Source organism: Mytilus galloprovincialis, chromosome 14, assembly GCF_965363235.1.
Source record: "Mytilus galloprovincialis chromosome 14, xbMytGall1.hap1.1, whole genome shotgun sequence".
Lineage (NCBI taxonomy): Eukaryota > Metazoa > Mollusca > Bivalvia > Mytilida > Mytilidae > Mytilus > Mytilus galloprovincialis.
This window is the reverse complement of record NC_134851.1, coordinates 17887547-18019041: the sequence shown is the minus strand read 5'-3', so window position 1 is coordinate 18019041 and position 131495 is coordinate 17887547. Positions and strand designations below refer to the sequence as shown.

The window sequence follows — 131495 nt, the reverse complement described above, 5'->3', positions numbered from 1 at the left end:
GAAAAAAATGAAGAAACGAAACGAAACGAAATGGAAAATGAAGAAACGAAATACAACGAAATGAATCTGACCCTTATGTTATGCAATTGTGTGGTGTGGTGCTGTTGATGTAGTTAATGTAGTTATCATTGTTTAATACAACCACGTTAAAACAGTATCTATACTATTGAGGCCCCTCATGGGGGGGTCCTAGTAATCACATAATCACCATTTTTTGGCCAATATAATCACATAATCATTAAATATTTGCTTATCTTTAGTAATCAAATAATCATAAACTAAAAATACAGTCCTAGGTAATCAAATAATCATGAAATATTTGGCTTAATAATCAAATAATCATTAAAAAAACGGCCAAGTAATCACATAATCAAAAACCCCATGAGGGCCCTCACTATTAAACGAGAAGACCTCATTTTGGGTGTCGCTTCTCTTCTTTCCACAATAAATTAATCATCATGCCTCTGTGTCCTATGGGTTCAGTGCATAATCGCATTTGTCATCCATTCATATGATTATTCAGATTGAGTTATTTTGAGTGAAAAACGAGAAAAAAGACGTCCGGATTTCCGTCATTGGGCGAAATTTTAAGTCAGATTAGACTTCCGGTTTGCGTTTTTTCTAACATACATTAATACTACGAATACAGTGTATTTTCTGTCTTATATCCGTCATTGGACGAAATTTAAGTCAGATTAGACTTCCGGTTTGCGTTTTTCTTTTTACTTTGAAACAAATACATATACTACGAATAAAGTGTATTTTCTGTCTGATATCATTTTCAAGTTTACTATCCACGGCAGTCACAGGGTTTATTTAATAGGGAGGGTCTGAATAATATATCAATGACCGCTGTGGATCAATTATTAAACTGAGAATTGACTGTAAAAAGAAAATACACTTTCAGGACGTCTGGAGCGGGTGTTTTTATGATCGAAATTTCAGGATTGACCATTTCGGGATCCGGTATTTCTTTTTTCGAATTTCGGGATGTCGAGATATTTAATTTGTATAATAAATTCAGAACCTCGGGATTTCATGTTTTTAAGCCCGGGATATTGGGATCAGGGCCCCTCCGAAGTGGCGGATCCAGAAATGTTCAAATCCGTTGACTGCCTAAGAAGGGGTCCGCTCCGGTCATGCTTCAGTGATTCCCTATATAAGCAACCAATTATTTTTCAGAAAAGGGGGGGGGGGGGGCGGGCTCCCTAAATCCGCCTCTGCCCCGATCCCCCCTTTAATGAATGTTCATAATATACAGATAAGCGCTAAAATTATTCATGTGTCATTAAAATTAATAGAGAACAAAAAAAAAACATTTGTGGAAGAAGGAGGAGCCGGGCTAGAAAAACAATTATCCTGTCCCAAATTACCTATGACTTTTGATACCTTTTGTAAATTTAGGCACACTTGTCATGACAGGAATTCAGTCGGGCATAAATCAAAAGTAGCTAAACCTCGCAAAGGAGGAAGGACGCCACTAGATAAGGGAGAAATAAGTAATCAAGTTGAAAGAGAACCACTTATTAAGGATATCACTGTACAGGGAGCTTTAGATATGATAGAAAATATTGATGAATCCCATTCATTTGAAGCAATATATCTTTTCCAGACAAAAGCCACCTTGTGCTATGGTTGCCGCCAAAAGTTTAATAGAGAAACCGAGCAAAACAATCTCGTAATCAGACATTATTGTGAGCGTGAATATTCTGTTCAGGGGGCAAAAAAGGCTAAGTGGCAATTTGCATATTTTCACTTGAAGTCATCTTGTGTTCGAATGAAATTTGCTGACTTTAAAAAGGAGAACATTAAGATTTCAGCAGATTCAGAAGACATTGTTCCTCAAGAAGTAAAGGACAAACTTAAGATCTTAAAAAGAAGTGATAATATAACTGAGACTGTGGTAAATGATGTCATTGAACATATACATGTATATTGGTACGATGGATGCCCATGCAAACATATTATATTCTCATATTCCCGAGCATCAGTTCTGATTGCATGCTATGTTTAAGGTTTAATCAAAAACAAATGAATAAACGAGACGTGGATAAAAACGTCAATAAAACAGCACAATAATAACAAAAACCAATGAAAACAGATGTGGCCGTATTTTTTGTGTTCGTGTTCAATATTCTGTTTCTGTATTTTTGAGTCCTTAGAATGTAAAGTTTTCAATAAGACATCCACATAGATCAGTACTCAGATGGGTTAGGCTTTATCTTTTGTGGTAATTTTGTCATTTTTGACTATCCTCTTCAGAGTTTGGGATTATAATTTTATTTTTCAACATTGTAGACCTTGAGCACAACTGACGAGTCGCAAATCGACGCAATTTGCACATCTTGTACATCAAAATTTGTCATCACAAAATTTAATTGATAACAGGTTAAAATTTATCATAGTTTATCATAGTTTTTGTCTTGCATGCGATTTGTTTAATTTTTCAAAAGTAAAAAGACATAGATGCTTCATACTTTGTATATAGATGCCTCGTGTTACGAACTTTCCGTCTGTCGCCTGAAAAATGTCTTGGGCCTCATTTTCATGAAAAAAAGGTTCACATTTTTGTAGTATAAATAAGAAAATGTTGTATGAGTGCGAATGAGACAACTCCATACAAGCCACAGTGTAGTTTAACTTAGCAATTATAGGTTAGAGTACGGCCTTTCAATACGAACTCATGAACAATCACCGAACAAGATATATAGGGTAAAAAATGACCAATGTAAAACTATTTAAACGTTTAAGGAAACCAACGCTATAATTAAGATGTGGTTTGAGTGCCAATGAGACAACTCTCCATCCAAGTCGCAATGCATTTTAAGTTAACAGTTCAATGAGTATCGACTTGAACACAGAGTCTTTGCTAACACTAAACAGCAAGCTATATATAAAGTCCCCAAAATTACCATTGAATACAAACTTTAAACAAGTAAATCAAAATATAGAAAACGAGAAACACCTATGAACCACACCAACCACTGAACAACAGGTTCCTGACAGTAGTATTGAATATGCATCTGGTTTAAACAGTTTAACAGGCTCACCAACCTTCAACCTAACCTGAGACAGAAGTTAAACATTATAACATAAAAAGACGCTATAAAATATTAACTCTATGAAAAAGACGCGATTTAAACAATAACAACACTCCAGAATATGTATGATACGCGACACAATATAATATATACAAAACGAGAAACAGAAAACACATATGAACTACAACAACCACATGAACAACAGGCTCCTGAATAATCCAGGACAGATGCATACAAAATATACACAATTAAGTATCTTGTAAAATCTGCATGCACGTCGGACAGTGTTAAGTTTTCGTGGTCAAATCCATATCGCCTATATTTTAAGCAGTAGGTGCACTATATTTGGTGTATTCAACTTACAGGTATCATCTGACTTGGACCCCATTTCTATAGTTCATTATAAGGGGTGTACTTTATCAATAATTTGGTTTATATGATGCTAATAAGATGAAAATTGCCGTTTAAAAAATGTCATCTGACCTTGACCATATTTTCATGGTTCATTGGTCAAAGTCCAATTTTTGTCATGTCACTGAGTTTGTTTCAGAGATACTTTAAGCAATTGTTCTACTAGATTTTAGGGAAAGGAATGATTTTGTACATACAAAAAAGATGTGGTGAGATTGCCAATGAGAGACCAAATGACACAGTTATTAACAACTATAGGTCACCGTACGGCCTTCAAAAATGAGCAAAGACCATACCGCATAGTCAGCTATAAAAAGCCCGAAATGATAAATGTAAAACAATTCAAACGAATCCACCCGCCCTTTAGAGTAGTCTAGTCTGATGAACAGAACGTTGTCTATATGTCGGACTAAACTACTTTCAAAAGTAACTACACTCAAAAGTAATGATTTCATGGTTCAGTTTGAAAGCAACTTAACCAAAGATATTGGTTTAACCTACACACAAGTCCGAATTGCTGTCAGTAAGCTGTTTCAATATATCTATATTGAGATAATCAGCTTGCAACACGATGTAGATATTTGTTAATCACTTAAAACATGGTGGACTCTTTCTGACCATCTAGGTATGTTGATTTTCTTTCTCATCGACGTCAGCAGCGGATCCAGTCATTTTCAAAAGATTGAAGGGGTCTCCAACCCAGGAGAAAAACATTCCAAATTTATATCTTCATTCAAATTCATGTTTGGTAAAAAGGGAGGTTCAAACCTCAGATCTCTTTTTCAGTTCAATTTAGTTTTCGTTATGGCTACTCGTCAGCCGTTAGCATTTCACATTTTTAATTTCTTGTCAAATACAACTTGGCCAATTCAAACTTAGGGAGATACCATTTGATTTTTATGGGCTAGGATGAAATTTTTTGTCCTGCATTTTATTTAGTTGTAATCTCTGTCCTGCCTTTTTATTTTTCACTATATTTGGTCCTGCCTTTTTTATATAAATTTATCCCGTTTTTTTGCCCAGTTGCTCATCCTGCCTTCTTTTTTACTAAACAATCCTGTCTTGCCTTTTTTATACTCAAATCCCTGTCCTGCAGGATTTTTTTTAATTTCATCATAGCCCTCCCCCTCCCCCCTCCCCCCCCCAAAAAAAAAAATCAAATGGTAGCCCCCTTAACTTGGACTCGGAACTTGGAATAAAAAAAACAATTAATTACCTTTTTAAAAGCAAAATCCTAACCTCCTATAACAATGTAAAAGATATATTATATATAGACCTATTTCGTTTCGTTTCGTTTCTTCATTTTTTCATTTCGTTTCGTTTCGTTATATTTCGTTTCGTTTCGTTGTATTTCGTTGCGTTTCGTTGTATTTCGTTTCGTTTCGTTTCGATTCCGTTTCTCACTTTATAAGTACCCTTCTTATGATAGAGTAGAGAAAGTCAATAATAAAAGAATACCAGTGACGATACTAAATGATAATTATACATTTTAAAGATTTTTAAAGAGTTTTAAGAAATAAACATGCAAATTATACAAGATGTTTTATGTTCAGTATTTATCGAGATAATTGCTTTAAAAGCTTGAAAAACTGAAATTTAAAAACAGCAAATCTTTGCTAAATATTGAGAAAATATGGAAAAAATCATCTACATACAAAATCGAAAGTTCTTTCAGGTCACCATTTTTCTGAGTGTTCCAAAAAATCCCTTACTTTAGCACGTTACATTTTCCCAAACTATGCTTATCTTTTTACTATTTTAATACGAGTTTAAGAAAAGATCATCTAAAATTTTATATAAGTATTTGTGGTCTTCTCAAATCTATTCACATTCAATGTTTACCGGTACATCAAGATAAGCTGTGTTTGATTTTGCTAAGAAACTTAAAATTTTTCAAAAGTGCCAATCTTTGCTGCATTTCAAACAATTCCTTGCAAATTTATTTCTGACTTTCTCTTATCAAGATGTAAAATTAGCATGTTCCAGAGAGGTATACAGACAGTAAAAAATTAGTTGAAGTTGATAATTCAGGAATTTGTTGGCATACCAATATTGTAAACCAATTTTACACCAAGTTTCTATAGCCTGATGTACTCGTTGCTGGCTACTTCAGGAGAAAAATGATAACATTGAGTGGAAGTTGATTTTTTTTCAACTTTATTTCTATTCTAACTATTGACCAGTGTGTTTTTCAGTGATTCCATAGGCGGATCCAGTGGGAAAAATTTGGTTGATTATATAGGGAATCATTGAAGCATGACTGGAGCGGGCCCCCCCTTAGGTCAGTCAGCAGGCCCCCTCTTAGGAAAAGTTCTGGATCCGCCACTGGAATCCATAATTGAAAGCATCTTTGCTAAAATGGGACAAACATTGAGAAGATCTAGTTCCCAGTGTTTACAGGGTAGGTAATACTGTATAGCGTATTATTTTCACGGGGTGTAAATTTTCTCTTATTTTCGCCGATAGTACAAAATCGCCAAAATAAATTCCACCAATTTAAAAGTGTACATGCAAAGGTATTCATAAAAGTTTTGAATATGCCAAAAAAATTTGTATGCCTTATTCACTGAAAATCGTGAAATTTTAACCCACTCAGGCGTGGATCCAGCCATTTTAAGAAGGGGAGTTCCAACCACATGTCCCCTTTCAAATGCATTGATCATCCAAAACAAAGGGGTCTCTGGAACCACCACCAATCAAATATCTTCATATTTTTTTGTTTTGTCTCTGATTTAACTAAGGCTAATGGTCATATCAATACTATATTGTAAATTCTTATTATTGACTCAATTACTTCAATCATTGCATCTGATTTTATGGGATGTCATGGACCCTGTAATTTAGAAAAACAAATATTCTTTTCTGTTTTGTTCTATGCATTTTTAGTATAAGCTTAAATTATAGGGAATTGCACCTCCTGGATCCAAACCTGAGCAGTACACTTTTTCTTTGAGAATGGTTGACTGAGCCTGAAGCCAGTGAAGGTGCGAATTATTCAAGGTGCGTTCGACTCAGAATCTTAAATTGCCTAAGATTACCAGTTTTCTGACCGAAGTTCGATGGTTATATCCGGGTTTTCTGTCAACCTCATCAGTAAAAAATTGACAGCAATATGATATCCAAGTATGCTACGTGTATTAAGGAGAAACCAACAGCCAATCAATAAATCAGTCAATCATTTCACAATTATGAGTTGTCTCACTCATAGGTAAGAGTTGTCCTTCTTTGAATGTAAACGGAGACAGAATTATTGTCGTTTGAAAACAAAACTTTTGTACGACAATAGATGATTTCAGCTTCCCTAGGCTATTGTTGACTTTCTATTTGTAGCAACATTCCAGCAGCGCCTGCATACAGAGTATATCATTATCTCCTAATTGATACGATATTCCTGTGCTTGGAATTCCTATCATGATTTCATTGATAAAGGATTGCTGCTCACAAAGAAGCTATTAATCCAAGAGTTCCAAATGGTGAAGTTGATATAAATTGGGAGATATATACTCCGTATGCAGGTGCTGCTGAAATATTGCTACTTAGAAATGGAAAGTTCACAATAAGAAAGCTGAAATCAACTCTTTTGTCGTAAAGTTTTGTTTTCAACCGACCCTCATTGTCAATATCTAGATGTAAGTCAAGATATATCAGGCCGACTTAACTGTATCTGTTGTATCCTTTATCTCTAGTTCGATGGGATAGATGCGTTCAAATTTTGAATTATTTAGTGAGAGAACATCATCTATATAGCAGAAAGTAGAATTAAAGAAAAATGACAGTTGTTTTACATTCGTTTGATGTGTTTTATCATTTGATTTTGCCATTTGATTAGGGACTTACCGTTTTGAATTTTCCTCGGAGTTCAGTATTTTTGTGATTTTACTTTTTGCTTAGACTTTAGTTTTCTGTTGTTTCTTGTGTACTATTGTTTCTCTGTTTGTATCTTTTCTTAGTCATGGCGCTGTCAGTTTATTTATGATCTATGAGTTTGAATGTCCCTCTAGTATCTTTTGTCCCTCTTTTATTAACGAAAAATAATTTGCTAATCACAGCACGGTTGAATTCAATGAATCTCGCATAAATAAATATAATTCTATAACAAACCAACCGTAAAAAAACCTAGAGGCACTACAGAACATGCGTCGCTGGCCTAGGTCTGTGTTCATCTGCAACAGTGGACAAAATTGTAGACTAGAACATTATTTAAATGACGAAACTATATATTTTGTTGTTAATGTATTATGGTTAATTAAGTTTTTAGTTACTCTCGATTTTCTATATAATGAAATGCTTGTATCAAGTCAGGATTAATTTATGACAGTTGTTATCCATTCGTTTGATGTGTTTCAGCATTATATTTTGCAATTTGATTAGGGACTTTCCGTTTTTAAATATTTCCCTTGGAGTTCAGTATTTTTGTGATTTTACTTTTTCTGAGACTCTCAGTTTATGTTTTTTTTCTTCTATTTCGAGTATCTGTTGAGACCCCACGACTACAGGACAAAAGATTGTAAGTTTGGGGAGGGGGACATTCGTCATTTAAGGACAATAACTTATAATATGCCATATGAATGAATATCAAAGGATATGAGGTAATGAGGTATCCAAGACACAAAATCAGTACATGTACAACAACAACAACAACGACAACAAAACACAAAAAACAAAGACACAGGGTTGTTATTGCTGTGCTCCATATTATGGCGGCAGTGCGACCTTCAACACGGAGAAAGAAAAAAAAACCTCACCGCACTGCAAGTTTAAAACGGCCAATAGCATCGGCTTGAAGCGGAATTCTGTGAAAAAATAGTTTGGATATACTTTGTAAGATGTAACACCACTTTATCGAGCTCGGTCAAAAAAGAACATACCGGAAAGTGGTACATATTTAATACAAATTAGTTCCTACGCATAGGTGTAAACCCTAAACCAGGAAGCATACATTTTAGTAACTAATGCATCAGATGAAAGGTGAACGACTGGTGATACTTGTAGAACACTTAATTCACTTATAATTCTGATTAATACAAAAAGGTCTGAATGAATTTTAAAATTGAGGGCATATATAGCCTGTTTTTTTCAGATATGCAGTGCCTGGTTTGGTGTATAAAAAATTCCCATGATCAGTCCACTACGGTCCGACATTCATATGACAGTTTGAATTTGATATAAACTAACAGTAGGTAGTTATCAGCATTATGAACATTTTTAGCTATTCAGGTAAGTGTGAGTCTAAAGTGATTTTTTTGGTAGGCACTTAAAGTTAACCATCGAGGGACGTTAACTACCGAGGGTAGTAATGAATATTCATCTTTACCGGATGATTGACAGCGATGTAAATAAAAACATGAGAGTGATTACCGTGTGTCAACGTCATATCAAATTAATTCAATTTAATTGTTAGAAATACTGTTTTCTGCTGAAAATTAAAAAATAAATAAAATTGAATGGAATGGAATGGAATTGAGCTATGTACAATACAGTAAATATTAGCAATTAGAATTAGACGGTAGACAAGCATATTTTGCCTATTGATTCTTTTTTGCATGCCTATTTGGTTATATTATAATGCACTAATTGTTTTGATACTGTTTAATGTTTAAATAAGACCCATATGTGAACCATTTATGCACTTTTAATATAAAGATCAGATTCACACAGGATCATACATGATACAGTTCGAGCTAACTATTTTATGTACGAGAGCTATTACTAATGTAACGGTGATGCTGAGATAATCTCCCTTTGCTAGAATATGGGATGACGCAAAATGAACTATATCACTGTGCAAGAACGGAATAGCAAAGTGAATATATAAATCAAACTGTATTGGGATGATTTGGTAAACGTTTATCCAACTTACTGGATATTTTATGAAAGATTTTGCCATTTGTATAGAGGAATTATACCTTTTCAAATAAACTTGGGAGAATAATACACTAATTATAGAATTTTTGGCAACGTTAACGAACAAATCTTGTCAAAAATATATCAAACTCATAGTCCTCGAATGTAAATTTGTTGCGTGCAATTGTTAAATATTAAATGCGATGAGTGTCATTATAGCCTGAAATGAGATTTTGATTACAACGATTAAGAAAAAATCCTGACTAATTCAAACGCAATACTTCTAAATGCGAGTCTTAATTATTGTCGCAACAATAAAAACCTCGCATTAATTTCTGAATTTACAGACATTTGTACCGTCAGCGTACCGTGATCTGTTAAAGGTTTTTTTTTAATAGTTAATTCCGGTGTCACTTTGTCTCTTTTAGAGAGTTGTCTCATTGGCAATCATGCCATATCTTCTTTTTTTATATAATAAAACAAAAACCTGAACGACTTTACATTATAAATTAAAATGCATCCTAGTCGTGATGGAAACAGAGTCAAATGAACAAATGGACTAGATGAAACTGAACGAAAAAAAGAAAGAAAACACCAATTTGATCTGATAGGGGTGAATTCTATTCTTTATTCAAACTCGAGTTTGGTTTGGAACCGTATCTATTGCGATTATTACCCAAGGACAGATATTACATATCTAAACTTCGATGCTCGAATTTGAAGTTACCTATTGAGACGGGTAGATGGGCGGGAATCGCGAGGGAAAATAGAATATGTACATTATGTAATGAGGGATGAGGGAATAGGAGATGAGTTTCATATATTGTTTACCTGTAAAAATGCTGATGTTTCTGCTCTTAGATCAAAGTTTGTACCAAATTACTATGTAATGAATCCAAGCAAGAAGAAATTCACTGGCTTGTCTATATGTAACGTACAAGTTCAAAGGAAATTATCAATTTTCGTGAAGAAAATCATAAAATACTTAATCTAATTATACCAATTGTTTTTTAAAATATACTATGTATTTGTGTTTCGTTTGTCCTGTCTCGCTATGTATTATCTTAATATGGTTGTATATATTATTGTCCTCTTGTACACAAGTATGTGTCTGAGGTTATGAATAAAATCTTGAAATCTTGATACGAGAACAGATTATATTTGCTTCGGCTTTTTCCATTTGCGCCAATCTGCACTTAATTAGCGCCTATTTTTTTTTATTTCTTTGCGCCAAATTTATTTTCTTCATTTGCACAAATTAACAGGTAAACACAAGTCATGAGGCATATAAGATGTATAGAATTTATTTATATAATAACAAAAATATTCCTTCTGGCCTTTTGCCACCTGCCACTTGCTCACACGTGACGGGGAGGAGGAGGGGGATTGAAAGCAGGATAAGTTTATTGCAAGTGTACATCACACTTGAAGTAGCACATTATAAAATAAGATTGTAACAGTTTGACATAAAAAGCACATTTGCATATGCACAAATCTTTTTTAACTGAGTATTGTCATGCAACACTTCTGTTGAACTGCAACCTTGTGATATCTTCCCTACAATAAAGCATCCCCTTTTTTATCAAAATTTTTATAAGTTAAAGCCTGTTTTTTTCTTTATGGCATCGGTTCCATATATGAAAGTAAATGTTCGGGTACCAGAAATGTGATTAAATGATGATACCCATGAGCTCAACATGTGTCTATACACACATTTATCTATATTGTAGCTTGTGTTCATTGAATTGCTGCGTTTGGTTAAACAAGTTTAATTTTATCATCTAAATTTATCAGACCTAACCTTTCGAATCAATTTGGCGCAAATTAAAAAATGTCAATGTGCGCAAATGAAAAAAAATATGCTTTTTCAAAATTGGCGTAATTGTCATACGTACATTCACCGATCACATATTACTGGTTAGATTAAAAAATAATATATTATTTAGATTAAGAAGTACTTTAAGAAATTGATTGATTGTTGTTTGCCATCAGTACAGCCGCAAATATTTCAGACAAGTTCAGAGAGAAAACTAAATAATGAATACAATAGGGAATGTTACTGTTCAAATAAATGTCATCGGTCATTCAGAGTGAAGTATAGATACGAAACTTTGGACTGTCGATTGAAAATAGTTTGTTTTGATAACAACCGCCGGTAGGTATAGACAAATACGGTTGATAGACGGTATATAGGAGCACTAAATTCTATATTAACCACTGACGGTAGGTACAGACAAATACGGTTGATAGACGATATATAGGAGTCCTGTATGGCATGTTAACTACCAACGGTAGGTATAAACAAATACTGTTGATAGACAGTATATAGGAGGACTATGTTGCATGTTAACCACCGACGGTAGGTATAGACAAATACTGTTAAAAGACGGTATATAGGAGCTCTATATTGTATGTTAACTACCAACAGTAGGTATAGACTAAAACTCTTGATAGACGGTATATAGGAGCACTATATTGTATGTTAACTACCAACAGTAGGTATAGACTAAAACTCTTGATAGACGGTATATAGGAGCACTATATTGTATGTTAACTACCAACAGTAGGTATAGACTAAAACTCTTGATAGACGGTATATAGGAGCACTATATTGTATGTTAACTACCAACAGTAGGTATAGACTAAAACTCTTGATAGACGGTATATAGGAGCACTATATTGTATGTTAACTACCAACAGTAGGTATAGACTAAAACTCTTGATAGACGGTATATAGGAGCACTATATTGTATGTTAACCACCGACGGTAGGTATAGACAAATACTGCTGATAGACGGTATATAGGAGCACTATATTGTATGTTAACTACCAACAGTAGGTATAGACTAATACTGTTGATAGACTGTATATAGGAGCACTATATTGTATGTTAACTACCGACAGTAGGTATAGACAAATACTGTTGATAGACGGTTTATAGGAGCTCTATATTGTATGTTAACTACCAACAGTAGGTATAGACTAAAACTCTTGATAGATGGTATATAGGAGCACTATATTGTATGTTAACTACCAACAGTAGGTATAGACTAAAACTCTTGATAGACGGTATATAGGAGCACTATATTGTATGTTAACTACCAACAGTAGGTATAGACTAAAACTCTTGATAGACGGTATATAGGAGCACTATATTGTATGTTAACCACCGACGGTAGGTATAGACAAATACTGTTGATAGACGGTATATACACATGTAGGAGCACTATATTGTATGTTAACTACCGACAGTAGGTATAGACAAATACTGTTGATAGAAGGTATATAGGAGCACTAAATTGTGTGATAACTACCAACAGTAGGTAAAGACTAAAACTCTTGATAGACGGTATATGTAATAGCACTATATCGTATGATAATCACCGACGGTAGGTATAGACAAATACTGGTGATAGACGGTATATAGGAGCACTATATTGTATGTTAACTACCGACAGTAGGTATAGACAAATACTGGTGATAGACGGTATATAGGAGCACTATATTGTATGTTAACCACCGACGGTAGGTATAGACAAATACTGCTGATAGACGGTATATAGGAGCACTATATTGTATGTTAACTACCGACAGTAGGTATAGACAAATACTGTTGATAGACGGTTTATAGGAGCACTATATTGTATGTTAACCACCGACGGTAGGTATAGACAAATACTGTTGATAGACGGTATATAGGAGCACTATATCGCATGGTAACTACCGACGGTAGGTTTAGAAAAAAAAACATAATAATAGACGGTATATAGGAGCATTATATTGCATGTTAATCACCGACGGTAGGTATAGATAGATTATGTTGATAGACGGTATATAGGAGCACTACATTGCATGTTAATCACCGACGGTAGGTATAGACAACTGTCAATAGACTGTGTAATGGAGCACTGTATTGTATGTTAACCACCGACGGTAGGCACAGACAAATACTGTTGATATACGGTGTATAGTGGCACTATACTGTATGTTAACTACCGACAGTAGGTATAGACAAATACTGTTGATAGACGGTATATAGGAGCTCTATATTGTATGTTTACTACCGACGGTAGGTATAGACACATACTGTTGATAGACGGTATATAGGAGCACTATATTGTATGTTAACTACCAACAGTAGGTATTAGACTAATACTGTTGATAGACGGTAAATAGGAGCACTATATTGTATGTTAACTACCGACAGTAGGTATAGACAAATACTGTTGATAGACGGTATATAGGAGCACTATATTGTATGTTAACCACCGACGGTAGGTATAGCCAAATACTGTTGATAGACGGTATATAGCACTATATTGTATGTTAACTACCAACAGTAGGTAAAGACTAAAACTCTTGATAGACGGTATATGTAATAGCACTATATCGTAGGTTAATCACCGACGGTAGGTATAGACAAATACTGGTAATAGACGGTATATAGGAGCACTATATTGTATGTTAAATACCGACAGTAGGTATAGACAACTACTGGTGATAGACGGTATATAGGAGCACTATATTGTATGTTAATCACCGACGGTAGGTATAAACAAATACTGCTGATAGACGGTATATAGGAGCACTATATTGTATGTTAACCACCGACGGTAGGTATAGACTAAAACTCTTGATAGACGGTATATGTAATAGCACTATATCGTATGTTAATCATCGACGGTAGGTATAGACAAATACTGTTGATAGACGGTATATAGGAGCACTATATTGTATGTTACCTTCCGACAGTAGGTATAGACAAATACTGTTGATAGACGGTATATAGGAGCACTATATTGTATGTTAACTACCGACAGTAGGTATAGACATATACTGTTGATAGACTGTATATAGGAGCACTATATTGTATGTTAACTACCGACAGTAGGTATAGACAAATACTGTTGATAGACGGTTTATAGGAGCACTATATTGTATGTTAACCACCGACGGTAGGTATAGACAAATACTGTTGATAGACGGTATATAGGAGCACTACATTGTATGTTAACTACCAACAGTAGGTATAGACTAAAACTCTTGATAGACGGTATATAGGAGCACTATATTGTATGTTAACCACCGACGGTAGGTATAAACAAATACTGTTGATAGACGGTATATAGGAGCACTATATTGTACGTTAACTACCGACAGTAGGTATAGACACATACTGTTGATAGACGGTATATAGGAGCACTACATTGTATGTTAACTACCAACAGTAGGTATAGACTAAAACTCTTGATAGACGGTATATAGGAGCACTATATTGTATGTTAACCACCGACGGTAGGTATAAACAAATACTGTTGATAGACGGTATATAGGAGCACTATATTGTACGTTAACTACCGACAGTAGGTATAGACACATACTGTTGATAGACGGTATATAGGAGCACTATATTGTATGTTAACTACCAACAGTAGGTATAGACTAAAACTCTTGATAGACGGTATATGTAATAGCACTATATCGTATGTTAATCATCGACGGTAGGTATAGACAAATACTGTTAATAGACGGTATATAGGAGCACTATATCGCATGTTAACGGTTTAGAAAAAAAAAAAAAAATAATAAACGGTATATAGGAGCATTTTATTGCATGTTAATCACCGACGGTAGGTATAGATAAATTATGTTGATAGACGGTATATAGGAACACTATATTGCATGTTAATCACCGACGGTAGGTATAGACAACTGTCAATAGACTGTGTAATGGAGCACTGTATTGTATGTTAACCACCGACGGTAGGTACAGACAAATACTGTTGATATACGGTGTATAGGAGCACTATACTGTATGTTAACTACCGACAGTAAGTATAGACAAATACTGTTGATAGACGGTATATAGGAGCTCTATATTGTATGTTAACTACCGACGGTAGGTATAGACACATACTGTTGATAGACGGTATATAGGAGCACTAGATTGTATGTTAACTACTGACAGTAGGTATTAGACAAATACTGTTGATAGACGGTATATAGGAGCACTATATTGTATGTTAACTACCGACAGTAGGTATAGACAAACACTGTTGATAGACGGTATATAGGAGCACTATATTGTATGTTAACCACCGACGGTAGGTATAGCCAAATACTGTTGATATACGGTAAATAGGAGTACTGTATTGCATGTTAACCACCGACGGTAGGTATAGATAAATACTGTTGGTAGACGGTATATAGGAGCACTATATCGCATGTTAACTACCGACGGTAGGTTAGAAAGATACTGTTAATAGACGGTATATAGGAGCATTATATTGCATGTTAACCACCAACGGTAGGTATAGACAAATACTGTTGATAGACGGTGTAAAGGAGTACTAATTCGTATGTTAACCACCGACGGTAGGTATAGACAAATACTGTTGATATACGGTGAATAGGAGTACTGTATTGCATGTTAACCACCGACGGTAGGTATAGATAGAATGAAATTCAAAACAGTGTGGCTGTGGCCATTGATTGACACATTAAATTCATCCATTGACTGGGACAATATACATGAACGTTTGTCTGTAACGACCACTGTTCACGACGTACCTACGATAGACATTTAAACTGTGGGGTCACCAAAGGTTTCTTAACGCCTTTAATTATAAAATAATTCAAAAAATTAATCAGGAATAACCTTTATGTTTTGATTTATATAATTGATATAAATCAAAACATCGTGTTATTTCTGATTAGTTTTTCGAATTACTTTATTAAGTTGTTGAGAACCTTTGGTGACCCCATAGTTTAAGTGTCTTTAAAAAGTACATAGTGAGCAGTGGTAGTTACATACAAACGTTCACCTTAATTGTCCCAGTCAATGGATGAATTTAATGTGTCAATCAATGGCCACAGCCACACTGTTTTGAATTTCATTATAAATACTGTTGGTAGACGGTATATAGGAGCACTATATCGCATGTTAACTACCGACAGTAGGTTTAGAAAAATACTGATAATAGACGGTATATAGGAGCATTATATTGCATGTTAACTACCGACAGTAGGTATAGACAAATAATGTTGATAGACGGTATATAGGAGCACTATATTGTATGTTAACTACCAACAGTAGGTATATATTAAACTCTTGATAGACGGTATATATAATAGCACTATATCGTATGTTAATCACCGACGGTAGGTATAGACAAATACTGGTGATAGACGGTATATAGGAGCACTATATTGTATGTTAACCACCGACGGTAGGTACAGACAAATACTGTTGATATACGGTGTATAGGAGCACTATACTGTATGTTAACTACCGACAGTAGGTATAGGCAAATACTGTTGATAGACGGTATATAGGAGCACTATATTGTATGTTAAGGTGTCAGACCACCAATTAAAAGTCCCTATCTGTTCAACCAAATTTTGCAATTTTCATAGCTTTCTAAATTTTTTATCTTAAGTTTAACCTCTTACAAACCAGGTATGTCCTGAATCGTACAGGTATCACCTTTCTGCATGCCAATTTTCGACATACCTTTAAAGCCATATAAGAAAGAAGAGACCTTCCGAATGGATGTACCACTAAAAATAACCCCTGGTTTTCTTGAAATCTTAAATTAGTATACTATGGAGCGCATTAATCCTCAATTTTTAATTTCAACTCATAGACAAGTAAATTTGGGCTCAAAATGGTCTTAATATATTTCTCTTTCACCAAAAGTTTCATTTCTGCAAATTTGTTGAGTAGTTTAAGTAAACAATGACATCAAATGCACTATTTTTTGTCCCGAGTAGGCCTACTTTTACATACGTTCTAAATTTGAGGGAGTAATTGGTGGTCTGACACCTTAACCACCGACGGTAGGTATAGACAAATACTGTTGATATACGGTAAATAGGAGTACTGTATTGCATGTTAACCACCGACGGTAGGTATAGATAAATACTGTTGGTAGACGATATATAGGAGCACTGTATTGTTATTGGTTGCTGTCTTTGATATTGATTTTACGTTTATCGTTTCAGCATTAATCGGGCTGTTAGTTTTCGTTTTTCGTCACATCTAGTCAGGAATGGGTTTTAATAGCATTTTACATGAATACATATGTGTAACTCATGGCTGATTCACATTCGTTTGTCTTTGGTGGATAAGTTTCCCATTGGCAATATTACCACATATCTTCTGAATTTTCATTGCATCATCTAAACATGTAAAATTCGTATATAGAAAATATATACGTATAGATAATATATATATAATATAAAAAAGTAGATGTTGTATGATTGCCAATGAGACAACAGTAGTGTTTGTGGGACAGAATGACCCCCATTAAGGTGGACGTCGGACGCTGACGCCATATTCGAAAGTTGGCGCAGACGACGACGCCATATTTAGGCCTTAAAGCGGACGCCATAGTCGACCCTGAAATCAAGACGCAAACATCGGGTTGGACCATGTTACTCGGACATCGAGACGCCGACGCCATATTTGGGCTTAAATCCTGGACGCTATATCTTAATGTTTGACCATGCTACCCTCCAGGGTGGATACTTTTAGTGACCCTAGAAAGAGTTTTTCAAGACTTGAGACCTGCTATACATCCATGTAGGTGTTTTAAGATTTTTTTTTCTTTTCTTCTGTTTTTTTTCTTTCTTTTTTCATTATTTTTTTTTTTTTTTTGTATCATTATTTTTCATTTAACCAAATAAAACTACGAGTTTACTGTCATTCTGAATCGTGTCAGTGGATGAAAAGTTGTTGATAATGTCCTTCATCTCGAGTCCCGACATCTCAATTTGACGTAATAAATGCAATACAGGCCACATGTATCTGAATCATTGGGTTGGATTTGATTACAAACCACACAGTATTTCGGTCCATTGACGATGAGTACATTTCTGAAATAGCGTTGGTACTTTTCCGGTTATCGTCCTAAGGAGTCGAAAAATTCTGATGGACCCGATGCGGGGAAATGAAATGCAACCCAATGACTCCCCTTTTGATCACAGTTGTCCCTATTGACCACAAACCTTCTACGCCTGTCGCTCACATATCTAGGCAAGTCTTCTGCACAGCAAACGGTCACGGGCAATCCACTCAAAGCATCCTCTACATCTGTCCCGGTCATCGTTAAGGGCAATGCCGTTTTTATTCCCACAACCTTGCTGACGTTGGGCTTCTAATCCACGTAGGTGAGCAAACACTAAGTACTCCACAATCCTGACAGGCGATGAGATTTTCCGTGTTTCAGCATCCTCTGACGAACTATGTGTTGTCTCGTCGGCAATATCTTCGTCTGATGAGACCGAACTATCGTCTTCAAAAGTATTCGAGAGACGGTCGTCATCCCTCTGTCCGTCTGGTGTCTCTCCTTGACCGACCTGCAAGACCTCTGTGTGCAATCTGGAGGCTTCTGGGGTTCTAGCTTTTAGGTCAACAAGAAAGTACCCGAAATGTGTCCTCTTTGCCTCTTCAAATTTCCGGAGAAAGAAGTCCCCTCGAGAAGGATACATCTGTCGGCCAAGAGTCACGATGGGCTGTCGATCAATGGGGTTATTAAAGAGAATGAGATAATGACAGTTTCGTCTCTGGGTGGGGTCTTTGCCAAAGTATAAATTCTGATGAAAAACGACGACCGATAAATTCCTATGGTGACACCCTACCGTAAACAAATCATTTATTCTGGAGTCTTTGTCCGATGTCGACATGAGGTCATCTAATAGGATCATGTTTCGAATGTTGGGATCGAAAAAATCGTCCCTTTCGAGATCAAAAGGAATTCCACGAATGAATTTAACGCGTGGAAGCACTGCATGTTCGTTGTATTTCCTCGTAAAGAGGTTGCCACCTTTTATACAACCAAACGATCCTGTCTGGACTAGGACTTCACAGTTTTTTTATGTGTTGAAACAAATAAAATAAAATAAGTTTTATCGCAGGAGGTTGGACCGGACACAATCATGGTGAAAGGGTGTCTAAACACGAAAGCCTTCTGCTGCTGCTTTTGCTGCTGCTGCTTCTTTTTCTGCTGCTGCTGTTGCTGCTTTTGCTGCTGCTGGGTAACACCTGGGTGGTATAGTGGCTCATCGGAAGAATGCTTACTTCTTATATGTCTGTGAAGATCGTGCGGCCACACATACACTTAACAGCAAATATTGCAATTAAACATACTCGTAATTTCCTAAATAACAGTGAGTAGTTTCCTCTTATAGATTTACTTCACTTCCTTCGAAAATATAGCAAGAGAAATACATCGTCATCTTTTAGACGACATATTTGAAGATGATCGTATCTCAAAACAAATTCGATGTGATACAATTCATTCCTGGTTACCGTGAAATAGACTGGTTTCCCAAACGTCACGTCCGGGATATCTTCATTTAATCGTATCGACTGGAGAATATGGAGAGATTTTCCCTAACGTACGACTGGTGCACGAAATCGGAACAGAAGTACATACGTCTCGTTTAGGCTTCTAATTCCTGTATGAACGACACCTTCAATGAACATTCCCACGATCCATCCAACGTATAGCGTTTTGCAAGGCGCACTTTGAAATTGCCACGTACGTCATTTGCAAACGATGGATGAAAGCGAGTTTTCGCTATTAATAAATAAACAAAACTCGTCCATAGTGTTAATCCAGTGAAACCTTTAGTATCTCTCTTACAGCTTTGTTATACTCAAAGCCGTATTTAAGGAAATAAACGGAAATAGTAATTGATTGCTTAACGTCCAGTGGCAAATAATTCATGAATGTTTAGAACACGTTACCATAAATACAATAGGTATAGGTCTTGTAAAAGAGGCCACCCCGCGGGATAAAGGGTATATTGGATAGGAACATAAATTTTGCCTTGCAATAGGCTAAAATGTGTTGTGTATAACTATATAAGTACAGTAGACTAATTTATCTTCTATACGGTTGAAATAATTATTATAGTCAATACAATTTTTTGTGTTTCTGTTCTGGTATTGACCTTTTAACTCTTGAAAATTCCGATATACAGTTTCTTTTATCTACAAGTTTTTCAAATATAGAACAACAACTGTAAAATGTTTTGGTTTCTTCGTTCCATATGTCTTTGATATATTTTATGTTACTTTTTAGAAAGGAAGAAAAAAACAATGGTTTATTTTGAAAAGAAATTTTTGAATTACCAAATAGTCTCATATTAAGAACCTAGTTCTTAGTTTTGGGATTATCTCCCATTTTTTGAAAATTAGATCATGTATAAATCATTTTCTGATAAAATACAGGAATATTTTTAAGATTTAGTCCTTTAATATTTGAACATTTACATAAAAAATACTGATCATTATACTTGTTGTCAAATTGTCGAAGCCAATACTTGCCAATCGTATTCCAGCTTTCTAATGGTTCGTGAAGACCACGAGCAATTTAGTTTTAACGATTTCTATTTTAACAATTAGCAAAATTGATTGGACACTTCATTTGGATGTTTGTTGGTTTTGTTTTGTTTTTGTAAATTAGCGCTGAATGGGCACAAGTTCAGAACGGTCAAAGTGGCGTCACCCAATTTCAAACTTGATCATCAGACTCAGTGTTTTGTGTTAATAAACATTGTGTATTAATTCAATAACATTTGGTTGAGGCAAACTAAATGTAGAGAGCGGAAATTACAGAATAAGCACTACGTCTTTGACCATTTGTAAAGGGGCATAACTCACGAACTATAAAAGAGACGCCCTTCAATTTCAAATTTTATCTGTGTGTTTTAGTAATTGGCATAGTGTATAAGTTGAATTTATAACATTTGGTTGAGGCAAACGGAAACCATTTCTTGGAACGTACCCGACAAACGGACTGGACTGACGGACAAGGGCTAGACTAAACTTCTCCCACGCCTAGCGGCGGGGGCATAAAAAATGTGTTTGATACCCATAATTCGTGACAGTAACATTTATATTCCTTTTTCTTAATTTAAAGTCTTCTTAGACAGCCGATTTCCTTCGTGTGTATCGCCAATTAATATATTTTACACAGAAGCAAAAGAATTAGTTTCGGCAACATGGTTAATCGAAGTGTAAAACCTAAGATTTTCATCCCTAGGTTTACATTTCGATAAACCAGGTTGGCGAAACTATTTCCGTTGCATCTGTGTAAAATGTATCCAGGTACACACACTAATGATATTCACCGCTTAAAAAAACTTTGGTAGAAACTAAAAAATAAAAATATTTCGGTCAAGAAATATGAAAATTAGACATATTTCCCCCCGGAGAGTTTCGGTGTGTAAACTGGGTCGCTGGCTAATAAACCCACCCGTTTACACGACAAAAATTTCTAGGTATAGTGTAAAATGCGTCAAAACTAAATTGATTGCGGTCAAGTTTGTTTCACTTTGTCAAAAAGGTTTTAATGAAGAAGATTTTTGTAAAAGTAATAAACAGCGATGGGTGCAGAGTGAGGAAGAAAGCTCTCTTAATTCTGTGTGCCATGTGAGCTGAAAATCTGTGATAATGCATTTTAATCTGAAATTACCAATTACAATAAAAACTGTGATAACGATTTCCACAAATTCGTTATCACAAATTTAATCAGTTTAAACAAATTCTACAATTCGTTATAACGATAAAATCGTTATAACGAATTTATCGTAATCACAAATTACAAAAAAATGTGATAAGGAATTTAATTCTTAATAACGAATTACAAGATCTGTTATAACGATTTTCACCAATTCATTATCACAAATTTAATCTGTTAAAACGAATTATAAAATTCGAGATAACAATTTAAATTCGTGATTTCGAATTCAAATAATTTTATACTTTTGGGAGGTCCTAAATGGGCTTCCGTAAAAAGCAATAATACTGAATGTTTCACGATTGTCATGTTAATAAGATAAGAAATCCAAAAATTAAAAAGATAAAGACAAATATTTTATGTATTGATATCAAACATTTTAATCCAATTCTCTTTACACGGGAATAGTTCCGCCTACTGCATTGATTGACAGTTTTTCTGATTAATATAAATAGTATTTCTTGGAGAATTCTTGCAGTTGTTATAAACATGTATAAGTAGTTAATTATTTAAGAGGTAGAAGATTCTTTTCAGAATTATCACAGACTTATTACCTAGGGGTTGGGTAAGCGTTTATCAAAGACAAATTCTCGTCCATTTTCGAGAATATACCGTCAACTTTTAAGGGTATGACGTCACTTTAAAGGGTAGTCTGATGCAACATTAAGGTATAGCGTCCAAGTTTAAAACCCAAATATGGCGTCGGTGTCTCGATGTCCGAATCATACGGTCCAACCTCAAATTCGCGTCCCGATTTCATGGTCGACCATGGCGTCCGCGTTAAGGCCCAAATATGGCGTCGGCATTCACACCCAGGTCCGACGTCCACCTTTATGGGTTCATTCTGTCCCACAAACACTACTGATAACTCTCCACAAGAGACCAAAATGGCACAGAAATTAACAACTATAGGTCACTGTACGGCCTTCAACAATGAGCACAGCCCATACCGCATAGTCTCCTATAACAAGTCCCGAAATTACAATGTGAAACAATTTAAACGAAAAATCTAACGACCTAATTTATATACAAAAAATGAACGAAAAACAAATATATAACATATAAACAAACGACAACCACTGAATTACAGTCTCCTAACTTGGGACAGGCACATACATAGAGAATGTGGCGGGGTTAAACATGTTAGCGGGATCCCAAACCTCCAATAACCTGGGACTTTGGTGTAACAGTACAACATAAGAACGAACTATAAAAATCAGTTGAAAAAGGCTTACTCATCAGATGGAAAAAAATACAAATATATAAGATCCATACAATACATACAGACCCTATATCGAAACCAATATATACTAAGCATTCAGCCAATCAAACAAAATGCATCTTAGAACCAAAGATCATTTTCACACTGTATATGGGTTAGAGATCTTAAAACAGAGTTTTTTTGGACACTGTATATGGGTCAGAGATACAGTTTGTATACAGACTGAATCTAAAAATTAGACCCATAAAGCATACAGAAAATGCATACAGACTGTATATAAGAGCCACAGGCAGTGCACACACGTTATCTTGCAGTAACAGGCAAAACATACAGACTTTTATTTCAACTTGGAACAACTTACAATGCATACATACTGTGTCTCTGATCCATAGACAGTGTTAACCGACTAAATCTAAGATATACCGACAATAGAAGTATCTTAGACTCATAGTCAAAGCATATAAACAATGTATAAAGACTAAGAACGACGTACAATACATAAACTTAATTTAAAACAAAGAAAATGCATACAGACTGTAATCAAAGAACCTTTGTGAGCACGCTCACATACTTCACAGCCCGACATTGTCACTAAGCAAACAAAATTTCAACAGATTATTTAGTTCAAACACGCATGAAATTCTGTTGTGTAATTTCAGAAGATATGCAGAAGTACATTTAGGCCGAAACGGCATAGTTCCTAATTCCTAACAAGAGTACACACGTTGAAATTTCTCGCCTTATTTATGTTGATAGACCTAAACATAAAGTTTTACTACAATTATCACATAAACTTATTAATAACATGACCAAAGAAAATGAGATCAAGGTAATATGACCAAAATGAGGAATACATTTACACCTTACAATCATTCAATACAAATCAGGTCAAGGTCAGATGACACTTGGCACAAAAACTAAACACTGAACAATGAACCTCGAAAATGAGGTCAAGGTCAAATGAGACTGACATCATAAGATATTTCCAGACACCAAATAAAGTTGACCTATTGCATATAGTATTAGAAAAAACGAACAAAACTCAAAAGCTTAACTTTGACCATTGAACCAAGGAAATGAGGTCAAGATCAGATGACACCTGCCAGTTGGACATGTACACCTTACAATCCTTCCATACACCAAATATACAAGACATATTTCATATAGTTTCTGAGATATAGACTTGACCACCAAAAACTTAACCCTTTTCACTGATCCATGAAATGATGGCGAGGTCAAGTGAAAACTGTCTGATGGGCATGCTGACCAAGGTACGCAAATACTAAACATAGTTACCCATAATATGAGAGAAATTACAAAAACTCTTAACTTTTTTTCAAGTAGTCACTGAACCATGAAAATGAGTTCAAGGACAATGGACATGTGACAGACGGAAACTTCCAAACTTAAGGCATCTGTATTTAAAGTATGGAGCATCCAGGTCGTTCGCCGTCTAAAATATCAAGCTTTTAAGAAGTGAACTAACGCTGTCGCTGTCGCCGCCGGATCACCATTTCTATGTCGAGCTTTCTGCGACAAAAGTCGCAGGCTCGACAAAAACAAGAATGTGTCCATCGTACACCGTTCCCCACTTGCCCTATCATTTTCTTTGTTCAGTGGACCGTGAAATAGGGAAAAAAACCTTCTTTGGCATTAAGCTTAGAAAAAAACATATTATTGGAAACATATGTACTAAGTTTCAAGTTTATTGGACCTGACCTTCAACAAAAACTACCTTGACCAAAACATTTAACCTGAAGCGAGAAAACGGACGAAGGAGCAGACGCATAGACCGGAAAACTAATGCCCATTTACTATCGTAGGTGGGGCATAAAAAAATTAATCATGATTTTCTGCCAATATGCACATTTACATAGCATGTCCTAACTATCTAAAAAAATCATGAAACTCTGTTGTGGTCTTTAGACGGATTTTATGACAAACTGTTGTAGGAGTATATAGAAAATCAATGAATTGATAATTTCATAATTTCCTCATTATCTACAAAGATTTATAAAACTCTGTTATGTGGTTTCAGAGGAGTTGCAATAACGAGAACAGGACTGACAGACCGATGGATCAAAAACATTGTACCATAAAGAACTTTGTTTGGTTTGGTATAATAAAGGGTCTGCTAAATAATGTAAGGCTGAGATAAATTAGTCATTTGGTCACACCAGTTTTTTGGCGAGGTTCGTTTTGTTCAGTCTGTGATGTTCTTTGTTGTGTTTTGCATTCTGTTGTTTGTTTTTTAATCTTTCTCTTTTTTTTGCCGTGGTTTTGTCAGTTTATTATTGACTTATGTGTTTGAATAAGCCTTTAGTATCTTTCGCCTCTCTTCGGTCAATTTGATTATGTGGGACATACAGATTTAGACCCAAACTTGTCTCTGATTGTTTCGTGATTATTGCAGATGTAAATCATACTATAAAATTGAGTATGTAAATGGGGAATGTGTCAAGGAGACAACAACCCGACCATAGAGCAGACAACAGCCGAAGGCCACCGATAGATCTTCAATGTAGCGAGAAACTCCCGCACACGGAGGTGTCCGTCAGCTGGCCCCTAAACAAATATGTATACTAGTTCAGTGATAATGGACGTCATACTAAGCTCCGAATTATACACAAGAAACTAAAATTATAAATCATACAAGACTAACAAAGGTCAGAGGCTCCTAACTTGGGACAGGCGCAAAATTGCGCCGGGATTAAACATGTTTTTGAGATCTCAACCCTCCCCTATACCTGTAGCCAATGTAGAAAAAACAAACGCGAAACAATACGCACAGTAAAACTCAGTTTAAGAGAAGTCCGAGTCCGATGTCAGAATATGAAACAAAAGAAAATAAACAAAATGACAATAATACATAAATAACAACAGACTACTAGCAGTTATTGACATGCCAGAACCAGACCTTAATTAAACTGATTGAAAGATTATGTCTTCATCATATGAATATCAGGCACAATCCCTCCTGTTAGGGGTTTAGTATTATACCGTCATGAAATATACAACCCTCTTATTTACAATATCATTTGGTCAACACCTATTTACAAGGGTCTATTTGATATGATTTTTCTCATTGTTGAAGGCTGTATGGTTGCATATAACTGCTAACGTCCACTTTATTTGAACTTGAGTGGATACATGTAGGCGTCTCATTGCCAATCATACCACATCTCCGTATTTTTACAGTATTGTATCAGTACTGTTACCTAATAACAGGACAAAACAAGACAGCAATTTGACAAAACTAAAGACATACATACTTGATTTTACTTCTCTAAAGATATAAACAAAATTTTCATAGTTCGTATCTGAACATGTACACAGCCATGGGAATTTTAAGGGACTATATTTCAGTGTGCATATATTTAGTAGCTAATCTGGCTACTTCCTGTTTATCAGACCGGTACCTTAGAAAAGAATTGTGACAATATATCCAATCTTTTCATAAACCAGACTAACGTCACTAGGAGCAGCAGTTAGTTGTCATAGATACTCTAGATAGAAAGATAATCTGCCACTTTTATAAAAGGGACTACACATAGTTTTTGAAAGGCTATAATCGGTTTGTGCCGAAATTACTTTCTTTAGTCCAGAAACTCATTTGTGCTAAATGGTAATCTCCACCCACATTTAGGACTGGCAGTTATTTGTCGTTTTTATCAACAGCTTGCACTTTTTCTAAATTATATTTGCTTCTTTTAAGACTGACCAAAACTGTTTTTTTACCATTGTGGTTTGATTAAGGTAGTGTATATCAAACAGCTGTTGGAAATATTTTGGACAACCCTCTTATTTACAATATCATTTGATCAACACCTAGTGGTCTTTGGTGGTATCTCGCATAACATAAATAAGGTCTTTTTTAAAAGGCAACTTGAAATTATTGGTCCCATATTTATGTGCTATAGCAAATGTATGGGCTGCTGATCTGCATATATGATAGCAATATATTCTTATGTTTTGAATGACCCCTTATTTCTTCACTCCACTTTATAAGATAGAAATAAATGTTATTCCATATTTTATTGGATTTTTTAAAGGTATCATAATTTAGACATAAAGACAAAACTAAGCACAGTGAAAAAAGTCTACTCTGTCCTGTAAAGTTTGAGATGTTTTTGTTGTTCAATCTTTGTCACTTGTATGGAAACACTAAATCTTGATAACCTACAACAGAAATATTATCACTTTTATTTCAATTCATTTGTTGCAGTTATCATGCATGTAATAGAGAAAATGATAAATTAGACCACATCTCCACATTAATAATATCAAAACTAGAGGCTTCAATGAGCCTGTGTCACTCACATGATACTTTTATTTACAATTGATGCATGATACAGAAATTGTCCATACCAACCGTCAGTATTTACCATACAATACAGTACTTCTATACACTGTCTGTATACAGTATTTGTCGGATTTTGTCCATACCTATCGTCGATGTTTGACATAAAATACAATACTCCTATATACCGTATATCAACAGTATTTGTCTATACCTACCGTCGGTGGTTAACATACAATACAGTCCTCCTATATACCGTCTATCAACAGTATTTGTCTATACCTACCGTCAGTGGTTAACATACGATATAGTACTCCTTTGCACCATCCATCAACAGTATTTGTCTATACCTACCGTCGGTGGTTAACATACAATATAGTGCTCTCATAAACCGTCTATCAACAGTATTTGTCTATACCTACTGTCGGAAGTTAACATACAATAAAGTACTCCTATATACCATCTATCAACAGTATATGTCTATACCTACCGTCGGTGGTTAACATACAATATAGTGCTCCCATATACCGTCTATCAACAGTATTTGTCTATACCTACCGTCAGTAGTTAACATACAATATAGTGTTCCTATCTACCGTGTATCAACAGTATGTGTCTATACCTACTGTCGGTGGTTAACATACAATATAGTGCTCCTATATACTGTCTATCAACAGTATTTGTCTATACCTACCGTCTGTAGTTAACATACAATATAGTGCTCCTATATACCATCTATCAACAGTATTTGTCTATACCTACCGTCGGTGGTTAACATACAATATAGTGCTCCTATATACCGTCTATCAACAGTATTTGTCTATACCTACTGTCGGTAGTTAACATACAATATAGTGCTCCTATATACCGTTTATCAACAGTATTTGTCTATACCTACCGTCGCTGGTTAACATACAATATAGTGCTCTTTGATACCGTCTATCAACAGTATCTGTCTATACCTACTGTCGGTAGTTGCTCCTATATACCGTCTATCACCAGTATTTGTCTATACCTACCGTCGGTGGTAAACATAAGATATAGTGCTCCTACATACCGTCTATCAACAGTATTAGTCTATACCTACCGTCAGTGGTTAACATGCAATACAGTGCTCCTATATACCGTCTATCACCAGTATTTGTCTATACCTACCGTCGGTGGTTAACATACAATATAGTGCTCCCATATACCGTATCTCAACAGTATTTGTCTATACCTACTGTCGGTAGTTAACATACAATATAGTGCTCCTATATACCATCTATCAACAGTATATGTCTATACCTACCGTCGGTGTTTAACATACAATATAATGCTCCCATATACCGTCTATCAACAGTATTTGTCTATACCTACCGTCGGTGGTTAACATACAATATAGTGCTCCCATAAACCGTCTATCAACAGTATTTGTCTATACCTAGTGTCGGTAGTTAACATACAATATAGTGCTTCTATATACCGTCTATCAACAGTATTTGTCTATACCTACTGTCGGAAGTTAACATACAATATAGTACTCCTATATACCATCTATCAACAGTATATGTCTATACCTACCGTCGGTGGTTAACATACAATATAGTGCTCCCATATACCGTCTATCAACAGTATTTGTCTATTCCTACTGTCGGTAGTTAACATACAATATAGTGTTCCTATATACCGTGTATCAACAGTATGTGTCTATACCTACTGTCGGTGGTTAACATACAATATAGTGCTCCTATATACTGTCTATCAACAGTATTTGTCTATACCTACCGTCTGTAGTTAACATACAATATAGTGCTCCTATATACCATCTATCAACAGTATTTGTCTATACCTACCGTCGGTGGTTAACATACAATATAGTGCTCCTATATACCGTCTATCAACAGTATTTGTCTATACCTACCGTCAGTGGTTAACATACGATATAGTACTCCTTTGCACCATCCATCAACAGTATTTGTCTATACCTACCGTCGGTGGTTAACATACAATATAGTGCTCTCATAAACCGTCTATCAACAGTATTTGTCTATACCTACTGTCGGAAGTTAACATACAATAAAGTACTCCTATATACCATCTATCAACAGTATATGTCTATACCTACCGTCGGGGGTTAACATACAATATAGTGCTCCCATATACCGTCTATCAACAGTATTTGTCTATACCTACCGTCGGTAGTTAACATACAATATAGTGTTCCTATCTATCGTGTATCAACAGTATGTGTCTATACCTACTGTCGGTGGTTAACATACAATATAGTGCTCCTATATACTGTCTATCAACAGTATTTGTCTATACCTACCGTCTGTAGTTAACATACAATATAGTGCTCCTATATACCATCTATCAACAGTATTTGTCTATACCTACCGTCGGTGGTTAACATACAATATAGTGCTCCTATATACCGTCTATCAACAGTATTTGTCTATACCTACTGTCGGTAGTTAACATACAATATAGTGCTCCTATATACCGTTTATCAACAGTATTTGTCTATACCTACCGTCGCTGGTTAACATACAATATAGTGCTCTTTGATACCGTCTATCAACAGTATCTGTCTATACCTACTGTCGGTAGTTGCTCCTATATACCGTCTATCACCAGTATTTGTCTATACCTACCGTCGGTGGTAAACATAAGATATAGTGCTCCTACATACCGTCTATCAACAGTATTAGTCTATACCTACCGTCAGTGGTTAACATGCAATACAGTGCTCCTATATACCGTCTATCACCAGTATTTGTCTATACCTACCGTCGGTGGTTAACATACAATATAGTGCTCCCATATACCGTATCTCAACAGTATTTGTCTATACCTACTGTCGGAAGTTAACATACAATATAGAGCTCCTATATACCATCTATCAACAGTATATGTCTATACCTACCGTCGGTGTTTAACATACAATATAGTGCTCCCATATACCGTCTATCAACAGTATTTGTCTATACCTACCGTCGGTAGTTAACATACAATATAGTTTTCCTATATACCGTGTATCAACAGTATGTGTCTATACCTACTGTCGGTGGTTAACATACAATATAGTGCTCCTATATACTGTCTATCAACAGTATTTGTCTATACCTACCGTCTGTAGTTAACATACAATATAGTGCTCCTATATACCATCTATCAACAGTATTTGTCTATACCTACCGTCGGTGGTTAACATACAATATAGTGCTCCTATATACCGTCTATCAACAGTATTTGTCTATACCTACAGTCGGTAGTTAACATACAATATAGTGCTCCTATATACCGTTTATCAACAGTATTTGTCTATACCTACCGTCGCTGGTTAACATACAATATAGTGCTCTTTGATACCGTCTATCAACAGTATCTGTCTATACCTACTGTCGGTAGTTGCTCCTATATACCGCCTATCACCAGTATTTGTCTATACCTACCGTCGGTGGTAAACATAAGATATAGTGCTCCTACATACCGTCTATCAACAGTATTAGTCTATACCTACCGTCAGTGGATAACATACAATATAGTGCTCCCATATACCGTCTATCAACAGTATTTGTATATACCTACTGTCGGTAGTTAACATACAATATAGTGCTCCTATATACCGTCTATCACCAGTATTTGTCTATACCTACCGTCGGTGGTTAACATACAATATAGTGCTCCCATATACCGTCTATCAACAGTATTTGTATATACCTACTGTCGGTAGTTAACATACAATATAGTGCTCCTATATACCATCTATCAACAGTATATGTCTATACCTACCGTCGGTGGTTAACATACAATATAATGCTCCCATATACCGTCTATCAACAGTATTTGCCTATACCTACCGTCGGTGGTTAACATACAATACAGTCCTCCTATATACCGTCTATCAACAGTATTTGTCAATACCTACCGTCAGTGGTTAACATACGATATAGTACTCCTTTGCACCATCCATCAACAGTATTTGTCTATACCTACCGTCGGTGGTTAACATACAATATAGTGCTCTCATAAACCGTCTATCAACAGTATTTGTCTATACCTACTGTCGGAAGTTAACATACAATATAGTACTCCTATATACCATCTATCAACAGTATATGTCTATACCTACCGTCGGTGGTTAACATACAATATAGTGCTCCCATATACCGTCTATCAACAGTACTTGTCTATACCTACCGTCGGTAGTTAACATACAATATAGTGTTCCTATCTACCGTGTATCAACAGTATGTGTCTATACCTACTGTCGGTGGTTAACATACAATATAGTGCTCCTATATACTGTCTATCAACAGTATTTGTCTATACCTACCGTCTGTAGTTAACATACAATATAGTGCTCCTATATACCATCTATCAACAGTATTTGTCTATACCTACCGTCGGTGGTTAACATACAATATAGTGCTCCTATATACCGTCTATCAACAGTATTTGTCTATACCTACTGTCGGTAGTTAACATACAATATAGTGCTCCTATATACCGTTTATCAACAGTATTTGTCTATACCTACCGTCGCTGGTTAACATACAATATAGTGCTCTTTGATACCGTCTATCAACAGTATCTGTCTATACCTACTGTCGGTAGTTGCTCCTATATACCGTCTATCACCAGTATTTGTCTATACCTACCGTCGGTGGTAAACATAAGATATAGTGCTCCTACATACCGTCTATCAACAGTATTAGTCTATACCTACCGTCAGTGGTTAACATGCAATACAGTGCTCCTATATACCGTCTATCACCAGTATTTGTCTTTACCTACCGTCGGTGGTTAACATACAATATAGTGCTCCCATATACCGTATCTCAACAGTATTTGTCTATACCTACTGTCGGTAGTTAACATACAATATAGTGCTCCTATATACCATCTATCAACAGTATATGTCTATACCTACCGTCGGTGTTTAACATACAATATAATGCTCCCATATACCGTCTATCAACAGTATTTGTCTATACCTACCGTCGGTGGTTAACATACAATATAGTGCTTCCATAAACCGTCTATCAACAGTATTTGTCTATACCTACTGTCGGTAGTTAACATACAATATAGTGCTTCTATATACCGTCTATCAACAGTATTTGTCTATACCTACTGTCGGAAGTTAACATACAATATAGTACTCCTATATACCATCTATCAACAGTATATGTCTATACCTACCGTCGGTGGTTAACATACAATATAGTGCTCCCATATACCGTCTATCAACAGTATTTGTCTATACCTACCGTCGGTAGTTAACATACAATATAGTGTTCCTATATACCGTGTATCAACAGTATGTGTCTATACCTACTGTCGGTGGTTAACATACAATATAGTGCTCCTATATACTGTCTATCAACAGTATTTGTCTATACCTACCGTCTGTAGTTCACATACAATATAGTGCTCCTATATACCATCTATCAACAGTATTTGTCTATACCTACCGTCGGTAGTTAACATACAATATAGTGCTCCTATATACCGTCTATCAACAGTATTTGTCTATACCTACAGTCGGTAGTTAACATACAATATAGTGCTCTTATATACCGTTTATCAACAGTATTTGTCTATACCTACCGTCGCTGGTTAACATACAATATAGTGCTCTTTGATACCGTCTATCAACAGTATCTGTCTATACCTACTGTCGGTAGTTGCTCCTATATACCGCCTATCACCAGTATTTGTCTATACCTACCGTCGGTGGTAAACATAAGATATAGTGCTCCTACATACCGTCTATCAACAGTATTAGTCTATACCTACCGTCAGTGGATAACATACAATATAGTGCTCCCATATACCGTCTATCAACAGTATTTGTATATACCTACTGTCGGTAGTTAACATACAATATAGTGCTCCTATATACCGTCTATCACCAGTATTTGTCTATACCTACCGTCGGTGGTTAACATACAATATAGTGCTCCCATATACCGTCTATCAACAGTATTTGTATATACCTACTGTCGGTAGTTAACATACAATATAGTGCTCCTATATACCATCTATCAACAGTATATGTCTATACCTACCGTCGGTGGTTAACATACAATATAATGCTCCCATACACCGTCTATCAACAGTATTTGCCTATACCTACTGTCGGTAGTTAACATACAATATAGTGCTTCTATATACCGTCTATCAACAGTATTTGTCTATACCTACCATCGGTGGTCAACATACAATATAGTGCTCCTACAATGTATATACCGTCTATCAACAGTATTTCTCTATACCTACCGTCGGTGGTTAACATACAATATAGTGCTCCAATATACCGTCTATCAACAGTATTTGTCTATACCTACTGTCGGTAGTTAACATACAATATAGTGCTTCTAAATACCGTCTATCAACAGTATTTGTCTATACCTACTGTCGGTAGTTAACATACAATATAGTGCTCCTATATACCGTCTAACAACAGTATTTGTCTATACCTACCGTCAGTGGTTAACATACAATATAGTGCTCCTATATACCGTCTATCAACAGTATATGTCTATACCTACCGTCGGTGGTTAACATACAATATAGTGCTCCCATAAACCGTCTATCAAAGTATTTGTCTATACCTACTGTTGGTAGTTAACATACAATATAGTGCTTCTATATACCGTCTATCAACAGTATTTGTCTATATCTACCGTCGGTGGTTAACATACAATATAGTGCTCCTATATACCGTCTATCAACAGTATTTGTCTATACCTACCGTCGGTGATTAACATACAATATAGTGCTCCCATATACCGTCTATCAACAGTATTTGTCTATACCTACTGTCGGTAGTTAACATACAATATAGTGCTCCCATATACCGTCTATCAACAGTATTTGTCTATACCTACTGTCGGTAGTTAACATACAATATAGTGCTTCTATATACCGTCTATCAACAGTATTTGTCTATACCTACCATCGGTGGTCAACATACAATATAGTGCTCCTACAATGTATATACCGTCTATCAACAGTATTTCTCTATACATGTACCTACCGTCGGTGGTTAACATACAATATAGTGCTCCAATATACCGTCTATCAACAGTATTTGTCTATACCTACTGTCGGTAGTTAACATACAATATAGTGCTTCTAAATACCGTCTATCAACAGTATTTGTCTATACCTACTGTCGGTAGTTAACATACAATATAGTGCTCCTATATACCGTCTATCAACAGTATTTGTCTATACCTACCGTCAGTGGTTAACATACAATATAGTGCTCCTATATACCGTCTATCAACAGTATATGTCTATACCTACCGTCGGTGGTTAACATACAATATAGTGCTCCCATAAACCGTCTATCAAAGTATTTGTCTATACCTACTGTCGGTAGTTAACATACAATATAGTGCTTCTATATACCGTCTATCAACAGTATTTGTCTATATCTACTGTCGGTGGTTAACATACAATATAGTGCTCCTATATACCGTCTATCAACAGTATTTGTCTATACCTACCGTCGGTGATTAACATACAATATAGTGCTCCCATATACCGTCTATCAACAGTATTTGTCTATACCTACTGTCGGTAGTTAACATACAATATAGTGCTCCTGTATACCGTCTATCAACAGTATTTGTCTATACCTACCGTCGGTAGTTAACATACAATATAGTGCTCCTATATACCGTCTATCAACAGTATTTGTCTATACCTACCGTCGGCGGTTAACATACAATATAGTGCTCCTATATACCGTTTATCAACAGTATTTGTCTATACCTACCGTCGCTGGTTAACATACAATATAGTGCTCCCATAAACCGTCTATCAACAGTATTTGTCTATACCTACTGTCGGTAGTTAACATACAATATAGTGCTCCTATATACCATCTATCAACAGTATATGTCTATACCTACCGTCGGTGGTTAACATACAATATAGTGCTCCCATATACCGTCTATCAACAGTATTTGTCTATACCTACCGTCGGTAGTTAACATACAATATAGTGCTCCTATATACCGTGTATCAACAGTATGTGTCTATACCTACTGTCGGTAGTTAACATACAATATAGTGCTCCTATATACTGTCTATCAACAGTATTTGTCTATACCTACCGTCGGTAGTTAACATACAATATAGTGCTCCTATATACCATCTATCAACAGTATTTGTCTATACCTACCGTCGGTGGTTAACATACAATATAGTGCACCTATATACCGTCTATCAACAGTATTTGTCTATACCTATCGTCGGTAGTTAACATACAATATAGTGCTCCTATATACCGTTTATCAACAGTATTTGTCTATACCTACCGTCGCTGGTTAACATACAATATAGTGCTCTTTGATACCGTCTACCAACAGTATCTGTCTATACCTACTGTCGGTAGTTGCTCCTATATACCGTCTATCACCAGTATTTGTCTATACCTACCGTCGGTGGTTAACATAAGATATAGTGCTCCTATTTACTGTCTATAAAAAGTATTTGGCTATACCTACCGTCAGTGGTTAACATACAATATAGTGCTCCTATATACCGTCTATCACCAGTATTTGTCTATACCTACCGTCGGTGGTTAACATACAATATAGTGCTCCCATATACCGTCTATCAACAGTATTTGTCTATTATACCTACTGTCGGTAGTTAACATACAATATAGTGCTTCTATATACCGTCTATCAACAGTATTTGTCTATACCTACCGTCGGTGGTTAACATACAATATAGTGCTCCTACAATGTATATACCGTCTATCAACAGTATTTGTCTATACCTACCGTCGGTGGTTAACATACAATATGGTGCTCCCATATACCGTCTATCAACAGTATTTGTCTATACCTACTGTCGGTAGTTAACATACAATATAGTGCTCCTATATACCATCTATCAACAGTATATGTCTATACCTACCGTCGGTGGTTAACATACAATATAATGCTCCCATATACCGTCTATCAACAGTATTTGTCTATACCTACCGTCGGTAGTTAATATACAATATAGTGCTCCTATATACCGTCTATCAACAGTATTTGTCTATACCTACCGTCGGTAGTTAACATACAATATAGTGCTCCTATATCCCGTCTATCAACAGTATTTGTCTATACCTACCGTTGGTGGTTAACATACAATATAGTGCTCCTATATACCGTCTATCAACAGTATTTGTCTATACCTACCGTCAGTGGTTAACATACAATATAGTGCTCCCATATACTGTTGATGTCTATCAACAGTATTTGTCTATACCTACTGTCGGTAGTTAACATACAATATAGTGCTCCTATATACCATTTATCAACAGTATATGTCTATACCTACCGTCGGTGGTTAACATACAATATAGTGCTCCCATATACCGTCTATCAACAGTATTTGTCTATACCTACCGTCGGTGGTTAACATACAATATAGTGCTCCTATATACCGTCTATCAACAGTATGTGTCTATACCTACTGTCGGTAGTTAACATACAATATAGTGCTCCCATATACCGTCTATCAACAGTATTTGTCTATACCTACCGTCGGTGGTTAACATACAATATAGTGCTCCTATATACCGTCTATCAACAGTATGTGTCTATACCTACCGTCGGTGGTTAACATGGAATATAGTGCTCCTATATACCGTCTATCAACAGTATTTGTTTATACCTACTGTCGGAGGTTAACATAGAATATAGTGCTCCTATATACCAAGAGGGATAACGGATCTGCATCTAGAATTTATCATGCTGCCCTTTTTTTGGATTTTTAAAATTCTTGTTATCCCTCAATTTTTACATTCATCCCAAATAATACAACAGTAGTCAATTAGGGGCAGAACACCCATTGTATTATGTTTTCTTGCAGATATAAAAAAAAAATGTATTTAAGAAAGATGGTATATTCTGGATGATATATTAGCACAACCTTGGTCAATTTGATTTCTCCAGTTACTTAGTGGGCTGTCAATTTTGAAACTAATATTTTTTCACATGAAGAATTTTGTAATACTTTAATTTATTATCAAGTTTGGTTGAAAAGTCTGAATAGTTTCTGCTTTCTTCCAGTAATCAAACATTTTGTTTCATTTGCATCTATGAACATGTTATTCATTTTACACCACTCTTCAACCCTGTATAAATCTTCTTGAACATCATCATTTATATTTTCTAGATGTTTCCCCCTGATTTATGAATAGTGGTGTCATCAGCATATACAACGATATAGGTCTGTTTCACAATTTTTAATGCATAAGGGAAGGTCATTTATAAATAGCACAAACAATAGAGGACAAGGTATAGAACATTGGGGAACACCAAATTTTACATGTTGTTGTTCAGAGTTAACATTATAAATGTATACCTTTTGTTATTCAGGTACGACTTAAAAAAACTAACAGTAGTCTCACTAAATCCATACATGTCGAGCTTTAAACAAAGAAAGTCATATTCTACCAAATCAAAAGCTTTTTTTCAAATCTTAATAAAATTGCTAGGTTTAAATTACCATCTTTCATTTCTTGCAACCATGTGTCAATGATATTAAATAAATATCAAGCTCAATCCAGTATATATTCCAAGTTATGGACAAATGATAATGCTATTAAAAATACCAAATCATAACCAGTGCTTTTCTCTTTTTCTATTTACAGTATATGACTAGGTAATAATGATTACTTTTTTCAACTATTTTCATACTTTTTTGTTTCCTCTGCTTTTGTATCAAGGGCATAATTGTTTATGGCAAACTAAGCATCTGCATAATCAAACTATTCCTAACTATACTCTACCTCAAATTCTGGAAACTGCAGAATTTTTGTCATAGCAGTCTTATGGTAGCTGAACTATTTCTATTTTTTGTAAATCTGGATTAATAAGTCTTTTGTCACATTCTGGGGCTATAGAAAAAATACGTTACAGAATTATCAAAATTATGTGTGTATAATGTTTGTGTACAGTCATTCAACTAAAAAAGGACAAAAATTATGTTTTTGTGTATAAATAAATAATTGTGATTTTAATGTCTTAATATTATAAAAAAAACTTCAAAAGATTAAATTTAAATTATAATCTAAACATGAAAGAGCACATATAAATCAACCTTTTACTCAGGTTTATATCTAAAACCAGTTATAACTAGCTATAATATCTTTGACTTCACAAATATCATCATCTAATTTTACAACTCAGTATTTATTTGGTGGCACTTCCTGCACACTAAGTATGTTATGCCTTAGGTTTAATTTTGATGCAATCACATTTCAGAAGGTGCATGTCTTGAACTGTTTTAATGAATAAATTACAGTTTTAAAATCAGTTTAGGCTGACCTGAGGTCAATAGTCTTAAACAATGTCATCAAACTATCAGTTTTACTGTAATATATTGATATTGTGACATTTATGGGAAAGAGCATATGAGTTAGTCATATTGGTCAATACAATGGAAAGTTTATAGCTGAGACTACTATAACACTATGTGTTATACTAGTAGTCTCAGTTTATAACTATGTTAATGTTAATTATATACATGACATAATAATTAAATCATTTAAAAAACTATTCCAAAGATTTCTCTCAAATGATGTTTACATTTTTTTAGAGAAGAGTCTGTCTGAAATATATTCAGGGGTAGTCCAAATAATTATGACTTCTTAAAAAGCTATATTATGGGGGAAAAGGGGGGGGGGGGTCTATTATGTTTTTTTCATACAGGAGGAAGACGTCAAAGCAAAAAAAAACCCAACAAAACAAAATAAAATAATAGCCTGTCAAGACGTCCTTATATCATAATAATTTGGTCTAATTTTGGGATAATACATTTAACTTCCTTTGATGTCGGGGAGGGGATAAGTTTTGACGATTAATTATTCTTGAAACTAACAATAATTATTTCTTATTGTTACTTTGTTAAGCGAGCGCGATGTGTGGTTCTCGAGTTATTTAAAAAAAAAAGGGGGGGGGGGGTTGTTACTATATCAAATTTACCCAGTTTGGAGACAATAAATATTTAAAATCTAACCATAAACTCCAATGTTCCTGCTTTTTTTAGCAGAACAAACACGATGGCATTCTCGTCTCTGTTATAATCAATAGTTAACTCATTTCTTCTTCCAGGTTATTTCTTAATCAATTATGATTATCAGCTGTCTATCTATTTACCATGTTTATGTTAAACTGGTCCGTAATTCCATCGTAGTGTATCGATAAGTGAACTCAACAGTGATCCAGTTTATTAAACGTCTGTGAACCGAGGTATATAATATACAAGGTTCCTGAGTCAGTAACCGTAACTATCCCCGTGCTTTGTGCGCATGCGCAAGAAACACCAACAATAAGGATAAAACAGGGTACACAGTTCCGTAATTTCGTATATTTTTCTTATCTTCATACTAAAGAGCTCCAAAAGTAGGCGTGCTTAGGTGCACTGGGCGGGTCTAAAAACCGACTCTCGGTGGTTAACGTCTCTCGATGGTTAACTTTAAGTGCCTACCGACTTATTTAAAACAAAATAAACGAAAATAAATAAAACACACAATAATAATCGACAGCCACTAAAATTACAGGCTCCTGACTTTTGGACTGGCACATTTAGTAGATATGAAGCGAGGCTGAACTTATTTGCTGGATCCAAACCCTAACTGTAACCTGTGACAGTGTTGCATCACAAAAAATGAACAAATTTAAGGTGGTACCTAACACTACGGGGAGATAACTCTGTAAAATCAGCTAAACGTTTTAATCATATTGTATTGTAAAGGAAATAGTAAGCTTCTCAATGATCAAAATAAGTGGTTTTCAAACTGCTATATATCCAATCAATTTTTTCCGAGAAAGTTTTTGGTTCAATTTTTTTGAAATTTTTATATTTTTTTCAAAGGGTCATAGTAAATATTTTGTCAAAATTTTATGAAAATTAAACGAGCCAAACTAATTTTAGTCAAGGTGTTGGGTACCACCTTAAACATACTCTTTTAAGATAGGTTTAACTCATAAGACCTGTACCATGTAACATCATAGACATATACAACATATTATATGTCTCTGGTAACATAAAGTAAGCAACCAACGAATAAACAGGTATAATGACGCAAATAAACATAACAGATATCATTTCAAGTATAAATGTCCCAAAATGAGAATTGAGACAAACAAATTTTAAAAAGATAGGCTTTTTGCATCTTTTAAAAAAAATAAACGTTTAAAATACAGGCTTAGATATCGTCAACGATTTTGTTTGAAATAAGTTCAAAGGTGACCATGCATGAATCCGTGACTAATTAGGACAGGGGCATAAATACATGCAGCGGGTTTAAACTTTTTGACGGGCGCGCCAACCTTCAACTTAACGCGAGACAGTAGTATAGTTGTTTGTCCCTAATTCCTAAACTGTAAGAACTCCAATAATTGAAGTGTATCAAAATGATTTATCCCCATTGAAATTTGTATTCCTTCTCAATTTAAGATTTCTTGCAATTGCACTAAAAACCATGAGGTTGCACAATGACGTGCTGCTACGCAATACTGAGCAAATCATTTTTCATAATGATCATTACAAATCGTTGGAATTCATATAACCTTATTATGAGAGTTGAATGTCATTTTAGTTTATTTTGAAAAGTTGAAAGGTATCCATATCAGATATGATTTGAACTATTTATACAAGACCACCCATTGCATGTTATGTGGATGAAATAAATTGAAAAAGTTGTATTTTCCTTTTATTTGAACAACTTCTTTCGACTTGATGAGGTTAACACTTATCGAATGGTTTACTGATGTAAAAAACTTCATTTTTCTATGCGAACACGCACTGACAAACGATCAGATTTTGTGCTGTACTTCAAAATTATCAACTTGGTACCTGGAAATCTCAAGATTGATCGTCTTTCGTCGCCCCTCTGGTCAAATATTGAACTGTTTTCTACTATTTTGCCAGATGAATTTTTAGGATATGCCACTGTGGTATTATATTCTATGAAATTTCCTTTTTGATTATTTTTGATAAGAAAAGTCAATACGTGAACCTTAGAACTTGTTTATGATAATTCCTATTTCAACTGAATTGTAAATTATATTTCAGTATTTTCATTACCATGTGTGTGGAGAATAATATTTTTTGTTTATTGTAAACCAGGACAATTATGACATGTTGAGAGGGGTGTTTCACATAAAGTAGGGAGATAAGGAATGTTTTTCTTTTAAAAGTTCTTTCTGGATTGTGTTAGCATTATTTTTTACCAGTTTGAATAGTCAAACTACTACCAATGTATGAAACATCTATGGTGTTTATTGGTAGAGGTAGTATTTCACCTAGAATACCTCAGTAAGTTTTTATTCATACCAAATAAGACAAAATCTACTTGATTATCATTCTTGTTTGTGCCGTAATATCCTGTCCCACCTTAGAAATAGATTTGGATCCAGTTAAATAATTCATTTTGCTGCTTATATTTAGATATAGGAAGATGTGAAATGAGTGTCAATTAGACAACTCTCAATCCGAGTATATAAATGCCTTATGTAACGAAGATTTCGTCTGTCACATGTCCATTGTCCTCTACCTCATTTTCATTGTTCAGTGCTTACTTAGATATAGGAAGATGTGGTGTTAGTGCCAATGAGACAACTCTCCATTCAAGTAACAATTTATAAAAGTAAACCATTAAAGGTCAATGTACGGCCTTCAACAAGGAGCCTTGGCTCAAACCGAACAACAAGCTATAAAGGACCCCCAAAATTACTAGTGTAAAACCATTCAAACGGGAAAACCAACGGTCTTATCTATATAAAAGAACGAGAAACGAGAAACACGTATAAATTACATAAACAAACGACAACTACTGTACATCAGATTCCTGACTTAGGACAGGTGCAAAAAAAAAAGTTCATATTTTTTGTAATGTTAATTTTTCTCTTGTTATTAGCAATAGGATAACTATATTTGGTATGTGTACCTTGCAAGGTCCTCATGCCCGTCATACAATTTTCCCTTGAACTCGATCTCATTTCAAGGATCAGTGAACAAGGTTAAGTTTTGGTGGTCAAGTCCATATCTCAGATACTATAAGCAGTAGGTCTATTATATTTGGTGTATCTAATGATTGTAAGGTGTACATGTCCAACTGGCAGGTGTCAACTGACTATGATCCCATTTTCGTGGTTCAATGGTCAAAGTTAAGTTTTTGGGTTTTGGTCTCTTTTCTAATACTATATACAATAGGTCAACGATATGTGGAGTATGGAAGAATTTTAAGCTGTGCATGTCTGTCTTGTTCTTCTGACCTAGGCCTCATTTTCATGGTTCATTGGTCAATGTTTAGTTTTCTTGGTTAAGTCTGTTTCTAAGAAACTATAAACAATAGGTCAACTATGTTTAGTGTATTGAATGATTGTAAGGAGTACATGTATTTCTCGTTTGTCCCGTCTCAATTGTTTTACTCTAGTCATTTAGTGTTATTTTAGATAACTTTGCGGTGTGAGTCCATGCACCACTTTGAAAACCGTCAGGTGTAGCCTATAATTGCTCATACTTACTACTTTAGGTCTTGGAAGGAGGAATTTCTCATATCACATCTTCTTATCTTTATATCATTATTTGACACAACAGTTAAAACAATGTATCCTTTCATTATGATAAGACGGTAAAATAAACCATCTTTTTTTTGCAATACATGTGATAACCTTTTACGCTAGAGTTTTCTCCCAATAACACAAATCCTTGTTTTCCTAACCCAATTTATCATTGGTTAGACAATACGCTATCATGATTAATGTTTATAAAGGGGCATAACTCCGGAACGGTAAATGAACACTCCCCAATTTCGAACTTGATATTTTTTCATGGTAACAAGCATTGTGCACAAGTTTCATAATACATGTATTAATTTGGTTGAAGCAAACTGAAGTGAGAGAACGGAAACAACAGATTTAGCAATTATGTGTATTAAGGGGCATAACTTAATACAATAAAAGTTAGAGCCCACAATTTCGAAGTTGATCTGTGTTTTTGTCGATCCTGCAACTTTCGTTGCAGCGACATAGGAGTAGTGACCCGGCCGCGACAGCAGCGGCGTTAGCTAACTTCTAAAAAGCTTTATATTTTAAAAGGTGGAAGACCTGGATGCTTCATACTATGTATATAGATGCCTCATGTTTGGAAGTTTCCGGCAGTCACATGTCCAATGTCCTTGACCTCATTTTCATGGTTCAGTGATTAATTGAAAAAAATGTGAAGATTTTTCATAATGTTAAATTCTCTCATCTTATAAGTAATATGATAACTATATTTGGTATGTGCGTACCTTGCAAGGTCCTTAAGCCCGTCAGACAATTTTCACTTGACTTCGACCTCATTTCATGGATCAGTGAACAAGGTTAAATTTTGGTGGTCAAGTCCATATTTCAGATACTATAAGCAGTAAATCTAGTATATTCGGTGTATAGAAGGAGTGTAAGATGTACATGGCCAGGTGGCAGGTATCATCAGACCATGACCTCATTTTCATGATATGGTTCTCTGGTTATAGTTAATTTTTGTGTTTTTGGTCTGTTGTTATTTTACTATATGCAATAGGTCTACTGTATTTGGTGTATATAATTATTGTAAGGTGTACATGTCTAGCTGACAGGTGTCCTTTTGACGGTTCAGAGGTCAAAGTTAAGTTTTTGAGTTTTGGTCTATTTGTCTATTACTATATGCAATAGGTCAACTATATTTGGTGTATGGAAATATTTTATGATTTATATGTCAGTCGCACAGGTTTTATTTAACCATGACCTCATTTTCAAGGTTCATTGCTAAGTGTTAAGTATTTGTGTTTTGGTCTGTTTTTTCTTAATTTATAAGCAATAGTTCAACTATATTTGTTGTATGGAAGAATTGTCAGCTGTACATGTCAGTCTAGCATTGTTCATCTGACCTTGACCTCATTTTTATGGTTCATTGATCAATTTTTAGTTTCCTTGGTTAATGTTGAGTTTATGTGACAGTTGAAATAAAGGTTTATATTTAGGACTATCAACATAGTATCAATGATTAGTAAAGAAGGCGACACATTTCAGCGTGTGCACTCTTGTATGATAATAAAGATTGTGAATAAGTTTCATAATATTTGGTTGAAGCAAACTAAAATTAGAGAACAGAACACAAGATTTAGCAATTTTTGCGCATAACCCAGGAACGGTAAAAGTGACACTTCCTAATTTCAAACTTGATCTTTGTTTAATGGTAAAAAGCATTGTGTATGAGTTTCTTAACTTCTTGTCGAAGCAAACTAAAGTTAAAAGAACGGAAACGAGAAATTTAATTATTTTAAAGTTTATAAAGGGCATAACTCAGAACGTTAAAATTGACCAATTTCGAACTTGATCTGTGGACGTAATAGGTCTGACATATAAAGATGAAGTTTTATAAGTGTAGATATATTTGAATGAGAAGTACTCCTTTTTTTCTTTTTTCAGTGCACAATTTGTTGAATCTTTTTGACAGACCATTTTTTTTCTATTTTTGGGACTACAGCAGATTGTTTCATAGATTATGAAGTTAACGTACACATTCAAGGACTTCACGATCCGATACTAGATAATTTCAAAAGTCAGTGGCATTATATTGTGTTTGAAATTCCCTTGGGGCTTAGCAACAAGAGAGTACAAGATACTAAATATTTTGCGTAGAACTCCTCTTACACATTAAGCGATACAACGTATAAGTGGTGCATTACAATTATAGCAATTTAAAATTTGCCTATAAAGTTTCAGCTTTAAAAAAAAACTTAATCCCAAGGAGGGACAACAATAAATTTTGGAATAGTCTTACTTATTATTATTTGTTAGTCTTGTACTTTTAAAAATTTTGGTTCATTTCTATGTTTCAAAGCGTACAGTAGTGTTCATTTTGCTTAACTACATTTGTAGTATAATACATGATTGTTGAGTAGCAAGCACAAGCCCGTTTCTGGTTTCGGGATTTCTCGTTGCATTGAAGACCATTGACAGCCTGGGATTTTTTCTGCTCTTTGGTTAACTTGTTGACCCCGTTTCCATTTTCTATTTTATAATTAATTTGGGAAAATAATCAATGATCCATACTAACAGACATAACTAGTCATTACTAAATTTTATCATCGGTATAAGGAAATAATTCGTAAATATAACTCAGCATGCAGACATCTTATACGTTCGGGTATTTCACATCCAATCTTTTATGGTAATTTTCTAAAAAAGCACAAAAATGTCAGTATTCACCTCAAAAGCTTACAAAACCTTTAAACAGACTTATTAAGAAGGGATAGTTACGATACTGTTGTCAGGTCATTAAAGATTGCATATTTTGGCTTTAATATGGATTCACTTATAGCGTCTTTGCATCAGAACTAAACATATTTATTTAAAAACAGTTGTTGGCATGAGACGGGTTATTTTCTTTTCATATATTTTATGATAGTATGATTCTAAACCCCTAACGGGAGGGATTATGCCTGATATTCATATGATGAAGACATAATCTTTCAATCAGTTTAATTGAGGTCTGGAGCTGGCAAGTCAGTTACTAGTAACTGCTAGTAGTGTGTTGTTATTTATGTATTATTGTCATTTTATTCATTTTCTTTTATTACATCTTCTGACATCGGACTCTGACTTCTCTTGAACTGAATTATAATGTGCGTATTGTTATGCTTTTACTTTTCTACATTGACTAGAGGTATAAGGGGAGGGTTGAGATCTCATGAACATGTTTAATCCCGCCGCAATTTTGCGCCTGTCCAAAGTCAGGAGCCTCTGGTCTTTGAAAGTCTTGTATGATTTTTAATTTTAGTTTCTTGTGTATAATTCGGAGTTTAGTATGACGTCCATTATCACTGAACTAGTATACATATTTTTTAAGGGGCCAGCTGAAGGACGCCTCCGGGTGCGGGAGTTTCTCGCTACATTGAAGACCCATTGATGTCCTTCAGCTGTTGTCTGCTCTATGGTCGGGTTATTGTCGCTTTGACACATTCATCATTTCCTTTTTTAATTAAATTTTAAGTCTGTAATTTGATTTATTTGTCTTCATTTTTGATAAATGAAGGTGTCAGTAGGCTACCAATATTTACGTCTCGTAAATTGATCCAGAAAAGACAAAATTCACATGCTACACCTCGTGTATTTCCGGAGTCGGACTTTGTAATATCTTTTGCGATATTTTGTTTGTTTATTATGAAGCACCTTGCATATAATTGATAGTCTTTGTGAAATTTCAACATCCATTCAAGTCAAAAGGCATGATATACATTGACTATTTGTATGCACTCTATGGCTTTGTTTGAGACCATAAGCTCGTCCTCATCTTAAGAAGTTTGTTCGGTATGGACCCGAACTTTTAGTCAATATATTTTTGAAAGATAATGAATGTTGCAAGTGGGTGGAAAGACAGATATGAAAAAAACCTTTCAAATAGGACAAAAGTGTAAAATTAAGCCAAAATAAGTATTCAAGTCATATATATATATATAACGCTGGAAAACACATTATGAGTTTGACTGCCCCTCTGGTATCTTTCGTCTCTCTTTTAAGATAAAAGGTTTTTTTTTAAATCCGACGCATGCTCTTTATATTGATGTTGCAAACAATCTATAGAAATAGGCCTGTTTTATTGCATTGTCGTAGAAAATCAAATTGTGTGCTATTGGGAGTCATAAAAGCATGCTTATTTATTATCTTATTAATGTTGTAATACGATCCTTGAATATTGTTTGTATTGGCACAATTATCGATGTTGTCATCAGCAAAGTAAAATATATCTAAATTTGTATTTTTTCGTATGTTTTCTTTTTGCAATGTTTTAATACACATTCACGTGTATATTGAGATTAATTTATTTAATATTATACACATTTATTATAAGGTTAGATCCTTACTTTTCTACTACCTGTCGACACTTTCATTTTGGTCTTCCACAAGTCATGTCTTCTTTGTTAAAAACTAAATCCCTAGGATAAGTTTTTGTTGATTTTAGTCTTTGATACATGATTTGTTATTAGTAATTGTTTTTGGCTTTCAACTAGTAACTGCAGTTCTCTCAAATCGCACTTTCTTATTAATTTGATCTTTTTACACAATTTCTATTTTATATTTGTTATTCATTGTTAATCTATGTTGTGTAATATCTCGTCATACTATTTTAATATCTACCAGCTTCGATAAATATTTAGTATCACAATAATTTTCAATTTTCCTCTCGTACTATTGTTTTTGTAAAATAAAAAAATAACAACAAAATTATCATAAATACCTGTGTACGTTGGTTTTTTTTTGACGCTATTTTGTCCAAAGTTATAGTGGTCTTTCTGATATATTTGACATCTCCCCCGCCCTTTATATTTGATCATAGATGAAATGTATCCATTCAGTGTATGTTTACTTGTTTTTATTAACATGTGTTTTTGATTGAGTTAAGCCATTCCAATTGATCTTTTATAGTCTGTATTTTGATATTCTAATTATACACCACTACTTCAGGTTATGGTGTTTTCTTGATAGAGGGTTGCTGCTCACAAGGAAGCTATTAAACCAGGAGTTCCAAATGGTGAAGTTGAATCCTCTTCCCTTTCATGAATGTGATCTACTGACTTAGACTATTTACTAGATTTGTTATAATATAAGCAACACGATGGGGTTCGTGTTGCCTATTATTTAGTTTTCTATGTTGTGTTGTGTTCTTTTGTTTGTTTGTTTGTCTTCTTTCATTTTTAGCCAGGCGTTGTCAGTTTATTTTCGATTTGTGAGTTTGACTGTCCATCTGGTATCTTTCGCCCCTCTTTTGATGCCTATTAAAACGTTCAAAGCCGCTGCATTGGTTTGAACGTGTCTTAAGTCAGGAACCTGTTATTCATTGGTTGTCGTTTGTTGATGTGGTTCATGAATATTTTTCGTTTTTCGTTTTTATGTATAGATTAGACCGCTGGTTTTCTGTTTGAATGGTTTATTTACAAAACATAACGTAAGTCTGTGTAATGTGAATATTGTCCTTCAGCGTATCTTGCTTAAGACATACAAATCCAATGAAGCTCATAAATATACGAACATCAATCATATTTTAATCCATTAATGAATAAATTTGGAACAAAAGCAATTAAGATAATCTTATACACAAGGTCAAAAAGGGAGATAAGTAAATAATTATTTGAATAACACATCCCATTAATCCCGTCAATAACGTTTTCCATCATTCTCGTCAATAACGCATCCTAATATTTCGTTCACCATATATTTTATTTATATAAACTATTTGCTTAGTTTTGATAACGTCGAGTGTTCTGAGCACATGTAACTGTACACTCAAAATGTTGTGTACTTTGTTCGAACAAACTACTTTTATTTTCTAGTAGATGAGGAAAGAGCATTGGACAAAGACAAATATATATTTGAGGGACACACTAAATGTATATATGAATGTTCCGGACCATATGAGTATTTGGACCATACGAGTATGGTCATGACCGTATGGGTATATACTAATATGGTCGGAGTAATTAATAAGTTTATACAGTTAATACCTACTCTTCATAAGGTATGACTAGAAGTCATTTCATTAAAAAGACGATATCAAAGGTAATTTTATAATATTATAATGATGAAAAGATTAACTTAATAAAAATAAGCAGTTTCATGCATTTGATTTAACTCTCTAGTCACAACCACAGTAAACACATTTTATACCTAATTATCGATTTTTTTATAATGCTTGAATGGCAACATGTCGATTTGGGAAGATATTTTCAAAAACGTCTTAAAAAAACCCGTTTTGGAATTATCAAGACCTTGTTATAACTGAACGAAGCGGCTAAGAAGGTTAACTTTTCACTCGAAAACAATAAGTGTAACTGCGAAGGGTCATGCACAAACAAGACTATCAAATGCAGAACATTTATGGTACGCCGACTAGTACCGTGTGGAAATCAACCTACGCATAAACACAATAATACAAGTAGCGATGAAAACTAACTATGGCATTAATATTTAATGTTTATGTAGCCTTTGAATTATAAGGTTTATTGTATTATTGAAACGGTTCTAAAGCATATTTGAAAAAGAATACTTTTATGGTCCAAATACTCATATGGTCCGGCCCGTTAATAACCAAACGAGTACATATGCGTATACGCATATGGTCATGACCATACGCGTATGGTCCAAATACACATATGGTCCGGAACATAAATATATACAGATAAACAAATTCAAAATTGAACCAATTTATCTCTTTGAATATGAAACTTCGCTGATAAATTATCTCTTCCTTGCATCACGCATTTAAAAAATAAGATACATCTATAAACAAATTAGACAAACATCAGGAAAACGCTGTTGGTTTCAAACAGTTTTGTCCCAATAAGATCATCACGAATACTACGTTGTTGATATTCTAGAACTTCCGCTCACTGGTAGAAAATAAGTATGACCTAGATCTGAAGTTCTATAGGTCGCCGTTCTATTTGTTGGTGTTAAATAATTGTTATCTCGATATCGATGGTCTTGTGGTATGTCATAAACATGGCTCTGCTCTCTATTCAGATTAGATTCATTATAAACTCTGAGGATCATATAAAATACAAACACGAATTAGTAGATATATGTTCTTAGTTGTCAAACCCAGAGGGTATCATCAATTGTGTAGAGAAGCACTGACATGCTTTAAACAAAACATTTTTTTAAAGTGTTAGAAATTAAGGTTTCAACTGGATCAGACAAAGTTGTCGTAAGATGGATTTTGTTATTCTTTAGTTCTTTTTTCTTGTTATACAACTCTTGTGACTGTTTTGGTTCTTTTGAAAATGCAGACTTGAGCGTTCCTAATGTATATAATTCCCAAAAAGCGCTTCGGCACAGTGATTTTATAACGTGTTATTTTCATTATTCAAATGTCAAAATTTATTCGATTACCTTTATAATTTTCAAATAACTATGGAGGAGTACACGTTACTTCACTCATACTTCATTATTTATATTTCTTCATGACATATTTTGTTTCAGGTTTTCTACGTGTATGTAACTTTTGAAACGAATATTGCTTTTAGTACATTGGTAATGTATAAAAGTCTTACAAAGCAAGGGAAGTAAAAACTAATTATCAATTGTTTTACCCGAAGTTATAGTTTTAATTTACTACTTCAAATCAACATATTTTTGTATTTGTAAATCTAGCTAAACCATGCCACATTAACGGTGTTTTATCAACGTGACAATTTATTGTATACGACTAGAAAGTTTGTCTTCAGATCACCGATCACCTTTAAGTATTGATGCTTATTTTACTTGTATTTAACAAAAAAAGTTCTCCAAACATGAGAATGTACATATAACCGTTATATAAAAAAAAAAATAACAAAAAAACTGAACTCTGAGCAAAATTCAAAATGGAAAGTCCCTAATCAAGTGGCAAACTCATAAGGTCAATCACATCAAACGAATGAATAACAACTGTCATATTCCTGACTTGGTACAGTCATTTTCCTAAGTAGAAAATGGCGGAATAAGCCTGGTCTAAAATCTAGCTAAATCTCTCACTAGTATGACAGTCGCATCAAATTACATTATTGAAAACGAAGTAAATTTGAAGAAAACAAACAGATATAATGGGTAAAAATGTCAAAATAGGGGTACAACAGTCAACACTGCTGCAACCCCAATCATTATGCAACACAAAAACAAATATGCAACACAGAAGGACAACATTACAAGTAGACCAAGCTTATTAGTAAAAATTAAAGATAGGAATACACAAATTTACCATAGCAAATAGGAAAATGACAGGATGTATTAGTACAGAGCCACAAACATATTTCTAGCTAGATCACTTTCCTTTGTATAATAAACTTACCTGTCAAGATTCCGATTTCGAGGTTGATGATTACCTGCAACAAAAACTTTATTCGTATACAACTTTTCTACAGAATTATCGATAACATTGTTTTCAAATGTATCTTGTTATGCACAAAAGTATGTACGACTTATGACATACCTCCAACAAATAGTGAACTTGGTTCATTTGTATTTCTCGTTTTTTGTTTTTAATATACATTAGACTGATGGTTTTCCTGTTTGAATTTGATGCATTACTGGAACACTTAATAGCTCAAACACATCAAACTAATATATAACAACTGTCATACTCCTAAATAGTCACCGGAATTTTATATGTAGACAATGGTAGATTAAATCTAATTGTATAGCTAACTTTACCCTTCACACGTATGCCAGTCGCATAAAAATTCCATTATATTGACAACAATGTGTGATCAAAATAAAATGTATAAATGTCAAAATTGAGGTTTAAGGTTTGAATTGAATTAACCATACCATTTCTTCTGTTGTTACAAAGTACTGCCATTATTATTATAAAGAGCAGCAAAATTGCGACCAACCCAATCACGGCGTATATTATAATGTTCTTCTCTTCTTTATCTAAAAATAAGCATTCAGTTTTACTTCAATCCCGGCAGCAACTGTAGTTAAAAGTTATCAAAATATTAGGGTAAAAGTTTGGAACACACAGTCTTGTTAAATACTAAAATCAACTTAAACATCTGAATCTGAAAACGTTGATAAGAGCTAAAACTATTTTGTAGATGTTTTCTTGTTGTCGATGCAGGTTTGTTTAGATAATTGTCTTGTGTTCAATCCAAATAATATATTGCATTTTGTGATTTTAACAGGCAGGGTTTCCGCTCGCGGTCGCCATTTTCGCAATTTGCGAAAAAATAATAATATTGGCGATTAAAATTCGTCATTGGCGAAAGAATTTGGCGAAAGAAATATATATAACGATTTATTTTCAGCCATCTTGTTTATTTACTTTTTTCGGGTTTCTCTGACTTTACCGATGAGACAACACTCGGAATTCACCTTGAACTGGTTAAGATTTTGACAGAAAATCAATAATCAGCTGATTGCATTTATACATGTAGCTATCGACATCAAAGGACTAATTAATAAAGGTGTTGATTGTATGATATGACAAAATGATATGGTTAAATGGCTTCTGTCACAAGTTACAAAAGGGATGTATTAACCACTTTGCGACGCACGTGTTTGAAGCAAAATGTTCACATTTCCTCTCCTTTTAATGATAGTCCAGAAAAGAAAACTCTTGTTATGACGAAAAATGTGCAAAAGCAAGAAAGGTTTCTGATTTAAAACTTTATCATTTAACTTGCATATAGATAATTGATTTGAGTGGGTACTTTATTTAAAAGTCGTTTCAGTGACACGTGTTTCAAGCATATAGTTTTACTTATTTAAGATGGTCTAGAAAAGAAAACTGTCGTTATGAAGAAATCTATTCAAAAGGTTGGCATGAGAGTAACCCTTCAATATAATGACTACACCTTCCACGAGGGATCAATTTCAAGTGATAAAAATGTTTTGTTTTGTTGTAAAAACCACTTCTTATTCAGGGCGGGGGAGGGGGGGGGGGTGCTGGAAATTTTTGTTTTAAAGAAAAATATATATTTGTATTACTTGGCGAAAAAAATAATAAAGTGGCGAAAAATATATTGTTTTGGCGAAAGAGGTGGCGCAAAAAATAATTGACCCAGGGGAAACCCTGAACAGGTATATACCAACGACAAAACTGTTGAAAAATAAACTAAAGATTGTTTGGGGCCCTTTATAGCTTGCTGTTTGGTGTGAGTTGAGACTCTGTGTAGAGGACCGTACTTGGACATATGACTGTTTGCTTTTATAATTTATGAAAAGGATGGAGAGTTATCTCATTGCCACCTTTTCTTGTATCTATGAATAGATCTTATTTTCGGTGGATAAGTATATAAGTACTGAAAGATTGCACATGACCCATGAAAACTCAGGTAAAAATGCGTTCATTATAGAAATGAAATTTTTGACATCAACGAACTGAAGTTAGATAGGTGCTTGAATAGAACTTTACTAAAATTGATTTAGCTCAATTATTTTTCATAAAATTTGGACAAAATTTTAACTTTAACCATTTGAAAAAACAAAAATGTTAATGACAACACACTTTTTTCTGAAAAATTTCAATTGATACATAGCAATTTGGAAAACACTTATGTTGATCATTGAGAATCTTAATATTTCCTTAGTAATATATGGTGTTTAAAACGTCAAGCTGAATTTATAGAGTAAGTAGTGTTATGTACCACATTAAGGTTTACATACTGGTTTTGAAATGTAGACATATCTTTGCAGTCAAGTTTTGGATGGTTTTTGTTATAGAATTTATAATGACTATCTAGGTCTAAGCAACCAAACGTGTGTCTCATTTCGATACTTTCATAGCTTTCTTTGCTAAAGGGTTTTCCACATTGGTGAAGGCTTTACGATAACCTATAGTTCTTGGATGTCATTGGTTCTCTGGTTTCAACAATATCTAATCTTCTTATTTTTGTTATTAATCAATAATGCCCATAACCAAATATAAAAATGTGTTTTATCACGTCGCTTTTATTATTTGATCAAGACAAAATACGAAACACTAACTACAGTATTAACAAGCATACCTTCAATTGATAACTGCAAGCAAACTGATTGGGGTACTTTGTTATTGATCAGATGACTAGCATCACAACAAATATTTTGTCCACTATTGTCAGATAATGGAACCAAGTCTAAGGTACCAGTTACTGTATAACTTCTATCAATAACATCATAAGACTGTACAACAACAAACTCGTCAGTGTAATGTCTGTCCTGGATTCTGATTGAAATGGTCGGAGCAGGATATCCATTCAATGATGAACAAGTCCATTTTCCTGCGGAACCAGATATCAGGTTGCTAGGCCCTGTCAGTACTGGGACCTTTGGTGCAACTTAAATGACACGAACATGTTTATCTTATATTATCTCTACATATAAGATGTGACGAAATAAATGAATATCAGTTCAAAGGAATATCATGGTAAGGAATATGATAACGTGATCTTACAGCCCGAATTAGGTTACGAAATTGGGGTTCGGTAATTTTGTTGTACCTTTTTGTTTTAATGGAAACGATCTTGCCATTGATATAAATGAATGAAAGGTTCAAAACCACAAGTTTTTAAACTTTATTAACTGTTCTTATCTCAATGTTCTGTAAACTGCATCTTAAAACCAGATTTTGTATGCCATATTTTTTGAAAATTAATAAAGCTCTGTTTAAGGCGAACAACAATAGAGCTCTTTGGATATTTTGTTATATTAGTAATTAAATTTGATTGCATAACTAATTAAGTGTTTTCGTTAGACGTTCTTCTTTAGAAAAAATGTTTGAAATGCTCGAAGCTTATACGTACAATATACTTCAATATATGTTGTCGTTGCAAGTGGCTTATTTAATACGCCATTATCCGCCTGACATTCAAACACCTCAAGGTGGTCTTTCAAACCAGCAGTAAAAGTTAGAGTTGATGTTGTTACGCCGCTGTTTGTAGATCTACTTATACCATTTGTAATGACATTGTCATCTCTCAGCCAATTTAAAGTTGGTGAAGGATTTCCTCCCGTAGAACTGCATATCATTCTTATAGTATCTCCTAAGTGATATTGGTGTGATCCTGTTATGTGTGGTTGACCTGAAGGGTTGATTGAAGCTATTAAAGAAAAAGAAAATGTTTGTAATGCAGATATACACTTGATAGGAAATCTGAAATGTTACAATTAATACGAATACAATACTATCCCATTGAGCTATCGTATAGTTCACCTCTTCAGAATCTGAACCTTTCTGGGTAATATTTTCAAAATCGTACACCAAAACGTTGTGATTGGTTTAGAAAGATCTAAACATTAGTAAATGAACCAATGACGGAACGTTATTTTTATTTTTGTGTCTAATCAATGAGATAATCCTTTGATCCTTTAGATTCTGAATAGGATAATTCTAATTGCATGTTTTTATTATGGTCTACATACGTCATTCCTGAAAATAAGAAGCTTCAAGAAAAAACGGAAAAGGTGAAGTCATTCAATTTAAAAAAAAGTATAACATGAGAGGAAATAAATTGAACAGCAACATGAGCAAATATTTGAAAGCGGAAGGTCTGTAACGGCAATTCTTTTATATCTTGAATACCAAAATAAAAAAGATATTATAAATCTACCAAACAAAATTATTAAGATATGCATAAGACATTTATCAGTATTCATATTTTTAAAAATTTTGTTTAATATATAGGCAATAGGGACTGATTCAATACCTTACATTTTTTTGAAAACAGCAAAAACTTGTCAAAATAGCATACTTTTTCGATTATATCATTCCTAAAAGATATTTTGCTACACATTGTAAGGAAGTGACAATACATACGTTTAAGTGTGAGATATGTTGTCTTAACTAGTGGTCTCCTTAGGAATCCATTATCGACCTGACATTCATAAACCTCCAGATTATCATCAGCAGTTGTTGTAAAAGTCAATGTTGTTGTTGTTATATTACCACTAGTAGATGTATTAGTACCAGACGTAATTACAATATCATCTTTCAACCATATTACTGATGGTGAGGGATTTCCTCCGGTAGAACTGCATGAAAGAATAACAATTACTCCTATCTGAAATTCTACTTGCCTTCTTGTTTCCGGTTCACCTGGAGCTATCCTGATGGATGCTATAAAATTTAAAGGCTTCTGGTTAGAACTTTTTATCAACAATTTAACAACATTCTAGTAATTTAAATGTATGCCGTATACACATTAAGCTAAACTCTATGTGTTTTAAGTGTACGCTACACCTACACTGAATCATACTCTATTACATATCCATTGATAAGAATCAATGGAAGCATGTAGCTAAAAGCAGGTTTTCACTTTACGCATTCGATAAGCAATGTAAGCCTTATTTGGGTTAAGTGTTTACAAGGCTAGAAAATAAAGAACGTATAATCTATAGTCAATATTTTTAGGAAGTTACATACATTACAACAAAAAATGGACTTACATATATTCGATAAATCAACTATAGTAATAATGAAGACAAAATCTCAAAACTTGTTATTCTAAATCGGAATGTATTCAATTTAAACATCAGAATTTAAGTGGGAGGTCTTTTTTTTGGCTGATTGAGTTTTAATTCTACTCAACGAATGATAGACTGATTATATAACGCGACACATATTTTCACTTATTGTATACTACTATTTCGGTTCAAATTTTCTTTTTGTCCCTTGAAGCGATGACAGCTAAGGGTTTGATAAATTAAATATGAAAGAAAGATTATATATCTGCTATAAAAAAAAGTGATAATTATAATTTTAAAAAGAAGAACATATTTCTTATATAGTCACTACTTTTGTCTGATGCATTGTGATAAGACCGTGTAAAATCCTGATTTGAAATATTATATAGAAAAAGGGGTCATATCCTATAAAATGGTGGTTTTATAGCTAGTTAAATCTCTCACTTGTATGACAGTCGCATTAAATAAAACTATATTGACAACGATGTGAGAACAACACAATCAGAAATAATAAGTAAAATTGTAAAAATAAAGTTTCTTCTTTTAGAGACATGCAAATTATCAAAACCATATATACGAAAATGTGAAATGAAAGTACAAGCTGCTTACATTCTAGTACTTTAAGATTGACAGGGTTACTTAAAAAGTGCCGTTTTCCATTGTTCGCTCGGCAGTTATAAATACCCCCGTCGTTTTCTGTTATACTGAATATATTCAAATTAGGGTTGGTTGCAGATGTTATAATTTGTCTCTTTGCATTATTTGTTCCCTGAGCTATTATTTCAGCGCTGCCTCCATCAACTTGGGTTTTTGTCCAGTCCCATCCAATAGCTGGTGGTTCGCCATTTATTTTACACGACATAGTGACCTTGGAATCACCTACTATAGCTGAATATGATGTCAAAGACGCGGTTATATTAAGGTCACCTGTAATTTAAAAAAAGTTTCGTTACAAATAGTATGATAAATGGTCATGTACAATACACTTAATTAAATCCTTGAATATATACGCATTATTTTCTGTATACCCTTTTTTGTCAAAGCAATACTCATAAATGGTACTTGAGGCCCGTCGGCATGCTCACAGAAACCAACTTATTGCTTATAATTAGGAAAATGATAAATACCAAATTTTCAGACCATACCAACATCAATGATATTTAATTTTTTGTTAGACGGATGAAACTAACGGGGGAGAAATCTCAACCAGCTTTAGTTTCAACCAAAGTCATCAAAATATAACAAGCGGTAATGTAAGTACGCCAGTTACACTTTTTGTTTCTTAAAGAATCACCGGTTGCGATAGAATTCACATATATGAGCTATATGCAATTATGATTTGGTATATGTTCCATGCAATGTAGAAACAATCCCGTCATAATTGATAATTTTTCTGCGTTGATGACCTTTCAGATAATTTCCCTTGTTATTGCAACACAACGGTAATAAAAACTGCTGACTCTTCAGATTAAGTTAAGTTTAACCTTTTTATTTTAAGAAGAGGTGATGATTCTGAAGTTTGACGTTTCTTTGAATGGTTGTGCAAACTGTTGTTTAAAACTGTTTTGTTCGTTTTTTATGTTTTTTATGTCACAAATTTATTAAACGTCTTTTATTAAGCATGTGGTTTAAAAAAAATGGTAACCATTTAATAACTCTCTATGCAAATACATAATGTAAAATATTGGTTTTATAATTTATGCATTTCATATAGTAAGGTTTGAAAACAAAACACCATTATTTATTATTGAGGGTTTTCACTACCAAGGAACCAAGTACCTCAAGCAAAGTTAAAAACTGTTTTAAATAAAGGCAACAATAGTATACCGCTGTTCGAAACTCATAAATCGATTAAGAAAAAAAAACAAATTCGGGCTACAAACTTAAACTGAGGGAAACGCATCAAATATAAGAGGAGAACAACGACATAACAGAAACACAGCATTAAAATGTAACACACACAGAAACGAACTCTTATATTACAATGGCCATTTTCCTGACTTGGTATAGGACATTTTAAGAAAGTTTCGTATAGATTCATTTTGGCTTTTATGTTCCAAAATATGTTGATGCATTTGCTTCTCAAGATACTTGATAACTAATATTGTTCATGAGATCAACACTAGTTAATTATCAACACATTCTGTCCTTTAATACATGGAAAAAATCCAAAATTTTAAATCTGCCAAAGACTTACTTACAATATTTATTTTTTTCCTGTAATAAAAAATCATGACAAAAGTTGAAGCCAACATAAATTGATATAATATACTTACTAATAAATCTAAGAGCACTATATGAACTGGTACTTGTTCCAACAGCATTTAAAGCAGAACAGACATATGTACCACTGTCAGAAGATTGGAAGTTCAGTACTGTTAAAGAACGGTTCTGAGTGTTACCGCCAGAATACTTGGCTGTGTTGCCTGTATATAATAATTGCCGTTGCTCAGAACCAGTTGGTGTAAAATACCATCTTATGTCTGAGGCTACTGGTTCCCCGGTTACGAAACATGAGACTAATTGAGATTGTCCTTGGAGAACATCAGCCTTAGCAGGAGAAATAGTAACAGTTAAGAGACCTGAAAAGATAATGATACATGCACAATATGATTATCAGTCATGTTAAAACGAAAGTAAAAACCAATACAGGCAAAAACTATACTAAAATTCGTTAAAAAAAAACCGCAAAGAAGATTTTCTATTATTACAGAAAAGCATAAAAACCAACAATTTAACAAAATTAAGTCTATTCAAGCGAGTCGGGCAAAAGTCACGAGTTCGAATCCAGGCTAGGGAAGAACAAACAATTTGCTTCTGCAAATTTACAGACCTAACATTGTTGGGCTGATGTTAAGTCGAATTAAATGTACAGAATGTATTTTTAGGCAATACATCGCAGAGTTGTCACTGGTTTAGACGTACTTATAATATGAGTTTTTCTGAGACTGCATCCTGTCTTTATTTGTAAGATCCTTTACGAAAGAAAATTCATCTCTTTTGTAAAAATTATATATTAATGCCTTGCTAAAAAATTATGTCCTGTGATAAAACTGACGAGGGCAGGTAACTTCCGAAAACTTTATTTTTGTAGAGCCTAGGTGGTCGAGTGGTCCAGCTCGTCGGCATTGAGCAAGGCGATTTGGTACCTCGATATCTCAGTAGCTTCAGTTCGAATCCAGGCCAGGAAAGAACAAACAACTTGCCTCCGCAAATTAACATGTTTGGACGAATTATATATACAAATATGTTTGCAGCCTTGTATCACCTTCACCTGCTGGTGATCCGATTGATACACTTTGTTGCAGAGTCATGACTGGTTCAAACGTACTTATAATATAATTATTTCTGTAAATGCATCCATTAATGGATTTTGTCTTAAAAAAGCATCCATACACAACATAGAATTTGTTTTTAATAACTGGTATAGACGTACTTATAATATTATAATTTCTATAAATGCATCCTTTAATGGATTTTGTCTTAAAAAAGCATCCATACACAACATAGAATTTGTTTTCAATAATTATAATTTGTATAAAATGTTAACTTGTATACAACATATATATCGCATAGATATTTTTGTTTCAAGTACATGTTAGTCATCGGATCCAAAGATAAAAAAATTCACTGATGAATATATCTAATCTTCAATATAAAATAATAATATTTAAAGCTGGCAACAAATCTAGTCACTGAAAGTCTTTAAATCAATGACCAAAAGAGAATCTTACATAATTCTAATTTAAGATAATTTTTGAAAGTTTTTAAATGGTGGAATTAAAATATTTAATTTGCTGCTCATCGTCAAATCTTGTATTTAAAAATAAACAACATAACATGAAATTTGAAAAGAAATCAGCCGGAGAACCGTGACCTATTAAATACTAATAAAAAATATTGCAATATGCATATTTTTTTAAAGGCTATTTAAAATTTTAAAATATGTATTTACATATAATATTTACACATAAAAGCACTCGAATGATACGTATTTATGTAGAACGAAAGTCATACTCTTTATTAAACATAACGACTTCCTTGTATTTTACGTGATGATTTTATTGAGATATTTATCTATGATTGTACATGTACAACAAGGACTCCGAGCATTATTCTTTTTTGTGTAACTGATATTAGTATTTTGTGACTGTGTATTTTGTAAATTTCGTAATTGTGAATATTAGCAAAGTTCTCAATATGTAGTTAGTATTTTGATAAATAGGCAACAGTAGTTTACCGCTGTTCAAAAATCATAAATCGATTGAGAGAAAACAAATAAGATAACAACTTCCATTTTCCTGACTTGGTACAGAACATTTTAAGAAAGAAAAACCCGGTGGATTAAACCTGGATTTGTGTATAGCCAAACTTTGCGCTTTTATGGCAATGTTAAATATATCTCTAAAATGACAACATTTCATACAAGTAAATGCTAAAAATATTCAGGATAGAGAAATATACAAATAAACAATACAATTGTACATTTCGACATGCCAACAACAGAACACGTAAGACAATCTAGGACAGCACACCAAAATAGCACAACAGAACCACGAACGGTCCCTCATACGACTGCATCAACGCCACAAAAGTGACGTCATAGGTGCATTTAACAAATTGGATATAAATCAAGATAACACGGTATTAAATTTAAACAACATATTCACGATATTGCTGTCTTCGGGTTTCAAACTGGAAATTCCGCATCACGGGCTTTATCACAAATCATGCAGAATACAGTAGATTCCAGGTTCCATATGTGATATCTAACCTAGTAAACTACTCGCTTAATATTTTGGTCATATACATTATTTTGGTCATCAGAAAAGAAAACGGCGTTAAAGGATAGATAGCAAAGCTGTTCAAAAAACCTTTAAAAACATTTTTGCAGTAAATATCTAACCGTATACTAAAAGTATCTTGTCTTGTAATGGATATATCTGTTCATGAATGATATGGTCAACTTCATAAGTAAAGCTGTTTGTACAATTATTGCTAAACAGTCTAAATATGGAAAAGATAAGATTTTATTACATTAACTTAATTAGAAATATAGCACATTTACACCGTGAGCTACACCTGACTAGAACTGACCTCCATTGACAACAAGCCTTGATATTGTCTGAAATTGTAACCCTACACCAATTGTCGCTTGACAGAAATACTCCTGTTCGTCCTCCTCTATAACGCTATTTATAGTTAAATCCGTAGCATTTGGATATATATCTATGCTGTATTTAGTTCCGCTAAATATTGTCGTTGTTGTACCACCAGTGTTTGACCGCTTTGACCAAGACCATGCTGTAGCCTGGGTTCCAGTTATTGTACACTCTATGGTGTATGACACATCTCCGTAAACTGCAGTTCCGTCTAAGGGTTTCACTTTTAATGATATCTGACCTATATAAGAAAAATACATGTAATCTAAAAATAATATTCTATACCTTATATGTTTCAAAACGTTTTTCATGAGTAAACCTCATAAGGAATGTGCAAACCAAAAAGTTTGAAAGTATACCGAATGTATACGTACCATATAAAAGTGAAAAACTGTTTAACCCCACGGGAATGACAAATTACAGCCAAATATTTCCATTTCAATGACATTTAAAAAACGATCCCGAAACGTATAAATGAAAACATTGATCGATGACCATGTACCTTTCAATTAATAACTGCCAACTTCATATTTATCAACAATTCTTTTCATACATGCAAATATATATACATATAATTTTGTTATATACATTATTTGCATTAAGTCCAGGTAGAATATGAAAAAGAAAATGCAGAAACAAGGCTGATCTGGAAACTAAATTAAATACGTATATGAGGAGCGGAAACATTTGTCAAAACTTCAATTTGAACAAAACCTCTTTTTCCATTCACCTTTGATTCAAACAAAATTTGCAACATTCAAAAGTACTCCAAATCTATTTTTGTTGAATTTACACAAAATCGATATGCATTTAAAGAAAGAAATTGTCATACATAACACAATTATCTATCAACTTATACCAGGCTTATAGTTTGATACACCAGACACGATTTTCGTCTGCATAAGACAAATAAGGGATGCTCAGATCAATGAGATAGAAAGCAAAAAAAAAAAAAGAAATAAGTTGAGCCTTGAGGACCCAAAATTCCGAAAAATGTGCAATAAAATGTTTCTGATGCACCTCACTTTTACCTATACAACAAAACGTGTACATCATAAGACCATACGCATTATATGAAGTAGTAGTAAGTAGATTTCAAGAGTTTTTAGTAAAAAAAAACCATGGAGTACTCTGTCTTATCATAAGCAGTATAGCTTAAATACTGGTAACGTAGAGATAAATTAAAATACAGGGTTTGTAAAACATAGAAAACATTGTTGCTAACATAAAGGCTAATTAAGAAATGTAAATAAACATTTGAAATATTAGTGATATCATTATGGTTATGCAGGAGCTGGTAAAAGAAGCTTAATAAACTGTGTATTAACATGATTTCTTACCTCCGTTTTGTGCTCCAACCTTCGATATCGATATAACTAAAATATTCAAGAACTTAAGATTATATTTATATTCTTTCAAAACTATTAACCATGCAAATATGGTGTTGACATAAAAAAAGTTTTCATCAGGAAATATATGCATTCTTCGGATATATATTTGGATTTCTTACACAAAAATGAAACATAAGATATTAAAACAACACCCTACAATCACAGTGTTGTTGAATGAATTAATTAATAATGTCAATCATTTTGATCTTTCTTTCTGCAAAAGTTTTCATGATACCTAGTGTTTATTTATTTGTAGATGTCATGACAATAAGGTTTTTTGTCTGTAAAACAAATATATTTAACATGTTAGTTTACTTCAGTTTCGTTTAATTCATTGCCCATTCCTGCAAATGTCCCGTGAAATATATGTCAATTTATGAATATCAACATATATTGCTTAAGTTGACATTTTCAGCTGCATGATGTTTGGGATGTTACAAAAAAACATTAGAGGATTTAAATTTTTTTTTAAAAAAAGAAAGAAAAAACAAAGTGAAAAGATTCGTTAAACTTTTTGATAAAACTCAAATCAACCAACGACAGATCACTATACATAAACAAAAAATCAAATATATCTTTTGTTCATCAAATTCGAAAAAATGACTTCCATTTTTGCTCTGTGTTCTTTTTGAGCAATATGATACACAATAAATTTATGAATAAACTGCACACATTTTACAATTAACTACCTTTCAGAGGAAGACAAATTTATTTTACCTCCTCTACATTTCTAGGAATATGATTGGTTTAAAGCGTCCGCGTGGAGACCATGTATATTCAATATTAGGTTAGTAGGGAGGCGGGGCTTATTTCAATATACGGTTAGTAGTTGAGTCATGACTTTGGCGGGACTATTTAATTATTTAAATGTATTGAAAGTTCTGTTTAATATTGTTATATCAAGGTTGTTGATATTAAATTGTTAGTGTTGACATTAGTTTTTTTTGTGCAGACCAATGAAAGCAGGTTTTAAAAATTGAACACTTGAACACTTTAGTATAAAAACCTAAAAATGTGGTATGATTGCAAATAAGACAACTCTAGTCTGAATTCAACAAATAAAGATTGTCGGTAAGACAAATTCGTTACATAGTATGCTAGTGACCTAATACAATATATACGGGGTCAGTAAATTCCATATGGGGTTTGAGCTTCGCTCTCATCCTATATGGAAGTTACTGACCCCGTATATATCGTATTAGGTCACTAACACACTATGTAACTAATAATATTTAGATATATTTTAAATCATCTGCACCTCTTATATAAATGTGTGATTGACATTTAGAACAATACGTGGTTATGTTTCGTGCACATTTTACTTGTTCATCAAGACGAGTAATTATAACCTGATGTCATGTTAATGATTGTAATTGTTAATCTAAATTGCTGCCTAATTTTAACACAGTGTGTTTAAAGCATTTATTATGAAGATCATATGCATTATTTTAATTTTGAAAGACGCCCGAGGTTTTTTGTTTGGTTATTTACAAAAGGCGTATTAAAAATTGTTATGCTTACAAAATAACATCAAGTAAAGTCATCAAAATTAACAAACCGATAAGTGTAATGAGCCATTTGTTAACAAATCGTAAAAATCTAGACAATATTTGTGAAATTTAAAAGATAGAAAGTAATAAATAAAAGAATTTTTTTAATGAATATACTTTTTCAATATTTTCAATATTTGACAGAGATATGCGTTATTCAAATTTGTATTAAATTTTGTATTTTATGAGTTTCAAGGTTAAAATACTAACTTCCGCGTTTAGAAATCATTTTGTTTTCTCTCAGTACGTCAAAGAATTTCAGTATGTTATTATATAGATGTAAGTAGATGTGTTTCGAGTGCCAATGAGACAACTCTCCTTCCAAATCACAATTTGTAAAAGTAAACCAATATAGGTCAAATGATAGCCTTCAACACGGAGCCTTGCAAACACCGAATAGCAAGCGATAATGGGACCAAACAATTACTATTGTATAATCATTTGGGGTTCTTGTTGCTTATTCTTAAGTTTTCTATGTTGTGTCATGTGTTCTATTGTTTGTTTATTTGTCTTCTTTCATTTTTAGCCAGGCGTTGTCAGTTTATTTTCGATTTATGAGTTTGACTGTCCCTCTGGTACCTTTCGTCCCTCTTTTATACAGGTTAATTAACGGTAAAAAAAAGACAGAAACCAAAAATTACTCATGAACAACATCTACAAACGACAACCACTAAACAATAAGTTCATGACTAAGAACATAATTTTTGTTGATATCCTACACTTAAATACAACACAATAATCCCGACACATATACATCTTTGACCAGCTAGAATATACACAATGTACATTTAGAATTCATCGAAGTCATATGTAGATATAGAAAGATGTGGTATGAGTGCAAATGTGACAACTCTCCATCCAAGTAACAATTTATAAGAGTAAACCATTATAGGTCAAGGTACGCCCTTCAACACAGAGCCTTGGCTCAAACCTTCTCCCTTTTCTGAAACAATAGTATAACATCACAACATAGAAAAACACACAATAAACTATCAATTGGAAGTCTTAATTTAATTAAAAAGAGTGAAAACAACTGTTGTATTCCTGACGTGGTACAAACATATGTGGTGCAAACATTATTACAAGACATAGGTTAAGCATGTTATTTATGTATTATTGTCATTTTGTTTATTTTCTTTGGTTACATCTTCTAACATCAGACTAGGACTTCTCTTGAACTGAATTTTAATGTGCGTAGTGTTATGCGTTTACTTTTAAACATTGGCTAGAGGTATAGGGGGAGGGTTGAGATCTCATAAACACGTTTAACCCCACTGCATTTTTGCGCCTGTCCCAAATCAGGAGCCTCTGGCCTTTGTTAGTCTTGCATTATTTTTAATTTTAGTTTCTTGTGTACAATTTGGAGTTTAGTATGGCGTTCATTATCACTGAACTAGTATTTGTTAAGGGACCAGCAGAAGGACGCCTCCGGGTGCGGGAATTTCTCGCTGCATTGAAGACCTGTTGGTGACCTTCTGCTGTTGTCTGTTCTATATGGTCGGGTTGTTGTTTCTTTGACACATTCCCCGTTTCCATTCTCAATTTTATGATGTTTTAATTTATCATACAGCTTACAATTAATAATGATGTCGAGTCTTTGAAGTCAATATACAGTAAATCATATATAATTTGAAAACATTAAAAATATGCAGTCATATTTTTTTTTTATTAATTCCATAAATTCCCCCAAATTGTCGATAAATGACTCGTGTCTATATTAAGAAAGATATACTAGTTAACACTATTCTTTTTCTGAACGTCTGTTTATGAATTTAAATGTATTCAATAATGACAACAGTTAGTGCAAGTGTACGTGTGATATTTCCATAGTTTATTCAATACCTTTCAAGGAGAATACAATAATTTAGAATTAGGCTATCAAAATTCGAATATTATCATGGCACTCAAATAAACTAAAATTCTTTAGTTTCGATATCTTTACAACTGTCATATCAATTAGTGTTTGTAAGCTCATAGTTATGGAACAAACAAAAATAAAAATGAAAAAGTTAAAACAAAAAAAATACCGACCTCCATGGAAATCTCAAACGTAAAGCTCTTTAACAAATAGCAAAATCAAAAGCCAAAACATAGAAGATCAAACGAATGAAAAACAACAGTCAGTGAAAATAAACTCAACATAGACACCATGACTGAAATTTTGTATTTACGCCAGATGTACGTTTCGTCTACAAAAGACTAATATTGAGGCAGAAATAAAACAAGGCAAAATAAAGTACGAAGTTAAAGAGCATTGAGAACCCAAAATTCCTAAAAGTTTTGCCAAATACAGCTTCGGTTATCTTAACGACATGTCCTTATGTAAAAAATGGTGGATTTAACCTGGTTTTATAGGTAGCTTAACCTCATGGGATTTTGTCTGATGCTTAGTCCGTTTCTGTGTGTGTTACATTTTAATGTTGTGTCGTTGTTCTCCTCTTATATTTAATGCCTTTCCCTTAGTTTTAGTTTGTTATCCCGATTTTGGTTTTTGTCCATGGATTTATGAGTTTGAACAGCGGTATACTACTGTTGCATTTATTTAACCTCTCACTTGAAGAAAAAAATATTCTATACAAGATAGTAAACTTAAAGTTTACCATATTTAATATATTCAAAATCAAAGAAATATATATTTTCCTAAATTTCATTAAGTAATGTTTGCTTGTGGTTGTTAAACAATGGTCGAAAGATGCAAGATCAAATATTGCGATTCCATAATTGTGCATACAAAAATGTATTCAAAGTTCCAAAAGACCTCTCCCGTTGGAGATTAAGAGCAATAATAAAATACTTGTTACAATTTCTTTATTTCAGTGTTGCTATGCGATTAATATTATCTATAATCTTGGGAAGAAAGAAAGGGGCAAATGAGATATTATAATATATATCAGAATATATTAATCTTATTAGTTTGAAAAGAAATACTTTGCATAAATAATTAAACAACAGTTTTTTTACGATTTGTTTGCCTTCATCATGATTGTCACTTGAAACATTTTTTACAAGGACACAATTCAGGACTATGGTTATTTAAAGATATCTACTATGCAAATATAAATTTAGATTTTAGATAATAATTGGTATTAATGCCGTTACGTTAAACAGTTTAATTTATAGAACGTAAACTTATGATTGTAGGGGGAGGTGCATATGAAACAGTTGATAGCATTTATTTAACACTGAATTTATCGAAAAAATGTGTTACTTAAATTTGGTTGTATGTGTAAATAATTATAAAAAAAGAAAATGTGGTATGATTGCCAAAGAGACAACTCTCCACAAGGACCAAAATGACACAGAAATTAAAAACTATAAGTCACCGTACGGCCTTCAACAATGAGCAAAGTTTATACCGCATAGTCAGCTATAAAATGCCCCGAAATGACAATGTAAAACAATTCTAACGAGAAAACTAACGGCCTTATTTATTTAAAAAAAATAAAAAATGAACAAATATGTTACACATAAACAAACGACAACCACTGAATTACAGGCTCCTGACTTGGGACAGGCACATACATACATAATGTGGCGGGGTTAAACATGTAAGCGGGATTCCAACCCTCCCCCTTACATGGGACAGTGGTATAACAGTACAAAATAAGAACGCAATTTAAAAATAAGTACATACCATGTATTAGGATCAAATGAAATACTGAGATATCCATATTTACTTAATGAGGAAGTATATTTCACAAATCACTTAAAGTTTCATCGACGATGTGTATCAGGGTTAACAATTTCAATGAAAGGTCCTGTGTGAATAAGAACTTTAAATATCACTATTTCGAGACACAACAAAATTATCGAAAGTAATTATACGACAAGTAGATGGTTTGGGACAATATTGCATTCATCTTATTACATGTATTAATGATGTTTGCTACTCTTATTTAAAATAACAAGCTTTTAGAAAGACTATTGTATATTGATAGCATAAAAAGAAAGAAACGAAAAAAGCCAAACAAAACATTAGGGGTCCGTGTGCTTGTTTTCCAGACATAAGCCGTTGAAAATTAGGCGGGAAATAATTCTCTAAAGACTTTTCATATATTAAACATTGACACCTGAAACGATGAAAACAATAACAAGGATTCTATAAGATTTTCAAAGATGACATTTTAAACTATATTTGATAAAATAAGCGACAGAAAAGTAGGGGTTAATGGGCAATTTTTTTTAATGGCACAACATGGATAAAACCAGAGGATTCCGAATATCTGTCAAAAATTAAAAAAAGCATGACGAGTGAACTTATTAAGGATGTTCACTACTCTGTTTCCAAACAACAAACTTTTAACATGACTTTTATGAATCGATGCCCATATGAAAACCTGAATTTAAATAGCAAACAAGAAAGGGGTGTGTCGTTGGTTTCGAGATATATCAACTGCAGAGTTTAGCGGGAAATTATTTTCTCAAAATTTTAATGATAAACTTAACATTTTCACCCTTTTTCAAAATCAATGCAAGAATAGCAAGGATATTAAATTCTTTCAAAAGTGGCATTTTAAACTATTTATAATACATTTGTTAAAGTATTAAAAAAAGAAAAGTAGGTGTTAGCGGGTTAAAAGTATTGTCACAACGTGGATAAAACTAGAGGCTTCTGTATATGTATCGAAAAATAGTATCGAACATTCGTCCGTGCGTTTGTCTATTCAATATTTCTGTCGCACTCAAGTGCTACGAACAATATGACTTTATTTTTGTTTATCAGTTAAACAATCATGTTTAACATGGATAAGTGGTAACATGTACATGGAACAGTTTTTGGATCAGTCATTCGACTACTGCATGACAGATTATATAAAACTAATTGGCAAAAATGTCACAAAAAGGATAGTTGAGACTTTAAGATTTTCTTCTCCTAAAATACAATATTATTGATAACCATTTATTAGCATGCAAATATTTCAATAACATTTTTAACAATTCATCCGTCTGGTTATTAAAGGTGACATATAAAAAAATGCGATAGTAAGAGAGATAAAGTAAATACATTATCCATCGATTGCTAAATTTTCTCGTTGTGTTAAAGACCCACTGGTAGACTTGAGCTGATTTCTGATCTTTAGTCGAAGATCTTTGGACACAATCCCCAATCTCACTCTCACTCTCAATTATGTCATTTCTAAGATAAAGATAAAAATACATATTAACTTTTTTGATTCAGATACTGGAAAAACATTTTGACACGTTTCTTATTTTTGAAATCGCTTTTTTCCGTGAGATGCGTATTTTTGTTGGGTTAAGCATCAATGATATAACTTAACCGTATTTGGTACAACTTTTGGGAATTTTGGATCCTCAATGATCTGCAACTTTGTACTTGTTTGGCTTTATAAAAATTTTGATATGAGCGTAACTGATAAGTCTTATGTAGACAAAACGCGCGTCTGGTGTTCTAAAGTATAATCCTGATACCTTTCAACTAGTAGTATCATCAGTTTGATCATTGTTGAAGGCCGTACGCTGACCTATAGTTGTGAATTTCTGTGTCATTTGGTCTCTTGTGGAGAGTTGTCTCATTAAAATTATACCATATCTTCTTTTTTATATTTACTGCATTAGAATGTGTGCCCCTGACTGTAGTGTATGCCCTAACAGTTAGGGTTTTTTTGCTTGTGAGAGACATATATACATTCATTGATCTGCAATCTGTCAATACCTGTATCTTGACATAGCACAAGGTCACGTTTTATCTCTGACGTTTTATGACGTCTTTATCCTGAATCCATTGGATGTTGGATGTGTATTGAATTATAATTTAGTCTTACATGCATTATTTATTTTATTAGTTGTTAATGGCTTTGAACTAGCTGTCAGCGATTGCTAGAAATCTCAGATCGGCACTAAGTGTATATTTGTTGCTGGGATATACAAGTAACCGACCACGTCCACTCTCTGTTTTTGATATATGTCTATTTGTATCCATCTAATGAGTTAAGCCTTTTTCAACTGATTTGTATAGTTCGTTCTAATGTTGAACTGTTACACCACTATTCCAAGTTAGGGGAGGGTTGGTTCCGCTAACATGTTTAAACCGCTACATTCTGTATGTATGTGCCTGTCCTTAGTTAGAAGCCTGTAATTCAGTGGTTGTCATTTGTTGATCGGTTTTATATATTCTGCTTTTCGTTCAATTTTTGTTCATAAATATATCCGTTAGTTTTCTCGTTTGAAATAACACTTGTCATTACAGGGCCTTTAATTGCTGACTATGCGGTATGGTCTTTGCTCTATGTTGAAAGGCGTACAGTGACCTATAGTTGATAATGTCGGCGTTATTTGGTCTCTTGTTGAGAGCTATTTCATTGACAATCATACCACATCTTCTTTTTTATATCATTACGTCGAATGAGGTTTATACAATGTTTAAATGGGACTGTATGGAATAGTTCTAATTCCCTTGTCCTAGTGCTGTGTTTTTATTGGTTGCAATGTTTTATCTGAATCAATAAATACATACAATAAAGCTATGAAAATTACATCAATTTTAACTTTAAACGAGTATTCGTTATTAAAAAGTTACAGTCTAAACAGGGTTACAACATCCTTTTTAACATTCGGAACGTAACTTTATCTGCTAGTCATATAAGTTGATTCATAATATATTATCTAATAATACACCATCAGTTTGGAACTTTACCACTCGTTTTATACGTTTATAATACAACATAACCTCAATACTTAATTCAAATTCCGACAGCGAAATCTCAGAGTCATTCTCTGGTCAAATTCTTCCTCTTCTATTGTTTTCGAACATGGATGGAATACATGCGTATATTATATTTTTCACTGGATCATTATCAGTGTATATGTACATGTGTGATACGGGTATGTTTAAGATACAAATATAAGTATTAATTGTTTACATTATAATCATTAATTTTTTTCCTAGAGAAACAAAATAATATTTGTGCATCGTCTATAGATTTGCCAAAAAGTCGTATCACGTGACCTTTTTTAATTTTTATTGTGTTCAGTACAAATGCAGTACTGAAAAAAATATTTCACATAATGTTTCATTGCATATAAGAAAATAACCATCACTGGAAGTGAACCAATCACATTGTCACCCTTGGTTTCCTTTGTACAATATGTACAAGCTTTAGTAACCATGTAACCTAATGTTTCAAAAATATTCGATAGAAACACCAAACTTTGAGGTTTTCAACCTATATATGGGATCAGTAAATTCGATATAGTCTGAGAGGAGACGGATTTTATTGACCCATATATATCGTATTAGGTCACTAGCTCACTATGTAAAGTATTTATCTTACCAATTATCTTAACATGTTGTACTTTGACTAGTGAACTTTTAGTATAAAGAGCCTACTTCCATTGGTCTTTACAAAAACAAATGCCAACAATAATAAATGGTGAGACTTAAATGTGTTTTATGAATATATTTCAATCTTTCATCATCAAGTTTATCGATTGTTGAAACTTTTAAAGATTTTTCCTCAACACCGTGTAGTTTTTATAAAGGGCTGTTACACCACTACTTTTAAAAATGTGTATTAAATTTAGACCTGCCTACTAACCTTATACGGAGGTCTACTTCATGTATCCATATATGAAATATACAGGTCTCCAAGCGTTTCCTTTAACAAATAATGTTCTAGAAATGTGTAGGAGGTAAGATAAAGATTGCTATAAAGAGGAAGATTATTAAACACATAAATACTTGATTTATTGTAGTTAATTAATTTTTTGGCTAGTTGCCATTACGTGTCTTTGTTTGTGGTTTTAAAAGAAAGAAAGAACAATCTTTAATAAGCTAGACAATTTCCTTAAAAATCACATGATTTTTTTTATTGTAAATAGTTATAGAGGGGACAAGTAAACACATTTGGTTGTGTTATATCTGACTAAATTTAAAGAACAACCAAATATTAACAAATTCTAATTCTCAAAATTTGAAAAACTGGATTGCATATGTTTGTTGTTGATTTCTTTTCTTAACTTTGTATTGTTATTGTTTCTATATTTAGATACACTTACTATTTACTTGTCGAACTAGACAGTATCAGGTACGCAAGTTGATCTGGCTGGGACATGTAATACAACTGGTCTATCAAGAAAGATAGTTGTTTTGACCGGAACCTATACTAGTTCACCTATATTGGCATGGATAGGTGCATATGCAACCTATTCACCTTGGATAGAATATTAAGGTAAGATTAAATAGTGTCGACTAGAAAAAGCAAAAGTATGCACTTAAATGTGACCTATACTTTTGCTTTTTTCTTCTAAACTTTGTATTTTCAATAGAAATCTAGATCTGTCTGTTCCCAATGTCGTATACTTGACGATCGTTTGTACTGTAGGTAGTCCTACAAGTTTGTGAGGAAAACAGGTGTTGTTCAAAATACACCAAATAACAAAAAGAGATAGTCTATTTCAGTTGCTTAGTATATACATGTTTCAATTATGGCAATTTAAAGCTTTTCATATTGAACAACAAAATATCATTTAGTACTGTAAGTTGCCCAATATATGTCGTATTTGATGTTTGGTAGCATCTCTCTTAATCAGGATTATTACATTAATTTGAGAACTGTAAATTTGAATTAAACATACATATTTATATATACTAGTAATACATGACTTAATTGGTCTTTATTCTACTTCGAATCAACAGATTCGCATTATAAAAATAATGTCGCTCGTATCGTTGCTTTGGTATGTTTTGCTAAAATGAATTTTTGACTTGATAACAACTTATGGAATTGAAAAGACATTTTATACCAAGGATCAGAAAACGGATTGAATAAAATAATTGTATTGCTATTCGAGACTAAATCAATGAATAGCACTGCCATTGATACGTGGGGCGGACATCCATTTAGTCCAGTCGATTTGTGCAGATTTTTGACAAAATTGCTCAGATTGTGGTAAAAGCATGAAATTTGGCATAATAGTAGTATATGTCATGGACAACATTTTCAGCCATGGACCCAATCTGAAAACCGAAATTGGCGGAAATGGCGGCCGTTTGATCTCAATAGATTTATAATAGAAAATCAGGAAAATGGTATTAGAGAAGATATTGACATGAAATCTGGTTGATTGAATAATAGTGCTGAATCCAATTGTCTTGTAGAACAAAAGTTTTGGAAATATTACCCATATTGAATGGCGGCAATCTTAAAAAAATATTTTTTTTAAGCCAAAATATGTAGTCATTATTCGATATAATAAAATAATGCATTGTGGAAGATATATACAAATGTATTTGTTTGAGCTATATAAACAGGACAAAAAGCTAGCCTACCCCCCTCCCCCGAGTTATTCTTCTGTTTTGTGGCGGGTACAAAAGCAATTAAAAACGGGGACACGAAGAGGATCATAAAATGAACTATTACTCTGAAAGCAATATTCGAGCAACCGAATTTTGAAAACATGAATTTCCAATATATCATTATTCGCTAATCTTATCAATTCACTGTTTGCATTCATACTTTTTTTACTAATTTATATTGGATATTCACAAAGAGGTCAGATAAGGCATGCACATGTTTACAAAATTAAGATATCAGTATCCAAATTGCTGTTACGTACACGTTTGCCTAAGTAACTTTTTAAAATAGATATTACTCATATATTATATAATTTATAAGGTAAGGTTTTTTTTTTGGAAAAGATCAAAATTGCAGATTTCGAAAACACTGGAACTAGATATAGTAAAAACATAATGGGCAATTAGACTGGAAGGAATGTGTGAAACGGCAAGAGAGGACATGTAAGGGTTTGCAATGCCAAGCAGATACAAAGAAAACAGTCATAGACATTTGAGCTGGCAATCACTCTTTTGATGCAAGCATACGAAGATGTTGGGTCTTGAATTGGTTTTCCTTTCGCTCAATTCGAAAGAGTTGAATGAGGGCTATGGAACTGCAAAAGCACTCCTGAATCACAAGGCAAAATGGCACAAACCCTGTCAAACAAATTATCAGACCTCAAAATATTTCATCAGCAAAAGGGAAAACACACTTCTAATGTTGAAGATAAGTTGCCAATTGAAAGGAAACAATAAGTAACCAGACACTGTAAAGTGGAACTGGATCAAAATGAACAATGACTGCAATGTACTTTTTCTGTGGTGATGTATCTGAAGATCTCCATGATACATCGACATCTTCAAATCGACAAAAATAGGGCATGACTGTGCACTTGTACTACAAGACATATTCCCTTAGCCAAAGTAAAAGCTGGAAATGTCAAATCAGTAGTATCATGCTTGATGATTGATGAAACTTGACAACACAGCAAATAGGCAGAATAAAAACCACAGAAAGAAAGCCAGGAATCTTTAATCCTTGGAGTTGTGCTTTCCTAAATAATGAAATATATTGATGGCACACGGTCTGGAAGAAGTATCGTACCAATCTCCAAGCTTGCAGATCACGCCTGGAAGATCTTGAAGTTATCATGGAAGAAAGAACTGATACAACGCAGTTAACAAAATTGGAATGTATCTGCTATAGGATAATGGTTACTCAATAAGCATACAAGCAAGATAAATTAGTGCTCTTGATTTTCAACAAATGTAATCGTGAAGCTCTGAAACAGACCTAATAAAAAAGGGTAAAAATGAAGGCATCACCATAGCCATAGCAGGCAAAATATATATATGCTCGATACTAAGAATATATTTACAGGGACACTCAATAACAGCTGTTGACACGAATCAGTTCAACAGACATAAGTTTCCTTAGTAAGAATGATACAGGATGGCCAAACATCAAGACACAGTCCAGAAATATCGTTGAGTGGCAGACAAGACTTACCATTTCTCAGCTATAATAGTTCAATTGTGCAACTCGTCGTTGAAAGGATACAACTGCAACTTATCAGTCCTCAGATAGAGAGTAAGATGTCTTAAATATTGTGGAACTGATTCATTTGGAAAGCCTACATTAAATGTCCCTGTAAACCTTTTTATAGTAACAAGCTTAACTCTTCAAACTTTTCTAGTTACTTTGACTATAAAGAGGCCTTCACCATCACGACTAAAAGACATGGCCTGTTTCAGAATTCCCCAACATATTTGTTCAGAATCCGGAGAAAAACGCAACCTTTCATGTGTGCTTGCATATCATCTATGGCAGCTAGTATTCAATTTTTCAGAAGTGTTGTATTAATCATTCCTTCCATGACAACTCATATTTACTAAGAACGTTTCCTGTACAATTTACCAATATCATCAATTTCAAATATTAAAACAATATCTGTTCCATAGTGTGAGCCGTCACTGTTTTCTATCAATTTGGCGAGCCCCATTCCAAGGATAACAGATTCTTGACTTTTTTTCTGTGTCTCGAATTCTGTCTAATTGCCCTGTCGTGCAGTTTTAACAAACATTTAGCATGGTATCTGCTCCTGAAATATTAATCTACAGCCTTGAGTCTTGCTAAAAGAACAATGGTAAGTAGTTCAAGTGACAGCCACATACTCTATTGTCGATCATAATTGTCGAGGCTTCATGATGATAGTCAGATACCTCATCACAAAGAAAGAAAAAAATCCCTGCAATCATATTGTTCTTGTTAATTCATTACAACCGTGGCTGGTTATTTTACTGATATTTTTAATCCGTGACTCATCTTAGATTTTTTTCGTTTTTCATGACAAAATGTATTTTGATCTAAGATTTGCTTTGACAGGATAAGTACTTTTTCCTTGTGATTCTCTCATTACATTGCCTTCATCAACTTGGAACAGTTGTATGTTTACAGAAAATAACTGATTACCAGCTCAAATGTCTATGTCTGGTCTTTTTATATTTGATTGATAAATAAAAGCAACAGTAGTATACCGCTGTTCAAAACTCATAAATCCATGGACAAAAAACAAAATCGGGATAACAAACTAAAACCGAGGGAAACGCATTAAATATAAGAGGAGAACAACGACATAACACTAAAATGTAACACATATAGACAAAATCCCACGAGAATAACAAATATAACATATATAACATCAAAACCAAATACATGAATTTGGGATAGACAAGTACCGTGACACGTCTTATCGCAATGTGAATTTACACTCAAAAATGGTGGCCAATTTGGAAACGTTAAAAATTGACATTGTAAATCCTCATGTGTTCTCTCTTGGCGTTACGGGATTCTTTCCAGTCTATTTATTATATTTTCAGCTCCATTGACTTAATACCTACGTATAATTTTTTTTAACATACAGTGGTCATAACTTATATTGTATATACGCATTTTTTGGTGGCAAAAAAGTAACTAAGCCCTACATGCTAAACTGCAATTAAGAATTTACGCATATTTTTTAAAATACATTTATTAGTTAACATATGCATGCCTTAGTTCAGCTCTTGATGAATATATCCTATATGAATAGCAACAGTCATATAAATAAATGAAATAAAAACTAGTTGTAAATGCATAAAAAACTTAGTATTAATTCCAAAAAAGTAATTTAGGATAGCGAATAAGGATATATTTGAAATTTACGTTTCCAAATTGGCCACCATTAAAGATGGCCACCTAATACTGCAATAGTCCTCAGTTGATATCCTTTGTCATAAGATATACGAAAGTTTATCAAAATTGGTAAAATAATATATTTTTCATATTTTTTTTAATAATTTTTATAAATTTTTTGGACATGATTTCAAAATTGCCGCCCAGAGCCGCCATTTTGATTTTCTGAATTGAGTCCATAGCTATAAATGTTAGTTATGACCTCAACTAACACTCTGCTAAATTTTATGCTTTTACCACAATCTGAGCAATTGTTTCACAAATCGACTGGACTAATTATAAGATAAGCGTTGATAGTCCAATTAATATTTAATGTATGAATAATTTCGTTTCTTAACCTTCAAATTCAACAGCGAAGTTTAATTCGAAACCCTGTTGGTGCTCACTCATCTTTGCATCACGAGATTGTTCACTATAAGGTATCACTTTGTGTCATATAACTATAAATAATTTAATATTGGTTGTCTCACGTCTGCTATTGGCTTTGTGTATTTTGTCAATCAGCTCATAGCAATAGACATAATTTTGTCATGTCATCGTGACGTTATCAACGTAGTTGTAATGATGTAGTCCTTAAAAATGGAATTAAAGATAAATTATTAGGAAAATCTGTAATTCTTTTTTCAATATATTCGTAATAACATAAAAAATAGTGGTGAACACTATTTAAAAACGACATCTAAAAATGAAAAAAGCAACATTTTTAGATTGTAATTACCTTCGTCACAAAGATCTCTCTCTCTCAAACACCCAAGCATAACTAATACTGCACGTCATACCCTTTAAAAAATATATTGTTTTTAATAAGACGTTAAGAAACATTTCTGAAATGGTTATAGTGCTTTTACATATTAACAACCAACACACATTACCGCTTGACCCGAGAATCTGCGCTGGTTGAATTTGTGATGTCATGCATACAACATTCACTTTTCCCTTGTGGCGTCAGATATTTTCTATTATGACGTCAAAATTGTACAGAACCTTTAAAATGTCCAGTAATGGCGGACTATCAGCGATAAAGTGTTTTAACCCACACATCCATACATTTTTCATAGATGAACATCTAAAAGTAATATTCAGTATTTACGGTCATCTATACGTGTCAATATTATTAAGGATTCTTTCATGTTAGCAAGTTTGTTGTTGATTACAAACACGTGTTCATATGCATCATAGTCATATTCCTCGATAAATACATCGTAGTTGCAAGTCTTTTATCAATATTAGTTTTTAACTTATTTTATTTTAGGATGTGGAAAAACCATATATACGGGCACTTTTTTTCGACAAATAGATTTCACTCAAAAGAATTTCAGTACAGAACCAGACATGTTTAATTGCTTCCAACATTGTCAAAAGGTTTTTTTTAGTCACAATTATATTGGATTTCAACGAAACAAATGTTTATGTTTTTATACTGTTGATATAGAAATAGAGTCATGTGACAACAATGACGTCACAGTATGCGGGGATAATCAGAACTTCATCTGTGGAGATCAGGATAATGTTACTGTGATATATGAGATAAAAAGTATGTGCAGTTTAGTGAAATGTTGTTTTCTGCATACATTGATCGCCAAACACACGTTTAGTATCTTTGATTTTTAATTAATATTTTATTCATTTACCAAAATAAATAAATTCAATTATACACGAAGCAGTGATTGTGGGAGAATAGTTCATATAACCGACATTTGTTTTTGTAAACTGCGACATCATATGGTGTTCACATTTCTGTAAGCCTTACGTACGCATGTTATGTCTATAGAAATCTAAAAGACAGACAAATTAAAGTTGAAAATACTACCATGACTCAAGTTTGGAAATTAACATTTAACTTCAGATTGAAAATAGTTAAGTTCAGTGAGGATTAAATAACAAAAAGGCTCAATAGTTACTGAAAAAAATAGCGTATATATTGTATGGTTTCATTTCATTTATTATCTGGTACTACAAACAAAACATATAAAATGAATAATAGTTTGTGTTTCCAAAATATATTTGTTCCCAAATATTTGTTTCCAAAATAAACAAGAACTGTAAATAAGATATGTCGCAATAGACATGATAAAGTAAAAAATAATTGTTAATATCCAATGCTGGATATTGCTATTATGGGAGATACACAATGACAAAAGAATAGCGTGTATTGTACAAATTTCATTAATGTTATCTAGATCTGGATATGGTTTCGAAAAATGACACTGGTGAATGTGGAATAGTCCATATAAATGACAACCAGACAACATTTAGTAGTATGGAATGTTGGAACAACGCATCAATATTGTGCTCAGGTGAGTGAATATTTTTTCTTGTAATGAATTACAACATTTTAATAGAAAAACCAAGATATCATTAGTTATTGATGCATAATCAAGACTTTACAGCAGGAATCAACAGCCAAGTAGCGAACACTGTTGCGTTGTCAAGAATTATCGTTAATATGCTCTTATAGTTAACCCAAAACTATATTTATCGGTATTTTTGGCAAAACCTTTAGGAATTGCGAATTCTCAATGCTCTTCCACTTGAAATTTTAATTGTTTTTTCAACATTTTTGATTTGAGAGTCACTGGTGAGTCTTTTAAAGAAGAAACTAACGTTTAACGTACACAACTTAAATCCAGGTCTCTATGATGAGTTTATTGTCAACTATTGTGTTGATGCGACTGCTGGTGGATGTCTCCTACCCGAGGGTATCACAGTCTGTTTGTGTTGACATGAATTATCATTGATACGGCCACATACCATTACCACAGAAATAGATAACCTAATCTATATTGGGCAAAAGTTTTCGGGATTTTTGTTCCCTAATGCTCTTTAAGTCGTGCATTGTTTAGCCTTTTCAATATTGTTGATTTAAGCATTACAAATGAGTCCTTTGTAGACGTACCAATTGTCAATCCTGGTATTTCTGATGGGTTCATGTACAACCACTATGTCGATGCAACTGTTAGTGGAGGGCTTCTTCGCGAGGATATCACAAGCCTTTGTCAGTAGTCAGCACTTCGGTGCTGATATGAATTTTCATTGATATGGTCATCATGATAGATTAATTGTTCACAAATCTGTAAGGCATTTCTACACCTGGAATAGATAGACCGTAGCTATATCTTAGAAAACGTTTTGGACTTCGGGATACTCAATGCTCTTCAACTTCGTACTTATATGGCCTTTTTATTATTTTTTAAATCGAGCGAAGCTGATGAGTCTTTTATTGACTAAATGAGCGTTTGGCGTAAAAAATGTTAAACCTGGTATCTTTGATTACATTAGTTAATTTAGATCTTAAGATTACAGAACAGTCGTCGCATCCGTAACTTTACAAAATATTTTTATTGTAACATTTGTGTTGATTAACTTGACAGGGGCTACAGGCATAACATGAGACGCATATCGGGTCGATGTATCCATGGTCGCTCATTTGGGAGTTAATTTAATTTACTCAGTATTAGTTCGTGAACTTGATATTATCTTCTAAATTTGATGATATTTGAACATCAATAATCTTATCTAGCTAGATTGAATATAAGAAAAGCATACAGAATCAGTACTGTCCCAATCATTTCTTTACTTACTTTTGAATGATGTGAATATAGGCAAATTTATGTAAACGTAAATGTCATATTGACTGAACGGATTCGTTAACCAAAATCATGGTCTTCAAAGCCCTTGATCGCCCTCTTTCCATAAGAAATATTGAATTAGACTGTCAAACATCGACAACCCTAAGTCCCATAGAGCACGCAAATATGAAAAAAAAGAAACAAAAGGTACGAAAGGAAAATTCTATTCTTACAAGCCGAAGATAAATATACTTAGTCATAGACAATCTAGATGAAACATTAACATGACAATGCCAGGAGTTTAAACATTCTTTCAAGAATTGTCTCTTTATTTGCAAGTAAAACACAGACCAGACAGACACTTATTCATTATGTTGGTTCTTTGACAGACAATGAAACTTTAAAACCATATCCTAACAAAGCAGAAGATTGGGAACAAACTGTGAAATTTTGTCGAACGCAAGACGGATTTATTAGTTCTGTAGAGAACGTAGTTAATGGAAACTTAATCAACGTAACAGATGGAAAATATTGGGTGTCTGCAATTCGTGGTATAGCATATACAGCATTACAAGGTGAGAATGAACTCATTACATATCATAATATTATAAATGCATAGTTGTTGTTGTTTTCAATATTTTATAACTTCATTCTGAACAATTATAAAATATTTGCATTTTTTTATTAGTATTTTTAAAGGTATAAGAAGGCCATTAATATTCAAATACAAATGTTTGAGAGGAGTACATATATCTTCTGACTTTCAAATAAGGTTAATGAATAATTCTGATATGTCACTATTGAATCGAAATTGTCCTCGCTCATTCAGAGAGATTTAGACTTAAATGCATTGGTCTTTACTTCTTCATTTCGACAACAACTGAGCAAAGACTCTTTTATATTTTTTACAGAAAAATTGTGCACCTGGTACCTGCAAATGTCAGTGTACAATTTTACAAGACTTAAAACTTAGCAAGTTAGAGCACAGAGATTAATTAAATGAACTTAGCGTTATGAGAATAATAGTGTATCTCTACAGATGTACTATATTTTACATGTATACTTCAATATGTAATTATATTGTTACGATAATCCGAAAGTATATGCATGTAGAAATATTAGCGCCGTGTATATATTTAAAATAATTCATTGAAATGCTAAATATCCATACATATCAACGGCTATATATCAGATAAACACTAAATTTAAAGATTGACTGTTAAGAAGTTATTATTCCGTACAAGTATGAAATAGTGCAATTTATTAACACATTAATAGTTGAGTGACCCATCTCATTGACGGTTTCCAGATCTGTTTTTTTTTATGAGTTTGTTTTTTAGTTCTTTTGTTGGAATGCTGTATTTTTGGCATATAACCATATTTTTCTAAAATCTTTTATTTCTATAAAATTGATAGACTTATTCCCTCAATACGTCAGGCTGTTAATGTACTATGACAGTTCAAATCTATTAGATCATATGTTTCTACTACGCATTTAAACTGTGCAACAATATTAAACAATGATATTTGTTTATAAGTATAAAAGCGGGAGGTTTGGCTAGCCATAAAACCAGGTTCAACCCTACATTTTTATCTTAAAATGTTCCTGCAGTTTTAGTTTGTAACTCGGATTTGTTTTTTTCTCAATCGATAAATGAATTTCGAACAGCGGTATACTACTGCCTTTATTTCGACCTAATCTAATGGTGTCCCAAGTAATTAAATCTTTTTATATTCATATAACATCAACATGGAACGAAACGGCGAATTTCAATTAGACTATGTCAGATGATACTTTCATTAATGGTTTGAATGTCAGAAAAAATGAAAAAAAAGGATAATTATTTTAAAATGAACTAGGCCCCTTTATGATATTTGTTTATACTGTTTGACTGCAGTTGCGTGCATTCTTTGATTAAGTTTATGTCGCCTCCTTTTTTAACTCACCCCAACAATTACATTCTGATATATTTTGGTATATCCAATGAAAACTGTAAGATGATATCAGCTATTGTATCAACATGTAATATAAAAAAAAACAGAGACATAAATCCAAAGATAAAGGCAACAGTACTATATCGCTGTTTCATGAATCAAATAAACCAGAATTAAAAACTAAAACTTTAACGAGTGAAACACATCAAATTTAAGAGGAAAAAACCGGAACAACACTGAACTGCAAAAAAAAGATAACAAATAAAAACCTCCAACAAAGGTAGAAACGGACTTTGATAACAACTGCATTCGAATACACTAAGAGAAGGCTAGACAAAGGTGCACACAACTAAGTGACATATTGAATGCTCACTATTATACATAGGAACTAGATCAGCAATACATATACATTATTCCCTTTTATAAAAATAAAAAGCAAAGAAATAGTTGTTCAACGTTATATTTATGACATAAACAATGATTATAGGACTAATACCTGCGCATTTTTATCGATTTTGTTTAAGATAAAATAGTTAAATGTAAAACCGTTAGCATAAAGAATAACCAGATAACATTTAGAAGTATGGAATGTTCAAACAAGGCATCAATATTATGCTCAGGTAAGTAAAAATTATTACGGTAATTTCATTCTCATCACCAAATTTGTCAAATAGTTTAGACACCATTAATACGAGTATACAGCTAATTTGTAGGATACTATTAATCAATATGTCAAGTATTATCGTGTGATAAATATACAGTACTTCATGTTAATCGGCCGGGCATGCGGGTTGTCGGTTGAACCGAACAGTGTCTGAGCAATAACTTCATAACAGATCTACCGATACTTTTAAAAATATAGTTGTTAAATAGTCATTGGATATGTTCATTTCGCCATTCTGGAGTTATTGTTCTTGGTTACCTTCAAATTTCTACGTCATGTCGGTTCCTTGCACAAAATTTGCAATCGTTCCATAATGCTTTTCATATTCATATTTCTATATGTTTTATGGATAACAAAATCGTAAGGTAAAACCTAAGAAATAACGATACAATTACAAAACCTTTCCATCTACGCGTGAATGGGGTTCAGTACCGAAAATGAAGGGGTCCAATAAAAGAAATATGAAGCTGCTTTCATTATATCCGCCAGATGACACGTATGTACAATTTTCAGCCTTGGGAAGGTAACTTTAAAATGTTTACTTTCAGATTAAATTCCTTATTTAGCTCTATTATTTGAAAATATAGCTCAACATGCAGACTTCTTATACGTCCAGGTATTTCACATCTAATTTTTTTATGGAAATATTCTTTATAAAGCACAAAAATGTCAGTATTTGCCTCAAAACCTTTAAATAGACTTATTAAGAAGGGCTATAGTTACGATACTGTTGTCAGGTCATTAAAGATTGCATATTTTGGCGTTAATATTGATGCACTTATAGGGTCTTTGCATCGGAACTAAACACATTTATTCAAAAACCAGTTGTTGGCATGACACGGGTTGTGTTCTTCTCATATATGTTATGATGGTATGATACTAAACCCCTAACGGGAAGGATTTTGCCTGATATTGTTATGATGAAGACATAATTTTTCAATCAGTGTAATTGAAGTCTGGAGCTGGCATGTCAGTTAACTGCTAGTAGTCTGTTGTTAAAAATGTATTATTGTCATTTTGTTTATTTTCTTTGGTTATATCTTCTGACATCATACTCGGACTTCTTTTGAATTGAATTTTAATGTGCGTATTGTTATGCGTTTACTTTTCTACATTGGCTAGAGGTATAGGGGGAGGGTTGAGATCTCACGAACATGTTTAACCCCGCCGCATGTTTGCACCTGTCCCAAGTCAGGAGCCTCTGGCCTTTGTTATTCTTGTATTAATTTTAATTTTAGTTTCTTGTGTACAATTTGGAGTTTAATATGGCGTTTATTATCACTGAACTAGTATATATTTGTTAAGGGGCCAGCGGAAGGACGCCTCCGGGTGCGGGAATTTCTCGCTACATTGAAGACCTGTTGGTGACCTTCTGTTGTTGTCTTATCTATGGTCGGGTTGTTGTCTCTATGACACATTACCCATTTCCAGTATCAATTTTATTTAAAATAATAATTGTTTGTCAGTCATCAGCTCTTATTTATGATGACTTATGAATAAGTACCTGTTTTCCGTACTATTTTCATTGATATTCATTCATCTACTTCAGAGTTTTACATAGAACATAACATGGTCGCTAATTGTACCTTTTTCGTCTGCAATTAGTATCATTTTCTTTTTTTTATTCCATCATTGCTTAATTATTGGTATAATTAATAGTTAATAGTAAATGCCGAACAATTTTTGATCAATCTTTTAATTGAATCATTGTAATACTAGTGTAAGCATAGACAATCGAAACTGTAAATTGTAGATTTTGCAGTAAATCTCACATCGTTTTGACACTACAAGTTAAGTGCCTTTAAAAAATATTTCTAAACTAATTTTTATTGTAGAAAATAATCTGTTAAAATAACGCGAACACAAAATGTCAGATCAATTCAGAGCGTAGTCAAAATCAAGAACATGGAAATAGCATGGAGCGACAAACCTTTGTACGGAAATCGAGGAAGATCATTGAAAGGATATTTGTAAAACTGTGACAGTCTAAAATTGACAATTTCATGATAATATGATAGGGTATTTACAATTTGATTGCTGGGTACTCATTTTACTTATCTGTACGCTCGATCACAAAATGTGTACATGCCCACCATGCCAGAACACATGTGATCATCAACTGTCTTTGGTGGCGTCCGTATTGATAACAATTTAGTTTTGTTTGTAGTGTTTTTAGACTTACGTTTGCCGTTTCGTCATGCTTAGCTTTGCCTATGGTACTGGGCTTTTCTCCGATTTTTTTATTCCATCATTTATATGAGTTTGGTTGATTTTAATTTCAGACTATGCAGGGAATCGTCAATATTTTCATAGATTTTAATAGTTCTTATTCAATATTTGACAGAAAATGGAACTTTCAATGTCTATCCTACCGTGAGAAGAAATTTTGAGCAAGCTGTGCAATTTTGCCAAAACCAAGACGCGTTGATCAGTTCTGTAAAGGATGCAAAGAATGAATACTTACTAAACTTACCAGATGGAACATACTGGGTTTCTGTGATTCGTGATTCACCTGTACAAGGTAAAATAGATATAATATAAAGTATGACAAATTTCTAATAAACATGTATTACCATTGGACTATTAATAAAACAACTCTTAATTAGTCTATTTTATGAGGAATCATATCTTATATTATGGGCAGATTAATGCCTAAAATATTGTGTTTATAAAAAAAACCCAAAGATATAAACTATATGTATCTTTTGACAATCCGAAACTGTTTGATTTAGTTTCAGCTAAATATATGCCATTCGATGCCAAATTAATCCTGTTTTTTTAACTGTTATCATTGTATCGAAATTGTCTTCAATAGCAATATTGTAGCAGTAGACCATACTATAGAAAAATTCAAGTATATTACAAAAAGGAGGCGAACGATACCAAAGGGATATTCAAACTCGTGCTTCAAAACAAACTGACAATGACATGGGACAACATATAAAACAACTAACACACAAACAGCAGTACATAGAACAATAATTACTGAATAACGTGAACCCCAACCGAAACCTTAGAAATATAAGGTACTCCGAAAAGACAAAAGTACGCAGATCCTTCATTTTTAATGAAATATTATGGTTACGACAATTGGAACCTATCCTTTATCATCTGTGACAGATATTCTATAACCAATTCGTGATGGCAATCGTAAATATTTTGAATAAATGATTTCAACTGCATCAATTGGAAATCTTGGTTTTATATCTTCCTTGTTAGCAGTAACCTCCGTTTAGGAAATCTCGATAATTATTGCATGCTCTGAAATATCGTATCAATTGGGAGATATATTCTCCATATATATGTACCATGTTTACGGGAGTTGCTGAAATATTGCTACATAAAAATGGAAAAGTTTACAATTGGAGAGTTGACACAGTGTCTTTTCTTTAAAAATTTTGTTCTTTGCTTTACCACTTACGAAATGTAAGTAAAGATATGAGGACGACTTTACTGTATAAATTCCTTCACGATATAGATTCAAACAAAACACATGATTTTATTACTGAAACATATGGAGATTTGCACTCATACCACTTGTATCTATATACACTGTTTTTTTTTATCAAATTACTCACTGTATTACAGCTTTTGGCAATGACTTCTGTGTGGCGGCCTTCATTGAAAATGGCTGGCAAATGATACCTTTAGTTGAATCATGTGATGTTAAACTCCCCGTTACATGTAGAGTTGGAAGCGATGATAGTTTGGGTTACGGAACTTCAACAGAGAAATGTGACACCATAAAAAATAAGGAAAACGTTTCAGGTAATGATCAAATAAACTAAATAAAAAACTAATATTGATTACAAAATATAAGCAATTCGAATGTAAAACATTTCCTTGTTTTAAGTTTTTAGAAGTATGGGAAACGTATACATACATATGTTATCATTTGTGTTGATAATTACTAGCAAGTTAAGTCGAACAAATGTGCCGTAAAGAAATCATGAAATGCATTTTTGATTTATTTTTAAAGTCCAATTATACATTTTTCTAGCATTAATATTAGACGCTCTCTGTTTGTGTCTGGTTTAAAGGCAATTTTACCGACATTTGCAAAATAATTAACACACCAAACAGATTAGTGAAGTTTCACAAATGTTTTCACACGATATTCAGATTTTTGAGAGCCAGTTTTTATTTATTTTTTATTTTGCTGGTGGTGGTGGTGGTGGTGGTGGTGGTGGTGGGGGTAATAAGAATGAATTCAGATCGCCTACAATTTCCAAATTATTGACTAAAAACCACAAAATGTAAAATTAATAGGTTGTCAAATCCTAAATCCTCATTTTCTCGTTCGATTATCTTAAAAATAATTACCGGACGTATATATGTATGTATTTGCAATATAACAGTGAATTATTAAATTGCATGCCAACTTTGATTCCAATTTTATGCGTTATTCAAATCATTTCAGTCCTCTCTCAATCGCTGACGCAACAAAATCTGATAATTATAATTGCCATTGGAAGTACTGGATTCCTTTGTTTGGTTTTAGTTGTTATGTAAGTATGTCTATCATTATGTTGTTATACCACCCATCTACTGTCCCCTTGTCTCCACGCACACCAATTTCTGAAGATGGTATTGCGTATTGCAGATGTATGCCTTTCCGTCCTTGTCCGTGCCCTTTTCAGTATCATATTTGCATCAAACTAGACAGAATTTATCTTGTGATGGTAACAGTATCTGCATGACAACGGATGAAATTTTCCACTCATGATTTAATTTCTTCGTCTAAATGATTTTAAGGGATTATCTTATTTATATTTAATGCAGTTTCTTTTCCTAAACGCCAGATTAGAATTAAATGAAACTTTACCAGAATCTTTACCATTTAATGCAGTTGTACACCTTTTATATTGTTTTTGGTCAGAATTTCGTAAATTATGTTATGTAAATATGTTACGGTTTACCTTGAAATCCCTTCACTTGCCATTAACTTAGGTAGAAGAGTGGTATTATTTTGTAGGGTTTGGTGGGGCGCATTGCGTTTGCGCCATTTAAAAAAATCCCTTTGCGCACCAAGATTATATTTTATTTGCGCCATTTTACAGGTAAAACGGGTAAGATATAACGAAAAGGTTAAATATTATTTGCTCTTTAAAGTTTGTCTACAGTAGTCCCCCTGGATAATTAAGTGAGTTCATTATCTTTTCTGATACGAAACTGAGAGTCACTTAGGTGAATTATGTGTAGTGATTACAAATTTGAGCTATCAAGATAGTCAATTCAGAGACAAACAGAGGAATTAAATCTGTGATGTGTGATGACCCACATAAGGGTTTTCACATGTTCTGAAAAATGGAGACAAGTCATTTAGGTGTACAAAAAAAATAAGTTTGAAAAGGCAGATTAACTACTGATATAGACTACAGTTCGACAATGAGAGACAAACAAAAGTACTATCTTTTGAATAAATATGGTATTATATGAACATACGAGGCGAAATTTCAAGACATGAACACATGAGGACCGTCGCTAAGAAGTTTTGTAACAGAACAGACTTATAAATTTACTATAGCGTTAAGTGCTTAGAACTTAGGTTTATGTCTTATAATCACTTGATTTATAACAGAACTGGGTTTTAACATAGCTCTTGAGGTTTTATGATGACTGATTTATGAGGAAAGTGTTTAATTATGCAAATTTAAAAGTCATTTTGTTATACTGTTCACCTGTATTTACCTGTAAAATTGGCGCACATGAAAGTTTTCAGTTTTGTTCCATACGAAATATTGTTTTTTTGCGCAACAAAATTATTTTTAACGCAAAAGCAAATGCACCGGTTTGGTGGGAGAACAAAAATGTAGTAGTGCAGTTACAATTTTTCTCAATCACTTTTTTTTTGCAACTTTCACATTGCCCTTCGTAAACATACTGAAGAATACAATTGCCAAGAAAATGTCTTTCTTTTATCGTATCTGTTTAAATACAGAAAACAGAAATAAATAACAAATAGAGTACTAAACACAAAAGATCTGCAAAGAAAAAAAACGTTCATAATAGGACTCGAAAATATAGAAAATAAGGAAACCCTGAACATATTACAAAGATTGTTCAACAGAAACCACACACGAACCGGTTGTGAGTACTGTTGACTTAAAGGGGTAACTGTTCTTATCCTACTAGCGTTATCCGTCGTGCTAAGTATTGTAACTTTAAATTTATTGATATATTTTACTCGGTGAAATCATAATCGAGATAAGATCACGGGACTGTGCATGTGACTACTCGATTTAACATATAAATGGTATTTATATTTAATAATGGTTATCCAGAACATAACGACATTGTCTGTACGTTAAACAATATTCTTAAACATGCACAATAGATATTTGTTTAAATAATCTACTATTTATTTGTGTTATCATATTATCACGCTTTGCAAAGCAGGAATACTAATCATGCATACACCCCTCCACCGCCATCCAAATAAATAGTCTTGATAAAAATAAGCGAAAATATATGAAAAAAGTATTTGATGAGACTAATACAGAAGTTGTAAATTTTTCAATTGTAGTGTTCTGATTTTTAAGTGCAGGAATGTGAAGAATAAAAACTACTCAGGTGAGAGGTTATTTTCATGAATACAAAGGGGTGTTATAAAATATACGAGAATGATATATTATCAACGACGAGAATAACCAAAAGACATTGGAAGGGCAACATACAGTCTATTACAATACATATATGTCTGTATATAAAGACAACATCATTGGCTTTTAAATATTCTGCTATGAGCTTTCCCGATTACGATAAATCCAAGTAAGCACCTCGGAAGCATGAAAGCATAATGTGTTGTTTTGATTTTTTTCAATGTCTAGATTACCCGAGAAGAACATAATTGTTATGCTAATCATAATGTTCATATGGAAGTAAAATAACAAAACAAACAAAAACGAACTTCAAGGAAAATGTAAAACGACTTTGAGAAACCAAGATTACCACTATTTCTAAAAAAGAAAATGGTAATGCAGGTATACAATTTTGTTTCAGGTAATCCTCAACATTCGAATCAAGACAGGTAAGTTTTTAATGCATTGTCTTATGTAGATAATGGAGGGATTGACCCTGGTTTTATAGCTGTCTAAACCTCTCACTTGTATGACAGTTTCATCAAATAATACCAAACTCACAAATCGTTGATAATCAGGCAACACCATGGCAAAAATACGAAAAACGACGAGATGACAAATAACAGCATTATACACACAACATAGTAAACTAAAAACTGAACAAGGCCAACCCCTAAATAACCGGGACTGATCTCCGATACAGTGATGTAAATAAACTTGAGATCAATATACCTCAGGATTCAAGCTATGAAGAGATACGGGCGTAAGAGAAGCGGTTCATGTTGCTCAGTCTTTAGTATTCTGTTGTGTTTTGTGTATTTTAATTGTTCGTCTATTGGTGTTTCTCTATTTTAGCCATGGAGTTGTCTGTTTATTTTCGACGTACAAGTTTGAGTTTGAATGTCCCTCTGGTATCTTTCGTTACTCTTAATTCCAATAATTTATTTTTCGAAAGTTCCTGACCGAGCATGTCCATGAACAAGGTATGACTAATAACATTTGAGTTCGTTTAACATACACATAACAATCAATAATAGAGCAAAACACAGTCCAAACCCGCATTATTCAAAAAGATTGTAGTACATATACATCTTCTCACTTTTTTGATTTTGTAGAAAAGATTCGAACACGCATGTTTATAACACGACACAAGGCAACGATGATGACGATTTATATTCAACAAGAAAAGGGATACATGTGCATACCATGACCCAAGACAAAGATTATGACGATGTGGTGGATCCAAATAGAATGGAGATGCGTGTTTATACCACGACCCAAGACAAAAATTATGACGACGTGGATCCAAAAAGAAAGGATATGCGTGTTTATACCACGAACCAAGCCAAAGATTATGACGATTTGGATCCAAATAGAAAGGAGATGCATGTTTGTACCACGACACATGCAAAAGATTATGACGATTTGGATCCAAATAGAAGGGAGATGCATGTTTATACCACTACACAAGACAAAGATTATGAAGATGTGGATCCAAATAGAAAGGAAATGCCTGTTTATACCACTACACAAGACAAAGATTATGACAATTTGGATCCAAATAGAATGGAGATGCATGTTTATACCACGACACATGAAAAGGATTATGACGATTTGGATCCAAATAGGAGGGAGATGCATGTTTTTACCACGAACCAAGCCAAAGAGTATGACGATGTGGTGGATCCAAATAGAATGGAGATGCGTGTTTATACCACGACCCAAGACAAAAATTATGACGACGTGGATCCAAAAAGAAAGGATATGCGTGTTTATACCACGAACCAAGCCAAAGATTATGACGATTTGGATCCAAATAGAAAGGAGATGCATGTTTGTACCACGACACATGCAAAAGATTATGACGATTTGGATCCAAATAGAAGGGAGATGCATGTTTATACCACTACACAAGACAAAGATTATGAAGATGTGGATCCAAATAGAAAGGAAATGCCTGTTTATACCACTACACAAGACAAAGATTATGACGATTTGGATCCAAATAGAATGGAGATGCATGTTTATACCACGACACATGAAAAGGATTATGACGATTTGGATCCAAATAGGAGGGAGATGCATGTTTATACCACGAACCAAGCCAAAGAGTATGACGATTTGGATCCAAATAGAAAGGAGATGTATGTTTATACCACGACTCATGAAAAAGATTATGACGATTTGGATCCAAATAGGAAAGAGATGCACGTGTATACCACGACACAAGACAATACTTCTGGGTATTATACGACGATACCTGAGAGAGTCACTTAGGTATAGAATTATGTGTAGTGATTACAAATTTGAGCTATCAAGATAGACATTGTCAATTCAGAGACACACAGAGGAATTAAATCTGTGATGTGTGATGACCCACATAAGGGTTTTCACATGTTCTGAAAAATGGAGACAAGTCATTTAGGTGTACAAAAAAATAAGTTTGAAAAGGCAGATTAACTACTGATATAGACTACAGTTCGACGATAGGAGACAGACAAAAGTACTATCTTTTGAATAAATATGGTATTATATGCACATACGAGGCGAAATTTCAAGACATGAACACATGAGGACCGTCGTTAAGAAGTTATGTGACAGAACAGACTTATACATTTACTTTCGAGTAAAGAGCTTAGAACTTAGGTTTATGTCTTAGAATCACTTGATTTATAACAGAACTGGATTTTAACAAAGTTTTAACATAACTCTTGTGGTTTTATGATGACTGATTTTTGAGGAAAATGTTTAATTATGCAAACAAAAACTGTCTTTATATTAAAAGTCAAATTTTTTTTGATACTGTTCACCTGTATTTACCTGTAATATTGGCGCATATGAAAGGTTTCAGTTTTGTTGCATACGAAATATTGTTTTTTGCGCAGCAAAATTATTTTTAAATCAAAAGCAAATGCACCGGTTTGGTGGGAGAACAAAAATATAGTGCAGTTACTATTTTTCTGAATCACTTTATTTTCGCAACTTTCACATTGCCCTTTCGAAACATACAGAAGTATACAATTGCCAAGAACATGTCTTTCTTTGATCTATCTGTTTAAATATATAAAAAAGAAATAAATAAAAAATAGAGTACTAAACACAAAAGGTCTGCAAAGAAAAAAACTCGAAAACATAGAAAGTAAAGAAACCTTGAACGTAATACAAAGATTGGTCAACAGAAACCTCACACGAACCGGTTGTGAATACTGTTGATTTAAAAGGGTAACTGTTCTTATTCTACTAGCGTTACCCGTTGTGCTAAGTATTGTATCTTTAAATTTATTGATATAGTTTACTCAGTGAGATCATAATCGAGATAAGATCACGGGACTGTGCATGTGACTACTCGATTTAACATATAAATGGTGTTTATATTCAATAATGGTTATCCAGAACATGACGGCTTTGCCTTTACGTTAGACAATATTCTTTTTTTCTTTAATAAAATTGAGAAAGGAAATGGTGAATATGTCAAAGCGACAACCACCCGACCATAGAGCAAACAACAGCCGAAGGCAACCAATGGGTCTTCAATGTAGCGAGAATTCCCGCACCCGTAGGTGTCCTTCAGCTGGCCCCTAAAATATGCATAATAGTACAGTGATAATGGACGTCATACTAAACTCCGAATTATACACAAGAAACTAAAATTTAAAATCATACAAGACTAACAAAGGCCAGAGGCTCCTGACTTGGGACAGGCGCAAAATTGCGGCGGGGTTAAACATGTTTATGAGATCTCAACCCTCCCCCTATACCTCTAGCCAATGTAGAAAAGTAAAAGAATAACAATACGCACATTAAAATTCAGTTCAAGAGAAGTCCGAGTCTGATGTCAAAAGATGTAACAAAAGAAAATAAATAAAATGACAATAATACATAAATAACAACAGACTACTAGCAGTTAACTGACATGCCAGCTCCAGACCTCAATTAAACTGATTGAAAGATTATGTCTTCATCATATGAATATCAGGTACAATCCCTCCCGTTAGGGGTTTAGTATCATACTATCATAAAATATATGAGAAGAACATAACCCGTGTCATGCCAACAACTGTTTTTTTAGAAATAAATGTGTTTAGTTCCGATGCAAAGACCCTATCAGTGAATCAATGTTAAAGCCAAAATATGCAATCTTTAATGACCTGACAACAGTATCGTAACTATATCCCCTTTTAATAAGTCTATTTAAAGGTTTTGTTAGTTTCTGAGGAGAATACTGACATTTTTGTGCTTTATAAAGAATATTTCCATAAAATTTTGGATGTGAAATACCTGAACGTATAAGATGTCTGCATGTTGAGTTATATTTACGAATTATTTCCTTATACCGGTGATAAAATTTAGTAAATGTTTTGACCAGTTTGTGATATCGAAAACCCTGGTGTAATAATTTTTCAGTAATACATAAATTTCTCTCGCTAAAATCTAATACATTGTTACATACACGAGCGAATCGTACAAGTTGAGATATATAAACACCATAAGATGGTGACAAGGGAACGTCACCATCTAAAAATGGATAATTAACAATAGGAAATGAAAAATCATCTCTTTTATCATAAATTTTTGTATTAAGCTTCCCGTTTATGATATAGATATCAAGATCGAGGAAAGGGCAGTGGTCATTGTTATCAAACATGCACAATAGATATGTGTTTAATTAATCTACTATTCATTTGTGTTATCATATTATCACGCTTTGCAAAGCAGGAATACTAATCATGCATATGCCCCTCCACCGCCATCCAAATAAATAGTCTTGATATATATAAAAATAACCGAAAATAACTGAAAAACGTATTTGATGAGACTAATACAGAAGTTGTAAATTTTTCAATTGTAGAGTTCTGATTTTTAAGTGCAGAAATGTGAAGAATACAAAGTACTCAGGTGAGAGGTTATATTAATGAATACAAAGGGGTGTTATAAAATATACGAGAATGAGATATTATCAACGACGAGAATTACCAAAAGACATTGGAAGGGCAACATACAGTCTATTACAATACATATATGTCTGTATATAAAGACAACCTATTTATTTTATGTTCTTTTTTATTATATATAGCTGGTAAACTGTTTCGGTTCGTAAACATCATTGGCTTTTAAATATTCTGCTATGAGCTTTCCCGATTACGATAAATCAAAGTAAGCACCTCGGAAGCATGAAAGCATAATGTGTTGTTTTGATTTTTTTCAATGTCTAGATTACCCGAGAAGAACATAATTGTTATGCAAATCATAATGTTCATATGGGAGTAAAGTAACAAAATAAAAAAACGAACTCCAAGGAAAATTTAAAACGCATATGAGAAATCAAGATTACCACTATTTCTAAACAAAAATGGCAATGCAGGTATACAATTTTGTTTCAGGTAATCCTCAACATTCGAAACACGACAGGTAAGTTTTAATTTAATAAAAACTTGTTTAGATCGAACGTTCGGTATATGTTTAAAAAAGGCAAAAAGTAAAATAACAAAAATACTGAACTCCTAGAAAAATTAAAAACGGAAAGTCCCTACAAACACTCAAACGCATGCATGATAACAACTGGCATAGTCCTGACTTAGCACAGGCATTGTCTTATGTAGAGAATGGTGGGATCGAACCCGGTTTTATAGCTGACTAAACGTCTCAATTGTATGACAGTTGCATCAAATAATACCAAACGCACAAATCGTTGATAATCAGGCAACACCATGGCAAAAAGACGAAGAACGACGAGAAGGCAAATAACACCATTATACACACAACATAGAAAACTAAAAACTGAAGGAAGCCAACCCCTAAATAACCTGATCTCCGATACAGTGATGTAAATAAACTTGAGATCAATATATCTCAGGATCAAAGTTATGAAGAGATACGCGCGTAAGAGAAGCGGTTCATGTTCATGATGTTGTTCAGTCTTTTGTGTTCTATTGTGTTTTGTGTACTTTAATTGTTCGTCTATTGGTGTTTCTCTATTTTAGCCATGGCGTTGTCTGTTTATTTTCGACGTACAAGTTTGAGTTTGAATGTCCCTCTGGTATCTTTCGTTACTCTTAATTTCAATTTTTTATTTTTCGAAAGTTCCTGACCGAGCATGTCCATGATCAAGGTATGACTAATAACCTTTGTGTTCGTTTATCATACACATACCAATCAATAATAGAGCATAACACAGTCCAAACCATTATTCAAAAAGATTGTAGTACATGTACATCTTCTCACTTATTTGATTTTGTAGGAAAGATTCGAACACGCATGTTTATAACATGACACAAGGCAACGATGATGACGATTTGAATCCAACAAGAAAAGAGATACATGTGCATACCACGACCCAAGACAAAGATTATGACGATGTGGATCCAAATAGCATGGAGATGCGTGTTTATACCACGACCAAAGACAATGATTATGACGATGTGGATCCAAATAGAATGGAGATGCGTAAGCGTGTTTATACCACGACCCAAGCCAAAGATTATGACCATTTGGATCCAAGTAGAAAGGAGATGCATGTTTATACCACGACACATGAAAAAGATTATGACGATCTGGATCCAAATAGAAAGGAGATGCATGTTTATGCCATGACCCAATCCAACGATTATGACGATTTGGATCCAAATAGAAAGGAAATGCATGTGTATACCACGACACACGAAAAAGATTATGACGATCTGGATCCAAATAGAAAGGGGATGCATGTTTATACCACGACACAAGACAAAGATTATGACGATTTGGATCCAAATAGAAAGGAGATGCATGTGTATACCACAACACAATCCAAAGATTATGACGATTTGGATCCAAAAAGAAAGGAGATGCATGTGTATACCACGACACATGAAAAAGATTATGACGATCTGGATCCAAATAGAAAGGAGATGCATGTTTATACCACGACACAAGGCAAAAATTATGAGGATTTGGATCCAAATAGGAAAGAGATGCACGTTTATACAACGACACAAGACAATACTTCTGGGTATTATACCACGATACATGCAGACAATACTTAATTTCAGCTTGTACTGTTGATTCGTCAATTTTCGTTGGTACCTATTCAAGGTGATCGAGGAAAGATTGTATTTTTGTGTATAATGTATTTTATGTCTTGCCTAATTTGTATAAAAGACTATATGAAACTGTCTTTCGATAATCATAAGTACTTATGGGTCACCTTTCCCCGCGATAATTGGTACTCCACAAGTAACAATGATTCGACAGTAATTGCAAATTTAATTGCTCTTTGTAAATACAGCTGTTTCTCAAACCACGCCTGGGGAGATATATAATATTCATAGATAACTTGATTTATTCACATACTGGTTCCCAGACATGATCTCTATGTTTCATCTCAAAGAGACATATCTTGGGACTGTTACCGGTATACAAATATATACTTTTGTGGTGAAAAATTCATTATGAAGTAAGCAAAAATTGAGGTAGGGGTTGTACATAATTTTAGTATAAGTTTAAACTCTGACAAGTTCATGGCATATACATTTTGAAAATATGCTGCACAGCGTTATGTTTTGACCTTTGAATAAAATAGTAATGCTACAACTTTGCGTTCTTGGATATTTTTTTCACGAAAATTCAAAGTAAAAGTGTCACAGTTTTAGCCGCAAAGGAAGTTCCTAAGGAAAGTTGCATTTTCTATAGTTACAGAAATGCATACTTAATTCGTGTCAGATTCTATGTATGTTGAAGCATTGGAATCGAAAGTACTTAAATTATGCACTTATGACTAAATCAATTTAGTCCTGCATGATAATAAAGGTAGTGGGCTTCAAATTTATAGAAAAAATTACGACATTTGATATGATGGTATTAAATTTATATTTATTCGCATTATTTATGCATAGCCTAGATATCATATTGAAATACAACGGTATTTCTAACGTACGTTTTTCGTTTTCTCCATCATACATGTAAGCAACATAAGACAGCACGTTGTATTAAGTATTTATGAAAAATATGAGCACATATACTAAAAAGGTTAAATAAAGAAAAACTTCATTCCACAAAACACTACACATAACACTTGATCATATCGAACAATATATAGCCGTTTGTTGCTAATGGCAAGCAGTCCTCTCTGTTTTTATGTATGGATAGTGTGTTTTGCGGTTAGGGCATCAGTCCGTACTTCCGTTTATCCGTTCGTTCGTCTCATATCATGGCAGTTAAACTATGGTCACATGAACTTGAAACTTAATTCACATGTTATTATTCACATGTTCATTATGATATGAATCTTCTTTAGAATATACTGGTAGGCCAAATAAGGGTTTAGACCCAGATTTAAAAAACAATGACATTCAACATGAAAATGTGAAACTGCGAGTGGATCATGGTGTTCTAGGGACAAGCATTCTTTTGTTGTTTTTTGTTTTCGTTGTAGGTAAATTCCGCGACATATAAGACGTTACCATGTCTATGAGGTTCAACGAATATCAAATAATGGATGCATAGTACAAAATAAAGAGCAAAAATAAATCAAGAATAGAAAAATATTGGGTGTTAACATATGAAGATATTTAAATAATTTGCAAATTAGATAAAGAATATTGAAAAATGGTATAGAAAATAAAAAGAATTAAGAAAGGAAGGACCATCTAACAAGAACATCAGAGCTTATACTATGGATGTTTTATTTTTCATTTTATTTTGTTGCTTTTACTCATTGTTGAAGGCCTTATACTTATCTTTAGCTGTTAAGTTCTGTGTTATTGGCCTTTTGTGAGCGTTTTTTATTCTCTCTACACAATTCGGGAAATAATGTCTGAATTACATGGTATAGATCTTAAATGAAATTAATTTAAACATGACCTCTTTTTGGGATGTCAAGAATTATCGTGCAGATCGCAGTAAGGTCGTAGTACAGTCGTGGTGAGGTCTTCATGATCGTGATAAGCGTGGCTAACTTTGAACATGTTCAAAACAATCGTGGTGCGGTCGTGGCGAAATCGGATCGTAGTAGAGACGTAGTTACATCGCAATAAGGTCGTGGTAAGATGACAAAGATTGCTGTACCATCGTAGCGACAGAGTAGCGAGACCCCGATTACGATCTCACAGCGACTTAACTACGTCCTCACTACGACCATCACGCGACCCAAACATGCTTCCACAACTATACCACGTTTATACCACGTTGTTTAAGACCATAGTATGTTTTAAGTACGCCCATGCCGTTCTCATGACGCTGTTTTTACGTTCATACTACGATCATGCTCATTGCCATTGTCATGTCAACATTTTGTTTGTCTATATATAATTTGAACCTCTTGTCCTTTATCTTCAACGGCTCAATCATTCTTGACACATCTGTGTTATCCCTACTATCGTTCACTTAAGCATCGTCATTTGATCTTGATGGAGCAGTAAGCAGTTGTGATTGGGGTTGAATTGGTCAATCCGACATCTCCACTGGATAAGGCCTAGATTCGTTACTATCAGATCTCCTTTGCCTCTACCATAACCCTTATATAGATTTTGGTGGCATGACTGCTTTGTTTTCCGAGAAACAGTATTCACATGGAACACGATGTTGACGTTATTGCCGGGAGCGTAATAGGATCGCGTTATGATCGTAGTATGGTTATGCTAAAATCGCAGTAAATGCGTTGTAAGATCATTTTGCAATCGGATACATCGTGTTATGGTCGTAGTGAGGACGTGATGACCGTAGAAATATCGTGATAATCGTAGTGAGGTCGCAGAATAAGCTTTGTTAGAGCGTGGTATAATCGTAGCGGGATCGTTGTTGAAGCGTGATATAGACGTAGTAGCAACGTGATTGAAACGTAAATTAACATGTTCATGTCGCTCAAATTGCGAGCTCACAATGATCTGAATTTATTTTAGATCGCAGTGAGGGTGATGCGATAATGGTCTAGTGGGACTGTATACTACTATCAACATGGTTTCAGTGCAATATAGTTCGCTCGGTTTCTGTAAATTCTGATTATGAAATTGCTTCAATCTCCGTATATTAGAACGACCATTTAATCCAAGGGAGAAAATGATTTATGTTAGGTTTTTTTTACAAAATGTTCTTATCCCCAATTTGATGAATAAAATATTGTGGTTAATTCTGCAAAATATAATTTGATTGATAGCGTCGAAATTTAAAAACAATACAATTCTGACTCAGCCTAAAAACAATAACCCGTCATGTACATGTAACAACTATTTCAATAAAACAATGTCCTTTCTGGTTTCAACTATTTAAGCTTTTCTTTAAAAGCATATTTTTAATATGACATATTTTCGTATCTCTATTCCTTTGACATGTTAGTAATAACGCTTTTATAGTAGGATGCCCAATCAACAAATTTGATCAATTTACCTTAAAGGAATAACACTTGGCTATATTCTATAGCATTTGAAAGAGGAGAGCAAGCCTCATCGAAATACTTTTGTCAACGTTGTCTGCCGTGGTCACGTTTTTTTTTTAAATCAGGGTCATAAAGTAAAGCAATAATTACAGAAAAATGCATAATCTCATTTATATAGCTTGTTTCTCCTACATATAGGCGTTGTAAGCAAAATAAAAACAACTAATTTATAGAAAAATATCTTTTGTATCTACATTTAGAACTTATTTTATATTTGTATCGCCAAATTTGACTTTAGATTCACTTTATTTGCATTAAGATATTTTTTGGATCTTGACCTTAATAATTTGTCGAAAACAAAATGTGATTTTTACGTCTTTTGATTGTAAGGTGTTCGTCAATTTCTAGGTAAATATCAAATTTCTGTTCTTGGGTGTGAAAGAGTATATATAAATGATTTGAGTCGAAACTTGTGTTTCATTAACGTCGAACTTGGTTGAATATAAAGTTTTGTGTATAGCTTTGCTTTACGGAAGTAAAAATTACTGCAAACAGAGAAAAAGAGGGGTTAAAGTTATGAAAACAAATTGCTATTAGAATCAGGGAAAATCCCGCCTATACAGATGACTAAATCAGTAACAATTTGCTATAATGTTTACAAGTATTCCAAAAATATAATAATAGTAGAGAGAGTTATGTACAGCACCGATGTATTTTATAAACAGTTGCTAACAAAAAAGGCGTGAGAAACAAAAACTTATAAATTGAAGACAAGCTGACAATAGCATGGCAAATATTCGAAAAAAACCCAAATAGACAATGATGATCTAATCTAGTATTACCTAACACGTTCTATGGTCTTCTGTAGTTTAAGACCACCAACCACGTCAAGGTCACAGACCATATGGCAGGATTTTTCTTCTTCTTACATATCTTTTCCCACTAGAAAGATTTTTACTATATTTTCCACGATTTCAAAATTGAGTTGATGTTTTATTTGTTGTTTAGAAAATATTATGGACTGCTTAATTGTCTTTCCTTTGCTTACAATGATTGATAAGGTACTAACAGTACATGAAATTTTATATGTATCATCATCTTCGTCGTCATCAATGTTTCTTACTTCAACCAAACGAGTTTTTACATTTTGACATATGTAATTCGTCTGACATGGGGATAAATCTTTACATAATAAATTTTTTTCGAAACAAATGCAACCCTTTGAAAACACAGATTTGCCCTTACAAGAACAAACTAAATCTTGCAAAAATTATTATGACATCTGACCTTCGGGATAGAAAGTAACAAGTCATTCTTATTTTCCCATCGAGAAAAGAGAAGAATGTTAGGGAAGTGTTGCTATATGGGAAGACATCAAACTTGTGTCTGGAGTGAAGCCATTATTACACGTACATTTTGTTTAAAAGTAGATTAACACAGAGCAAGTTTGACAAATGAGTCATTTTAATTGTAGCCAATTTTACCCATGATTTGTTTAGGTCACTATGATCTGTTTTGAGTTTTGACTTGAGATCCTACAACTTAAAAAAGAGATTAAGAGCTGCATCTAAAGATTCATCTAAATCAGTGACAAAACGAAAGTCCAATTGCAATAGTGGAAGGTCGTGGACCTCGGACCATCGCTAATTTGAACCCATGTGTCACAATTCAATTCGAAAGGTCTGACAAATCAGTCCTTTAATACTTTAAAAGTAGTGCGTTTACCGATCCCAGACAGGGATGACGATGTATCGCATTATGTAACGGCATTTGCAGCTGGTAGAATTTTACAGATGTCAGACTAGAGACTTTTACATATTTCGTGGACAGGTATACAGCAGCGCAAATCTTTTTAGCAAGTTATAGTGCCTGTTTGAAACCATATCTCGTTCGTTTGCTGCATGGAAGGGAAGTAATGAAAGCATAAGAACATCGGTATCTAGTGTCTTTATCTTTATCCTTCTCTTGATTCCTTTCACATCAAACTCTTTGAGTATCCACTTCATCGTGGGTACAAAATAATTCTTCAAATCTGAATACTACTCCTGAGCAGATTTAGGGTCAATGGAAGTGCAAGCTATACAAATGACTTCATCATGTGTAATAGTAGCTGTTTATCTACAACGATGGTGAACAATCAATCGCCTGTTTTTTTCTCATCGACTGTAAGTAAACTTTTTCCATTCAGGAATTTGACGACTTTCTATATATGAAACACTTTAACAGACGAACAATAACTTGATTCAGCTTTAAAAAAACTGCAGATGTGTCTGTAAGTGTAATATAGCAATAATGGTGGTACAATATATTGTAATCATCAGTACGAAGGTGTTATATGTCGGAAGCATAGGGCAATATGCTAAAATGTACATGATATTTCCGTGCTCCCATAGCAACGATAAAGGTTTTATTTGTGCTTATTCCTTGTACAAGCAATTCAGTAGAAGAACCTGACATGGAACATTGTATTTCGTTCCTTCTTCGTTATGGGTTAAATGATCACATTTTATCAGGAATGTGAATGTGTGCCATATTTCGGGTCTGAAACGTAACCAAAGAATTTCATTTATTATACATACAAAAATGACAAAACTATTAATTAAACAAAAAACAATTAAAGTTATAAAACCCAACAAAAAAATATTTCCTAAAACAAATCAACAAATCAACGATCTTCAAACATACTGGACTATTCAAAACATACAAATCGACCATAAAACAAGCAACAAATAGAAATGAAGTTAGTAGCAATTGTACTACTAATGACCTGACAGTGTAAGCTACAAAACGATTAACAGCACGAGATGAGGCGTGTTTTAAATGGCTATTTTCTTCACATCGATTAATATTACATGGAAGATATTTAGCACATATATGAACAATGTCTTATTGCTTTAATCAGAGTAAACACCCCGTGAAAGTAACGCGTAATGAATTGTCTTTCGTACAAAATGTGGTAAATTTCAGCTAAAAAATAGTATTATTGGACGAAAACCAACAAACGAGTTTGTTAAAATTGTGGTAAGTGGATCGAATTTAATTTCTTATCGTTTTCAAAATGGCTAACTAATTTATAAGAGATTATGGTTGTTATTGTAAGATGGTTTGGCTACAAAAATTTCAGGTTTGTCAATGTTATTTGGATATAGGAGATAGCTCAAATGACTCCCCGGCACGATGGAACTCCCAAAAATATAATCAACGGATAAGGAATATAGATAAAAAGTCACTTGTGAGAAACTTTTCTGAATATGCTAAAGTAGAGTAAAATTCTTCGCCTGCCACGCGAGCAAGTTGGTAAGCTCATTTTTGCGTACATTAAAATCCGTTTTCTTTTCTCACAGAATAGGTAATATTTAAAACTTGCAATCAAATCTATTCAAATTAAATTAAAAAACACATCATGCTGTTAGACAATAGAAATGCTTGACTCATTTATATTTCGAATTAAAATCAATGTTCAAACTTTAAAACTGCTGAAGTCTTGTTCAAAATATACGTATTTAACCATTAAATTACAAAAGCCTCCTTTTTTTTTATTCTAGAGCAGTCAAACTTGGTATCTTTTCATGCATTTGTTCTTTAAAGAGTTTAATTGTGCTCTTCATGTATAATTTAATCCGAGCGTAGAAAAATTAGTTTCAATTCGTTTTTCAAGGGCAATTTTAGCAAAGTCTGTACAGACTGCCCATTCAATTTATTTAATCTAAATTGAATTTTTTGCAAATTTGGTATTCTCCATTACATATATATTGTTTTATTGTATTAACAATTTTAATATGATAACTATCGAATAGTTTACTAAAAGAATATCTTTTCAATAACTGTTCTATCATTTATTAAGTTTCAAAGTGGTAAATTTCAAACAACTGTTTCTTTCAATGGTTTATCTTTGTTATGTTGATACAATAAACGCTCAAGTGTTTTAATATTGTTTTGTTTTTTATTTTACACAACTAAAAAAAAAAATTCAAACCAAAACAAATAGCAGATTGAAAAGCTCAAACACTCCAAACGAATGGAAAACAACTTCTGTTTGAGAGATTCAATTTTTTCATGCATACCTTTCCGTGGACTTTTCTATTTATATCTCTTTTGTAAATTTACAAGTTTAAGAATCAATATTGCTCTGGATCATTGAAAATAATTCAGCATTATCCTTTTACAATACACTAAGTTTGTTGACTGTGTTGAACGCATCTATTCCGTCGAAATGATACAACAAATACATGTTAGTCTACTTCAAATTATTTTTTTTTATATAAAAGTGACATGTGTTGGGGATAAGCTATTTCGGTACGGTCATAACTGACACGCACTATATGTATTAAGTCAAAACAATATCAGAGGAAATATATAACGTTGTTAGTGTTTTAATGCATTGTTGTCCATTTTTCAAATTCATTGACGCCATCACGAGTTGGTTGATACTTTGGGTCCATTAGATGACGACGGTTATGTCACTACTACACTTCCGTCCTATTTTTCTCGAATATGAAACATCAAATTAGACTGATCACAGAATTTGTACTTAGTACATTATCCACACGAAGGAGGAGGGTCTGCCTACCTTCTTAGGACCTGAGATCACCCTGCATGTTTGGTAAGCTCGTGATGTGTAGTCTTGTTTTTAAGGTCTTTCCTCTTCCCGAGGAAAGACCTTATTGTTTTTCTCATGTTTTTTTTCTTTTTTTTTTGTATCCAGCATTTGTTTGACATGACCTCCCCTCGTTTCTATTGGAGTTATCAAGACCAAAAATGGACCATCGGTAGACCTCATCATGAAGTACTACCAGATGAGGCTGTGTAGGATTTCATCATCCCCTTTAGGAAGTTATCTCCCTTTTATTGATTTTTTTCAACATAACCCCCCTCGTTGTTTTTAAAGATATCATGACCTTATCTAGACAATAGGTAGATCTCATCATGATGTATTACCATATGAGGCTGCGTAAGATTTCATCATCCCCTTTGACAGTTGAAAGAAGCAATTTCTTTTATTTGCATTTTTCTTTAAAAGTATTAGTGATAGAATCGATTTGATTATGTTTATAAACATAAACAATTAATTTGTAAATAAGCCTTACAAGGAGTTATTTCCCTTTAAAAATTATAAATATTTTTTGAAAAGTTATATTTCGAGAACCAGAAGCCATAGACACTTGGAACCTTCACCAATAATCTTTAATTTATGTGACCTTTAATATGCACCCAAGGTCAAAGGTCACCGAGTGCAAAAACAAATTACGCTGCAATTTAAAGCTTACATATTAAGGAAAACGATAAGACTTTGCTGCATACATACAGCGTATAAATTGTTCCTCTCGACGAGCTTTACATTTTATACAATTAAACCAAAAATGTCCAACCGTCTGTTTAAAAGTTACAACGGGATGATCTTTAAACGTATAGTATTGTGTGTATATCTTTTTAAAGGTATAGTAACAGATATCAACCTACTATAAACTGCAAAAATGATCAGTAAGTCAAGACCTTCAATTTGTGGTCCATATCAGGTCGTAATGAAATTTCACCTTGACCTTCACAGTATACAATGACCTTGACCTTATGATAGTTGAAAGGTCAAGTGGTCCTGAACTGAATGGTGATAGTCCCATGTCTCTACGACTTCTGGTTTTTAAGTTTGGTATTGCATCATATATTTGATGATTAATTGTGACCTTGGTGAACTTTGAAATTGTCCCAATTCTTTTTCTTTAATGTTGTCCTTTAACTGTAGATCATTTATCATTTAACAGATTTGTTATATCTATTGTCGTTATAGAGATAATGCAGTTTGAAGTTTTGCGAGCAGAGGCATGTATTTCTGAACCAACAAGAGCTTACCTCTTAAAATGTTTAAGAAATTGAAGAGGTCAACATAGTTATATGTTTGACCAAATACCAAAAACATTCCATGAAAAAAACACCAAAACATCAATTTGAAATTTTCATGTTTTGCATTGACTCTGTAAGTTTCATAACTTCTATTTATATCGTTGGTTTTGCATAATTTTTGGCTCTTTGTCAAATGGGGTCATCTGATATATCAAATTGATGGTCTCGATAAACTCTACTTAAAATTGAACATTTGAAACCTTTTTTTCATCCCAGGTGGAAAGGTGTGGTCATTTAGAGCAAAAATTCAAATTTCTCAGATGGTAAGGATGTTGCATATCAAATGAAAGATCATAAAACGTACATTTCACATTTCAAATTGCCTTCCCTTGAAAATTGGTAGGATTTGGTCATTGAGTGCAAACAATAAATTTTCTTTTACGATAGGGTTGTTGTATATCGAATGAAAGGTCATGATGTGTACACTCTAGAACATGGCGTTGTGGCATATTAAATTAAAGCTCATCTACTCTATATTACATATATCATACTTCCGATCTCAAAAATGTAGGCGGATGAGGTCATTAAGTGTAAAAAGCCAAAAATTTCAGAAGGTATGCTTGTCGTATATCAAACGAAAGGTCGTACAAAGAACATTACGAAAACATCACTTTTACAGGAAAGACCTTTCAATTGTTTTACAAACAATTGAGATACTAGTCTATGATGTGTTTTTCATCTTTCCTTTTGGTACTTTGGTTTTTTATTTCGTTTTGTCTTTTTGCTATGACATTGCTGGTTTGTTTTATAGTTTGAATAAAATTGAGAAAGGAAATGGTGAATATGTCAAAGCGACAACCACCCGACCATAGAGCAAACAACAGCCGAAGGCAACCAATGGGTCTTCAATGTAGCGAGAATTCCCGCACCCGTAGGTGTCCTTCAGCTGGCCCCTAAAATATGCATAATAGTACAGTGATAATGGACGTCATACTAAACTCCGAATTATACACAAGAAACTAAAATTTAAAATCATACAAGACTAACAAAGGCCAGAGGCTCCTGACTTGGGACAGGCGCAAAATTGCGGCGGGGTTAAACATGTTTATGAGATCTCAACCCTCCCCCTATACCTCTAGCCAATGTAGAAAAGTAAAAGAATAACAATACGAATGTTCCCTTGGTAGCTTTTGCTTCTCATTTTCAGTATTGAGATACTTAACAGATGTTTCTTAAATTTGCTGTTGCAAAGTTTAATGAACAAACAAAAATCCACCGAGAAATATAGATTCTACCTCCTTCAGGTAAAAAATGTTAAAGGATATGGTTATATTTTCTTTTTTACTATTATAACGATTCATAACATATAATCGACAACACATTGCAATCAGTGACAACATTTACTGCTAATTAACTTTCGTGTTTTGTCCTCGAAATTTAACGGACGTCATCTTGATAAAAAAGAATCAACACAAAACCATTAAGCACGCTTAAAGAGGACACACAATTATTATGTCATAGATGCGTGTATATTTGTAATAACAGTTTAAAAATCATTTTGTGTATCGAAAATATATTTTTTTAGAATCAATAAGCACTGTTTAACTTTCGTGAATGTTTGCCTTTTCTGTCATCACGGTTTATCTCTCGCACTTGCCCTGTGCCATTGCCGAACTCATGAGGTCTCGTCATTTACCTCACTTCAAACCTTCAAACGAATAACCTATCGGCGAATTCGCCGTTTCAGAATCTAATGCATTATGGGTAATATTTTCAAAAACGTTCACCAAACTTTGTGCTTGGTTTAAAACCTTATTAACAATGGAAACCTTTCCAATGACGTAACGCTATTTTCATTTTGGTGTACGAACTATGAGATTATCCATACTCCTTTAGAATTAGAAATGGAAAAAGGCAAATTGGATAACAAGAAGACAATTATTCATTAACACTACATTTCTGAAATTTAAAAAAAAGACACATGTACACGTGTTTTATAGTAGACATTAGACATTAAGAATCATATGACTATAAAAATAAGGTACATGATATTTTACGCTAGTTAGCAAGTGATATTAACTAGATTGACTAATCAACGCCCTATTTATGTATATAATGTTATATTTTTCTATCTTTACTGAACGTGCTTTTGTTTGTATGTTGATTTAAAGAACCAGAGACGAACAATATCTATACTTTATGTAAGTTTACTGATTTTTCTAAACTTTTAACTGTAAAAGAAAGCGAAAGATCGTGTCAAACAATGAAGTTCTTTAATTTTGAACATACAATTATCAATTCTACAGTTTAATGGTAACTGTATTCAAGGTTATTTTTATACATAGAATATCTACCATTCACCATTTATTCTGCGTAAGTATAAAAGCAACTTAAATAGAATACTGTCCTGTATTTTTATTTCAGAAAAAAATACGTCTTGAAAAGAATTATCCGTTTGAGTATGCATTAAAAAACATTGCTTATAATTAAACTGTTCCTTGTATTACGTATTTCATATACAATATGTTCTGAATCCCTTTTTTATTTTAGAACGTCAGAAAAACTACGGTAATGATCTTACAGAGTTTCCGCTTATTGAATCTAATTCAGTTTTATTTACAAATACCCATTTGTAATGGTCCTCTGAATTGTCATCGTCAAGCATCCCTTGTCTGTTGTCATCCATCTCTTGTCTGTTGTCATCCATCCCTGGTCTGTTGTCATCCATCTCTTGTCTGTTGTCATGCATCCCTTGTCTGTTGTCATGCATCCCTTGTCTGTTGTCATGCATCCCTTGTCTGTTGTCATGCATTCCTTGTCTGTTGTCATGCATCCCTTGTCTGTTGTCATCTAATTCCTCACCATATCTGAAGATGATAAATATCATAATCACAATCGAGATATATGTCTTTTTTGTGAAAATGTAATCATGAAAGTGAATGAATCCATAATATATTCGTAAATGTTTTATTATATTTGATTTTAATTAAACATTTCAAATAACTATGGAAGAGTACTAGTTAATTAACTCATGCTTTATCATTTATCTTTCTTCAATATATATTTCGTTTCAGGTTTCCTACGTGTATGTTAACAAATTTTGGTCATCTACAAAAGTCTTTTTATGCGCATGTTCCAAGTAAGGATCCTCTTGCCTTTGTTAGTTTTGTATACTTGTTAATTTTGGTTTCTTTTATATATTGTGGAGTTTAGTACGACATCCATTATCACTGAATTAGTACACACAATTTTGTTAATGGGTCAGCTGAAACACGCATCCGTGTGTGGATTGTGGCTTTCGGCTGTTTTCTGCTTTTGGTTAGGTTGTTGTGTCTTTGAAAAATTTCTCATTCCCATTCTCAGTTTTATTAAAAAGCAAGATAAGTACAAAACAGTAATATCAATAGTTATAGTTTGGAATTATTAATTCCAAATTGAATATGTTCAATGAGCATATTTTTATATTTGAAAATCTAGCTTAACGTTAAACATGCAAAATTAACGGGGTATTATCAACGTGACAATATATTGTATACGGATAGAAAGTTTGTTTTGCCACAGATCACCTTCCAGTATTGATGAGTGATTTTCACGTATTTATCACGTATTTATCAAAAAAGTTCTCCAAACACGAGAATGTTCTTTTAACCGTTATACAAATATTCTGCTATGTTCCTTATATCGTAAAAACAATCCCGTTCCTTTCCCCCCTGAATGTGACCTACCGAATGAGACTATTTACCGGGTTTGTAATGACATGAGCAACACGACCGGTGCCACATGTGAAGAAAGATCTGCCTACCCTTCAGGACCACATGATATCACTCCCAGTTTGTGTGCGGTTCGTATTGCTTAGTCTTTAGTTTTTCTATGTTGTGCCTTGTGTACTATTATTTGTCTGTTTGTCTTTTTCTTTTTGAGCCATTGCATTGTCATTTCATTTTCGATCTAAGATTTTTAACGTTCCTCTGGTATCTTTTGCCCCTCTTGTCCAGCTACATCACTTTTCTTTGTATAATTTACTTACTTATCACGATTTCGATTTTGAGATCTACCTGTAACAAAAACTTTATATGGATACAACTTTTTTTTTACATAATTACCGATATTATTGTTTTCAAATATATCTTGTTACACACTTTCTATTAAAGGCGGACACAATTATGTATGGCTAATGATATACCTAAATAAAACAATGTGTACTTGTTACATATTTGTTTGTTTTTTTCGTTTTTCATATATACACATGGAAAAAAGTATTGCAACACCAAATTGAAATTCAAATTAAAAAAACACTCTTTATTTTTTTGTGATATAATTTTTCGAAATAGAACTAGTTAAACATTATTTAAATATCACCTGCGTTTAATCAATACATATCGACTCAACAAGTTCTTATCTGCATATGCAGCTACTGTACTCATAAACAATAAAACAGATGTTTTATCCTCATTGTTTTCAACACTTTAAATAACCAAGTTTATAAAGTTATGTGATTGAAACCTTGTAATTGGTCATCCACAACTCATAACTGCAGCAAGTTGGCAGATAATCAGCATGAGAGAAGCAGGTATTTCGTTTTGACTTGCACGTATTGTATTCCATTATATGTCGTTTTGAGAATAAAAATGAATCAGGCAACACACTATGTTAAAGACCTTCTGAGTTCAAGAAGACCCTCTATCACATCTGCTAGGGAAAATCAAGAAGAATGAAGGTTGTTCAGAACGAAACCCATTGCAAACAATACAATCCTAAAAAGAGAGTGATGACCATACAGGAGCCTTAAAACAAGAACTGTTCGAGATCGGTCCATCGCTACTGATTATTGTCCGATAAGACCATTTCGGGGACCTTTGCCTACGAACAGACATATAGTTGCCAGCATTCAATACAGTGCAGAGCTCGCCAAAGTTAAAAATTGGCATCGTGAAGGAAGAGCCATTGTTTCAATGGAATTCGGTTTATCTTCATTGGCCCGATAGTAGCCCGAATTTGAACCATATTGAGAATAAATGGGACACGTTTAGGCGTAAAGTGCACGAAAGAACACCCAGTTTAAACACGTCATGAAATAAACAATACTCTTCGTCAGGAATGGATGCTGCTAACTTAGCAACAAATAAGTCGACTTATGACAGGAATCATAAGACGTTAAGATGCGGTTATCCGTTAGAATGGAGGCTGCGCACAAAGTACTAATTCTTTGGTGAATAACGATCAACCATGATGTGAACACTCATCTAAAGATTAATTTTGAAATGTCAAACATTGTAAAGTTCGACTACAGTAAAAGTTGTAAATTGCTTTTTTTGTACAGAAAACACTTCATTTTGTTATAAAAATTTTGGTTAGATAAAACTTTTTTTTTCATACACTTTTTGTTCATTTTAATGCCACTGATATCATTACATACGTTTAAATATTTTAAACCTTTGATAACTATTTTATTTTACAAATATTTTATCATATTCCATCCAAAATAGGAGGCTGATTTTTCAAGTTTTGAAAAAATCAAGGTGTTGCAATACTTTTTTACATTTGTATACATTAGACCGTTGGTGTTACTGTTTGAAGATGATGCATTCCTGGTAAAATTAATAGGTCAAACACATCGTACGAATGGATAACAATTGTCCTGACTTGGCACAAACATTTCCTATGTAGAAATGGTGGATCAAGCTTGATTTATAGTTAACTAATCCCCACACACGTATGACAGTCGGAAAAAATCCATTATATGTGATAATAAGAATGTGTCCATAGTACATGGATGCCCCACTTGCACTATCATTTTCCATGTTCAGTGGACTGTGAAATTGGGGTAAAAATTTTAATTTGAAATTAGAAAGATCATATTATAGGGAACATATGGACTAAGTTTCAAGTTGATGTGACTTCAACTTCAACAAAAACTACCTTGACCAAAAACTTAAACTTTAACCTGAACTTCGCACTATCATTTTCTATGTTCAGTGGACCGTGAAATTTTGGTCAAATCTTTAATTTAGCATTAAAATTAGAAAGATCATATCATGTGGAACATATGTACTAAGTTTCAAGTTGATTGGACTTCAACTTTATCAAAAAATACCTTGACCAAAAGCTTTTACCTGGAGCGGGACGAACGGACGCACAAACGAACGAACGGACGGACGGACGAACGAACAGACGAACGGAGGCACAGACCAGAAAACATAATGCCCCTCTTCTATCGTAGGTGGGGCATAAAAACAAAAGACATAATATGTATAAATATGAAAATTGAGGATTAAGGTTTGAATTGAATAAACCATACCATTTCTGTTGTTACAAAGTACTGCCATGATTATTATGAAGAGCATGAAAATTGCAACCAACCCAATCACGACGTATATTATTAAGTTCTTATCTTCTTTATCTAAAAATAAGCATTAAGTTTTAGTTCAATCACGACAGTAACTGTAGTTAAAAGTCATCAAACTACTAGGGTAAGAATTTGGAACACACAATAAATGCTAGTTTTATCAAATCTTACAGTCAACTGGAACGTCTGAATCTGAAAACTTTGAGCTAAAACTACGAGTATTTTGTAGATGTTTTCTTGTTATCGACAGAGGATTGTTTAGATAATTGTCTTGTGTTCAACCCATGTACTATAATACTTTTTTTATTTTTACTGTTACAAATAACCTGACGAATATACGGTAAGGGTTTTTCTCATTTTTGAAGGCCGTACGGTGACCTATAGTTATTGTTTCTGTGTCATTTGGTCTCTTGATGAGATTTGTCTCAATGGCAATCATATTACATCTTTTTTTTTTATATGAATAGCTCTTATTTGACAACAATATTAAGGTGTAAAAAGTTACTGACCGATTACACATGACCTATGAAAACTCAAAAAATGCATTCATCATAAAAATGAAATCATTGACATCAACGAACCGCAAGTTATATTAGTGCTTGAATATATTAACCTTGCTTAAGGTTTACATGCTGGTTTGAAAATGTGGACTTGTCTTGGCAATCAAGTTTTGGTTGGTTTTTGTTTTGGAATTAAGATTAATGCTCATCTAATTGTAAGGAAATCAACGTGTGTTTCATTTCGGGGCATTTTAGCTTTCTGTACATCGGTGAAGGCTTTACGATGACCTATAGTTGCCTTCTTCGTTGTCATTAGGTCTCTAGCGGCATATTACATCTTCCTATTTTTATATTCATCAGGAATGTCGGGAACCAAATATAAAATCAATTAAGTGTGTTGTATCACTCTATCACATATTAAAAAGAAGATGTGGTATGATTGACAATGATCATTCATTGATATTCTCAAGACAAAATATGAAACACTACAGTATCAAACAAAACATACCTTCAATTGATAACTGCAAGCAAACTGATTGAGGTTCTTTGTTATTTAACAGATGACTAACATCACAACATAGATTTTGTCCACTTTTGTAAGATAATGGAACCACGTCTAATGTTCCAGTTACTATATAACTTCTATCAATAACATCATAAGACTGTACAACAACAAACTCGTTATTGTAATGTCGATCCTCGATCCTAATTGAAATGGTTGGTGCAGGATATCCATTCAATGATGAACAAGTCCATTTTCCCGAGGAACCAGATATCAGGTTGGTAGGTCCGGTCAGTATTGGGACCTTTGGCGTAACTTATATGATACAAAAATAGAGTGTTATATCATCTTTACATATAAGATGTGAAGAAATAAATGATTATCAGTGCAAATGAATATATCGATAAGGAATATAATAAACTGATAGTACAACCCGAATCGTAGTAACAAGTTTCCGAAGCAGTTGAAACTTTTTTTTTTTTTTTTTATCTCATAAACCTTTTCACTTTACACCGTATGTACCGATAGTGTTACTGCTATTGCTATGCATGCACCTGACTGACGTCATTACATTTACAATTAATTAAAATGTTACAATCAGGAATTACACACATCAAGTATTATAGTGACATTTTAGGCGAATAGTATGGTAACTTGAATTTTAAAGGTAGTAAGTTAAGACACGGATCGGGATCCGGAGCTAATAACTAATTGAGTGTCGATTTCCTCTGTTGTTACTTACAACTCATCTAGAACAGTTTATTTTGTGTAGGCAGCACCAAGTAGTTCGTAAATAATGTAAATGCATGAGCCTAGCGTATCAATTGAGAATGTAAATGCCATATGATTAGACAGATGGTATGTAACAGACGAGAATGAATATCTCAATTGGAAAGTTGAAATCATCGCGTTTGTCATTTGTTCTAATTTTGACGCATCCATCTTTGTCAAGATCACAGAAATGCTCAAGATATCAGACAAACCTAGTTTCAATGGTATTTTAATTCAGAAGCAAGCATACATTTAGTTCCAGCACATCATAAATATAACTGAAAGTGACATTTAAGATGACTTTTCTTATTGTCTTTATCTTTACAGAAAAGTGCAAATTGAGTTTAAGGATTACAATATAACGGAACTTAAACAACTGGCATATAATTATAAGGGTAAGCTAACTATAAAACCAGGTTAAAAACACCATTTTTCGCAGAATTCCTGTACCAAGTCAGAGTATGGCATTTGTTATGTCACTTGTCCGTTAATTGGACTTTCTCCAAATTAACATGCCTTAGGGTTCGGTAATTTGGTTTTACCTTAAAGTTTTAAATGTAAATGGTCTTGTCATTAATTAAAATGAATGAAAGTATCAAAGTTACAAGTACTTAAACTTAATGAACTTATTATCGCAAAAACCAAATGTTGTATGTAATCATTTTTGGAGATTCACAAAGCTCTGTTTCAGGGAACCAACATTGTAATTTATTTGGCATTTTAAACATTTTTTTTATTTTGTAAACTTTTAGTCCAGGTATGTATGATGAGTTTATTTGTAAAGATATTGTTTAATTGTAGTATTTGAATATGAGTGCTCAACTTATTCACAATTTTTAGTGCGTTCGGTAAACGTTCTTCTTTAAATATATTTGAAATGTTCGAAGCTTATACGTACAATATACTTCAACATATGTAGTCGTTGCAAGTGTTTTTTTCAATACGCTGTTACCCGCCTGACATTCAAACACTTCGAGGTGGTCTTCCAAACCAGCAGTAAATGTTAAAGTTGACGTTGTTACGCCATTGTTTGAAGAACTACTTATACCATGTGTAATGACATTGTCATCTCTCAGCCAATTTAATGTTGGTAAAGGATTTCCTCCTGTAGAACGGCATATCATTCTTACAGTATTTCCTAAGTGATATTGATTTGAACCTGTTATTTCTGGTTGACCTGGAGGGTTGATGGAAGCTATAAAAGAAAACAAAATAGTTGCAGAATTTACAAATGTTTGTAATACAGATAGGAAATCAAAAATGTGAAATTTGATACGAAAACAATACTATAAAGCAAGTAAAATAACAAAACATCCGAACTCCGAGGAAAATTCAATTGATAACTGCAAGCAAACTGATTGGGGTGCTTTGTTATTGATTAGATGACTAACATGACAACAGAGAGTTTGTCCACTTTTGTCAGACAATGGAACCACGTCTAATGTTCCCGTTACTGTATAACTTCTATCAATAACATCATAAGACTGTACAATAACAAACTCGTCAGTGTAATGTTGATCCTGGATCCGAATTGAAATGGTTGGAGCAGGATATCCATTCAATGATGAACAAGTCCATGTTCCTGAGGAACCAGATACCATGTTTGTAGGTCCGGTCAGTACTGGGACCTTTGGTGCAACTTAAATGACACGAACATGTTTATCTTATGTTATCTCTACGTATAAGATGTGACGAAATAAATGAGTATCAGTTCAAAGCAATATCATGGAAAGGAATATGATAACGCGATCTTACAGCCCGAATTATGTTACGAAATTGGGGTTCGGTAATTTTGTTGTACCTTTGTTTTTTAATGGAAACGATCTTGCCATTGATAAAAATGAATGAAAGGTTCAAAGCCAAGAGTTTTTAAACCTTATTAACTGTTCTTATGGCAATGTTCTGTAAACTGCATCTTAAAACCAGATTTTGTATGCCATCTTTTTCGAAAATTAATAAAGCTCTGTTTAAGGCGATCAACAATAGAGCTCTTTCGATATTTTGTAATATTAGTAATTAGATTTGATTGCATAACTAATTTAGTGTTTTCGTTAGACGTTCTTCCTTAGAAAAATTGTTTGAAATGCTCGAAGCTTATACGTACAATATACTTCAATATATGTTGTCGTTGCAAGTGGCTTATTTAATACGCCATTATCCGCCTGACATTCAAACACCTCAAGATGGTCTTCCAAACCAGCAGTAAAAGTTAAAGTTGATGTTGTTACGCCGCTGTTTGTAGATCTACTTATACCATTTGTAATGACATTGCCATCTCTCAGCCAATTTAAAGTTGGTGAAGGATTTCCTCCCGTAGATCTGCATATCATTCTTACAGTATTTCCTAAGTGATATTGATTTGAACCTGTTATTTCTGGTTGACCTGGAGGGTTGATGGAAGCTATAAAAGAAAACAAAATAGTTGCAGAATTTACAAATGTTTGTAATACAGATAGGAAATCAAAAATGTGAAATTTGATACGAAAACAATACTATAAAGCAAGTAAAATAACAAAACATCCGAACTCCGAGGAAAATTCATTCACAAAGTCCCTAATCAAATGCCTAAATTAAAAGCCTAAACACACCAAATAAAATGAATAACAATTGTCATGTTAATGACTTGGCACAGGCATTTTCTCATGAGGAAAATGGTCGATTAAACTAGTTTTATAGCTAGCTTAACCTTTCACTTGTACCCATTGAGCTATCAGGTATTTTTATTCTCATTTCATGTATAATTAATGTTTTTTTCTTCTGGTAAAGCTGTTGTTATTTATATTTTTACATAAAAACGTTTTTGAAGTAAGCGACAATACATACGTTTAAGTGTGAGATATGTCGTCTTTACCAGTGGTCTCCTAAGAAATCCATTATCGACCTGACATTCATATACCTCATGGTCATCATTGGCAGTTGTTGTAAAAGTCAATGTTGTTATTGTTATATTACCACTAGTAGATGTATTAGTACCAGACGTAATAACAATATCATCTTTCAACCATATTACTGATGGTGGGGGGTTGGCTCCGGTAGAACTGCACGAAAGAATAACAGTCATTCCTATCTGAAATTCTACATGACTACTTGTTTCCGGTTCACCTGGGGCTGTCCTGATGGAAGCTAAAAACATCAATGAAACTTTTTATCAACAATTTAACAACATTCTAGTAATTGAAATGTATGCCGTGTTCACATTGAGCTGTATGTGTTTTAAGTGTACGCTACACTTAAACTGAATCATACTCTATAACAGCTCCACAATTAAATTATTACACGTGTCTAAACCAATCAAAGGAGTCATCAAGCATTTCTATAATGTCTTTGCTTTTTTGGAAGACATTTTGCAGTTTTCTGATCATTATAATTTGTAATGAGGACTTACTGTTGACACTCGTAGTTTGTTCCCAAGTATATTGGTGTCATATAATTTATAAGTATTCTTTCTATTGTGTTGGATTAATTGTGTTATTGTTTTTATTCCGCATGGTGTTTCGGATATCAATATAAATCAATTTAGGTCACACTCAGACCAAGGCCGTTCATCTTCATCAGGTGCTCTGGTCAATATTTAGATTATTTATTTGATCTATTAATATATAGATATAGGACGATGTGGTATGAGTGCCACTGAGACAACTCTTCATCCAACATAACAATTTATAAAAGTAAACAATTATAGGTCAAGGTACGGCCTTCAATTTTACATCGGATGCGATTACTTAAAGAGCACGACACCTGGTGGATCTTTTATTCTATATATCATCTTTTCTTGCGTGTCTTTTTTAGCATTCATATTATGGTTTTGATAATGTAAGATATTCCTTCAGATTTTTATGTCGTGTATATGCAATTATAGGTGGTTTTGGGAATAGTTGCTTTGCAATTTTATTTTTCTCAATGATGTGCCAGTTTTTTCTTATCAGTCTGCCAAGTTTTTTAAACAAAGGATTGTATCTAGTTGCTAGCAGGTTTTCACTTCACGCATTCGATAAGCAATGTAAGCCTTGTTTGGGTATGTGTTCACAAAACTAGAAAATTAAGAACGTATATCCTATAGTCAATATTTAAGGAAGTTACATACATCATGTACATTACAACAAAAAATGAACTTACATAATTATATTCGATCAATCAATAATAGTAATAATATGACAAAAATTCAATACTTGTTCTTCTAAATCGGGATGAATTCAATTTAAACATCAGCATTAAAGTGGGAGGTCTTTTGTTTGGCTGATTGAGTTTTAATTCTACTCAACGAATGGTAGACTGATTTTATAAGCGCGACACATATTTTCAATTATTGTACACGACCATTTCGGTTCAAATTTTCTTTTTGTCCCTTTAAGCGATGACAGCTATGGGTTTGATAAATTAAATATGAATGATAGATTTTATATCTACTATAAGAAATGGGATAATTATAATTCTAATAAAAATAACATATTTCTTATATAGTCACTAATTTTGTTTGATGCATTGTGATAAGACCGGGTAAAATCCCGATTTGAAATATTAAATAAAAAAAGGGGCCATATCCTATAAAATGGTGGTTTTATAGCTAGTTAAAGCTCTCACTTGTATGACAGTCGCATTAAAAAAAAACTATATGGACAACGATGTGTTAACAACACAAACAGACATAATAGGTAGATTGTCAAAATAAAATTTCTACTTTTAGAGACATGCAAACTATATATTACCATAAATACGAAAATGTGAAATGAAAGTATAAGCAGCTTACCTTCTAAAACTTTAAGATTGACAGGGTTACTTATAAAGTGCCGTCTCCCATTGTTTGCACGGCAGTTATAAATACCCTCGTCGTTTTCTGTAATGTTGAATATATTCAAATGAGGGTTGGTTGCAGATGTTATAATTTGTCTTTTTGCATTATTTGTCCCCTGAGCTATTATTTCAGCGCTGCCTCCATCAACTTGCGTTTTTGTCCAGTCCCATCCCATTGCTGGTGGTTCGCCATTTATTGTACACGACATAGTGACCTTGGAATCACCTACTATAGCTGAATATGGTGTCAATGACGCAGTTATATTAAGGTCACCTATAATTTAAAAAAAAAGTTTGATTACAAATAGCATGATAAATGGTCATGTACTATATACTTAATCAAATCCTTGAATATATACGCATCACTTCTGTATACATATTTTTGTCAAAGCAATACTCATAAATGGTACTGGAGTCCACGTCGACTTTCGTACAGAAACAACTCATTGCTTATAATCATGATAATAATAAATACCAAATTTTCAGACCATACCAACATCAATGATATTTTATAGTAGAAAAAGAGTTATTTCTTCCTGTTAGACGGATAAAACTAACGGGTGAGAAAACTGAACCAGCTTTAGTTTCAACCAAATTCGTCAAAATATGACAGGCGGTAATGTTAGTACTCCAGTTACACTTTTCGTCTCTTAAAGAATCTCCGGTTGCAAAAGAATCCACATATATGAGCTATATGCCATTATGATTTAGTATATGTTCCATGACAATGTAGAAGCAATCCCGTCATTTTTGATAATTTTTCTACGTTGATGACCTTTCATGTAATTGCTATTTGCAACACAACGGTAACAAGAAATTAAATTAAGTTTAACCTTCTCTTTCTTAAATTTGACGTCTTTTGAATGATTGTTCAAACTGGTGTTTATATAACTGTTTTGTTCGTTTTTCATGTTTTTTATTTCACAAATTTATTAAACGTCTTTTATTAAACATGTCGTTTTAAAAATTGGTAACTATCTAATAACTCTCTATGCAAATACATAATGTAAAATATTGGTTTTATAATTGGTTCATTTCATATAATAAGGTTTGAAAACTAAACACTATTATTTATTATAGAGTTTAGGGTTTTCGCTACCAAGGAACCAAGTACCTCAACCAAGGTTGAAAACTGTTTTAAAGAAAGGCAACAGTAGTATACCGCTATTTGAAACTCATAAATCGATTGGGGAAAAAAACAAATCCGGGCTACAAACTAAAACTTAGGGAAACGCATCAAATATAAGAGGAGAACAACGACATAACAGAAACACAGCATTGAAATGTAGCACACACAGAAACGAACTCAAATATTACAATGGCCATTTTCCTGACTTAGTAAAGGACATTTTAAGAAAATAAAAGTTTCGTATAGATTTATTTTGGCTTTTATGTTCCAAAATTGGTCGATGCATTTGCTTTCCAAAAGAGGGACGAAAACTACCAGAGGGACAGTCAAACTCATAAATCGAAAATAAACTGGAAACGCAATGGCTAAAAATGAAAAGGACAAACAGACAAACAATAGTACACATGACACAACATAGAAAACTAAAGAATAAACAACACGAACCCCACCAAAAATTAGGGATGATCTCAGGTGCTCCGGAAGGGTAAGCAGATCCTGCTCCACATGTGACACCCGTCGTGTTGCTTATGTTATAACAAATCCGGTGAATATTCTAATTCGATAGGTCAGATTCATGAAAGAGAAGGGGATTGTAGTTACGACGTAAGGAACATATCCGATATCATTTGTGAAACGGTTTTCCATAACGGTCAACCAACTCGTGATGGCATCCGTAAAATTTCCATGATACATGTACTTGATAACTTATATTGTTCATGCGATAAACACTAGTTAATTATTCAAGATAGTCTGTCCTTTAATACTAGGGGGAAATTTAAAAATTTTTAATCTGCCAAAGACTTACTTACAAAAATTTTCGAAAAACTAAGGATTTTCTTATTCCAGGCATAGATTACCTTAGCCATATTTGGCACAACTTTTGGAATTTTGAATCCTCAATGCTCTTCAACTTTGTACTTGTTTGGCTTTATAAATATTTCGATTTGAGCGTCACTGATGAGTCTTACATGTCTTACGTAGACGAGACGTGCGTTTGGCGTACTAAATTATAATCCTGGTACTTTTGATAACTATTACAATACTGTGGATTCATTAATATTCGTTGGATAACAATTATCGTGGATTTCGTGGGTACAGGGGAAAACACGAATTTGAAAAATCAACGAATTGACAATTTCCTGAAGGAATTTATGCAGTCTTAGCCAAAACCACGAAATCAAATATCCTCGAATATGCAAGTTTGACTAAAACCACGAAAATTTGTACCCACGAAAATAAATGAATCCACAGTATTTACTTTTTTCCTGTAATAAAAAATCATGACAAAGGTTGAAGCCAACATAAATTGATATAATATACTTACTAATGAATCTAAGAACACTATATGAACTGGTACTTGTTCCAACAACATTTGAAGCAGAACAGACATATTTACCATTATCAGAAGATTGGAAGTTCAGTACTGTTAAAGAAGGGTTCTGAGTGTTACCGCCAGAATACTTCGCTGTATTGCCTGTGTTTAATAATTGCTGTTGCTCAATACCAGTTGGTGTAAAATACCATCTTATGTCTGAGGCTACTGGTTCCCCGGTTACGAAACATGAGATTAATTGAGATCGTCCCTGGAGAACATCAACATTAGCAGGAGAAATAGAAACTGTTAAGAGACCTGAAAAGATAATGACATATGCACAATACCAGTCATGTAAAACGAAATTAAGAAGATTTTCTACCAAGAACAAATGTTTGATAGTTAATGCATTACAGAAAAAAAACTAACAATTTCACAAAATTAAGTCTATTCAAGCACGTCGGGCAAACGTCACGAGTTCGAATCCAGGCAAGGGAAGAACAAACAATTTGCTTCTGCAAAGAGGTAGGGCAATTTGTCGGGAATTTTTTTCACAGAAGGGCCAATTTCATAAAGTGCCGACAGAATAAAATTTACTATAAAAACAAAATTAAAATGCTTTTTGATCAATATCTCGATTTACATATATTATTATATGTGTGATCAATAGTTTATTAAACCCCCAAAAAGGATGAAAGTCCAATATGCAGACTGTCGGGTGTTTTTAGGTGGGAAAAACAGGGAATCCCCCCAGAAGGACATTTCAAACCTGAAAAAAATTATGTTTTTTATGACTGTTGTAATTCATACTACTTTTTCGCTCAAAAATGAAATTGGTTTAGTGTGTCCGTTGTACATAAAAAGACAATTAAAAAAATAAAATAAATTGTAACATCGCTAAATGGTACCGATATAGCTCCTTGGTAAAATATATATGGATAAGCATCGCCGTGACTCCATCTGTAGAGCACAGAACTACAAATGAATTATGCTTTTGAAGAAAGGGTTCGAATCTCGCTCAGAATAATTGCATTTTTTGTGTTGTTATATTAAAAGTTTATGTTTGTATCATATTTTTTCGAATGTTTTCTTAATTCATAGAGTCATTCTGGTTCATTTTGACTATATAGTTTACTAGTATATCATTTTACATGTATTTAAGAAAAAATAATGTATCGCGTATTGTGTGCATTCCAATGACTGTCCATACTCTTGACTTACTTTCTATTCATGTGTTTACATTTATTGCATATATTCAAGGACCAACTGCCGTCAAACTGATGTAGGTGCCTTTACATAACCAATAACACGAGAATTAATTCTTTAGCAATGAAGCCCAATTGTTGCGCGTGTAATATACGCATAACTGAAAATAAGGCCATTGTATACAAGTTTCAAAACAACACAAACAATTTTTCGAAACCTTTTAATCATGGTATTATATGTTACAAATGCAGTCAACAGCAATTTTGTCGCAATGCACAAACTGTGTAGATACTTGTACTGAAACTTTTTCCACCGTCCCTACACAGGTACCTTAGTCATCAGAAAATAAAACAACACAACAGAACAAATCAATCACACTACAAATCGTGATTGACTTTGTACGTAAATAAAGGCAACAGTAGTATACCGCTGTTCAAAACTCATAAAACATCAAGAAGCTATTGCATCTGTATCACAACGAAGGTCTAATTTGTTAAAATGACAGAAAAGGCAATATAACATGATTGTGTTAGTAACACAGGGTGATCTATGTCCAACTGATGAAAGATGTTCCCCGGTTAAAATATATACATATATTATCTTATCTTATCTTATAGACGATAAAACCAGGACAAATTCAGATATGCGTATATTCAGAATGAGAAAAACACGATTTGAATTTGTTCGATATTATTTGGCTCATTGACAAGTTACGTGGTATGGTACCTTGCATAAAGGATGTTTATAATAAAATTAAATCAATATTAAAAAATCAATAGTCTTGGCCTTGTTTTTGTAGGAATACCTGTTCAAGGTATGAAAATAAATGATGTGACGTATTTTCATGAACTATAATAAGCATCTATCGGGCTATTTAAAACATGATTTACCTATCTTATCGAATGAAAAAAAATCCCGACAAATTGGCTCTACCTCTTTACAGATCTAACATTGTTCGGCTGATGTTTAGTTGAATTAAATGTACAGAATGTTTTTTTTAGTCAATACATCGCAGAGTTGTCACTGGTTTAGACGTACTTATAATATGAGTTTTTCTGAGACTGTATCCTGTCCTTATTTGTAAAATCCTTTACGATAGAAAATTCATCTAATCTGTAAAAAAATCCATCTTAGCTTAAATATTATGTCATGTATTACGACGCTTGATAAAAACCTCACGAGGACAGATAACATCCGAAAACTTTATTTTTGTAGAGCCTAGGTGGTTGAGTGGTCCAGCTCGTCGGCATTGAGCAAGGCGATTTGGTACCTTGATATCTCAGTAGCTTGAGTTCGAATTCAGGCCAGAATAAACAACTTGCCTCCGCCATTGTTTGGACGAATAATATATACAGAATATGTTTTTCAGCCTTGTATCACCATCACCTGCTGGTGATACGATGGATACAATGTATTGCAGAGTCGTCACTGGTTCAGATGTACTTATAATATTATAATTTCTGTAAATGCATCCTTTAATTGATTTTGTCTTAAAAAAACATCCATACACAACATAGAATTTGTTTTCAATAATTGGTTCAGACGTACTTATAATATTGTAACTCAGACTTCAATATAAAAGAATAAAATTTAAAACTGGCAACAAATCTATTCATTGAAAGTCTCTAAATCAATGACCAAAACAAAATCTTCCATAATTCTAATTTTAGATAATTTTGAAAGTTTTAAAATGGTGGACTCAAAATATCTAATTTGCTGCTCATCGTCAAATCTTTTATTTAAAAATAAAAAAAAACATAAAATAAAATTTGAAATGAAATCAGCCGGCGAACCATGACCTATTAAATACTAATAAATTAATTTTGGACTTAACGCGTCTTCTGATGGCTGACGTTCATTGACAGAATTAATATTACAGTCAGTCCTTAAATAAAAAATATTGCATAATGCATAAATTGTTTTAGCCAATTTAAAATTTTTAAATATGTATTTACATTTAATATATACACATGAAAGCACTCGAACGATACGTATTTTTGTAGAACGAAAGTCAAACTCTTTATTAAACATAACGACTTCCGTGTATTTTACGTGATGATTTCATTGATATATTTATCTATCATTGTACATGTACAACAAGGACTCCGTGCATTCTTCTTTTTTTGTAACTGATATTAGTATTTGTAACCATAATTTCACAATTGTGAATATTAGCAAGGTTCTTATGTAGTTAGTGTTTTGATAAATAGGTAACAGTAGTCTACCGCTGTTCATAAATCATAAATCGATTGAGAAAAAACAAGTAAGATAACAACTTCCATTTTCCTGACTTGGTACAGAACATTTTAAGAAAAAAAAACCCGGTGGATTAAACCTGGATTGGTGTGTAGACAAACCTTGCGCTTTTATGGCAATGTTAAATACCTCTAAAATGACAACATTTCATGCAAGTAAATGCAAAAAACATTCAGGACATGGAAATATACAAATAAACAATACAATTGTACATTTCGACATGCCAACAACAGAATACCAATGAACACGTAAGGCTATCTAGGACAGCACACAAAAATAGCTCAACAGAACCACGGACTGTCCCTCACACGACTGTATCAACGCCACAAAAGTGACTTCACAGGTGCATTTAACAAATTGGATATAAATCACGATATTGTTGTCTTCGGGTTTCAAACTGGAAATTCCGCATCACCAGCTCTATCACAAATCAGGACAAATACAGTAGAGTCCAGGTTCTATATGTGATATCTAACCTAAAATAACTACTGACTTAATATTTTGGTCATCTACATTAATTTTGGTCATTAGAAAAGAAAACGTCGTTAAGGGACAGATAGGAAAGCCGTTCTAAAAACCTTTAAATTTGTTTTGTAATAAACATCTAACCGTATGCTAAAAGTATGTTAACGAATTCTTGTAATGGATTTCAATATGAAGTATATATCTGTTCATGAATGATAGGGTCAACTTCATAAGTTAAGCTTTTTGTACAACTATGGCTAAACGGTTTAAATATTGAATGATCAGATTTTACTACAGAAATAGTCCTGTTCGTCCTCCTCTACAATGTTATGTATAGTTAAATCCGTAGCATTTGGATATATTACTATGCTGTATTTGCTTCCACTAGATATTGTCGTTGTTGCACTTCCAGTGATTGAGCTCTTTGACCAAGACCATGCTTTAGCTTGCGTTCCAGTTATTGTACACTCTATAGTGTAGGACACATCTCCGTGAACTGCAGTTCCGTCTAAGGGGTTTACTTTTAATGATATCTGAACTATATAATAAAAATGTAATCTTAAAATATTAAAATATAGCTTTATAAATCTTATGTTTTCAAAGCATTTGTCAAGAGCTAACTTCATAAAGGAATGTGCAAACCACAAATTTGAAAGCAAACATGATGTTTACATACCATAACAAGTGAAAACAGTATAACCCCACGGGACTGACAGATTACAGCCAAATATATCGATTTCAATGACATTAAAACGAACTCAAAACGTAGTAATGAAAATAGTGATCGATGACCATGTTCCTTTGTAATTAATCCCTGCAGACTTAATATTTGTCAACAATTCTGTTCAAACATGCAAATATATACATATTTGTTTTATTTCAAATACTATTTGCACCAAGTCTAGGGAGAATATAAAACAAACATATGCAGAAACAAGGCTGATCCTGAAACTAAATACATGTTTATATGTATTAGGTACGTATATGAGGAGCGGAAATTTTTTTCAAAACTTGGTATTGAACAAAGCCCCTTTTGCCAATTCCATACAAAGCAAAGATTTTAATCAACATGTACCAGGCGGGCCTTTTAAAGCTGTCTATGCGGTATTGGCTCTGCTCATTGTTGAAGATCGTACGATGACCTATAGTTGTGTAATTTTGGTCTCTTGTGGAGATTTGTCTAATTGGCAATCATACCACATCTTCTTTTTTATATAATAGTTTGATACACCAGACGCGCATTTCGTCTACATAAGACACATAAGTGACGCTCAGATCAAATAGGTAGAAAGCAAAAAAAAAAAAAAAAAAGTTTAAGAGCAATACGGACCAAAACTCCCCAAAAATATGCAATAAAATGTTTCTGATGCACAATACATCAAAACGCATACATCATAACACCATACACATTATATATAAGAAAGGTAGTAGATTTCAAGTAAAATAAAAAAAACTCATAGAGCATTGTTGGATTATTATAAGCATTATAACTATGAAATTAGTAAGGTAGAGAAAAAATAGAATATAAATGAAGGGTTTTTATAAGAAGAAAAAGGCTAATTAATAAGTATAAATAAACATTTGAACAATTAGTCAAAATATGATGGTTATTTAGGATTTGGTAAAAGAAGCTTAACAAAATGTGTATTAACAATGTTTCTCACCTCCGTTTTCTGTTCCAACCTTTGATATCGATACAACTAAAATATTCAAGTTCTTTCAAAAGTATAAACCATGCAAATATGGTGTTGGTATTCTATACAAAACTTTATATATTTTAAAAGAGTAAATGCATTATTCGGATATATATTTGGATTCCTCACACAACAATAAAACATAAAATATTCATAATAAAACCCACATAAAACAAAGCATGTCATTTTGACGATAGAGGGTATTCAAGGGAAATGTAATAGATTTGTTTTTTTAAAAGAGGTCGGACTACTACTTTACACTGTTTGTTTCATTCCAAGAATCAAGTTGATATCTTAAAGATTAATATTGACGTCAGGTCTAAAATTGACATCCGTTTTTTAAAAGCAGTTCTACACTTACATTTAATATATCCAAGTGAACTTGAAATTAAAGATACTACCGACACAGACAAATCTGCTTAATATTTAAACCTTTTTCTCGAAATGACTAATGATGGTAGATTGAATACCAAAATTTATGAAAAACGCGATGATTTTAAGTTTCCTATAATCAACTTTCCATTTCTGTGTAGCAACATCCCAGCGGCACCAGCATATGGAGTATATGTGTCTCAATTGATACGTTTCTCTAGAGCTAGCTCAAAGTAGGTTGATCTTGTTGAACGAGGAATACTGCTTTCTCAAAAGTTGCTAAGACAGGGCTATGAATCAATCAAATAAAGGTCATCACTCAAGAAATTTGACGGTCGCCATCATGAGCTGATTGGCCATTATAACAAAAGTGTGTCAAAAATCATATCTGATATTCTTCCTCAGTCATAATAGCCTTCTATCATTACCGAACTGAACAAAGAAATAACACGATCGGTGCCATATACGGTGCAGGAAATGCTTACCCTTCCAGAGCACCTGATTTCACTCCCGGTTTTAGTGGAGTTCGTGTTGTTTCTTAATTATTATTTATAACTGTTGATGTAAATGTCCTTTGGTTTTGTAAGCCTTTGTTTACTCCTTGGTTTTGATTGTTATTGTCTGTATTGATTAATTCACCATTTTCTGCTGCATGATGTGTTGGATGAAACACAAAACCCTTTGAGGATTTAATAAAAAAACATACAAACACAAACAGATTCTATAGAATTATAGACACGACTCAAATTCGCCAATAACAGATACGTAGATAAACACGTAAAAATATTATGTTCATCAAATTCGAAATAGCGATTTCCCTTTTAGATATAGATATTTTGTAGATCATGCACATCATGAATAAAGTTCCTTTTTGGTTATAAATGTGTAAGACAACATTGACAAAATGCGTGATTGACATTTAGAACAATACCAGGTAAAATTGTGAGCACACTAACATAGTTTATTAAGACAAATTACCGATAGTTATATCATGTTAAAAAGAAATATACAGTTCATATGAGTATCGCTTTTTATTCAAATCTTTATTGCTGCTTTTAAACCACTGTATTTATAAAATTTGATATGCAGATCATCTGAGTTAGTCTCACTTTTTAAAAAGTCAGTGCAGTGTTCCTATGTTTTTAAAAAATGCATTTGAAAATCAATAAAATCAACTTAGAAAATAACTTAAAGTGAAGTCATAAAAATAAACAAACCGATAAATGTATAAATGTAATGAGCCAAATATCAACAGATCGTATTTGTGAAATTTAAAAGATAGAAAGTAATAAATAAAGATTATTTACACTTTAATGAATACAAGTTTGAATTTCTGTCAATGATTTAGAGACCAAAAGTGGTTTTTTTAGATTTGTTTTTGTTTTTGTATTTTATGAGATTTAGGTAAAATACTCCCGCGATTATGGTTTATCATGTTTTCTTGAGGTACGTCAAATGAATTTAGTATTTGAATATTATTGTATTATCCTACACCTCAATGTATGCAACAATCCGACACACTTAAATCTTTGCCCAGCTTGTAGATTGATCATCAATGAAACTGAGAATGGAAATGGGGACATGTCAAAGAGACAACATTACGACCAAAGAGCAAATAATATCCGAAATCAACTAACGCAGCCAGGAAATCCCGCACCCGGAGGTCAGCCTCAGCTGGCCGTTTAATAAACATGTGTACTAGTTCAGTGAAAATGGAATACTTAACTCCAAAGCATAAAAAGAACTAAAATTCAACTATATACTAGACTAACAATGTTACAGACTCTTGACTTTAGTTTGAGTAAAAAAGTACATTAAGCAAGAATTGAAGTTGTATTTTGAAAATATTAAAATATCAGTTGACATGCATGTATATTTTTAGATATAGTGTGAAAAATTGTCATAGTCCTGACTTGGTACATGCATTTAACGAAGAAAATGTTAGCCATACTTACAATGTTACAAAACATACGTAATGTATATTTTATTTTTTAATTTGTTATGCGACTGACAATTAATAATGATATACAAGTCTCCGATGACAATATTCCGAAAATTATACTTTCTATCATTACTTTCGAAAATATCTAAATATGCAATCATGTTTTGATCAATTCCATAAATTCCCCCAAACTGTCGACAAATGACTCGTGTCTATATTTAGAAAGATATAAACACTATTCTATTTCCAACCGTCTGTTCATTAATTTAAATGTATTCACTGATAACAACAGTCAGTATCAGTGTGTGATATTTCAATAGTTCATTTTTAAAATACCTTTCGAGTACTATAATTATACAATTATTTAGAATTAGGCTGTCAAAATTCGAAACTGCAACAATAAGATTAGATAGTTTATTCAAAACTAATTTTACTCTAAAAATGGTACCACCAGATTGCTCATTCTCTTCAAAACTGATCACTGTACTCTAGCAAACTAATGTTTTTTAGTTTCTACATCTTAACAACTGGAATACTAATTACTGTCTTTAAGCTCATATACATGAAGCCACAAAAAGTAAGATAACAAAAATACCGACCTCTAATGAAATTTCAAACTTAAAATTCTTTTCACATGACAAAATAAAAAACCCAAGCAGAGTATACAAGACGAATTGAAAACTGCAGTCATATTCCGGACTTGGAAATAAACTTATCATATATATTTTGTGTTTGCGCCAGACGTGCGTTTCGTCTACAAAAGACTCACCAATGACGCTAGAATAAAGTTAAAAAGGCCAAATTAAGTACGAAGATGATTAGCATTGAGAAGGAAAAATTCCTAAAAAGTTTGGCAAATACAGCTAAAAGTAAAAAAAATACTGAAAATTCAATATGGGAAGTCCTTAATCAAATGACAAAATCAAATGATAAAACACATCAAACGAGTGAACTACAACTGTCATATTCCCGACTTGGTACAGGCATTTCTAAATGTCGAAAATGAGTGATGGAACCTAGTTTTATAGAGCTAAACCTCTCACTTGTATGACAGTCGCATCACATTCCATTATATATTTACAACGATGTGTGAAGAAAAAACCTTGTTTGTACAATTGACCAAATAGGAGTATAGCAGTTATCTGCGTGTCACAATCTTAGTTAGAACAAAAACAAACAAAATTTTAACAAAGAAGCACAAAAAAACATCTATCAAATTTAAAAACCACATTCTTTGCTTACTTATATATGTATTTATCTGTTATATGTAAATCAACCCACAAAACATTGAAATATTTGAATTCATGTGACTGAATGGCAATGTTCACCTCAACTATAGTGCAGAGTCGCACCGAAAAAGATAAGTTTGTCATTCAAAGTATTTAAAAAATAATAATAGAACAGTAACATAATGACATTGTATTAGAACAATAACATAATGGAGGGATGTTTAAAAGTACAGAGCCACGTCATATGAACAAAAGAAACACAAAAAGTCACACATTCAAAATACATTAACTAAAATGAACAATAATACAAAATACACGTTGACGGATGTATAGGTACCGAGCCACGTCAAATGGATATCACCGAAAACAGACCAAACAGTAAAAGTAATATTGATAATAGATCAAGGACAAATAAACGAACAATGTAACACTTTATCAAGATTATAAACAACGTCAGTACGCAGAATCTATACACCAAGACCATCATTTATTATTTGTGAAGATGATACGGAATATTTATGACATCACGAGTTGGTTGACCGTTATGGAATAACCGATCACAAATGATATCGAATATGTTCCTTACGTCGTAACTACAATCCCCTTCCCTTTCATGAATGTGACCAACCGAATTTGACTATTTACCGGATTTGTTATCACATCAACAAAACGACGGGTGGCACATGTGGAGCAGGATCTGCGTACCCTTCCGGAGTATCTGAGATCATCCTAGTTTTGGTGGGGTTGGTGTTGCTTATTCTTTTGATTTCTATGTTGTGTTATGTGTGCTATTGTTTGTCTGTTTGTCTTTTAACATTTTAAGCCATGGCGTTTTCAGTTTATTTTCGATTTATGAGTTTGACTGTCCCCATGGTATCTTTCGTCCTTCTTTTATGAACAAGGTCTCGGTACCTTTCGATGACCATGTTATACAAAAAGGACGAGATGTTCATTGACATACCCCTGATTCATCAACTTTCTGCTCAGACACTGGTGAGCTAAGATAATCTTACAGACTTTTCTTATTTAGAAAAATGGTGAATTAAACCTGGTTTGATAACTAAATAAACCTCTCACTTGAATAAAATATATTCTTTGTAAGA

At 33.3% G+C, this 131495-nt stretch overlaps 5 protein-coding genes and 2 long non-coding RNA genes across 7 annotated transcripts in view; 2 read left to right on the top strand and 5 right to left on the bottom strand.

Moving 5' to 3' along the window:
- Positions 1-27064: 27064 nt before the first annotated feature.
- LOC143058997 (uncharacterized) lies at positions 27065-39579 on the bottom strand. The gene is made up of 3 exons (XR_012973326.1): positions 39376-39579; positions 38147-38254; positions 27065-27227 (listed from the first exon to the last, which is right to left on the bottom strand). It is a non-coding gene; the product is annotated as an uncharacterized LOC143058997 (long non-coding RNA).
- An 8942-nt stretch (positions 39580-48521) lies between these two features.
- On the bottom strand, positions 48522-56099 carry LOC143059380 (synaptogenesis protein syg-2-like). Its single transcript, XM_076232872.1, has 7 exons — positions 56090-56099; positions 55663-55962; positions 54650-54946; positions 53876-54184; positions 51696-51800; positions 51217-51250; positions 48522-49929 (listed from the first exon to the last, which is right to left on the bottom strand). The coding sequence occupies exons 1-7, from the start codon at positions 56097-56099 to the stop codon at positions 49746-49748; spliced, it is 1239 nt and encodes a 412-aa protein (XP_076088987.1). The 3' UTR covers positions 48522-49745.
- Positions 56100-56723: 624 nt separating this feature from the next.
- LOC143059236 (muscle, skeletal receptor tyrosine protein kinase-like) lies at positions 56724-68167 on the bottom strand. The gene is made up of 5 exons (XM_076232719.1): positions 68047-68167; positions 62812-62847; positions 61407-61712; positions 58586-58891; positions 56724-57236 (listed from the first exon to the last, which is right to left on the bottom strand). The coding sequence occupies exons 1-5, from the start codon at positions 68081-68083 to the stop codon at positions 56770-56772; spliced, it is 1152 nt and encodes a 383-aa protein (XP_076088834.1). The 5' UTR covers positions 68084-68167; the 3' UTR covers positions 56724-56769.
- Positions 68168-72430: 4263 nt separating this feature from the next.
- LOC143059701 (uncharacterized) lies at positions 72431-83066 on the top strand. The gene is made up of 5 exons (XR_012973561.1): positions 72431-72601; positions 78195-78476; positions 79123-79239; positions 80901-81086; positions 82971-83066. It is a non-coding gene; the product is annotated as an uncharacterized LOC143059701 (long non-coding RNA).
- Positions 83067-86711: 3645 nt separating this feature from the next.
- On the top strand, positions 86712-96844 carry LOC143058644 (uncharacterized). Its single transcript, XM_076232112.1, has 5 exons — positions 86712-86878; positions 87531-87618; positions 89637-89683; positions 95073-95100; positions 95930-96844. Exons 1-5 carry the CDS (start codon positions 86749-86751, stop codon positions 96711-96713), a joined length of 1077 nt encoding a protein of 358 aa, XP_076088227.1. The 5' UTR covers positions 86712-86748; the 3' UTR covers positions 96714-96844.
- Positions 96845-115282: 18438 nt separating this feature from the next.
- On the bottom strand, positions 115283-121487 carry LOC143059379 (synaptogenesis protein syg-2-like). Its single transcript, XM_076232870.1, has 5 exons — positions 121241-121487; positions 118744-119061; positions 116820-117119; positions 116101-116397; positions 115283-115635 (listed from the first exon to the last, which is right to left on the bottom strand). Exons 2-5 carry the CDS (start codon positions 118994-118996, stop codon positions 115283-115285), a joined length of 1203 nt encoding a protein of 400 aa, XP_076088985.1. The 5' UTR covers positions 118997-119061; positions 121241-121487.
- A 3949-nt stretch (positions 121488-125436) lies between these two features.
- Positions 125437-131495, bottom strand: part of LOC143059378 (uncharacterized) — a 6829-nt gene continuing 770 nt past the window's right edge. The window contains exons 2-3 of the mRNA XM_076232869.1: positions 126820-126855; positions 125437-125693 (exon numbers count right to left, since the gene is read on the bottom strand). Of these exons, the coding sequence (XP_076088984.1) occupies positions 125437-125693; positions 126820-126855 (293 nt within the window). The remainder of the gene's footprint in view (positions 125694-126819; positions 126856-131495) is intronic.

Bases quoted from the DNA above. Each gene is read 5' to 3' on its own strand.
- LOC143059380 (XM_076232872.1), bottom strand. The intron at 51,801-53,875 runs GTATGCTTGTTA...GCTTATTTTTAG, and splicing joins CTTGCAGTTATCAATTGAAG to ATAAAGAAGAGAAGAACATT. The intron at 49,930-51,216 runs GTAAGTTTATTA...TATGATCCTCAG, and splicing joins CGAAATCGGAATCTTGACAG to AGTTTATAATGAATCTAATC.
- LOC143059236 (XM_076232719.1), bottom strand. From the start codon at position 68,083: ATGGATATCTCAGTATTTCATTTGATCCTAATACATG. The intron at 62,848-68,046 runs GTATGTACTTAT...TGAATATTTTAG, and splicing joins TCATTTGATCCTAATACATG to TTATATCGATATCGAAGGTT. The intron at 57,237-58,585 runs GTAAGTATATTA...TTTAAATTACAG, and splicing joins TAGTGCTCTTAGATTTATTA to GTGACCTTAATATAACCGCG.
- LOC143058644 (XM_076232112.1), top strand. From the start codon at position 86,749: ATGATACCTTTAGTTGAATCATGTGATGTTAAACTCCCCGTTACATGT. The intron at 87,619-89,636 runs GTAAGTATGTCT...TTTCAATTGTAG, and splicing joins TGTTTGGTTTTAGTTGTTAT to TGTTCTGATTTTTAAGTGCA. The intron at 95,101-95,929 runs GTAAGTTTTAAT...TTGATTTTGTAG, and splicing joins CAACATTCGAAACACGACAG to GAAAGATTCGAACACGCATG.
- LOC143059379 (XM_076232870.1), bottom strand. From the start codon at position 118,996: ATGTCGTGTACAATAAATGGCGAACCACCAGCAATGGGATGGGACTGG. The intron at 117,120-118,743 runs GTAAGCTGCTTA...TGATGTTTTTAG, and splicing joins CAATCTTAAAGTTTTAGAAG to CTTCCATCAGGACAGCCCCA. The intron at 115,636-116,100 runs GTACGTATAAGC...GTGTCATTTAAG, and splicing joins AACATATATTGAAGTATATT to TTGCACCAAAGGTCCCAGTA.